General features: G+C 33.1%; 11 protein-coding genes, 1 long non-coding RNA gene and 2 pseudogenes across 14 annotated transcripts; 10 read left to right on the top strand and 4 right to left on the bottom strand.

Moving 5' to 3' along the window:
• The first annotated feature begins 8,503 nt into the window (after positions 1-8,503).
• Positions 8,504-13,799, top strand: LOC129872844 (ubiquitin-conjugating enzyme E2 2-like). Of its 2 annotated transcripts, none has more exons than XM_055947785.1 (6): positions 8,504-8,639; positions 8,848-8,990; positions 9,092-9,117; positions 9,722-9,811; positions 11,476-11,564; positions 13,383-13,799. In XM_055947785.1, exons 2-6 carry the CDS (start codon positions 8,866-8,868, stop codon positions 13,509-13,511), a joined length of 459 nt encoding a protein of 152 aa, XP_055803760.1. In that variant the 5' UTR covers positions 8,504-8,639; positions 8,848-8,865; the 3' UTR covers positions 13,512-13,799. The 2 variants fall into 2 exon arrangements, with proteins under 2 accessions (XP_055803760.1, XP_055803761.1); XM_055947786.1 differs by having other exon boundaries at positions 8,514-8,639; positions 8,857-8,990.
• Positions 13,800-20,011: 6,212 nt separating this feature from the next.
• On the top strand, positions 20,012-25,904 carry LOC129872353 (protein IQ-DOMAIN 31-like). Of its 2 annotated transcripts, none has more exons than XM_055947333.1 (7): positions 20,012-20,179; positions 20,926-21,047; positions 21,231-21,515; positions 22,049-22,252; positions 22,884-22,934; positions 24,032-25,055; positions 25,636-25,904. In XM_055947333.1, the coding sequence occupies exons 2-7, from the start codon at positions 20,970-20,972 to the stop codon at positions 25,662-25,664; spliced, it is 1,671 nt and encodes a 556-aa protein (XP_055803308.1). In that variant the 5' UTR covers positions 20,012-20,179; positions 20,926-20,969; the 3' UTR covers positions 25,665-25,904. The 2 variants fall into 2 exon arrangements, with proteins under 2 accessions (XP_055803308.1, XP_055803307.1); XM_055947332.1 differs by having other exon boundaries at positions 20,012-20,342.
• Positions 25,905-39,814: 13,910 nt separating this feature from the next.
• LOC129873158 (uncharacterized) lies at positions 39,815-42,721 on the top strand. Its single transcript, XM_055948191.1, has 5 exons — positions 39,815-40,137; positions 40,289-40,338; positions 41,261-41,384; positions 41,474-41,581; positions 41,935-42,721. The coding sequence occupies exons 1-5, from the start codon at positions 39,975-39,977 to the stop codon at positions 42,549-42,551; spliced, it is 1,062 nt and encodes a 353-aa protein (XP_055804166.1). The 5' UTR covers positions 39,815-39,974; the 3' UTR covers positions 42,552-42,721.
• A 522-nt stretch (positions 42,722-43,243) lies between these two features.
• LOC129873156 (uncharacterized) lies at positions 43,244-46,203 on the top strand. Its single transcript, XM_055948190.1, has 5 exons — positions 43,244-43,719; positions 44,082-44,131; positions 45,041-45,164; positions 45,261-45,368; positions 45,467-46,203. The coding sequence occupies exons 1-5, from the start codon at positions 43,434-43,436 to the stop codon at positions 46,093-46,095; spliced, it is 1,197 nt and encodes a 398-aa protein (XP_055804165.1). The 5' UTR covers positions 43,244-43,433; the 3' UTR covers positions 46,096-46,203.
• Positions 46,204-47,296: 1,093 nt separating this feature from the next.
• On the top strand, positions 47,297-48,830 carry LOC129874155 (uncharacterized; annotated as a pseudogene).
• A 1,589-nt stretch (positions 48,831-50,419) lies between these two features.
• On the top strand, positions 50,420-53,030 carry LOC129874153 (uncharacterized). Its single transcript, XM_055949399.1, has 5 exons — positions 50,420-50,768; positions 50,849-50,898; positions 51,614-51,737; positions 51,844-51,951; positions 52,263-53,030. The coding sequence occupies exons 1-5, from the start codon at positions 50,600-50,602 to the stop codon at positions 52,877-52,879; spliced, it is 1,068 nt and encodes a 355-aa protein (XP_055805374.1). The 5' UTR covers positions 50,420-50,599; the 3' UTR covers positions 52,880-53,030.
• A 453-nt stretch (positions 53,031-53,483) lies between these two features.
• Positions 53,484-56,067, top strand: LOC129874152 (uncharacterized). The gene is made up of 5 exons (XM_055949398.1): positions 53,484-53,735; positions 54,392-54,441; positions 54,892-55,015; positions 55,116-55,223; positions 55,325-56,067. Exons 1-5 carry the CDS (start codon positions 53,561-53,563, stop codon positions 55,942-55,944), a joined length of 1,077 nt encoding a protein of 358 aa, XP_055805373.1. The 5' UTR covers positions 53,484-53,560; the 3' UTR covers positions 55,945-56,067.
• Positions 56,068-56,246: 179 nt separating this feature from the next.
• Positions 56,247-58,432, top strand: LOC129872772 (uncharacterized; annotated as a pseudogene).
• A 335-nt stretch (positions 58,433-58,767) lies between these two features.
• On the bottom strand, positions 58,768-69,396 carry LOC129872771 (serine/threonine-protein kinase PBL34-like). Its single transcript, XM_055947667.1, has 6 exons — positions 69,303-69,396; positions 60,607-60,869; positions 60,369-60,504; positions 59,985-60,121; positions 59,788-59,911; positions 58,768-59,246 (listed from the first exon to the last, which is right to left on the bottom strand). The coding sequence occupies exons 1-6, from the start codon at positions 69,394-69,396 to the stop codon at positions 58,768-58,770; spliced, it is 1,233 nt and encodes a 410-aa protein (XP_055803642.1).
• Positions 69,397-77,237: 7,841 nt separating this feature from the next.
• On the bottom strand, positions 77,238-78,929 carry LOC129873440 (homeobox-leucine zipper protein ATHB-13-like). Its single transcript, XM_055948540.1, has 3 exons — positions 78,778-78,929; positions 77,977-78,374; positions 77,238-77,770 (listed from the first exon to the last, which is right to left on the bottom strand). The coding sequence occupies exons 1-3, from the start codon at positions 78,926-78,928 to the stop codon at positions 77,399-77,401; spliced, it is 921 nt and encodes a 306-aa protein (XP_055804515.1). The 5' UTR covers position 78,929; the 3' UTR covers positions 77,238-77,398.
• A 14,137-nt stretch (positions 78,930-93,066) lies between these two features.
• LOC129874334 (uncharacterized protein At3g28850-like) lies at positions 93,067-95,436 on the top strand. The gene is made up of 2 exons (XM_055949593.1): positions 93,067-95,218; positions 95,307-95,436. Exon 1 carries the CDS (start codon positions 93,958-93,960, stop codon positions 95,215-95,217), a length of 1,260 nt encoding a protein of 419 aa, XP_055805568.1. The 5' UTR covers positions 93,067-93,957; the 3' UTR covers position 95,218; positions 95,307-95,436.
• Positions 95,437-110,633: 15,197 nt separating this feature from the next.
• Positions 110,634-113,001, bottom strand: LOC129873553 (transcription factor PRE1-like). The gene is made up of 2 exons (XM_055948666.1): positions 112,073-113,001; positions 110,634-111,076 (listed from the first exon to the last, which is right to left on the bottom strand). Exons 1-2 carry the CDS (start codon positions 112,196-112,198, stop codon positions 110,924-110,926), a joined length of 279 nt encoding a protein of 92 aa, XP_055804641.1. The 5' UTR covers positions 112,199-113,001; the 3' UTR covers positions 110,634-110,923.
• Positions 113,002-114,574: 1,573 nt separating this feature from the next.
• LOC129874668 (uncharacterized) lies at positions 114,575-115,401 on the top strand. The gene is made up of 2 exons (XR_008762937.1): positions 114,575-114,936; positions 115,050-115,401. It is a non-coding gene; the product is annotated as an uncharacterized LOC129874668 (long non-coding RNA).
• Positions 115,402-125,358: 9,957 nt separating this feature from the next.
• On the bottom strand, positions 125,359-133,205 carry LOC129872322 (ABC transporter B family member 19). The gene is made up of 10 exons (XM_055947273.1): positions 132,663-133,205; positions 132,525-132,579; positions 131,965-132,140; positions 131,277-131,477; positions 130,297-130,556; positions 129,881-130,197; positions 129,572-129,795; positions 128,642-129,461; positions 128,285-128,526; positions 125,359-126,843 (listed from the first exon to the last, which is right to left on the bottom strand). Exons 1-10 carry the CDS (start codon positions 132,906-132,908, stop codon positions 125,635-125,637), a joined length of 3,750 nt encoding a protein of 1,249 aa, XP_055803248.1. The 5' UTR covers positions 132,909-133,205; the 3' UTR covers positions 125,359-125,634.
• Positions 133,206-144,179: the final 10,974 nt, after the last annotated feature.

The raw sequence follows: 144,179 nt of genomic DNA, 5'->3' as shown, positions 1-144,179 counted from the left end.
AATCTTCCTATTATTTCTGCCTCGGTGAATTTGCATCCCTAGAATCTTGTTTGTTGGTCCCAAGTCATTCATTTCAAACACCCTAGCCAACTATGCCTTTAAATTTGTGAGCGATCTTTGTTGGTGCCTGCTACCAACATGTCGTCAACATATAACAACAAAATAATAAAATCGTCATCACCAAATCTCTTGTAATAAACACAAGGGTCTGAACTATGTCTGTTGTATCCAAGACTTATAATGAAGGAATCAAATCTCTTATACCAACACCTCGGCGTCTGTTTGAGACCGTATAGAGATTTGTTCAACTTACAAACCAAGTTCTCTTTTCCCTGTTCTTCAAAACCTTCTGGTTGGAGCATGTAAATTTATTTTTCAAGTTCTCCATGAAAAAATGCACTTTTGACATCTAACTGCTCCAAGTACAAGTCAAATGTAGCACACATCGCTAGGACCACTCAAATTGTTATGAGTCGAACCACCAGAGAAAATATCTCATTGAAGTCTATACCTTCTTTTTGAGCGAATCCTTTCACCACCAATCTTGCACGATACTTCTCCACTTGATCATTACCATTGCGTTTGATCTTGTAGACCCATTTGTTTCCAATGGCATTCCTTCCTTATGGTAATTGAACAAGATCCCATGTTTTATTTTTATGAAGAGCTTCAATTTCTTCTTGCATTGCTGCCACCCACAGAGATGATTCTTGGCCTTTCCTAGCCTCGTAAAAAATTGAAGGCTCTCCATTTTCTGTTAATAGACAGTATGCAATATTGCTCTCCTTAGAATAATTTGAGTGCCAAGCTGATTCTCTTCTCTCCCTAGTTGACCTTCGAACTTGTGGAGTTTCGATCTCAGTTTGCTCTTGTTCTTCGTGCTCTGGTGCTGCTTCAGAAGAAACTGAAACTTCTTCAATTTCTTCAACTTCAACTATAATAGTCTTTGATTTTTCTTTTGATGTGCTACCTTCTTTTGCTTGTATCTTATTTTCAACAAACACAACATCCCTGCTAATTACCACCTTGCGGGTTGTGGGATCCCACAAGCGATACCCCTTGACTCCATCAGCATACCTTAAGAAAATGCATTCCCTGAATTTTGGATCCAACTTTGATTTTTCTTAGGTGTTGTACATAACATAAGTAGGACTTTTAAATATATGTAAGCGAGAATAATCAACTGGTTTTCTTGCCCACATCTTCATTGACGTTTTCAGATCAATTGCGGTTGATGGTGACCGATTGATCACATAACAGACGGTTTTGACTGCTTCTTCCCAAAATGGTTTTTTGAAACCTGTAGTTGCCAACATAGCTCTTGTCCGTTCCAACAAGGTTCTGTTCATCCGCTCTGCTACTCTATTTTGTTGTGGAGTATATGCCATCGTGAACTGTCGTTTAATACCTTCTTGTTTACAGAAGTTATTAAATTCATCACTAGTGTATTCTCCTTCATTATCTGTCCTCAAACACTTGATCTTTTTCTCAGATTCAAGTTTCACCCGCGCTTTGAATTCTTTGAAAATTGGAAAAACATCTGCCTTTCTCTTGATTGGATACACCCAACTTCTCTTGGAGTAATTGTCGATGAATGACACGAAATATTTCGCTCCTCATAAGGACTCCACCGGTGCTTGCTAGACATCAAAGTGGATCAGATCTAATATTTTCTTGCTTTTAGCAGAGGAACTGCTAAACTTCAGTCTTTTTTGCTTACTGGTAACACAATGCTCACAAAAAGGTAGTGAGACCTTTTTGAGCTCGAGAAGAAGCTTTTGCGCAGCAAGAATCTTCAAACCTCATTCCGATATATGGCTAAGTTTACGATGTCATATTATCGTCGATTCTTCAAATGAACTTGCTGACGCGGTTAATACTTCTCCTTCTTAGTGTGTTTCACCTTTAAGCACATATAGGTTTGCAGCAAGTTTTTCCGCTTTCATCACTACAAGTGCTTCTTTGGATATTCTCATGACTCCACCATGAGTCTTATACGAACATCCATTATCATCTAGTTGTCCTAAAGACAATAGATTCTTCTTCAAGTCTTTTACATGTCGTACCTCTTGGATGGTGCGAACCGTGCCATCATACATCTTTATTTTGATGGACCCAATACCAATAACATCCAAAGCATGATCGTTTCCCATGAACACAGACCCTCCTGAGATAGGATTATATTGATGGAACCATTCTCTCCGGAATGTCATGTGCTATGTTGCTCCTGTGTCCATGATCCAGACATCAGCAAAATGTTTTTTGCCTTCATTATTTGATATTGTCTCACTACATAAAATATCGCCATCATCCGAGGTATATGCAACATTCCCTTGAGCATTTGATGGCTCAGGGCGTTCACTATTCTTTTTGAACCGATAATCTTTCTTGAAATGCCCTTTCTTACCACAGTTGTAGCACTTGATATTCTTCTTACTTCTTGATTGAGATCTGCCATGATTGTGACTCCCACTAGGGCCACGTTCCATTGGTCTTCCTCTCACCATCATCAAAGCTTCAAGACAGTGACTGCAATTTCATCGAAAACTGGACTGTCTGTATTGTTCGTTAGGTTGATGATGAGTTGATCATACGAGTCAGGCAGACTTTGAAGTAGAAGCTCCGCACGTTCAGTCCCCTCTATTTTGCAACCCATTATTGTAAGTTGCGAAAACAGAGCATTCAAAGTGTTGATGTGTTCAGTAACCGACATGGACTCTGCCATTCGAAGAGTATACAATCTTCTTTTTAAGAAGATTTTATTATGCAAAGACTTGGCCTCATACAACCCTGTAAGAGTATCCCATATTTCCTTCGCCGTCCGTTTTTCCGCCATACTAGACAACAGTTGATCAGCTAGTGCCAAGTGTAAATCAGCAACTGCGTTGTTTTCAATGTCGTTCCACTTGCTGTCATCAACAAAGTCTGTGGGCCTGCTTTCAATTGCATCTAAGTAATTGTCCTTTCTCAATATCGCTTTTATTTTCATTTTCCACAATGAGAAATTAGTCCCATTGAATTTTTCAACGTCAAACTTTATTGTACTAGACATTGTTATTTGCTTCACATCCTTCTAGATCATTTTTGAATATTTTTGCGAACAATCGTGACAAACTATACCGTCACCAAAATTTACTATTCACGTGAATAATACTATTCACCGAATTTTACTATTCATGAAAATTTACTATTCACGGATAGTATCTTCACATAAAACAGACAGAATAACCGAGGGCTCTGATACCACTGTTGGGGGGAGGAAGCACCACAACTAAAGTTTGATATGACAAATAATATGAAAATAAATTGGACACGAGAATTATACGTGGAAACCCCTCTAACTGATAGAGGGGAAAAACCACGGGGTAGAAGGATCTCACTATAAAATATAGAGTACACTGCTCTCAAATACAAGGAGAAAACAACATTTAACACTTCTCTCTTGTAAAAGGAACAACTACTAAAGAGGACACTCAAGACTACAATATTTATCTTGGTGTATAACTCTCTTTGTATTCTTTCTCTCTCTTTCTGTGATTATCTAAATGAGGGCAAGAGGCCCTCTATTTATAGGAGAAGAAAACGCGTAAGAAAATTACACGTTTAATTTTATACGCGTTTTCTGACAACTTTTGTTTATCTTTTTCTACGCGCATGTTTTGTTGACTCTTCATTTGCATTTGTTGCGGCTGCACAGCAGCCTTTGTTGACTCTGCATTTGTTGACAGCTCCACAGCAGGCTTTGTTGACTCTTTCAGGGCAATGTTATCTTTTGGGGTGTGGGTTAAAGTTCAAAACTTAATTTTACATAATATTAAAATCGGATCTAAAAGCTAACTTATATGGTGGGAGTTGCCCAACTTCAAATGCTTAACAGTGTTTACCACAAATGATTTATTTCATCACTCTCATCGATAAGAAACATTTTTTTTTAAAAAAAACTTATAATTCATAGAAATTAGATGAGACCTATACACTGTACACGGGTGCGGAATTAGTACCTCTGTAGATTCGGTCGAACTCAGTGATTTTATTTAAATAATATATTTATGTTAATAAATTTATTTATATATATATATATATATATATATATATATATATATATATATATATATATATATATATATATATATATATATATTAATATATATATAATTTTGAACTCACTTATTATTACTTAAAATCGTTATTATAAAATTTAGAATCCATAAACGTACCAAAAAGAAGAATGCGAGAAGTTGATATTCTCCAGATTTTACTATAAACCAAGTAGTGGGATGAAAAAAAAGCAACAAAGCCATGAAAATACCCCTTATATCAAAGATAGGACATTCTTCACCTGGTCCTTAATAGCCTTTTCAAAGTCAACCTAACGTTCCTAATCGCAACTGGAAAGAAAGCTTGTTTTTCGTTGAGCTAAGTGCTGAACCAGAAGAGATTGCTCAGGATCAGTGTTTGGATAACAAAGCCGAGGAGGGTGTAGTCAAGAAGAGAACTCCCGAGGAGAGTGACTTAGGATGAAGAGTATAAAGATCTTCTTCATCGATAACAAGCCTTTCCTTTCTTCATAAAAGAAGAGAATCTAGCTTTCAACAGCGTAGAACACATTATGAGAGATGTTGAAGGGGGTTGGTTGCTCCGTTATATGCATCAACAACAACAACAACAACAAACCCAGTGTGATCCCACCATGTGGGGTCTGGGGAGGGTAGAGTGTACGCAGACCTAACCCCTACCTTAAAAGGTAGGGCGGCTGTTTCCGAAAGACCCTCGGCTTAAGAGAGAAGAAACAAGGGAGGAGAAACAAGGAAAAACAAGACATAGGTCAGTAAAGCCAGGCATATAACAGACAATATAAAGATATGAATAATGAATAATGAATAATGAATAGTGAATAATGAGAGCGATAAAGCGATAAAGTCAGGGTAGGAAAGATCGGGGATAAAGGGGCATTAACTACTATAGATAAAATAGGATACCCAAAGTAGACTGGGCCAACTAATATAAGCAGTAAACCCATGCACAATCCTATGTTAAGACAAATGAGCGCGACTACGACTACTATGGAGAACCGATCGGCCACCTAGCCCACTATCTTAGTCTGAGTCCTCCATAGCCTCCTATCTAAGGTCATGTCCTCGGAGAGCTGCAACTGTGCCATATCATGTCTAATGACCTCTTCCCAATATTTCTTTGGCCTCCCTTTGCCCCTCCTGAAACCGTCCATAGCTAACCTCTCGCACCTCCGCACTGGAGCATCTGTGTCTCTCCTCTTCACATGCCCAAACCATCTCAGTCTCGCTTCCCGCATCTTGTCCTCCACCGATGCCACTCCCACCTTGTCTCGGATATCTTCATTCCTAATTCTATCCATCCTAGTGTGCCCACACATCCACCGCAGCATTCGCATTTCCGCGACTCTCATCTTCTGGACATGAAGTTTCTTGATTGGCCAACACTCTACCCCGTACAATAGGGTCGGTCTAACCACCACTTTGTAGAACTTGCCTTTGAGTTTTGGTGGCACTTTTTTGTCACACAGCACTCCGGAGGCGAGCCTCCATTTCATCCACCCTGCACTGATGCGGTGTGAAACATCGTCGTCGATATCCCCATCTTCCTGTATAATAGACCCAAGGTATTTGAAGCTTCTTTTCTTTTGAATGGCCTGGGTACCCAGCCTCACTTCCCCGTCAGCCTCACGTGGCAGGCCACTGAAACTGCACTCCAAGTATTCTGTCTTGGTCCTACTCAATTTAAATCCTTTAGACTCCAACGTCTGTCTCCAGCCCTCCAGCTTGTCGTTAACTCCGTTGTGAGTCTCGTCAATCAGGACTATGTCATCCGCGAACAACATACACCAAGGCACCTCACCTTGTATTTGTCTAGTCAATTGATCCATCACCAGGGCGAATAGAAACGGGCTAAGAGTCGATCCCTGGTGCAACCCCATCGTAACAGGAAAGTGCTCCGAGTCCCCCCCTACCGTCCTTACCCTGGTCTTAGCTCCATCATACATGTCTTTAATCGCTCTAATGTATGCCACAGGTAAACATTTCGCCTCCAAGCAACTCCATAGGACCTCCCTTGGGACTTTGTCATAGGCCTTTTCTAGGTCAATAAATATCATGTGTAAGTCCCTTTTCCGCTCCCTATACGTGCTAATGGGAAAAGAGATATTAGTACCCTTTATTTATTCTCCTATCTATACTTTTTTGTATCTATTTTATTTGGATTATCCACTCATTTTGTCTTTCAAAAAACCTACCGTTGTGGAAATATTGTTAATATTCTTTTATTTTGAATTTGTGAAAGTCTAGCTTTGCCTATGATCGTACACGATTGTCTTTTGGATACATTGTATACTGTAGTTACATTAAACACGAATATATCAGCACAACTATCAATTAAGATAATTATAATTAATGTCTCCGTTGTGGTAACAATTAAGAGTAAATACAGTCTGATTAATGTGATTACAAGTTACAACAAATTAGAAAGCTTGTACATCATATAACCTAACATGGCTTAAGTCAGTGCATCTTTTCTGCAATCCTTTTAACACGTCTACATACTTACCATACAACATCTCAAGTGTCCATTTTGTCTCATTTTATGTAAATAGTATTTTAATAGAATCTCGTGGTCAGGTCATTTTTTGGACTCTGCGTATAGCGGAAGTTTTAGTGCACCGGGCTGCCCTTTTGCCTTTTAGTATTTTAATAGAACACGAATTTTTACAAAAATCTTTGATAGGTAAGTAGAATATGTATAAAGTATTATTAAACGTTATTCTCTCGGGGGTCGTTTGATTTGGATACAAGTTATGATGTAATTAATTATGTTGGGATAAGTTATGTTGGGATAAATTATGCTGAGATTAGTTATGCTGAAAAGAGTTTTTGTTACTTGTTTGGTTTGTCATTTTCAAAATTATATTCATTGCATAATTTCTAAGAATAAGTTGTTTGTTTACAAAAATACCCTCCACCTTATTTAGTTTTTTTATTTTTGCATTTTCTTTGCAAGCTTTAATTATTCATTCTTAAAAATAATTTTTTCATCTTATTTAACTTAAATATTTTTGTGTATGTATTTTCATGATTGTACCGTGTGTTTTTAAAATTAAAATTTTATCTTATTTAACTTAAAAATAAAACTTCCATCTTATTTAACTTTAAATAAATTTTCCATCTTATTTAACTTAAAAATAAAACTTTCATCTTATTTAGCTTAAAAATAAAACTCCCGTCTTATTTAGTTTAAAAATAAAACCTCCATTTTAAGTTTATTAAAGTAAAATAAATTTTATTATTAAAATTATCTACATTTTAAAGTTAACTACATTTTAATTGGTATATAAAATATAATTTTTAAGTGAGCAATAAGCTATTTAATTAAAAATATGCAATTTAGTAGTGAAGTGAACCTTATAAGAGAAATCAAAATATAAATAAACATAAGAATTAGACAAATAAATTCAACTTATAATATATTAATAAATAGAAACTCTATTTATAAAATGTAATTTTTAATAGAAAAATATATTACCATAAAAATAACAATTTAAGGTTGTGAATGTTATTATAAATGCTGTTAAAAATTAGGTTAATATGCATGAATATAAAAAGTTGTGTATAAAAGAGAGTTTAAAGGGGTATTTTGTTATTTTACATACTTTATCCCAGGATAAGTTATCCTGGGATTACTAATCCACACTTAGGGAGGGAAAACTTATCCCAGTACTAATTGTTAGTCCTGGGATAAGTTATCCCATCCTTTACAACCAAACAAGAAATTTAAGGGCACTTAAAAGTTATCCCGATATTAAACCCTCTTATTCATCACACCAAACGATCTCACAGTGTATAGTGGTTAGAATTCCACATATATATTTTCATTTTCGTCTTCAAGAATAAACTTTTATGTCAAAATGACAAAATAGTCCCAATAAATCATGGTATTATTAATGCTAAAATAGATATGATAAGATTAAGGCCTAAAACGTCCATAGATTTGACCTTTTTTTTTTTTGGAAATAATAGTCTAAGGTTGTTTCAAGTGAGCATTTCTTTATCAAATTGATTCATTATTTCAACTTCAAGATCGAAAAATATAAATTTAAATTTTTTAAATTCTTTTCAAGTTTTCACTCTTTTTTTCAGTTTAATTTCAAGTACAATTTTTTTGTCTCTCCAGAATATCAACTAATTCATATTCAATTACTACTAAATTATTTATCAAAAGAATAATGTGTTTTCTCCTTGTTTCTCAATTATGTGCTGGTATTTGTTTGAGCATCAAATTCAAGAAAGTTTTTTTTTAAAAAAAATATAAATACTTATATTATTATAAATTATTAACATTAAATATAAAATATATTATTTTATTAGGACTCATTTGATAGGAGAAATAAGAAAAAATTAATTTATTGCGATAAAATCGTAAAGTAATATAGATTAAAATGAAAACGGAGTAGGGTGGAGGGTGTATATATATTGGGGTCGCAGCTTACATATTACGCAAACTCAAAGTCTCCTTATTTCCCCCAAGGAGGTCCGCCCGGCCATCAAGAACCTCAACTCTTAACTAATCAAACATCCAAGATTGACTGAAATTCTTGCCGCTTTAACACTCAGGTAATTCATTTTCCTCCTTTACATCTCAATCAATGGTTATATATCTTATGGAATTATTTTCAATTTCTTTGTGGATCTAGGGTTTTCTTGATTTACTGTTTTTGACTCCGTTCGATTTCATACCATCTGATTCCCTAAACTGCTACGTAAATTAGTGAAAATTTTAGATTATTTTTTCGAATTTGACAAGTTGTTGAATTGTGATTAGTGGATTTAGGCGGTGAGGATGTCGACGCCGGCGAGGAAAAGATTGATGAGGGATTTTAAGAGGTTACAGCAGGATCCACCTGCTGGCATCAGTGGTGCTCCTTATGACAACAATATAATGCTTTGGAATGCTGTTATATTCGGGTATGCCTCTGGATTAAATGATTGAATTGTACTTTATGATTGATTGCTGTTGTACTTCTTTCTACTTATGCACTTCCGTTTCTTGTTTCTTTGAAATGCAGTCCTGATGATACACCTTGGGATGGAGGTGAGGAAATTCTTGTTCAGTTACAATCTTTTTCTCCAGAGGCATAGATACACAGTCAAATGCCACTTGCTGTTTTCTTCTTTACTTTGTTATTTCTGTGTTCCTTTTAAATGCTTAAATTGCACTTTGAGACACTTAACTATGTGGATGAAATATCTTGTGACTTGTGTGGATACAATCACTACCACCTGAGTAATGCATATGCTTTTCATGCTAGGATGATCTGTTTACAATCTTCCAGTGAAGAAGGTTTCTAGGAATCTGTCTTTTGTGTTGTATGACCATAGTCCCCACCATAATCATTTTTAAAATATTGATTTAACATCCTTGGTCTTTTGGAAATAGCCTCTCTAACTCCTCGAGGTAGTGGTAAGGTCTGCGTACACTATGCCCCCAGACCCCACTACACTATGCCCCCAGACCCCACTTAGTGGGATTTCACTGGGTATGTTGTTGTTATTGTTGATTTAACATCCTTGATTTTCCTCTTTCAATAAAATGGAGGATGAGCAGGCGCGTCTTTGTTTTTATGGGCAAGAACCCTCATATTTATAGCATGCCGTTCACCCCAATTCTGACTAGTAAACTTGTTATTTGTGTACAGGTACGTTTAAGCTGACACTTCAGTTTTCGGAGGATTACCCCAACAAGCCTCCAACGGTTCGGTTTATATCCAGGATGTTCCATCCGAATAGTAAGTAGCCTATATAACCGTTGCATTTTCTTTCTCTCCCACTCTTCGCGTAATTATAGTCCATAGAACAGGTAAACTTTCAACTTTAAGCTTAGGTTGCTTATTCAGTTTATCTTGTGGTGCCAAGACTAGTAGTATCAACAAGGAGTTATTTTGATTCGGGGACCTTTTTAAATTAGTATAGTTAGTATTGCGTCTCACATTGTGTGCACTGAGAAGGAAGCCAGCTTCCTTTTTTTTTAAAAAAAATATCCCACAGGCCACACATTCTGCATCACCCGTCAATCTCCATTTTGAAACTCCTCGCAGTGCATTCTCTCCCTCTGTATCATCATCCTATCCTGCCCCTCATCACCATCAGGCTATTTGTATTTCTGTGAAGAGATTCCTCAATCTTCTATTATTCTTAATCCTTTATCGTTAGTCTAAATTCTGTGCCATGTAATTCTTTGGTTTTAACTCTTCATATATCAAAAACCCTTGCATCTCTGTCACCATGCCAACACTTTGTGGAATTATTTTTCCCAGAGTTCCTCCACAGAGCCAGTCCATCTGAGACCTAATTCTCATGCCATCACCTGCTGTAGTCTGTAATACCTATATCATATAAACATGTCCTTATAAAGAATGTAAACAATATGCTTTTCCCTCATTTATCTCTTGAAAATATTGATGCATATTCCAATTCCTATTTAACTGTTTCTTGAAGTTATTGAATAGGAGAAAATTAGCCATATTCTGATAGCTGCTTGGGTTGTGTATGAAAGTGAATATGCTTTGTGATTCATGCGTATGTAAAAGTTGTGTATGTGTTAAGACCTAAAGCTTAATTCCAATTCATACTAGATTAGGCCATGTACTTTACCACTTTTAGTTGAAGTTCTTTTTTTGTACTGAATAAATTGGTCTCAATATTTGATCTTGCCATTTTACATGCATAATGCAGTCAAAGTTTGTGAAATATAAAAAGCAATGGCCCATTGCACTTCTTGTACGTTCACCCCATATGGCTACATATTCTATCTTTTTTTAAATACATTTTTATACATCTTTTAAAGTAATCAATATAGTGGAGAAACTTATCATAAATGAAATAAAATAAATAGTAGAGAATATCAATATAGATGCCCTTGTAACAAAATGATATAAATTCGGAGAAATAACAGTGTGGAAGTACATGGGAACTATCAGCTGAAATTTGATGTACTTGTGCCACACCCGTGATTCCCTTTTCCTCTGGACCCAAAAGAAAGTAAATGTAGCCCCTCTTTTCCCCCAAATATCCTTGTTTTGCTGCACCTATTTTTCTTATCTTTTATTTACAGCTGGCAGTCCATGCAATTGAAGCTCAGTACCTATGCAATCTGAGCGTTGTATTTTTTTATGTTTAATTATTGGCTTATTGAGAGAATTGATCTAATGTATGTGTGTCAATTAGATCTATGTCCTGTTTATTTTTCATTTGTACCTTGTTCAGAAGTTAATTCAAGATCTCTCAAGTCATTAGGAATGGATACTTCTTGCCTTGTGTATTAGCCTCGATTCAACTTTACATTTAAAAAAGGCCTTAATTCTACTTTGTGTCTTTTTCATACAAAGTATAAGATTGAGTAATTTTTAGTTTTGCTGATTTCTCATATCACTGTTTATCTATCTATGGTCAGTTTATGCCGATGGAAGTATTTGCTTGGACATACTGCAAAATCAGTGGAGTCCTATATATGATGTTGCTGCTATACTCACTTCAATCCAGGTATGTTGAGATTGTTATTAAATGCATCAGTGTGTCTCATGTCTTTGCAGAATGTTAAAGAAATGCAACATGGAAAACATCTTTTCTATTATTTCCTTGGTGTATGTGTTTTATTTTATTAAGTCATCTCTTTTGTCCCCGCCTTGTCTAGTTTTGTAGCTTTGTGCCCTTCTGTATTTCATATGATGTACTGAGGGGCCGTTTGGTTACTGGATGAGGGTTGATTTATTCAGGTATAAAATATTGCAAAAGCTTTACCATGTTTGGCAGCATTTTTGTGTAAGGTATAAAATTCAACACACAATACTATGTTTGGTTAGAAAATTAGAAAATCACATAACTAATACATGTATAAGTTATGAGTCAATCTATGTATTATTTTATGCGGGTAGAAGATGGAATAAGTTATTCCTGAATAACTAATACCTGAATAAAAATACAAATTGACAACTTTACCCTTCACTCTCAATCAAATATACTCCACATCTTTTTAGAAAACATAAGCACCATTTTGATCATCTTCTTACCCAACTCTTTTCTATTAAGTAAACACACGGTGAGGAGTGAGTGATTTCATTAGAAATTTTGCATTTCTTACAAAATCCATCTTCTTTCACTTCCAGATCTTGATTACTGTCTGCATTTCCTCAAAATTCAGAGCAATTTGATCGAATTTAGCAAAATACCCAGATGCAAGATCTTCAATCTCCATCACCCCCTTATCCACAATCGGCACAAGCGCCGCCACAGACCTATTCGGAGATCCAACTGTCCCAAATCCACCACAATGGACTAAATCCTACATTGTTCCAATCCCAAGATTTCAATCCAGAATCATATATCTCTGATTTACTCACCTTTCCTGTTCTTACATGTTTGTTAGATTTATAGAGTCTAGTTGGATTCTTTAAATCGATTCATAATGTTACATTGATACCTTTTAAGAAGTATATAATGTTTATTAACTTTTAACATAACAAACCAACACCCAAAGAAATTATTAAACCCTGCATTACTAAACTCTGCATAACTAATACATGTATTACTAATACCCGCATAACTTTAACAAGCAACCAAACGGCCCTAATAGTTTTACCATTTGTAAGACATTATATTCTGGTTGGTCAAGTAGCTCATTGTCCTGTATCTGTTAGTGGACACTTATTGAGTTATGTTTTTCTTTGTATTTCTCTGTTTGAACTGGTGGCAGGATAGTGTACAATGATGAGAACAGGATATCTGTAATTTTGGATAAGTTGGGATTGCAGACTTCATTATATGATTCAAATGAGATGATAAATATTTTCGTAGATGCACATACTGTGCTTGGTGTCATTTTCACTAGTAGTAAATTAACTAATGTAACAAATGAATAAAGTAACTAAAGAAAGAGCAATCCGACCTGTTGGTATAAAGGAAACAGGTCAGGTCCTTGTTCTTAGAACATTGAATATACTTGCTTGGAGAGGCAAGTTTATTTCTGTTTTGTTAAATTTATTTGGTTCAAGCAGTTCTTACTTTTAACTTCGATACCGTTCTGTCTATTTCACATTATATTTCATCTAGGCGCTATCTTGGGAGTTTAAAACATCTTCTCTCACCACCATCTTTGCATCATGTTTCCATAGAAGTCCAGTTCAAGTTTTTGGTTGTCAGTAGTGTTTTCCACAGCATGTGGATCTTATCATTTTTTTAATGAAGTAATCGAATTCTGGTCTGTCTGGTGTGACACTGGAGTCAAGTCTATTCATAAATGAAACTGAACTGAGAATGCATTAATATTAGCATCCCCTAATATTTGACATTCTTGAAATGCAGTCTTTGCTTTGTGATCCAAACCCAAACTCGCCAGCTAATTCAGAAGCAGCTCGCATGTTTAGTGAGAACAAGCGTGAGTACAACAGGAAGGTGCGTGAGATAGTTGAGCAGAGCTGGACGGCTGACTGACATCTTTCTGGCTGAATCTGTCACGGTAGATTTTCCTGGTAGGTTTACCGGGTCAAGCTGCAATGTTTTCTGTGCTGTTGCTACATTAATAATAAATGTAGCAAGAAATTGTCCTTTTATGTGCTGTTTAGGAACTCTGATTGTCTTTATCTTCATGTTGTATTACTCGACTATGAGACAATGTACATATTGATCACTTGTATCCAAATTGTATGAAGTTCTTTTCTGTTGGTCATCATGAGACCTCCAATGGGAAATGGATAAATATCTGATATTTTTGTTGAGTAATGTAAATTGTGCACTATCATTCATTCATCATGATCCGACTCAACAAAATAAATTCTTAGTAGAAGTGGGCTTTCAGCACCAACTAATTGAGGAGATAGAGAAGTCAAAATTCTTGTGCCTGTCTGGGTTTCTATTTCAGGCAATGAGAAATGCAGGACCACCAATCACTTAATATTGGTACTGCCGTGACTCTAACAATATGGAACTTCGTTGGAGGCCCATAAGAATATGACATCCAACGGATGATTAATATTTCTAGCTGTTGCAAGAACCAGTTTTGGTTTTACAATATGTCAAAAGTATCGTGAAGCCTCATGAAGACAGTGTTTGCCTTTTCGTGCAGTCAGAGAAATTGAAGAGCTTTGGACGAAAGAGCTGAATTTCTAATGCTCTTATAATACTATATTCCTAATCGTTGATCTTTCCTATAGAGTTTTACAGTTGTGCAGCTGAAATGCTCACTGCTAAGAACAGCTATTTGCTTGCCTTTATCCTGAAGTAATCTGTGCTATCCCAATGAGATATTTTGTTCACTCATGCCTCTATTGTTAAGTTGTGTCTGTCGTTGTCTTCTTTTTGCAATTCCTATTCGATGATGTTATCTTTACCTATTAAAAGAATCCTCATGTTAGCTAACAATTGTCATATGTTTGTTTCTTTTTAATATTTTTTTTTTCAAGTTTAGGACAACTGGATGATGCTCCTTCGACATTATTATAATCGCTGTCTGTCAGCTTTGCTGTCAGTTTCGTGTGACTGAAAATCCTATATTGCTACAGAGAACCTTTTTTATCTTGTAAAGAATAAAGTCGGTGAAGGGTAACATTCTCGTGAAGTAGGAAAAAACTTTTTTTGCTTAAGCTTGGACATTTACAAACCGTCGGTGGCACGTACTCTGCTCCATTCCTCTCCACGTCAGCCATAACTTAACAAGTGACACGACATGATGAGTTTCGTGTGACCAGTGGATCGACATTTCGCATTTAAATTCCAGGGGATTGTTAAGCTTTGATGAATAAAATTACTCGATAATAGATATTTTGTTAAATTAATTAAGTGCATAAATGATATCGTAAATATAAAATAGTAAAATATGAGTATTTGGTATGACATTATAGAGGAGTAAGTTAGTTGCGCGCAAATGTATGTTTATCACAAAACCATGATGAGATATTGTTGATTCGTTGAAATATAAAAGAAAATTAAAATCTACCGGTTGTTTAAACTGGAAGAATCATTTGTATGTGTTTTAAGTTAAAAGAGTTTGAAATCATAATCATGTAAAAGAGGGAGCTAGTATTTATGTTTGTTGATGGGCACATGGATGTTGAGAGGTGAGAAGGTCCCTCCATCCCTATAGGTAAGTTGAGGAATAATGATAAGGACTCATTTTTTGTTTGGTGTACCTAATGAAGGAACCATAGGGGACCGCAGCTTTAAATCATTACAAAGTGATTATTAATGGACTGGGATGCTTCTTGTCTTTCCATATTTTTTTTGTAAATTGGAGGCTTCTTCCCTACATCCCTCTCAGCGTATCTCCAATTAAAAGACGCTTCTATTCTAGAAATTCAACATTGCCCACTGAAATATCCTTTTTATAATATTCAATTGTCTCCCTAAAGGATTTTTTTTTTGTGACATGTGTCTTAGATTTAGATATAGGCCGAATGACACCATTGTATTTGGTTCCGTTTGTCATCTGAATTCTTCTACTCACGACTTTGCTAAGTGAACACTTGAAGTTATTAAAATGCAACCTCTCTGACCAAGAGTGTTTCTCAATCGCGCTGATGTGGATAACACATCACTATCCACATCAGAAAAAAATTGTCACGTGGATAAAAATTATCACATCATTTTTATTATTACAAATATTATTTTCTAAAATAAAAAATAATCTCAAATTCATCTCCAAAATTAATCTTTTGAAACTGATTCACCGGAAAAAATGTCTCTCCGGCCACTTTATTCAAAGTTAGTCACCGCTGGTGAATTGTTTGGTTGAAATTGAATTGGAGTAAAAGTGTATCTTCCTTTTCTTTCTTGATTTCTTTAATTAACTAGAATAAATCTTAATCTTTCCCAAGCTTTATTTTTTTTCTCTCTTCTAAACCTTTTCATCTATTTGCTATTTAAATCTTGTTTTCTCTCTTCTTTGTTTCTTTTTCCTTTTTTTTCTTTGATAAATCTTTTGTGTTAGAAGAGAAAAATAGAGAAACAACTAGATGATAGAAAGAGGATGGAGAAAGATAAGAATTGAAGAAGAAGTGGGGGAGGGAGGAGGGTGGGCGAAAATGGCCGCGGCGGCAGCAAGGAAGAAGAAGAGGAACAGTAAATGGGAATGAGAAGATTGGAAACTTTTCTCTTTTCTTTTTATTAAATGTTATATTTTCCTTTTTAATTTTAATATTTTTTAATTAAAATTTTGTCTTCACTTGCTTTTAAACGCGTGTAATCACGCACTTCATCTAATTCAGCAAATAAATGTCACATAAGTTTGGTCAATGGTCAGAGGGATTTAAAAGAACACGTTTTAATAACTTTAAGTGTTCACTTGACAAAATCGTGAGTAGAAGAATTTAGGTGACAAACAGAGCCAAGTACAAGGGTCTCTCAGGTCATTCCGCCTTTATATATATATATGAAATATTAAGAGTACTATCAATCACGAGTAGAGACGAAAAAGAAGTAGAGAAAAGGGGAATTCAGGAGTATGAACTAGAAGAAATCGCCCTTGCCTTTTCTTCGATTTTTAAGATTTCTTCCTTTGAAAATTCTCCCCAGCAAATTGTTGTGTGAATGAATCAATATCTATACATAAGCTAAGAGGCATATCTTGTGCCACTCCACCTGGTCGTATGAAACCGACATGCATCCTGGCTCCCGAGACCCTTTCATAGAATTCCAACAATTTCTCTCGCTCCTCAAAAACCCACAGGAACGGAGTTGATAACTTTAGATGTTCAGCTCCACTTACTCTATCTAACCGGTTTTATCCGATTCAACCACAGCAGAAGAAGGGGCCGTATCAGTCGGCTTGCCAATCAACTGATCGACAAAGAGAACTTGGTGTGAATCGGGGTAGCTAGCTACCGGCTCGTCTAACTGATCCCCCCATTGCGTATTGGTACTTATCGAGTATAGAATAAATCTGCTTCTCTTTGTTCCTAAGAACAGAATTGTTCCATTATTACCAACAGAATAGAACACCCTTGATCGGAAATAATTGACTTCGAGAGGCGAAGAATAGCTATCTTTCAGACCTAATCTAGGCATTAGCCATTTAAAGAGATGAATTTAAGTTTCGAAAGTAGATCAAAAACCTTAGCGAAAGTCACCGAACACGAACAAGATACGAAAAATGTTAGATAGCGGACCACTTAAACTACTTGGTCAGAGATAGATCCACCTCATCTTCTATTAATATATATATTTGCAGCTTCAATCGTTATATTTATATGCTAAGAGAAAATGACTTCATAAATTTCAAAATAGATAAAATTCTTTATCGTATAGAATCTGGTAAGGACTACCTTTTCTAAGAAAAGTCAGACATTATATTAAACTTTAGAATGGTAATATTATTATCATTGGCATCAATAATAAAAATCCCCTAACCCCGTTGCTTCTTGAAATCAAATGGACCACTTTTAGAGAGCATTCGAATCATTGCCTTCTTGGTACTTAAAAAATTGCTAATTGAACACATTATCACTGATGTAATTATATATCCTTTTCTTTTGTGGGATTTTCTTTTTTACATAAGTAATCTCTAATGACTTTTATCGATTTACATTTGAATGTTGGGTTCTATAAAGAGTATCAGATTAACATTACTTTTACTCTTTTTTGTTCTTTTCCAATTTCATTTTATTTTACTCCATGGTCCATAATGAGAGTCTTTCCCCCTTTTTTTCTTTCACAATCACATGGTTAACAGTACAAAAATACCAAATAGACAACATGAACAAAAATAATTGAATGCTAAATGATCACATTACTGTTTAAACTGTGATAACGTAAAATGTTTTGTCATCTGAGGAAATTGTTTTGTTTCATGTTGAAAAAGGAACAAGCCAAAAACAAATGGTAGAGAAGACCAAATAGATATTAAGAACAAAATGTATTGAAATCAAAATTATCATATTAGTTACTGTTTTAAAAAGTGACACCTTAAGTCCTTAACTAATGCAATGTCATATGAAGGACTTGTTTTCTTTCATTTTGGAAAAGGAACAAATCAGAAACAAAGAAAAAACTGACTGTTGATGGGATTTGTTTTGGTAAGGTGGTTTATCTACTTGGAGTGATTTGTTTATATGAGTTTAGGTGCATCCATTCATAGAGGGATGTAGATTTCATCGACTCAAATAAAATAAAACAAAAAAAAATCTAATTATCTCCTAGTATAAAGATAGAGTTTAATTTTTGTGAAACTAGTCTTCTTACACCATTCGGTAATTTTACTTTTCATATAATTATACTTTATGACTAAAACATATTAAAGGAAAATTGAATCCTAATTATAAAATCAAAATTCTTTCCTTTTCAACATCGTTTACTACATCTTATGTTTTTCGTGGATTTCATACCAACAAAGTAATTCTTCAAGACCAATTTTTTTTCACTACTGAATGTTATTTATTAAACTATTATTATTTGTTCTCAACATCATGCTAAATCAATCACTAAAGTAATTATTCAACCCTCAAATATTATGAATCTTAAAAAAAATAAAATTTATTGTCTCAAATATCTATTTTTTTGAATTTTTTTTTATGTTCATTATGAATTGTTGTAGTTCCATATGTATCAAATTGTTAGTGACCATAATATTCCTAATTAACACTCTGATCTGAAGTTCTTCTTTGGAGTGTATTCTTAAAAGTGTTAGATAAATTCTTGTGATGTCATCATCATTATCGGTTATTGCAATTAATCTCTGATTAATTTAATTTTGATTACATGATTAATTTTTTTTAAAAGGCTTCATTTTATTCTATCTTCCTGGTGGGATTATTTTTTTTCTTATTTAGATCTCACAATTTTCCACTTTATTATGTTGGACCCTGCACATAGCGGGAGCTTTAATGCATCAGCCTGCCTTTTTTTTTTATGTTGGAATTGTAATGGAGACTGGAAATTGTTATGAAAAAATTCTTGTGTAATAAACATTAGTTTCAATAATTGAAAATTTTTTACAAATCATTCTTTCAAAAGAAGTTCCTGATAAATACAACACAATGAACAATTTATAGATACAGAAGGGATTATGAACATATTCGTTTGGAAAAGTTTTTTTTAAAAAAGTTTGAGGAGCTATGAATACGGAGGTTTTCAAGTAAGAGAGATTAATGGGAAAAATAAAAAGAATGAGTGTTTGAATTTTGGAAAAAGCAAATAATTAGAAAAAAAGTTGTTACTTGTTGTAGCAGGTTAGTGTTATCTAATGGTGTAAAAAAGTTATACACTGGCGGTGCACAAAATTTATACTCGGATCAAATATATTCTTAAAATATTCAAAATTCATCATATTTCCCCTTAATAGAAAACAAATCTGAATTATTTAGTAGAAAACAACAAATAAGATGAAGACATTTTTGATCCAATAGAGAAATCGAACCTCTTCCAGCTCGTGATAACACTAACCCATGTGATGTACGTCACCCTTCCACTACTCTTTCCTTTATTAGTTTAGCTGCAACGGTCGCAGATGCAAGGAGGAAAAATACGATACTCTAATTGAATTTAAAATGAATTAGATTAGACATTCATTTATGACGTGGTGGGATTAACAAAAAATTGTATATTTCAAAGGTTATTCTTTAGCCCTTTTCCGTAAATGATACCACTCTTTCCGTCCATTTTTATTTGTCTATGTTTGATTTGGCACATTCGTCTCCTTAAAAAGTAATAAATAAATTGATAATTTTACTATATCACCTCTATTAATTATAAGTAGTCATAATTTCTTCCTTCACCATCAGAAAGATGGACAGATACGAGAGAAGAGGAAATAGAGGCCAAATCTATTACGTTAATAAGTTATTTAAATATTGAAAACTGAGATACATTTAATAATGAGAATAAAATATGTATAGAATAATAAGATATTTTTTAATTTTTTTAAATTGAAGATAAATTTTAATATAGTGGACAAGAGAGTGATAGTTTCCTAAACCAATAACTCAAACGACGCAGTGTGCCTTAATAAAAAGTGGATTAGCAGGAAATGACCAACTTTACTAAAAGTGATAGTATACATTTGTACTTATCGTATATGTAGAGACTCCGTCACTGTTTACATCTACCACAAGTGCTGCACAAATCCGAAATCCGAGAGAGAGAAGCGGTGGAGGGGTCCATCTTTCCTCAAGGTATGGATGGCTATGGCCATATGGGCCATCCTTTAGCAGCTCAAGTTTTTATTTCCTTTTAGCTTTCATCTCAATCTACATTCATAGCTATCTTCTTCCTCTTGAATTTCACTTATGCTAAGTTTCGGATCTTAAAACAGAAGCTTCCGTTTCTGTTCTTCAGGTACTTCTCAGATCTGAGCTACATTTCTTCCGAAAACCCTACTACACCTTTTGTTTTGCCTTAATTTTACATTTCTTCAATTATCATACAGATCTTGGTCTGATTTAATGTCTACTCGTTTTAGCATTCTGATTCTGAGTTAACAGACTTTGTTTTGTCTATTTGATATGTTTTTTTTTCAGGAAATTGTAGTGTTCACTTCTTCGGAGTTGCTATTAAGTGTATTTACAGGACACTGTTTACAAAGTTACACTATATTTCTTTTTTTCTGTTAGTTTGATTGGGATGTAGTAGTAGTAGTGGGCGCTGTTGTTGTAATCCTGGCTCAGTGACTGGTGGTATTGAGGCATTCAATTCAGTGAGAAATGTTTCAATGTCCTAGCTTTACATACGCAGCTTCCTAACTTTAGTATATAGATCTTCGTCATTTATTGCTGTAGCTGATTAACCGGTGTGTGTCTGTGGATTCTATTTGGGAAGAGTTTGATTATCCTTCACAGATTGTTTTGATGTTGAGTTATAGTGCACCTTACCTCATGTTTACTTGTTCTAAGGAGAATTTGTTTATTATTGAATAATGCAGGATTCAGTTGAAACCCCCTTTAATTCAGCAGCTGGCTGTCTGCAATGGGGAAAAAATCTCCTGCCAAGTGGATCAAGGCCGTGCTTTTTGGGAAGAAATCATCCAAGTCTCATTTATCTAAGGTAAGAGAATATTTTGAATTGTATCATAATTCAACATAGTCTGGATTCTAAAAGACATTTCTCTCTTGTTCCTCGTACTGTTTCCTCCTTTAAACCAAGATCTTTAGAGATTTCAACATAATGCGTGTTATTTTAAATTTTTTGATCCTATGTTGTTAAGTTACTTCTATGTTTTGTATGAAGGATGCTTCCGGTGAGAAAATATGTTCTGCAAAAGCGCCGGTGGGGGATCTCTCTCTTGATTCACCAACTTTGGATCCACCAGTTGAGAATTTTGATAGTGGTGGTGACCAGGCTGGATTGGAAAAGGGTACAAGCACTGACTTTGCATGTGAAACCGCCTCATTATCCTCTGCAACACTCGATATAGATCCGCATGTGAATGGGGCAATCTTCATAGATGATGCTGTGCTGAAAAGACAAGAGCATGCTGCCACCATAGCACAAGCGGCCTTTAGGGGTTACTTGGTACTGTTTAATAACAGAATTTACAACTTTAATCTCTTAAAAAAAAGCTGTCCGATTATTAAGAGTTTAATTTGGTTTTCAGTTCTGGATTAAGATTTGAGGTATTCACTCTTATGGTTAGCTTCTCTCTTAGATTGTGGAATATTTGAATGTTTATGCGTCTAATGTATAAGATCTGTAAGAGTTTAGAACTTTTTGTTTTGCGTAATTGAGACAGTAGAATTCATGTGATCCTCTACATAGTCATTGCTTGTGACGCACTAAGGTTCCTAATATCTGCTTGTGTATATTAGTTCTGCATTAGATATGGAACCTTTTCTGTTAAGTCAAATAATCAATCGACACTTTTAGCATGCCAGCATATTTTCCTTAAAAGCCCATAGCTTTAGCCTTTATGTAGAACAGAATAGTTGGACTTAAAACTGAAGAAGCTTCGATGCCTTTTTCTCTTTGAATTTCAAAGCATGATCTACCTTTCCATTGTTCTTTTCTCTGAAAAGACTATGTCCTTATCCACTTATGACTTTCCTCAGGCTCGTCGGGCTTTTCGAGCTCTCAAAGGCATCATAAGGCTACAAGCTCTTATTCGTGGGCATTTGGTAAGGAGACAGGCAGTTGCTACTTTACGGTGCATGCAGGCAATTGTCAGGATTCAGGCATTAGCTCGTGGCTGGAGGGTTAGACTCTTAGATCCTGGGCATCAGTTGCTTGGAAAGTATAGTTTTGAGGAACTTAAGGTAACTTTTGCAATACGGGTCATACTAAATTCTCTTTTCCCCCCTAACTTGCTTGTATTCTTATTCCTTTTGTTATTGTAAAAGCATAGGCATAAAAACAAGATGGAGTTGATATTTACTGGGACATATACGGAGTTGGTTTGACTTAAATAGTAGTTTTGTAGGGAGCTTAACTTATCTGTACCACTTTAGTGATAGAAGAAGTAATTTATATATAGTTTGATTTTAAAACATCATCTCCATATTTAGATGTAAATTGGCAGCCAATTCAAACTATTAAAGGTTAAGAGTGGAGTAACTGATTTTCATGTTTGCAGTAGTGTGTCAAAAACTTGGGACAATCCAAAAGAGGAAGTGCTCATAAAATTAGAATAATTCAAAAGGAACTGCACATAAAATTGGATGATCCAAAAAAGAGTGCAAAGTACTAAAACTAAATTTTGGATTTGTTTTTATCAATTTTTTTTTAACTTTGTTGTAACATCAAATGAATAGGAATCTGCTACGGCTGCTTTTCTTTTCCCCTTGCTTCAGCTTTGACCGATTGTAGTAGCTATTTCAAATTTATTCATGCTGGTACAGATTGTTTCGGCTATTGACTCTGTGTTCCATTTATTCTTTCTTTAATCAGGATCCTGAGCAGAGGCCTGCAAAATTGACAGCTTATGCATTTCCACGCAAGGTATTGTTGAACTATCTGTCCTTTTTTTAAGTAATAAGTTATGTTGCATCACAGGTTTTCCTGTAAAGTGTTGTTTCTTTTCTTTTTCTCCCTTTTCCCTAGGTTGGGATGGAGTTGAAGACCCGTTTTGGCCAATAATGTATTTGACTAGGAGATTGGGGGTTAGAAAATGATGATGTTGCTTCATCCTTTTACTTTTTTTTAAAAAAATATTTCTATGGTAGACGATGGGCCAGAGAGATGTCAAAAAACAGAGAACCTAGTATAAGGAGATGAGTATGGGAAGTTATTGGCGCTGTTTAAATAAGGTTGAGGAACCTTGAAAATAATTCCCGTTGTGTAATAAAAGGAGGGGGTGAGTAAAGATTAACAAAACTGGAGGAACACATCTTTAAAAGTTGGAAAATCCGGTTTCTGATACAGCTTCAACATTCTGCATATCCAGAGTGCAAAAGTGTTGCTGATTTTTCTGCATCATTGCTTTCATTACTGCAGTGTGGCTGCAGAATGAAGTATAACGGTGCCTCTTTTGATTCTTATTTGATCTGCAACATTTTGCGTGTCTTTTACTAAGGCTGTTTTGTGCTTATCAAAAGAAGGTTTTGCCCGCTAGTATTTTCTGAGAAAGTTGAACAAGTCTGGCAGTAAATCCATCTTTGATACCTTAATAGAGTGACTATGCTAGATCTGGGGCTTTACATAAGAAGAATTGGAAGTTGAGCTGAAGTTATCGAAGCCTGACCCATAGTATGTGTATCACAAAGGTCTAATGGATATCCATTACTGTTGAGAAAAAAGAATCCATATACCACCTAAAGTGGATGTGAATGGTCAGGAAGTTTAAACAATTGGGGGTGGGGGGGTGGGGGGTTAGAGTACGAGAGTTAACTCATCTAATGATCAGTATGAATTCTAACATTTTGTAATTCCTTGGAATAAAACTAACATATCTTGGAATTGCAAGCAAAGTAATGATCGTTTAAAAACAGTTAGACTCAATTGTAATAATGCCAGCCATCTTGGACTGAAGTATTTCTTTTTATTTTTCTGGTGTAGACATAATTCTGTATTTGATGGTAATCTCTTGGTTGTTTTAGCTTCTTGTGGCAGTGCCAACAGCCATACCTTTGAGCCTTCAGTATGATGAGTGCGAACCTAATTCAGCTCGGCAGTGGCTTGAAAGATGGTCACTTTCTCGCTTTTGGGAACCACTTCCACAGCCAAAGAAAGTAGTTGGAGCAAAGTCGCTGAAGAAGCAGGGTAACAAGGTGAGTGTTGAAACAGAAGCAGTAAGACCAAAACGAAGTGTCAAAAAGGTTCTTACAGCATCAAATGGAGATGCTTATGCTGTAAGTTCTTCTGAACCAGAAAAGGCTAAACGCAACCCCAGGAAATTTTCGAATCATCACATAGAGCCAGTGCAGGATCAGCCTCAAAATGAACTTGAAAAAGTCAAGCGCAATTTAAGAAAAGTTTCTGCAGCTTTGGCAACACCTTCAGAGAGGTCAGAAACAGAAACTGAAAAGGTGCAACAGACTCCTAATCTGGCTCAGGCTCAGGCTATAACATCAAAATCCTTAGCTCCAGATGTCGTTGAACAAGTGGTGGTTAATTCTTATGAGAAAACGAGTGATTCAGCTCCTGAAATCGAGAAATTGGCTGTAATTGAAGCTCCTTTACCTGTAGCAGTGGATGAGCCAGCTGATGTACTGCACGATCATCCTACCTCTGAGCAGCAGCAGTCGGAGGATGTTGGGAACACTGCAAACAGCACAGTTGTCAATGAGGAACTTAGCTCGATGGAAGATCAGACTACCAAAGAAAGAACTAGGAGGAGGAAATCTCTTCCCACTAAGCAGGACAATTCTGAGAATATTTCACAGAATACACCAAGTGTGCCTAGTTATATGGCTGCCACTCAATCTGCTAAGGCAAAGCTTAAAGCTCAAGGATCTCCCAAGGTAAGTGATGATGGAGCTGAAAATGGGTTTGTCAGACGTCATTCTCTACCATCCTCTGCCAATGGCAAATTCAACTCATTGTCACCTCGGATTCAAAAGCCAGGGCAAGCAAATGGAAAAGGTGGAAACAAGACCAGACCAATGTCTTCCTTGAAAGACGGTAAGAAGAAATGATTAGGGAGCTTTTAGTTTCAAGTTGGTATTTCTACATGTTTCTTTCTATCTGTGATGATTCTTTTGTTTCCAAAAGTGGGTACATAATGAAATTGTCGTAGGTTGATGTGAGTTTTCTCTGTTTGTGCATTTGTTATTTTGTGTTACTTTGAAACTTTTTTTTTCTTCGATTAAGCTGAATGAGTATTATAGTTGGAAACTTTTAAATTTGATCTTGATTAAACCCAAGAAAAGTATGTGCTTACTTGTTTTCTCTTGTAACTTATCGAATAGCTTGTTTTTTCTTAACTGATGTATGATAATTTTTAGTGTTTGGGTCCGGATGATGTGCATGCATCATTCTTTCTTTCCGACCATTCATAAAGTTAAGACAATAACAAGAAAACCAATTTTTTAAAAGATTAAACTAAATGCATGCCCTATTGTTGTGATAGTCTTATGCCTTGTATCTTTTGGTAAATGGTTCTCTTACATCCTCCCAGAATTAATGGGTGATAAGCTCATTTACTTTCATCAATGTGGAACACTTCACTGACTCAATGATTACCTTTTGGCTCCCTCTTCAGAAAAGGTGCTTCCTGGTTGGAGGAGATGAGTTCAACATTCTGCTTACTCAAGGAACTTTAGTACTGCATGTGTGTTGACATCAATTGTTTCTTCTGTTATTTTCTGTATTAGGTTAAATTTGCAAATTCCAAATAACCGTCATTTGATATTATAAGTATCTTTATCATGTTTCTATTAGTGTTGTTGGGGTGTTTGCAGTTATTGTATAGTTGAGACTCTGTACTTCGTTTAACAGGATTCCCATGATATTCTTTATCTTCCTTTCCTTTTTCTTGGCTCTATTAACCTCATATGCCTTGTATCTTGAGTGAAGAACATTCGGCTCTTATGGTCTCATTCTGTTATTAAACGGTATTCTTATGTGTGACACAAGTATCACCTATGCATAACCTACTCTGAAGCAGAGAATAAACAGATTTCTGTTCACAATGTCACATCATTGTGTGGTACTGCCTTAAAAGGGTGGACAAGAAAAGGTGGGTGCCATCCCCTTCAAATGTATACATTACTCGTACTATTGACCGTGGCTGGTGACTCCAGTCTTAATTGACCACAGTATTGTTCTAATTGTAGCATCCATATATGAATTAGTCTATTCCAATCGACAAGAGGCCAAGGAAAGAACTGGCCAGAAGATTGGAATACCCCTTTATTAGTTGTATATCTCAAAGGAGAAAGAAGTGAATTGACTTGGGGAAGAAAATAGAAAAGAGAGACGTGGACAGATACTTGAAATTCAAGGTTCAATGTGGCAAGGTGGGACATAACTTTGATCACTCTCGAATGATCTGTTTAGTTTTTCTTTTACATGTCCTTTAACAAAATATAAATTCAAAAGGAATTCTTTTGACTGTTTTTTCCTAATTCTTATCTTATGATATTAAATAGTTATTCTATTGATTATTTGTAGCTTTGAAGAACAATTATTACCAAGTATGAAATGAGAAAAATAATAATTAAATTTTGTCTTGAATTTTTAAAATGATAGATAATTTAAGACAACTATTTTTAGATTGATTTGAGAGGGAAGGAGTAATAGGATGGTGTCGGAAAGACGGAAACTTAGTACAGTATTGTTTTCCCTTAAAATACACTCTTGAGGATATTATATAAATTAAACAGAACTGTATCATTTCCAATATCTTTTTAAGGTACTACTTTTTTGCCAATCTCTACTTGTATCTATCTATATTTAATACTGTTTCAAAATAGTTGTTTTTCGATAGTTAATTTGACTAATTTATTAAATTAAATTTGATTATAATAATTCGATATTTAAAATAAAAGTTTAGCTGTTAAAAATTATACAAAAAAATATTATAAATTACAGTGTCTTTATATCAATATAATTAAAAAATACATATTAAAATGTTAGTCAAAATTCAAAAAAGAAACCGGAGTATTTTTGTATATTTATTACAACCCCGGTCTTAAAAAAAGATGACTGGCGCCTCTCCTGAACTGTGCAAGCCATTTTTCTTTTTTTCTCTATTTTTAATAGAGTAAATAACATTTTCTTCTCATATTTCTGTTTGTCTTTTAACACAAAGGACTAGGAGTATAACCACCTCATCAATCTGCAATAAGTAATTGGTGATTAGTAGAGATCTCGTGATTTTTTTTTTTTTTTTTTTTTTTTTTTACGGGAACAGACCCTACACGAGGCTCCCACCTCTCGTGCACAGTCAGGGGTTAAGCAACACCCCCAAGCCTTAACATAAATAATCAAAATAAAAATACAAGGAGGGGGACAAAAACCTTACCTCCGATCCTATGGTGGTTCATAAGTCGGCTAACCTATTAAGGTCGGCTAACTCATCCCCGGTACAAAAAGAGACTAACTATAACTAGAAAGCAGTAAACCTGTGAGAGGACTCCTCCCGGTACAATTTAACTATGAAAGCATAAATGAGGGAGACTCTCCCCTTCCATGAGAAAAAAGAAAAGTAACCTACACTAGTCCTATTCCAACTATGCTACGTACCAGACATAGCTACATTGAAGAAGAACAAGTATACGAAACTTCTATCTCGCATGGGATGGGGAATTCTTTTCATCTTTGCTCTTCTTAGTCTTGTCGTACCAAGTAAATCAATGTGAAGTATGCCTTTGTATCAGTATCATGATTACCAGCTACGGAGGCTGGACAGTCAGACAAAACCAGAAACATACACAAGCAACCAATTCTGGAGGTACATGGGAGTGTGTTAGTTTTGGCATCTGTTTTTGCTGATGCTGTTGAGCTTCATCTTGCAATTCTGCACTTTCAGCTTCAGCTCTGTGGTTGAATTGTTGTTTGGTATGTGGTTGAGCAGTTGTTTGGTGTTGTGTTCCCTCAGTATGTATATGAATTTGATGGAGATGTGACATATTACATCCACTCATGATATTGTTGTTGGTTCTTGGATGTTGTCTATGAGGTTGTTGGAGTTCCACCTGGACTGTATCTCCAACAGCCTGCATAAACAAAGAAGCAAACAACCAAACAAACACACAATTCCAAGAACAGTTCCAAAAATGCTGATTGTGGTGCCATTCCTCTGTTGCAGCTGGCTTCCTCAATTTCTGTATTTGCAACCTGCACAAGCAACCAAAAGGAAAGCATACAAACCTGGCAATTTGCATGTTGCTGAAGCTGATGGCTGCAGGTTCCCTGGGCTGCTTGTTGGTCTTTGTTTTGAGGTGGTTAGACCTCTTGGAGTACCTGCATAGACAAACACAACCAACAGTCCTTACCACCAAAGAGAGCTGCAGGCTGCTGCACCCATGTTCCTTGTGTGTTGCAAGTTGGTTGAGTTGTTGCTGTGGTGTGTTGATGTTAAAGAATGTGGTTGGAAGGCTGCTCCATAGAAGCCCCAGGACATTGCATCCCTCATAGCTGCTCCAAAGAGTTCCAGTTTTTGAAAAAGGCATTTTGTATGTGGTGCAGCCCTGACTTGAGTTGCTGCACCTCCACAAATAAACCAAGAAGGAGTTCCAAGAGCCTTGGCTGTAAGGAAGCTGTTGCTGTCTCCCTTTGTTTGACTCTTTGTGAACCTGTACACAGGTTCTTGTTGCTTCCAAAGAGGGATTGATCAGCCCCTTTGAAGTGTTCAGCTCATTAAAGTACCTGCACATGTCCACAAAAACAAGACAACATGCTAACAAGAATTGTAGATGGTCCATCTGAGCTGCAGGGTGAAGTTGTTGGAGTTGCTGAATACTGCTGCTGGGGCTAGTGTTGGTGTGTTGGTGAAATCCTAAGCTGCCAGGCTGCTGTCTCCTCAGTTCAGAGTGTGAAATGGGGAATAATTCTCTAAGGAAGTCCCAAATATCACTCTTGGCTGCAAGGATGCTGTGACTGGTTGCAACTCCTCTTGTTGATGGTCTTTGTAGCTGCTGCATTCCACAGCTGTGAAGTTGTTGTTGCTTCCACTCAAATTCAGCTTCAGCATTCTGTGGCATAATATCTGCAACTACAGCTTCATGGATGGTGTTCCAGCAGCCTGCATTCACAAATAAACAACCACACAAACAAGAATAATGGTCTCCCAGATTAGACTCCCATAATGAGTGTTGATGGTTGCTGCTGCTGCCAGGAGGTTTAATAGATGGTGCCTTAGATATTGGAGAGTTCTTGTGTGCCTGCACACAATCCAAGCTCAGTTGTTGATACTCCATCACCATCCCCTTGATGTGAGTTCTGGATGCATTGAGTAATTCCACAAGCTGCAAGCTCCAAATAGAGAAGTGCTCTATCATGCCACTGCTGTAGTATGCAGCACACCTAGCTGGCCCTCCAACTGTGGATAGATATGTTGCATGTGTACAAGTTCCTGCACAGTCAAAAGGTAGAAGGAAAGGAAAGAAAAAGAAAAAGGCTACTCTAATCCAATAGCCAAACAAACAGCAGGATGGTCCTTGTGCAGGGGATTTGGAGATTCTATTTGATTTGATGGTTGTTTTTGTGATATCTTCTATGTAGTTGTTGTTATTACAAGTTGATGAATCAATCCAACAACCTGCATCAATACAACAAACAACCAAAGGCAAATAGGAACCTGCATCAGTTAGCAACCAGGAGAGAACCTCCAAGAGATCTTTGGGTTTCAACGTCGCTCGACTAACGTCTCCAATTATCCGATTGAGTTGAAACTTCTTGGGGTATACACAAACAACCCTTTCTTTTGTTCTGCAAGGTTTGGAAGCTTTTTGCACTAGTTGGAAAAATTGCACCCTCTTTAGGGCTAAGGCAGCTGACTTTTTCAAGGTCGCTCGCCTAACGTCTCTAATTGTCCGTTCGTGCTGAAACTTCTTGGGACTTATCCCTATAGTATTTTCTGCAATGACACAAAGTTTGGAGGCCTTTGGACAGGTCCACATAGTGAAACTCACCCTGCATATCATTCTATGCTGTAGGACCTCCAATAGAGCTTTGGGTTTCAACGTCGCTCGACTAACGTCTCCAATTATCCGATTGAGTTGAAACTTCTTGGGGTATACACAAACAGCCCTTTCTTTTGTTCTGCAAAGTTTGGAAGCTTCTTGCACACATTGGAGAGAAGGCACCCTCTCAAGGCCTAAGGCAGCTGGCTTTTTCAAGGCCGCTCGCCTAACGTCTCCAATTGTCCGTTTGTGCTGAAACTTCTTGGGCCTTGTCAATATAGTATATTCTGTACTCTTGCAAAGTTTTGAGACCATAGTGCAGGTCCACCTGCTGCAACTCACCCTGCACATCTTACCCTGCTGATTCTCAGTTACAGGTGTTGCAGGGAAGGTATTAGCATTAGTGAGAGGCTGAATATTTGGTGAAGTCCTAGCATGCCAGGTTGTTGCTTCTCTTTTGTTGAGATACTTTGAACCTGTAAAGACAAGTGACAAGAAGCCAAACAGGAAGGATAGATGCACAGGCTGCTGGAGACTCTTTTGTAGCTCCATGTGACTTCCATAGTAAATGAGGTTAAAGTGCATGTTGTTGCAGGCTTCTCCCAAGAGAGGACCCTTAGTTGTACTCAGAACCAGCTCCCTATGGTACCTGCACCCACCAACAGAAAAACATACATACAAGCAATTCTGCAAGTTATAGTAGTTAATACTAATTACTTGTAGTTGGTTCCTGATTGCTGATTCCCATTGCTGGTTCCTGTGCTGCATCACTACAGCTTTCCTTGCCTGGCTTGCAATTGTTGGTTCCCATTTTCCAAATCTACTGATACCTACACAAGCAAAAATGAAAAGAAAAAAGAAGCTATCTATTCTAATCCTTACCTCTAGGGGTAGGTTGATTGCTCTAGGAATGCAATAAGTAAGGGAGATTATCCCCTTTACAAAACTCCTACCTATGAATTTATACATAGGGAGTTCTGTACTACTATTATTGGTATGCAAATCAAGGAGGTTGTTTGATCCTCTTCAGCTTTGTCCTCCTAAAATTTGGCATCCCCATCTTGTCTAGGATGTAATATCCTCTTGTTTCCTTAGGAAGCTGTTGAACACTGTAGAATTGAGCCATGCTATCTACACTGTGGCTATGCTTGGAGAGTGTATCAGCAACAAAATTAGCCTCCCTATATATGTGCTTACATTGAAAGAGATCCAGCATTATGATCATCTCCTGCAGGTATGTGATGTATTTCCTGATGTTCCAGGGAGATGTGATCTCTTGTTTTAACCATTTCACAAGTAATTCAGAATCAACCTCCAGTAGAACCCTGCTGTAGCCATGTTGAATACACCAAGTAATGCCTATGACTGCAGCTTGTACCTCAGCTTGGTTGTTAGAACCAATTCCAAGTGGTGCAGCAAATGCATAAAGGATGTTTCCTTTATGATCTCTTAGGATACCCCCAGCTCCGATTCTTCCAGGATTATCCAAGGCACTTCCATCAGTATTCAGTTTAACCACATGGTATGCTGGTTTGTGCCAACTGACTTGGATGATTTTCATTTCATGGCTGCATCTTTCCACCATAGCTATTAGCTCCTTCCAGTCATTTGGCCAACTAATGTAAGGGAAAGCTGTGAAGATCAGCATGTAGAGTTCTTTGATGACTGAGAATTTCACTCTAGTACTGCTAGACTTTTTGCCACCATATTTACTAGCACACCTGTTCTTCCATAAGTTCCAACAAATAAATATAGGAGTAGCTTGCAATAATAGTTTATGGACTTCATTATTTGGTTTAGCCAGCCACCATTTCATCATATTGCTCCTCATTGGGTTGCTGCTGTGTTGTATACCCCAACAGTCAGAAAAATACTTCCATATGTGACTAGCCATGTGTCCAGAGATAAAAATGTGATCTATAGTATCCCATCCTGGCCTGTAGCAACAAGAACACTGAGCAGCTGCATGACCAAAGTGCTCAATATTTTCATTGGTGGGCAACTTGCTTCTGAGAGCTCTCCAGATAAGAAAGGATATCTTGAAGGGTATATTCTTGTGCCATATATTATTGTCTGTCATGGTTTTGTTTCTTTTAGGCCTGATTTGGTTCCAAGCTGAAGCACATGTAAAGTTTCCATCTGAATTCAGCTTCCAGTAGGCTGTATCTGGGAGGTCAGGTTGGTACTTGAAGGAAACATTTAGAATCTTCTGTATCAGATGCTGTGGTGCATGTTGCCTCACCTTCTCTTCATCCCATTCTCCATTCTTCAGGAACTTGGAGACAGTGGTATTGTTAAGTCTAGGTAGACAGTCTTTGTGATAAGCTAGGGGGCCAATTCTTAACCAATCATCCCACCAAAAGCTGCAAGAGCCTGAGTTAAGGTGCCACTGTATATGAGGCTCAATCTCAGCTTTGTTTGTCATCATGTGTTTCCACATAATTGATTGACCAGTGTCCCATTTCTTGATTACTGGATTTGCCCTTTGGCAATACTTGGCCCTCAGAAAGCTCCCCCATAGAGTCTTCTTAGACCTAAAAATCCACCATTGTTTATATTGCATTGCTAGGCAGACATCTTTTAGATTTTTCATGCCAACACCTCCTTCATCTGTTGGGTAGCTGAGGGTCTCCCATGATGCCCAATGGTATTTTCTTTTTTCTTTGTCCCATCCCCAAAAAAAGTCTGCTATTAGGGACTTTATTTGTTTGAGTGTAGTGGCAGTTGGAATCACAGCAGATAAGAGATGAATTGGGAGGGACTGCAACACATACTTCACAAGAGCAGCTCTCCCCCCATAACTGAGAATTTTGGTATGCCATCCTCTAATTCTGGATGTTACTTTGGACACCATACTAGTAAAGTATATGATCCTTTGACCTCCAATATATAAGGGGCAACCCAAGTAGGTAATAGGGCCATGAGTTGTTTTGAAACCAGTGGTAGAAGTGACCCTTTCAGTGATCTCAGGATCAGTATTCAGAGGGATCATGCACTGACTCTTTTGTGTGTTAATAAGCTGGCCTGAAGTCTGTTCATACACTTCCAGTGTCTTCATGATCAGCTTGAGAGAGTTACTACATGTTGAAGTGAAAATGATTATATCATCAGCAAAGCTCAAATGATTAATCAATGGACCTTTCTTCTCCATGTGGAAACCTTTGTACAAATGGTGTTGATGAAGATTATTGAGCATTCTTGATAGTACCTCAGCACCTAAAATAAATAGGGCTGGGGATAATGGATCTCCCTGTTTGAGGCCTCTTGTAGAGTGGAAGAAACCATGCCTACCTCCATTCACAATAACTGAATACCAGTTATTAGCCATAAGTCTCCAAACCATGTCAATAAATCCTTCTCCAAATCCAAACCTTCTCATGACTAGACATATAAATGACCAGGACACCCTATCATAGGCTTTGGCCATGTCTAATTTGATCACAACATTATCTCCCAGCTTTGGTTTTTTAATGCTATGAGTGATTTCCTGTGCCAACATTATGTTTTCAGCTATACTTCTTCCCTTAACAAAACCTGACTGATTTTCAGAGATCAGTTGAGGAAGAATAGGAGCAAGTCTGAGACATAGGATCTTTGAAATAACTTTATTGGTGAAGTTACTTAGTGATATAGGCCTGAAATCTGATAACTTATTAGGATGATCTACTTTTGGGAGTAGGACCAAACAAGCATGTGAGATGAACTTGGGAATAGAATGCCCACAAAAAAAGTATTTCACCAAATTGAATAAGTCTTCACTGATGATATCCCAGCAAGTTTGGAAGAACTTACCATTAAAACCATCTGGACCTGCAGCAGATACATCACTGAGGGAAAAAACAGCTTCTTTCAGCTCCTCTTTAGTTGGCATAGCATTAAGAGCTTGGTTTTGATTATCTGTGATGGATTTGGGGATACATCTGAGGATATCTTCATTGATAGCATCATCCTTACCAGTAAATATCTTCTCAAAGTAGTCACATGCAGCAGTAGCTATATTCTGATCACCTTGAATAGTATTATCCTGTTCATCAGTAGTAATCTGATGGATGAATAATCTTCTTCTCCTTCCTCTAATAATAGCATGAAAGTACTTGGAATTGGCATCTCCCTCCTTAAACCACTGAAGCTTAGTTTTTTGTTTAAGGATGGATTGTTTAGTCTTTAAGTATTTAATGTACTGAGCATTCACAAGATTCAGCTTGATCTTGTTATCCTCAGACTTGTCTTGGATGAGATCAACTTCAGCTTGCTTTACCTTCTCTTCAAACTCTTTGACAGCTTCATATATGTCCCCATACTGTTGCCTTGACCAGCTACTAAGGGTGTTAGACACCCTCTTAAGTTTCAAGTGGAATATTCTCATTGGATTACCCTCTACTGGTCTTTCCCAACAGACTCTAACAGTGTACTGGAAAGTCTCATTATCCACCCAACAGTTGAGGAACTTGAAGTATTTGATAGGATTACTGTGAGTCTCCTTACATTCAAGTAATAGGGGGGAGTGATCTAAACCTGTTGAAGCAAGATGAGCCACAGTAGTCATGGGCATCATCTCTAACCACCTATCATTCACCATGGCCCTGTCCAGTCTCTTCCAAATTCTAACTTCCATGTCCCTGTTGTTGCACCATGTAAATTTCTGCCCATGGAATCCCAGATCAGTGAGACCACATGCCTCAATTACACTTATGAACTCTAAGCTTTTGTTCATGTTGTGTGGTTGTCCTCCTAGTTTTTCATCAACATCAGTGATCACATTAAAGTCTCCCATAATGCACCATGGCTTGTCTGTGTCAGCATACTGCAGCATTTTATCCCAAAGAGTTCTTCTCAGGTAATCCTTACACTTGGCATAAACAAATGTAATAATATGAGAATTAAGATTAGCCACATGTTTGATTTCACAAGTACACTGTTGTTCATCTTGGTCTACAATAGAGCAGTCCACATCCTTAGTCCAAAACAACCAAATCTTGATATTGGGATTATGAATGGCACTGTCCATTCTCAGCTGAATTCTGTAGTGGTTAAGATGTGATTGATTAGCAAATGGTTCCAGGATTGCCAACATAGTTAAATTGTGATAATCCTTGAGTTTTTGGAGTCTATCCAATGCACCTTGAGTATCAATACTCCTTGCATTCCAGCATATTGTATTCATCATCAAAGTTTCAGGGATTTGGACCTTGTGTTGATGCCACTCTTACAAGTAGCATTATCTGAACTGGTGGAGATGTCTTGTTTCTGTTTTTTCTTCTTCTTCTTTGCTTGCTGACCCCTGGGTGATAAACCCTGCTTCTCAGTGACTTGCAACACTTCATCCTGAGTTGTAGAATCTGTGATATCATCCAGTGCTCTAATGGGAGAGGCACTAGTTTCCTCATCCTCATCATGAGTTTGTTCCTTTTGATCTAGGTCCTCTTCATCTTCAGATTGAATAGGTCTATATTCATCCTCCAAGTCATCTGATATGGCTCTCTTATTAAGCACACACAATTCAGTAGAGCTGGATTGAATTTGAAGAGGTGAAGCATAAATCCCTGCTCTGTGTTGTGTCTTTTCAGACAGAGATTTTTTACTTTTTTTCCCTATCTTTTTCTTCAGTGCCTCCCTCTTCTTTTTACTCAAAGAAAGAGTATATTTATTGTTCAGTAGCTGAATCACTGCACCTGTATTTTGTTCACTATTTTTTGGAAATTCAACACCTCCCTTATCACTGTCCTCTGAAAGCTGTTGAACATCATCTTGTTGCAATGGCATGTTGGACCTTATCTCTGCTGGAATAGTGGTGGCAGGGGCTCTAGGGTCTTTCCTATGGTCAACCAATAGATTTTCCCTCCCCTTGGTTTCCCCTTCCTGCAGATTAGTGATTTGCTCCTGTATTCCTCCAACCTGACCTCCACAGACTTCTTCAGCCACAACATTAATACTATTTAAGATATTAAAGTAATTGGGGGAGCCATGGGGTTGTGGGAGCATTAAGTCAATACCTGGGATTTTTCCATTGGCTTTGTTGCTTTCCACATTATTCAAACCAGTATTTGGTGCACACCTGGCAGTAATATTTTGCTCTTTTTGTTTGTCTGCAGGTCTGCTCTCTTCATTAACATGTAATACCTGCTGTATGGGATTATGGGGGCTGGGATCCAATATTGTATGGGGAATGGGGAGTAGGCTCTGGACTCCAGAGTCTACATTACAAGTTTGGATATTACAAGTATTAAAGTTAGAGTTATTAAGCATACCTGCCTGCTGTTGAGATTTTCCTTCTTTGCTGCTGCTGATAATATGCTGGGATGGTACTGAACTTTCCCCTTTTGTCATGGATACTTGTGTTTTATGCTGTTGTGGTTGTTGTTGGTTATGTTGTCCATCTTTTTTGCCTTTCCTCCTTTGAATTTGCCAACCTGCATGTTCTTGGTCTCTTTTTTTAGTTTCAGCTTTGCTAGTGTTTTGTTGTTCCTTATTTTGTTTGTCTTCTTGGTGTTTTAGCTCCTTGTTCTGTTGTTCCTTGTTCTTTTCATTGCTGGATTTATCTTTGTTTCTTGCTTCTTCTTCTTGAACTTGTTTTTTCTTATTATCTTCATCCCTTCTTTTCACAGTACAAACATGAATGGTGTGACCTTGATGTTTGCAGTGTTGACAGTAATCTGGCACCCCCTCATATTGGATAGACTGCCACCTTCCTGCTCCATTTTCATCCTCACCATACCCCATCCATACATGTTGTGGTCTTTGTTTTGTAAGGTCAATTTGTACTTTGACTTTTGCAACACTACCCCTTGTTTTCTTGTAGGTTGCCAAATCCAAGAACAACACCTTTCCAATTGGGGATAGTAATGGAGTTACCACTGCAAGACGATAACAGTGCCAAGGTAATTCAGGTAATATAGCCCATATAGGAACTAGAGATGTTTCTTCTTCAGGCTTGAAGGTGGGGGTCCACAGTTGGAGTCTCATAAGTTGGCCATTTATGTACATTCTTCCTTTGGACCAAACAGTAGAGTGATCATACTCATTGTCCAAGTCTATGTACAGATGCCTAGAGTTAAAATGGGTAAGTTTCACTCCTCCTCTGAGTTCTGTTTGCAAGATGAATTCCTTTCTAATGGTTTCCATCTTAGGCATAGTATTTGTGAATTTTCCTATTAGAGTATACTTACAATCACTAGCCAATTTCACCAGGAAATCTTCTTCTGTAAATACTACAGCTGGATAGCCTTGCTTTGTGGTAATTTTGGGAGGTGTAATATCAATAGTGTCTGTTTTCATAGCTTCTTGGGCTCTCAACTTAGTAGCCAGAGTTTGGTGGATGACAGGATTAGGAGGGGTTGGAGTATTAGTATTGGGGTGCTGGGTTTGTTTTGCAGGTAAATTAGTATTGGGAAGCACCACATGATTATTAGGAGTTGGAATATTAAAACTTGGAGCTCTAAGTTGGTTTGAGTTTCTGGAACCTAGGTTGCTTCCAGTATTCAGAGCAGCAGGTTTGTTAGTAGATTTAATAGCATCAAAATTATTAGACACTTTCATAGGATTGCTATTAGGAACATAAGGTCTATGGACAGGTTGAGTTTTCACATTGAGCCCCCTGTTCAACTGGTCAGGTTGTTTGTTTTTTTCAACATTACCAAGTATTATGTTCCCCTGCTCCTTGTGCTTAACAACAAGATCAGTATCACCATTGTGAGTAGCATTCTGAATTTCCTCATTATTCTTGGTCAGAGCTAGATGCAAATTAGTAGGCTTAACAATAGCAACATTAGCTAAATTTCCTTTTTGTACATTATTATCAAGTAAGCTAAGTTCATGAGGTTCGATAGTGTCACTATGCATTTGAACAACATTGTTAATATGGTCAGCACTTTTTACTAGATATTGGTTGAAATAGTTAGAAGACTTACCTGGATGAGCCACAGTAAGAGCACTGTTCCATTGCTTATCAGTGAAGTTCCCCTTCGAAATTTCTTTTGGGGCATGACCATTTTCTTCAATGCCTTCCAATATTAGCATTCTATTTCCTTGTTGGTCATTTTGAACATGATCCAATACAACAGCCATAGCTTCAGCTCGAACAACACTGTTACAGTGTTCTTCAGGGAGATGCAAGTCTTGACGACTTTTTGAATTTGAGCTTGTTGATGGTGATTCGAGACACTCTATATAGCTTGGAAGCTTCATGACACCTTGATGAGTCTTTTGGTATTGGTCTCTTGCCAATTGGTTCGCCGGAGCTCCGGCACCACCAAAGTCGTCTTGACGACTTTTTGAATTTGAACTTGTTTGTATAGATTTGAGACATGTGTTATAGTTAGAAACCTTCTCCACACTGTTACTCACCTTTTGGTATTGGTCTTGGCTGAATCGGCTGGCCGGAGCTCCGGCGACTCCATTGTTGTCAGAGCTCAAGGATAAATTCGAAGAGTGTGGCAGTGATTCGAGATGGCGCTCATGACTGAGGAGATTGAAAACAGCTTGAGGAACATTTTGGCATTCATCTTGTGCGTTTTGGCTTGCCGTAGCTCCGGCGTCGACTACAATTTGTTCGCCGGAGTTGATTTCGCCAGAGGTTTTTGTTCCTATCGGGGCGCCTTGTCCTTGCGAACAAAGTCCAGATGGTGCGAGGGCTAGAATATCGCCGGAGGTGGCTGGAAATTGAAGGCGCAGTGGTGGCGCATTGGCGGCGATGCTGAGCTGATGCGCCTCTGCATTTTTCTCAATTGGGACTAAATTTTTTTGTGAACTTTGTACTGTGCTTGGCATATGGGATGAAGAATCATCTCCAATATTGTTTATAATCTTTAGCAATCCCCGATTTCTCAAGGATATGATTTTTTCAGCTTGCAGCAGCTCCTCACTCGAACAATGAACAGTGTTCACTTCAGTCTTTTGCAAATTTGAGGAGCTATAGATGGAATCTGATAGTGAGATAACTTTCGTTGTGTTCGTATCGACGGAATCTACGATTCCATCTTTCGAACGAAATTTTTCGAGGTCCGGAGGTGGGTCCCACCCCATTTCGTTTTTGTGACTAAAATGCCCTTCTTTGAGATAATGATTACTAGGGTTTGAGAGCATATGAGGCCTCGATGGATTCCTAGATTTGAGGCTTAGTAAATTTCTGTGGTCTAGAGATCTCGTGATTAGTAATTAGATTAGGGTTTTGGGATCTCCTTAAAATCCCACATTTTCTTCAAAATTCCATTCTCTTTTCAACATTGTCTAACCGTTCAAGCAAAATCAAGAGAAAATACAGTTAAGAAGACAAGAAGCTGAGGTAAAATCACACCTTTGTCATCATCAGACGGTCGTTTTAGGCTTTAGGTTATGTCCTACATTCACTTATTTTCTATTTGATTTAGTAAAACAAACGGCGCGGGTGGCTTTTGCCCTATGCGGGTCGGGTCGGGTTGGAGTCTTGGCGGCGGCGGTGGTGGCCTGGGGGGATCCCTATTAGTTTGAATCTCATCTTTTGGTCAAAGTATTTCTTTTTAGATGTAGTGTTTATTGCTTTGTTTTCTTAGTAAACATGGTACATTAATTCATACTTTATCCAATTAACTAAATTTATGACTGATGGTGTTCTGTACATAGTAAAGTTGAATATTATGACTTACTGATAGTATAATTCTATTTTACACTATGAATGAATTTAGTAGAATTGAAGAAATGCAGAGTCATGTGATTGATTTTAATATCTTTTATGATAAGACTGATGGCAACTTGTATGCCATTGGTGTTATCTACAAGTCAACACAAACGGCTAAATTTGCATTAAACTATACATAAAACAACTTACCTCTGTGTAAATTCAAGACTCTACACACATCATTGTCAGCTGACAAAGTCTTCTTTTGTGCACATGCCTTAATAATCTTTTCTATAATAAGACCAGAAGATTCCATATCTTACTCAAAGCTGTTATCAAGACACACCCACACTCTGAACCACTAGAGAGAGTTGACTGACTATGTCTTTCAAGATTAATCTGTTGATCTGTTTTTTCATTCTTCATCTATGGGCTGCTACAGGACACAAGATTGGAATTTATGAGATCAAGAAAGGAGATTTCTCTGTTAAGGTCACTAATTATGGTGCCAGAATCATCTCTGTTCTTCTTCCTGATAAGAATGGTATGTTCTCTGTCTTTTGCATAATCAATTTGGAGGTGGATTCTAGATTTGAGTTTGATGAGTTGTATTTTCATGGTTCTTGATACTGAACTGTCCTATCTGATCTTGCTTCAACCTTCTTGATGTGTTGTGTTGTCTTGTTCCTTTCCAGGAAAACTAGGTGATATTGTTCTTGGATATGACACCATTGAGGAATACGTGGTTAGTTCACTTTGTTCTTTTCTTAGAACTTCTTATTGTTCATCATTTTCTCATTAGGGAAAAAGACAAACAGAGAAACAGTAGAGATAAACTTTTGTGGGATTAACAGAATTGTTTTGTTTGACACAGTGTCTAATTGTAGCTCTTTCCCAAAAAGACCGCGTTTTAATCTATAATTTGTAATAACCTATATCCCCATTTTTTGGGACTAATGTGAAGAAATTTAGACAGGAGAAAAGTGGAGATGGATGATTCTAATTGTCTCTGGATTTAATGCACTCTCTGTAGTTTGAACATCAGATTTAGGTAAATTGTAAAAACTCTCCTCTTGTTTCTTTTCCAAAATAAAAACTTGGGCCTAATGTTCAAGAAGTTTTCAGTAAAACAAATTCATAGTGCAGAACTATGATTCTGTTGTCCCTATGCCATTTTAGTGCACTGCACACTAAAAAGTATGCTTAGCCAAGCTGGCTGACACTATGAACATTCACAATGGGGGTGGACCATCATTAGACATAATTATGTCTGTTTCATCATTTGAGCCTTTAGGTAGCTAAAAGTAACTCATTTTTCTTATGCCTTATTTTTGTGTTTGTATTTGTTTAACCTAACAGTGCCCCATATTGAATACATAAAGGCATCCAAAAGGATGTCTGATTTTCGGATACTCCACCTAGTGCATTTAAGTTTTACATTTGATACATTATCTCATATGACATAAAAACCAACATTTGGCAAGCTCATTTTAACAGGTTTCATGTGTGACTCAATAATGTCATACTCTAAGTTAGTAGATGGGGCATAAAGAATGTCAAATTTCGAAATTCTTTCCAAGAAATTAATGGATGAGAATATGGAATCAGCCGCTTGATACTTTACAAATATATATAGGAATAAACAAATGTGAAAAACTTTTGTGCAGAATGATACAAGTTCTTTTGGAGCTATAGTTGGAAGAGTTGCTAACCGGATTGGTGGTGCTCGATTTACTCTGAATGGAACCCTTTACAAGCTTATCGCCAATGATGGCGAAAACACACTGCATGGTATCCTCTCTAGATTTGCTTTCTCTTCCAATTTCACTTCCATAATACCCAAATTTCCTTCCTCTTATGTAAAAACTTGAATAATGTAGGTGGCCCTAAAGGATTCAGCCATGTTGTTTGGAAGGTGAGCAAGTACAAGAAAGATGGTCCCCATCCTCGCATAACTTTAACCTACCACAGTTCTGATGGTGAAGAAGGTGAATAGATTGCTTGGTTGTTCCACAAGACAATCACATACTCCCTTCATTTTAATTTATTTATCTTGCTTTCCATTTTAGTATGATTAAAAAAAGAACGTCTTTTTCTTTCGACAACTCTTTAATTCTAATATTCCACATGGCATGCTTAAAGCTACAAGATTAAAAGGCTTTTAGTACATTCTACATATCTTTAGTTTAAGGCCACATGATTAAAAAAATTGTTTATTTTCTTAAACTTTCTGTCAAGCCAAAACCACATAAACAAATTTGTTTATTGAAATGGATGAAGTAATTAATTTCCTTTCGAAGAACTTTCTGAATTGAATGAAATCCATTGTCTTTTTTTGTAGGATTTCCTGGTGATCTTTTTGCCTCTGTTACCTATGCATTGGAAGACCCGTACAAGCTTAGTGTGGTAATGAAGGCAAAAGCTCTAAACAAGGCCACTCCAGTTAACTTGGCTCAACACACTTATTGGAACCTTGGTGGACACAACAGTGGCGATATTTTGTCCAACGATATTCAAATCTTTGCTTCACACATCACCCTATTAGATCAACATCTCATTCCAACTGGAGAAATAGCCCCTGTCAAGAACACGCCTTATGATTTCCTTAAACCCCGTAAAGTTGGGAGCCAGTTCAAGAAACTCCAAAATGGATATGACATCAACTATCCACTAGACAGCACTGAAAAACTGAAGCCCACGGCAATAGTTCATGATAAAAAGTCAGGAAGAGTGATGACTTTACAAACAACCGCACCTGGTGTCCAATTATACACTGCAAACACCCTTGTAAAGAAGGGGAAAGGTGGATTTGTCTATCAGCCTTATTCAGCCGTGTGTTTGGAGACTCAAGGGTTCCCGGATGCTGTGAATCACCCAAATTTCCCATCAACAATTGTTACTCCGGAAAATCCCTACTTTCACAAAATGCTGTTTACGTTCTCAATTAAGAAATACTAGAATGATGTATGTTCTATCAAGGTTATATGTCCTTTGCGACAAATAAAACACCTGGCATTCTGATTCAATACAGTTTTGCTTGGCTGGAGTTTCCTAAAAGCTGTTCTCAAACATGTTTGGTGAGTGTTTGCATGTGGACTCATTGTTTTTGGAGCGAAAGTTTTGTTTCTTTTCTTGTTGCTCAGACTCTCCAAGATTTTTGCCACACACATGTTTGATTCTCCAAAATGCACTTCTTTTGGAGTATCTAACCCACATCTGTCGACATTTTTGAAGAGCCCAGAAACACAATTTTTCTTAAAACAAATTTAAGTTTGTACCTCTATTGCTTTAGGTTAATAGTTTCCATTGAGTTCTCTAATCACATTACTCCTTATAAATAGTTAGCAATTTCATATAATATTTACTTATTTAGAATCAAAATGTTATCACTACCATTATAAATAACTCTCGAAAAAAACAAATGTGTGCAATCCATCACTGTCAATTTTTAGCCCTGGTGTCAATATTGGGATGAAAAGTTAATCTCGTCACTGTTTGATTGGAGTGTCAAAATTAAAAATTGGTTATTAATTTTAAGGGACCACTTGTATTTGGCCTTAAATAATTGGAATGGCTAACTTATGAATCCAGCGTATCCATAAAGTCAATTTTTTATTTAAATCACGTATGAATCAGTTATTATTATATATTAATTTTTTAGGATGATAGAAATTTTAAATTTTAAATTCGTCTATTTCAACTAATTATCTATCAAGTTAACAACCGCACACTCATCAATGTTGATATTCACGTGAGTTAATATCCACGCAGCTGACAAGTTCTGATTTGTGCACATGCAAACTGCAATTAATAAACTTTTTCATAATAAGGCAAATAATAATGTTACCATTCTCAAAAGAAAAAACAATAAGGCCAAAGATATTGGAGGAGTGCACATATTCAAGGCTGAACAAGCTGTCACTCAGACAATCTCAAGTCTCACTAGAGTTGACTATGCCTTCAAAGATTAATTTGTTGATCTGTTTATTCATTCTTCATCTGTGGGCTGCCATTAGTGTTGCAGGCCAAAATATAGGGGTCTATGAGATCAAGAAAGGAGATTTCTCTGTAAAGGTCACCAATTATGGTGCCAGAATCATCTCTGTTTTTCTTCCTGATAAGAATGGCATGTACTCTGTCTTTCACATTATCAATTAGAGGCGGATTCAATATTTAAATTTGATGAATTTTTTTTAAGGTTTCTTGGTAATGAACTTATTCTACATATGAAATTATGGGTACAAAATTTAGTATTTGTTGAAATTTTAGTGTTTTTTTTTCACATTTATATTTATGTTGTGTGTTGAAAATACCGTTCCATCGAACACATAGTACATAGGTTGCATCTGCTCTCTGAATCAAACTTATTTTTTATGGAAAACATGTTCCAATCTGATCTTGTTTCAACTTTCTTGATGTGTATGTGTTAACTGTTTTTTTCTGTTCCTTAGAAATCAGTCTTATAGTCTCTTGCTGATCCCTTTGCAGGAGAAATAGGTGATGTTGTTCTTGGATATGAAACAATTGAGGAATACAAGGTTAGTTCACTTTGTTCTAGTTTAATGATCTATCAGAATTTGCTCCTTATTAAAAACTTTTTAGTTCATTTTCTCTTTTCTTTGATTGGAACTGTTGTTCTCTGTGAGTCAATAGCAATTGTGCCATGTCAAAATTCATAGCCAATTATGAACCAAAACAATTGTGGGATTACCAGTTTTTTACTTGACACTGTCTAATGGTAGCTCTTTCCTGACAAAAACTGCTTCTCTAGCCTATACTATGTGACATAAAAGCTTCCATCTTATGGACTGATGTGTAGTACATTGAAGGAAATTTAGACTGGCAAAAAGTTCTCTGCTCCTTCGGAGTTATATATTCTAATTCTCTCTGGATTTAATGACTCTACTTAGTTTGAACATCAAATTTAGGTAATTGTAAAAACTCCTCTTGGTTCTTTTCTTATATGAAAATTTGGGCCTAATTTAACTAAAATTTCCGACGAAACACATTCAACAATCATAGTAATAGTACAGAACTATGATTCTGTTTCTACGTCGTTTTAGCACACTGCACGATAAAATGTATGCTTATCTGAGATGGTTGCTTGTTTTGAAGCATCTCTTAGTGGACCATCATAGTTATATCAATGCTCCTCTGCAGTGTTGTAATGCTTTTATGGCTCATAGGATGCGCCTTCGCTTAATACCAACCATATCCCTTCATTGCTCTTATTTGTGTGTTTGTTTCAACGCAACTGAAAGTCTCCCTTGCATTAAGGTTTTAGAATGCAGAGCACGACTATTTCACATTGGAGCCAGATCAACTCTTGGAATGAGAAAGTTTTGAACTTAATAATGTCCCGTTTTAAATTCAAGTCTTCTATGGAAAGAGTCGTTTGATAGGTTGAAATCTTCTTACACATAAAATATGATAGTATTTTTGTGCAGAATGATACCACTTCTTTTGGAGCACTACTTGGAAGGGTTGCTAACCGGATTGGTGGTGCTCAATTTACTTTGAATGGAACACTGTATAAGCTTGTTGCCAATGATGGTCCAAACTCACTGCACGGTATCCTCATTACAATTTTCTTTTAGCTTTGCTTTCTCTTTCACTTTCACCTCCATATACCCCACACTCCTTCCTCTTAGAACTTCAAAAATATAGGAGGCGTTAAAGGATTTAGCCGTGTTGTTTGGAATGTTAGCAAGTACCAGCAAGATGGTCCCTATCCTCACATTACTTTAATCTACCATAGTGTTGATGGTGAAGAAGGTACATCTGCTTTGTTATTCCACAAAACAATTACAGTGATTGATTTCCTTTTGAAGATACATTATGAATTGAAAAAAATCCATTGTTTTCTTTTGTAGGATTTCCTGGTGATCTTCTTGTCTCTGTTACCTATGCATTGAAAGACCCTTACAAGCTTAGTGTGGTAATGAAGGTAAAATCTCTGAACAAGGCCACTCCAGTTAACTTGGCTCAACACAGTTATTGGAACCTTGGTGGACATAACAGTGGCGATATCTTGTCCAACGTTGTTCAAATCTTTGCGTCACACATCACTCCAGTAGACACGTACCTCATTCCTACAGGTGAAATTTCTTCTGTCAAGAACACGCCCTATGATTTCCTTAAACCCCGTAAAGTGGGGAGCCAGATCGAGGAACTCCCAAGTGGATATGACATCAACTATGTACTCGACAGCACTGACAAAATGAAGCCCGTGGCAATAGTTCAGGATGAAAAGTCAGGAAGAGTGATGAACGTAGAAGCGTCTGCACCTGGTGTCCAATTCTACACTGCAAACTCCCTTAATCAGAAGGGGAAAAGTGGATATATGTATCAGCCTCATGCAGCATTGTGTTTTGAGACTCAAGGGTTCCCCGACGCTGTGAATCACCCAAATTTCCCATCAACAATTGTGACTCCAGCAAAGGCCTACGTTCACAAAATGTTGTATACATTCTCAATCATGAAATACTGGAATTCTTTTTAGTTTTCTCCACCATCGTTTGTGTCTGTAGTATCTTCTGCATAAAATTAATATTTCTGTCAAGGTTATATGTTCTTTATGACAAATAAAACATCTGACATTTTGACTCAATACACTTGTTTCTTGATGGAGTTTTCAAAGAACTGTTTTCAGACATGTTTAGTGAGTGTTCAAATGTTTTTGGAGTGGATAGTCTTGTATGTTTTTTTCCTTTCCGGAACAAATCAAAACTTGTTTTACTTAGCAGTCTACGTTGAGGGGACTGAACAATGCTAAACCATAAATTGGAATGGGTGTGACTCTGATACATGATAGAAAATGTATTTTGGGCTTAATTCAACCAAGGAGCTAGTTCACGAGGTAAGGATTTTCAAGAGCAAGAGTACAAGATTATATAAAGAGTTCAAATTTCCTCATCCCACCGACATGGACTCAACACAACTCAAGGCCTCCTTTTATAGTCGTTGATTTGAGTGATTCAACGAACGAAGCTATGAACTCTGTATCGAGGTCGAGTCCATTTTTGTTTCCATTTAAACTCTACTGTGTGAAATTAACACCTTTTAATGAGGTTGAAGGGACAAAACTGGAAACTAAATTTAGGGGCAATTAAAAAGTTGAATTCACGAAATGGTGGATCATGTGATTGAGTTCAATATATCTTTTAAGCCATAAAATTCTCCCTTAGTTTTTAATTATCTCCAGAAAATAAGTATCACGCTAACGTGGGTGCCAATTTTTTTAATTTACAAGTCAGCATAAACAGCTACTTCTTTATGTAACAATACATAAAATAATGGAACAGCTAACTTGACTCTCAATCTTAATACCATTGTCAATTTTTAATGTAGTTTTCTCATTTTTGCGCACATTATTTGACAGACAAGTTCTTTTCTTTCTCACACGCACATAATAAGCTAATCCCAATTATAGCACCACTTGAATTGGAGAAGCACATAATAAAAGTTTGATGTAGCTGTCATTAAAAAACACTGAAATTTTCTTTCCTGCACTATTTTTTTTACTATAATAAGTTAGTTTTAGGATGAATCTATTTTTTTGAATTTTAAATTTTTATTAATTTGTTGAGATATTTTATTATTTTTTTGAATTTTTTTAATGTATGTTTTTAAGTTAGCTATTTGAAGTTGTGCTTAATAAAACTATGAACAGACAATTTCAGTCAAAACCAAAGGAGTTGACTATGTCTTCAAAGGTTTTTAGTGTGTTGATCTGTTTGTTCATTCTTCATTTGTTGGCTGCTGGTAGTGTTGCAGTCTGCAAGATAGGGATCTATGAGATAAAAAAGGAGATTTCTCTGTTAAGATTACCAATTATGGGGCTAGAATCATCTCTGTTTTTCTTCCTGATAAGAATGGTATGTGCTCTGTCTATACCTAATCAATCCTATATTTTCGTAAATTTATTCCTATTTTTACATATGTTTTTGTTTCAATTTTCTTGAATTGTATTTGTTTTTTGCGTGTTCCTGAAGAAATCAGTCTTAATCTTGTCTTGCTCCTTTTCCAGGAAAAATAGATGATGTTGTTCTTGGATATGACACCATCAAGGAATACATTGTTAGTTCACTCTCTCCATTGTATTTAATAGATCATGTTGTTATTAGTCTACCCTTAACGCGCACGAAGCATCCCACGTTACTCATAAACTTATACAAAAGTGATTGTGTGCAAAACGAAACACCTTATTTCGGAGCCCTACTTGGTAGGGTTGTTAGCCGGATTGCTGGTGCTCAATTTACTTTGGATGGAACCCTTTATAAGCTTGTCCCTAATGAAGGCAATAACACAATTCATGGTACTCTCAGTATACATTCCCTTTTACCTATGCTTCTCTTACATTTGCCTCCAAATTTCCTTTCTCTAATGTAATTAAAATACAGGTGGCCCTAAAGGATTTAGCTTTGTTGTTTGGAAGGTGAGCGAATACGTGCAAGATGGTCCATGTCCTCACATAACTCTAACCTACCACAGTGCTGATGGCGAAGAAGGTAAATCTAGTGTCTATATTTGAAATGATGATTCATGTCCATTAATTGCTTTCTTATGTGTAGGCTTTCCTGGTGATGTTCTTGTCTCTGTTACCTATTCATTGAAAGATCCTTACAAACTTAGTGTCGAATTTAAGGCAAAATCACTGAACAAGGCCACTCCGATTAACCTATCTCACCACCCTTACTGGAACCTCGGTGGTCACAACAGTGATGACGTCTTGTCCCAACTTGTTCAAATCTATGCATCACACATCACCACAGTTGATGAACAGCTCATTCCTACAGGCGAAATTTCCCTTGTCAAGAACACGCCCTATGACTTCCTTAAACCTCGTAAGGTGGGGAGCAGGATCGATAAAGTCCAAATTGGATATGACAGAAACTATGTACTGGACAGCAATAAAAAATTGAAACCAGTGGCAATAGTTTATGATAGTAATTCAGGAAGAGTGATGGATATACACCCGACTGCGCCTTGTGTGCATTTCTGCACTGCAAATTGGATCATTAATGTAAAAGGGAGAGGTGGATTTGTGTATCAGCCTCGTTCAGCAATGTCTTTGGAGACTCAAGGGTACCCTGACGCTGTGAATCACCCAAATTTCCCGTCCACAATTGTGAATCCAGGAAAGACTTACGCCCACTCTGTGTTGTATACCTTCTCCATCAACAAATACTAGAAGACTTGGCTTGTGTACTGTCCTCTTAGTAATATTGTCTACTTGAATTGATTTTTGTATCAAGCTTATATGTTCTGTGAAAAGCAAAACGTAAGGAGGTTGGCATACCTGTTTACATGGCGCACTAATGGGAAAACCGTGCAATTAAATGATGGTAGTATCTATTTTGGGCCAAGTTTACATGGTTTTCCTTAAAATCATTAAAAATATTCAATGTCTTATAAATAGCTCATTTTTCTTTTCAGCCATCAATATGGACACATCCAACAAAATGTGCCTTATATAACCGCTATAACTGCAAATATTGAAACCTTTACTGAGTCCTCCCGTTATGGCCTCATTGTGCTAATTAGTTCACACTTATCGCAGCACATGAAGTGCATTGCTCAATATGTATATCACACTTTGGGAGTCGTTTCGTAGGATGTATATAAAAATCTAATACATGTATTAACTTAGATACTATTTAATTCATTATTGATTGGGTCTTGAGCTTATGTTTAACTAATACATATACACAACATTCAGTATTATAGAGTGTATAACAAATACATATTAAATCCTGTTATTAGCAATACATGGACTATTAACACATGAATTAACATGTGTAAAGATAGAATTACTCTTAATACACCAATTCACCAAACCAAACAATAAATCGGAAATAGTCCTATCATAACTAATCCCAACATTATTAATACATCTTATTCAATATATTATTTTTATACAATCTACCGAACTCACATATTTATGCTGTAAGTTCTTCTGATCCGGAAAACACTTAACGCAACCCAAAGGCTACATTATGAAATACACACGATGTTTGCTAATGCGGTTGAAGTGCCAAAATTTAAATCACTCCAACGTGGGTACCATTTTTGGTATTTAAGAGTCAATACAAATTACTTTCTGCGATTAATTATCTATATCTACACTATTATTAAAAGAGAAATATCTATAGACAAGTTAACAAAATTTGACAACAATGTTTTTAAATTTCACCCACTTTCAATATTAAATTTTAAGTCAATTTTTTTAAATTTAAATTACACTATATATATACCATCTTTACAAAAATTGTTTTATTTTTACTATGCTTGGTATAAAATGTAAATATTTGTAGGAATCTCTATTTAATTACTGTTATTATGATATATTGTGAAAAAGGACAAGTAAGGTGATATTTACGATTTCCCCAAGCACAGACCTCCTACGGGAAATGTTGATCCACATTTTTATTTCTTTAAAAATAAATTTCATTTTGGGCAAAGTATCATTTAATTGTTAATGAAGAACTTCCCTTCATCATTTTCAAGAATTTACATTTTTTAAATATAATTTTACTCAAAAAAATATATTATTTCATAATATTTATGCAATTTTAAAAAAAAATTGTGTACTCTTTATTATGAGGTGGATAGAAAGTAATATTTCATTCGTTCCAAAATACTTGTCACAATTTTATTATAGTACTTTTCACATAGTTTTTGAATATTCAAAATATTAAATTAATTTAATTTTAAAAATTAATCAAATTAACTAAAAATAATAATTGCAACAACTATTTTGGCACGGACTAATTTGACTGAAATGACTAGATCAATTTCAGGACTTGAAGCTCATTATTGTGGATTTTTCTACGGAACTATCCTATTCCCACGCAGATTGTTTGACAGACAATTTGTCCTTTGTTCACATGCTGGTAATAATCTAATCCCACTAATACAATAATGCCAGATGAATGGAGAAGTATATGAATTGAAGGGCTGAAAAAGCTTTCATTTAGACTCTCTAAAAATACAGAGATCCGAAGATGAATGTGTCTTCAAAGATTAATTTGTTCATCTGTTTATTCATTTTTCATCTGTTGGCTGCTGGCAGTGTTAAGATAGGAATTTATGAGTTAAAGAAAGGAGATTTCTCTATTAAGATCACTAATTATGGTGCCACAATCATATCCGTTCTTCTTCCTGATAAGTATGGTATGTCCGTCTTTTTTACATTGTTGATGTGTAAATTTGTTCTGTGTTTGCTATTACTTGAAGTCTTTGATCCCTTCCAGGAAAAATAGGTGATGTTGTTCTTGGATATGACACCATCGAAGAATACAAGGTTAGTTCACTTTATTTTGTTCATTCTATTTGAATGTGCCTATTCCAATTTTTCCCCTCCAATAGCATCGGGAAATGGAGAGGAGATTACATGGTGGGGGAATCGAACTCTTGCCAATAAAGTGAAAGTTCAAGTAGCCAAGCAAGAGCTACTAAAATTCCCGTTAATGCAATTTATAAAGCTTGCAGTTCAGGCTCCGGAAATTAATAGGCTATATATAGCTATCATTAATAGAAACTTCCAATTTTAGGTTGATTTCTAACTTTTGGGATTTAGTTGAGGTTATTCAGATGGGCGGCTAAATTTTGGTATTCTTATTCTCATCAATTAGCACATTTACCACCATTTTGAATTTTGATTTGTCCTCTTTTGCTTACATTCGTTTCTTTTCCTGCAAATTGTCCGCTATATCAGCTTTTCTCATTGGGTGATATGTAGCTTAGAAAGTAAATACGATGTCTGAATTCTATGAAATAATTTTTATAGGGATTTAGTTTCAAGTCACCAAATCCTTTATAGCCGTCCCTGCTTGAATTGTGGCATGTCAAAATCCAGAGTCATTTGACACTATCTAATTGTAGTTCTTTACTAACAAACATCGCGTCCCTAGTCTATAATATCAGCTAAAACACTCCCATCTTTTGGATTGATGTGAAGTACATTGAAGAAAATTTAGCCCATTGCTGTTTTCACCTATGAAAGTAACTTGGTGCAGAATGGTACAAGTTATTTTGGAGCCTCCCTTGGAAGAGTCGCTAACCGGATTGGTGGTGCTCAATTTACACTGAATGGAACCCTTTATAAGCTTGTTCCCAATGAAGGCAAAAACATGATACATGGTACTCTCACTACATTTCCTTTTACCTCTGCTTTCTCTTCCACTTTTACCTACATTACCCAAATTCCTTTTCTGTGTCTGATGTAATTAAAACTTCGAAAATATAGGTGGCCCTAAAGGATTTAGCAAAGTTGTCTGGAAGGTGAGCAAGTACGTAAAAGATGGTCCCCGTCCTTACATAACTTTAACTTACTTCAGTGCTGATGGTGAAGAAGGTAAGTCTTGGTATTCTATATAGGACATTCCTCCTTCAATTTCAATTTACTTATCGTAGTTTGATTAAACATGAAATTCAAGAAGGAAAAACATTTGGAACTCATGGGATTTAAACATGTCAAGAGATTTTCATGGTGCCGTTAAAGATAAAATAGAAAATTTAAAGTTAAATTAGCTCCAAAAATAGAAATGCTTCGGGGTTTTTTGACGAACTAATGAGGAAATAGCATCACATGAAGTAGAATAGAGGGAGTAATTTCATTTTGAAGAACACTAATGAATTGAATAAACTCCTTTTTTTCTTATGTAGGATTTCCTGGTGCAGTTCTTGCCTCTGTTACCTTTGCATTGAAAGATCCTTACAAACTTAGTGTTGTATTTAAGGCAAAAGCTCTGAACAAGGCCACGCCAATTAACCTGTCTCACCACCCTTACTGGAACATCGGTGGACACACCAGTGGCGATATCTTGTCCAATGTCATTCAAATCTTTGGATCACACATCACACTAGTTGATAAAGAACTCATTCCGACAGGAGAAATTGCCCCCGTCAAGAACACACCCTATGATTTCCTGAAACCCCGTAAAGTGGGGAGTAGGATCAACAAACTCCAAAATGGATATGACATCAACTATGCACTCGACAGCACTGCAAAAATGAAACCTGTGGGGACAGTTTATGATAAGAAGTCTGGAAGAGTGATGGATGTAAAAGCATCTGCACCTGGTGTTCAATTCTACACTTCAAATTGGGACAAAAGTATAAAAGGGAAAGGTGGATTTATGTATCAGCCTCATGCAGCATTGTCTTTGGAAACTCTAGTGTTTCCAGACGCTGTGAATCACCCAAATTTCCCATCGTCAATTGTGAATCCGGGAGAGAGATACGTTCACTCAGTGTTGTATACGTTCTCCATCAAAAAATAGTGGGAATGCTTATATTTGTTTATTTCACCATCACTTGTGTCTTTTGTATCTTCTGCATAAATTGACATTTTTGTCAAGATTGTATGTTCTTTGTGACAAATAAACACCCGGCGTTTACACTCAATAAAGGATAGTTTTGTTTTGCACCAAAGATATGCTTTTAACCAAAGAGTGAAATAGCCCAATCTCAAAGCTATTACTTACTTTCCAAACTGATTTAGGTTCATAAAGGTACAAGAACAACTGATTAATCTTCGAGTTTATACTGGACAGAATCAAAATTTACTTCCAGAAGTCAGGACATGGCGGATCATGTTATCGAGTTTAATATATCTTTTCTGCCAACTAATGGGACAAGTTTTGATTAGTACCAGAAAAAGACACGCCAACGTGAGTGCCAATTTTGTATTCACAAGTCAACACAAACAGCTACTTGTGCAATTAACTATACTTAAAACTAATGTGAGACGGCTAACTTGATAGTTGACTCGGCCAATATTGTCCATCTTCTACGGAGTTTTCCAATTTCCAGGCAGATTATTTGGCAGACAAGTTCCCTTTTGTTCACATGCAGGTAATAATAATCTAATCCCATAATAATGCCTGATGAATTGGAGTATATAAATTCGAGGCTGAAGAAGCTGTCTTTAAGACACTCTTAAATACACTGTGGAGTTTACTATGTCTTCAAAGATTAGTCTGTTGATCTTTTTGTTCTTCATTCTTCATCTGTTAGCTGCCAGTAGTGTAACAGGGCGCAAGATAGGAATTTATGAGATCAAAAAGGGAGATTTCTCTGTTAAGATCACTAATTATGGTGCCACAATCATCTCTGTTCTTCTTCCTGATAAGAATGGTGAGTCTATTTGATCCATCCACCCTTAATTAAAGGCCAAATGAATTGGCTTATTCGAAAAAGGCCTTGTTCTTTGGAAGATCTATCTCATGTGTGGTACTGCATGGTTCCACTCTGCGAGAACCCCGAATCATTCTCTTGAAGCTCATCCTCGTTTTTTATCAGAAGCTTGTGATTTAGTTTTTGACGCAGCAAGTAGGGGAAAACAATGCTACTTTATCACCTACTTTGATTTCACGTTTCTGTGAAATATATACACGAATCATTTCGGGATTATAACTAGAACCACCCCTTTTCTGGATCCACCTCACATCAATAACCCGACCCCTGCCACCTATAGGTAATTTTAGACAAGTTTATTTTGAAGTAGATACCTGAATACCAAGTATAGCTCGGACAGATCAACCAAAGATCCTACTCCTCTTAGAAAGGCGAATGAAAAAAGCCCGGCCCACATAGTATGAACTAGGTCGTAATGCCAGAGGAATCATTACCGCAAGGCAGGTTCAAGCCCTAGGAATGGAGAATTTTCCTCTTAATGGGATACCAGATTGTTAACACCAAACTTCCATCTTTTGTAAAGCATATTCCTGTTTTAGATCTGTTTTCTGCTACTCCTTGAAGTAACCAGTTTTATCTTGTCTTGATCCTTTCAGGAAAAATAGGTGATGTTGTTCTTGGATATGATACCATCAAAGAATACAAGGTTAGTTCACTTTTTTTTGTCCATTATGATTGAATGCGTCTATTTGCAATTTGCTCTTTCCTAAAAGCATTCTACTTCATATTCTATTTAAGCTTTTTCAGAATTTGACAGCTACACTTTTCAGTTTCATCTCAATTTTCCTATATTAGCTATTTCTCTTTTTCCCATTTGAGTAATATATAGCTTAGAAAGTAAGTCCTTTGTCTCATTGATGTCTGAATCTTATTAAATAAGTTTAAAGCCTCTTACAGAGATTTAGTAGTTTACAGAGATTTAGACAGTATCAATCCATAGTCATTTGATACTGTCTAATTGTAGTTCTTCCCTAATAAAGACCGCATCCTTAGTCTATAATATCTCAGCTATATCTCCCATCTTTCGCATTAATGTGGAAGTACATGGAAGAATTTAGCATGATTTGTAGTCACTTATGAAAGTAATTTGGTGCAGAATGGTACAAGCTATTTTGGAGCCGCCCTTGGAAGGGTTGCTAACCGCATTGGTGGTGCTCAATTTACTTTGAATGGAACCCATTATAAGCTTGTTGCCAATGAAGGCATAAACATGCTACATGGTACTCTTACTATATTTCCTTTTTCCTTTGTTTTCTCTTCCAATTTTATCCAAATTTCCTTTGCCTGTTCTCTGATGTAATTGAAACTTCAAAAATATAGGCGGTCTTAAAGGATTTAGCAAAGTTGTCTGGAAAGTAAGCAAGTACGTGCAAGATGGTCCCAGTCCTTACATAACTCTAACCTACTACAGCGCTAATGGTGAAGAAGGTGAATCTTGATATATGTAACATATTCTACAACAAGATAATTAGTTTATTTTCGAAGGACATACTATGAATTGAATAAACTCGATTTGTTTACTTATGTAGGTTTTCCTGGTGATGTCCTTGTCTCCGTTACCTATGCATTGAAAGATCATTACAAACTTAGCGTGGTATTTAAGGCAAAATCTTTGAACAAGGCCACTCCAATTAATCTGTCTCACCACCCTTACTGGAACATTGGTGGTCACAACAGTGGCGATGTCTTGTCCCAGGTTGTTCAAATCTTTGCATCACACATCACCCCGTTAGATAAACAGCATATTCCCACAGGCATCATTTCTCCTGTCAAGAACACGCCCTATGACTTCCTGAAACCCCGTAAGGTGGGGAGCAGGATCGACAAAATCCAAAATGGATATGACATCAACTATGCACTTGACAGCACTGAAAAAATGAAGCATGTGGCGATAGTTTATGATAAGAATTCAGGACGAGTGATGGATATAAAAGCGACTGCACCTGGTGTGCAATTCTACACTGCAAACTTTGTCATTAATACGAAGGGAAAAGGTGGATATGTATATCAACCTCATTCAGCCTTGTGTTTAGAGACTCAAGGGTTCCCGGATGCTGTGAATCACCCAAATTTCCCATCTACAATTGTGACTCCTGAAAAGTCCTATGTCCACTCCGTGCTGTATACATTCTCCATCAAGAAATACTAGAATGCTTTTAGTTATTTCTTTGCACGATTGGCTTGTGCCTTTTGTAGTCTTCTTAATTTGTATCCTCTACTTAAATTGATGTATGTGTATCAAAGATGTTATGTATAATTTCGTTTTGTTCAAGTGTTTGGATGAAGTTTTCAAAGAATTCTTTCCAAACATGTGTGGTGAGTGATTTAATGGGTTTTTACCAAAGACATGCTTTTGTCGTTGATCTTGTCATAACTTTTACATTAATCTTGAAATCTTGTACCAAAAACATTCTTCTGATTTAACTTAAAGATTTAAATACTTAGCTGAAAATGGGGAGAGTTTCCCTTCAGAGAAACCCGAATGGTCTTTTTAGGAAAGCTCCAACTAATGTACAGAGCTTCTTAACTTTCTACAAAAGGAACACTATACACTAAGGTTTTGGTAATATTACCTGTGATTGAGTTTAAAATACCTTTTATGTTGAAAAATGCGCCAAGTTGTTATTAATATTTTCCAGAACAGCATTCAAGCCGGCGTTGTTACCATTTTTGTAGTTGCAACTCAACACAAATAACTACTTCTGCAATTAAGTATTCATAATATAAGGGACGGCTAACTTTAATGTGTCAATTTCAAGAGCTATCACTCATCTTTTGTAACTATTCAGATTATAATCTAATCCCACAATGACGCCAGATGAAATGGAGGAGTGCATAAATTCACGACTGAAGAAGTTGTCATTAAAACACTCTTTAAGTCTCAAAATTACTGGAGTCAACTGTCTTCAAAGATTCATTTATTAATCTGTTTGTTCATTTTTCATCTGTTGGACACCGCTAGTGTTTCAGATTTCTCTGTTAAGGTCACTAAGTATGGTGCCTCAATCATCTCCGTTCTTCTTCCTGATAAGCATGGTATGTATTTTTTTTTTTACCTTAATTAGTCTCATCTTTCTACCACGAGGGAATGTGGTGGAATGGTTGACGTGTCTCACTCCTAACCAGAACTCTCGGGTTCAAATATGAGATGGTTAACCAAAAAATTCTATATTTTTAAATCTGTTTTTATGACTGTTTGTTTTCTGCTGTTCCTTGAAGATATCAGTCTCATCTTATCTTGATCCTTTCCAGGAAAAATAGGTGATGTTGTTCTTGGATATGGCACCATCGAGGATACCTGGTTAGTTCACTTCAATTTGTTCATTGTATTTGAATGTGTCTATTCCAATTTGCCCTTTCCTAAAAACTTTCTTTTGATTGCCTTCTATTTTATTAGCTCACTCTGGTTCTGAGTCTCATTAATCAATAGCCAAGTTCCATGTACTGTACCATGTCAAATACCATCATTTGACACTGTCTAATCGTAGTTCTTTGCAAACAAACACCGCGTCTGTGGCCTATTGGATTGATGTGAAGTACATATGAAGGAAATTTAACCCCGTTTGTTCACTTATGAGCATAATTTAGTGCAGAATGATAAGTAATATTTTGGAGCTCTTCTTGGAAGGGTTGCAAACCGGATTGGTGGTGCTCAGTTTACTTTGAATGGAACCATTTACAAGCTTGTCCCTAATGAAGGCAATTACACGATTCATGGTATTCTCGTTACGTTTCCTTTGCTTTCTCTTCCACTTTTTCCCAAATTTCCTCTCTTTCTCTGATGTAAATTAAAACTTCAAAATATAGGTCGTCCTAAAGGATTTAGCAAAGTTGTCTGGAAGGTGAGCAAGTACGTGCAAGATGGTCCCAGTCCTTACATAACTCTAACCTACCATAGTCCTGATGGCGAAGAAGGTGAATTTTGATATTCCACATGACAATTACATATTGACTGACTTATGAATTGTGATGAACACACTATGTACAGACTAAACTCCAATGCTTTCTTATGTAGGATTTCCTGGTGATGTTCTTGTCTCTATTATTTATGCATTAAAAGATCCATACAAACTTAGCGTGGAATTTAAGGCAAAAGCAATGAACAAGGCCACTCCAATCAACCTGTCTCACCACCCTTACTGGAACATTGGTGGTCACAACAGTGGCGACATCTTGTCCCAAGTTATTCAAATCTTTGCATCACACATCACCCCAGACGATAAACAACACATTCCCACAGGCGAAATTTCCCCTGTCAAGAACACGCCCTACGACTTCCTTAAACTCCGTAAGGTGGGGAGCAGGATTAACAAACTCCAAAACGGATATGGCATGAACTATGCACTAGACAGCACTGAAAAAATGAAGCCCGTGGTAATTGTTTATGAGAAGAAATCAGGAAGAGTGATGAATGTACAAGCAACTGCACCTGGTGTGATACTCTTCACTGCAAACTTTGTGATTAATATAAAAGGGAAAAGTGGATATGTGTATCAGCCTCATTCAGCATTGTCTTTGGAGATTCAGAGGTTCCCGGATGCTGTCAATCACCCAAATTTTCCATCTTCAATTGTGACTCCGGGAAACACCTACGTACGCAAAGTAACGTGATGTATACCTTCTCCATAAAAGAATAATAGAATGCTGGCTTTTGTCTTTTGTGTCCCTCTTAATATCATCTACTTAAGTTGATATATGTATCAAGGTTGTATCTTCTCTGTGACAAATAAAACACCATAGTTTTGTTTTGTTTCAAGTGTTTGGATGGAGTTTTCAAGAACATAGGCAATAGAAATGATCTTAACCAGGCCGCGTGACCAAGAAACTATTATTGAAAGCTATTAGAAAAATGGATGACCAAAAGCATGTCAAAACAGAAGTCTAATCTTCATATATATAACAAGTCTCAGTTTTCAGATAAGGAAGCACAAGCATACTAATTGTTTTACAGAAAATTAATAAAGTTTCTTCTTTAAGCATGCATTGGAAGTTTCCCCTTCTGCTTGTTATTAAGGGCATAGTTAGATGCTGACGCATGTGAACCAGTTGGCGAATAGAGGCTCCCAGCTACATGTTTATCGTTTGCTACAACCCTTGCCTCCACATTATTTCTATTTGAGTTGACATCAGCATCTTCAGTTTCAGTCATTGAAGGCAGATGCATCAGCATTTCCACAACTTCGCTCATCTGAGGTCTGAGTTTCGCGTTCCTTCTAAGGCAGAGAGAAGCAATCTCAGTAGCCTTAAGTGCTCCTTTCTTTGAGAAATGGCCTCCGAGACGAGGATCTATGATCCGCCAAAAATGATGCCTATCTCCAAGATAGGGTTTTGCCCATGATACTAAGTTACGCTCACCCATCCGTCGGCTCTTGTCCATGGTTTTACAGCCACTCAATATTTCAAGTAAAACCACTCCAAAGCTGTAGACGTCGCTTTTCATTGTCAGATGCCCTGTAAGAGTATATAATAATCAGGTCATACACTATACAACTATGCAGAGATTATCTTTCTTATGACAATAGCAATTCTATAGTTTGAAATAAAATAGTCCCATATCTGGCATAATATATATATATATATATATATATCATAATACTTGACATCCTTGAAGCATGAAGTCGTAAAACAGCGGAGAACAACCATGGATATGATTCTGAGATTACAACCAAATTAAATAAATATACACATTTTTATCATGTGACCTTGGAGTAACTGGTAAAGTTGCTGCCATGTGACCAGGAGGTCACGGGTTCAAGCCTTGGAAACAGCCTCTGGCAGAAATGCAAGGCAAGGCTGCGTACAATAGACCCTTGTGGTCAGGCCCTTCCCCGGACCCCGCGCATAGCGGGAGCTTTAGTGCACCGGGCTGCCCTTTTACACATTTTTATCATGAACTTGTAAATTGGGAAGAGGGTTTTATGCATTGTTTTCGCAAGGACAACACAATCTAAAAGAAGAACAAAAAGGAAACGGAAGATAATTTTTAACTTACCAGTCATCACATATTCTGGAGCAGCATAGCCATGTGTTCCCATTACACGTGTCGACACATGCGTCTGATCTCCCTCGGGCCCATCTCTGGCAAGCCCGAAGTCTGATAGCTTCGCGTTGTAGTCCTGGAATTACAGTAACAATTATAGAAATATATTTGAGTATCCCAAGTATTATTACGGAATTTAAAATAATTACCGCATCTAATAAGATGTTGGATGCCTTAAAATCACGAAATATAACCGGCTTTTGAACTTCTTCATGAAGATAGGCTAGGCCTTGTGCTGCCCCTAATGCTATTTTCATCCTGATGCACCAAGGAAGAATTATGGACCCTGCAGAACAGCGAGAGAATATTGGACGTAGATGGAAGAACTACAAAAAAGCTGATGAGTTGATAGATATACCATATCTAAGTGATTCATCTGTATAGTAAATAAAGTAATGTAGGTAAATGTTGTTTCATGGTCACGGGAAAGATGACAACAATAAATCATGGTATACCTACAATTTCTATCCCGATTTCACAGTTATTATGAAGGCCAATTATGGAAATATAAGAAGAGCACAGGAATAACTTACTTCTGAAGATATGGTTCTCCAAACTTCCACGAGCCATAAACTCGTAGACGATTAGCCTCTGATTGCCTTCCATGCAATAGCCTATTAACTTAACTAAATTTTGATGGTGGAGATTTTGAAGAAAGTGTACTTCAGCCTGTCACATGAAATAACCTTGTAAATGGACATGCATAAAACAAGTACAGTACTAAACTTTTGAAGTCCAGAAAATGAAGACAAAAATTAAAAAGTAGTATACCAGCCACTCCCTATGACCCTGACATCCATTTCTATTTAGAGTCTTTACTGCTACAGCAAGACCAGTGCCAGGTTTCACTGGCGAACTACCGCTCTCATTGATCCAGCCTTTGTAGACAAAACCAAAGCCGCCCACTCCAAGAAGATATTCACGTCTGAAGTTCCTTGTCGCCAAAGTCAGCTCATTAAAAGCAAAGTTTCGAGCCTGAGAAACTATTTCCAGATCCCTGCCTCTGGTGGTCTTACTTGATGATTTAATTTCTTCTGTTGAACATTCAGAAACTAGATATGAGTAATGAGGTCAAAATCCTACGGAAACACATATAGAGATATGAAAACCAAGAATTACAGATCAAAAAACTCAGAATTCATTAGATGAAACACCGTTCAGACATAGCTCATTTAGGCAATTTTCTGCAGAAGAGATCTCTCACAAACATACCAGGACAAGAGCCTGAGATGCATTAATAACACATGTAAAGAATGACGTTGGACAGATTTACATGAGGTAATTAAGTATTTCCTAACAAGAGTTTCAATGAACACTTTCTATGTTAATAATTCACTTATCCATATCTATGTTACAAGTGCCTTTTATAGCTGGGGCTAAACCAGTAAAAATGTTTTTCCCTTATTTGGAGACTCAATGCCAGCAGTCATATCTTCTTTCTTTTTTAAAAAAAAATTAGGGGACACCGAAAGGAGATTACAAGGTAGGTGGGGGATCGAACCTTTACCAACTGAGCTATTAAGATTCCCTTAGTGATTATATCTTGACTTAGTGTCCTACACTTTTTTTGTTCTTTTTTTTCTGATGTGTGTATGTATGTGTTGAAGGAGGGGGTGGTACATGCTAGATAGGCTAATTGGTTCAAAGACTAACCATTCTCCATAGAAAATGTCAATTTTTTTTCCAGCTACAAAAGGATTGTTATAACTTTGCAAGAAGATTAAATGGAAAAATAAATGATAAGAAGATAGAACGTTAAAGGAGTGATACCAGATGATCGGACACTTGGTGACATGCATAAAAACTTCAGAATTTTGCAGCCTCTCATTGAAGAATTGTTTGATTTATTCATTTTTTTCCGTTCTAGTTGATGTCTCTCAAAGAGCTCAGGATTATGACTTCAGAAAACTACCACATTTGCTTCTTAATGGGTAATTAAACTTAGTTTTTTTAGAAAATTTTACATTCAATCATCATAATCTAGTATTTTAATTTGTTTTTATCTGTAGATACCTCACTATAAATGACGTAATCTCTTTTTCTGACAAGTGTATTTAAAAGAAACAAAATACAAAGTAGCACAATTTTGTGTATTTTTTTTCTTGCATATGAAGACAGAGAGTAATAAATCTACAAAATAGAAGTTGGTATTATAAAGAATCTGGTCAAAGTTACACTTTAACTTAGATACCAACAAAATAGAGAAATCCCAGATGACAAAAAGGATGAGAAAGGCAAATATTGGTTCAAAATTATTAAAACTGAATAATAATGTATGAGAATAACTCAAATGAAATGGGCCATGTGGAATTAAAATACTAAAAATCTCAATAGGATTTTTCAGAAAGATTTCATGTTCACATAGTGCTACTGAATATTGTTAGTTTAAGTCATGATTTTCCGCACTTGTATTCTTCTTCATTAAATCTTTATTTGTCATATTCTAACATTAAAGACACAATATAACAAAAAGAAAAATATGTTGAGAATAAAGATAACAACATGGTTATTTTTTTGAGGCCGAGTGAAACATGCTAATAACAGGGGTATATTTTAATTATTCAAAAAGTTAAGGGGCTCTAATGGAATTTTATAATACTTGCAGGGTATATTTTAATAATTCAACAATGTGGAGATTGATGGTTAAATAATCTCATGTATCAAATCTGATTGTTTTGTTCATGCAATTAAGATTTTTTCAAAATAAATAAATTTTGGTTTATCTTTTATTTCAACCCCCAATAATATTTTTTCTTTCCACCTCATTTTTTCTTTGAATTTTACTTCATTCGATTCAACTGATTAATTTTACAATTTTTAATTTATTTTTAAAAATAATACTGTTATATTTAATTAATATTTTTACTTGAAAATATTCTAATTTTATCATTAATGATTTTCTTTTTTATAGAGATGACAATTACAAGAGTAAAACGATATTGATAATATATTATACACAATTTTCATTTTAAATCGTAAATCATATTTTTCTATTCAAATTAAGACATATAAAATGAAATTAATTAGTATTATTTAACTAATATCGGTTAATTCGAGTTTTTGGAATAACCTCACTAATAAAATCTCTAACTTCAATTTAGGATATTCATCGTTTGATTTTGGATAACCTTTTTTAAAAATAAAATAAAATTTGAATTTTTAATATTAAGATCAAAATAATTAAATTAAATTTTTCATCGGCTCAATTCTTGTCTATTTTTTTCAAAAAAAAATGGGTTTTTTCGTAAATATGTGGCATACATTGTCATGCACATATTCTAATTACTATATGCAACATAATATTATCAAGCCAATCATTCTTTAAGAAAAATTGTCACCAAAATATCTTAATAGGACAATTGAATTATTCAATAATGATGATTAAGGATTCAACTAAACACAAATTATTTTATTGCATAAAATAAAATTTTGAAGTTATCAAAATAAAATATAAAGGGAAAAAAACTAACTACTGCAAAAGCAAATAATCAGACTAGATGAAAATGCAAAAGATTAAAACCTACACTAGAATATGTGTGTAATTGCAATTTTAAATAAGTATATAGGTAATCAATTTGAATTGGTTATTTTTTGTTTAAAATAAAAAAACAAATTAGTACTTACCAATTTTTTAATTTAAAAATTAAAATCAAAATCAAATCAAATAAAAATTAATTTTTTTCAAGGCATAATACGTAAATATGTCATTTAATTTGGTTTCATTTCACATTTATGCCCTCCAACTTTAGGTGTGCTCAAGTAGACACTTAAACTTATATAAAATCGAACAAGTAGACACACATGTTTAACGTAGCACAATACACGTAGGATGTCATGTAGGACACAAAATTGACATGTAGGATGTCATATAGGACACAAAATTGACATGTAGGATGTCATATATGACGAATATGTCTATTTGTTCAAGTTTTGAATAGTTAAAATGCCTACTTATGATTAATAAAGTTAGATGTCGTAGTTGTCAGTTGAATCCAAGTTAAGGATAATATTTACGTATTATGCATTTTTTTTAAATTGACATTGATTTGATTTATTCTAGTAAACATTCTACTTCAACCCACCCCTAGTAGGGTGGTTAAAGAGGAGGTTGCGGATTTCTGACCTCCAAGACAGAATTATCTGGTGGGGAGGGAGGGGTGGGGGGAAGCCATCCCACACCAATCCGGCCTTGATCCTTTTTTTCAAGAGGAATTGCGTCTCCAGCGCCGCCAAAAAGAATGGAAGGTGTCTGAGCTCGTTTCTCCCAATAAAATAGAAGAATAGCCGGTGTTGAAGCTCTGCTGTTATTTGGATATCAGGAAGGAGAGGACGTTCTAATTCTGGAACTAGAAAATAACATTTTTTTTACTTTAATGCATTCTTAAATGTTTTCATGGAGAATGTCATTCAAATCTAAACTATTTTTTTGTTAATTTTTTGTCAAACAACTAGCAACATTTATATACACTTTTCTTAGACTATTTTATAGTTCAATTGAAAGGCATTGTGCATCAAATAAAATCAGTTTTTACGATTCAAATAGATTCACTTTAACTTAAAATTTTCAGAAGATAAGTAAACATATACTAGTTAATTAGCTAATATAATTATAGTTTGAATTAAATATGGTTCGCGGTAAACATTTAGCTTTAATTACAGTTTGAGTTTTGTATAATTCGCGCGATTATACAATTGAGTTTTGCATAATTCGTGTGATTTATACAAACATTGTTCGCGAATCGAATTGTATAGCGAAATATACAAACACTAAAAATTGTATAACAAATTATACAAACGTTGTACATGAATTGTATAGTGAAATATATAAATGTTATACAAAAATTACAAATTGTATAGCAAATTATACAAACGTCTATAAATGTTGCGCAAATTATACAAACGTTGATATAATTATAGCTATGAATTGTAATTAGCAAATTATAGCTACAAAGCATAATTAAGGTATTTTTGAGTTGTTATATGCGAAAATTCCCCTTAAATTTTTCCTTAAAATTAATTTTTTTCTTCCCTAGCAACATTCAGCGCATATTTCGAGAGAATGATTTTTTTTCGAATCAAATGAAGGAAAACTAAATTAAAGTCGTTTATATCTACTTATCATTTTTTTCAGCCAAATTTTAATTAAACTATTTATAATTCAATTGAAAGGTATTGTGCATCAGATAGAATCAATTTTCACAATATAGATAGATTTACTTACATTAAAATTTTTATAAGACTCGAGAATTTTATTTTCCTTCTAAACTATTTTTTTTTCTAACAAGCTACAACATTCATAGCCGTTTATTTCGAGAGGAAATGATTTTTCCCAAATAAATAATGGAAAACTAAATTAAAGTCATTTATACCTATTTCATTTTTTTCCCACCAGACTTTTATTAAACTATTTTATAATCCAAATGAGAGGCATTATGCATCAAATAGAATTAATTTTCACAATTCGAATAGATTTACTTAACTTTGAAATTTCACAAGACTTGAGAATCAAATTTCCCTTCTAAATTGCTTTTTTTCTTTTCTAGCAGCGTTCATGCATATATTTTGATTTCTTAGAGAAAATAAAATAAAAATCTAAATCAAATGAAGGGAATATAAATTAAAGTCGCTTATACCCTACTCAGCATTTTTTTCCAACCCAACTTTAGTTAAACTATTTTATAATCCAACTGAAGCATAGTTCATCAGATATAATTAATTTTCACTATTTAGATAGATTTACTTAACTCTAAAATTTAATAAGACTCGAGAATTAAAATCTCCTTCCAAACTATTTTTTTCTTCATTAGCAGCATTCATGCACATTTTAAAGAGGAAGTGATATTTTTCCAAATCAAATGAAGAAAAACTACATTAAAGTCGACTGTATCTAATTCTCATTTTCTTTTCACTCAGATTTTGATTAAACAATCTTATAATCCAATGAGAGACATTGTACATCAAATAAAATCAATTTTCTCATTTCATGTAGATTAACTTAACTTTAAAATTTTATAAGACTAGAGAATCAAGTTTTCCTTCTACTAAACTTTTTTTTCCTTGACTTGCATTCATGCATGTTTTTCTTCTTTTTTTTTTTATAGGAAATTGATTTTTTTTCCCAAGTCAAATGAAGGAAATATAAATTAAAGTTGTATGTATTTACTTAGCATTTTTTTAAGCACCAAACTTTTATTAAACTATTTTATAATCTAGTTGAAAGACATTCTGCATTAATAGAATCGATTTCACAATTTAGACAGCTTTTACTTAACTTTAAAATTTTATAAGACCTTAAACAGTTTTTTACTTCACTAGCAACATTCATGCATGTTTTCTTTTTTTTGAGAGAAAATGATTTATTTATTTTTCCAAATCAAATGAAGGAATACTAAATTAAGGTCATTTATATCTACTTATCATTTTGTCCGGTTTATTAAACTATTTTGTAATCCAATTTGACAGGCATAGTGCATCAAATGCAATCAACTTTCACAATTCAGATAAATTTACGTAACTTTAAAAAATTTATAAGAAAATTAAATTAAAGTTATTTATATCTACATAAACATTTTTTTCAACCAGTTTTTTCGTAAGCTAATTTACAATTCTATTAAAAGGCATTGTGTATCAAATAAAAATAATTTTCACAATTTACATAAATTTACTCTAACTTTAAAATTTTACAAGACACGAAAATCAAATTACCATTCTAAACTTTCTTTTTGCTTCTTCTTCTTTTGATTAGATATAAAAACACACGATTTTTAAAAGGTTGTTTACTTGTTTGAACCACCACATAGTGACATAGACAAACACAGATATAATTTTTCAGGAATATTTGAAATTTCCATTATCTTTGGTCCAGTCTATTTTCAGGAAGAAAAAATTAAATCGAACTTATCAATAGTATAATATATATCATGCTAAGACTTGTGTATTTATCTTTGACTTTTGCATTGTGAACACACATTTATATTTCACGTGACAGTACTATTGATTATACATTTATAAATAATATCTATACTTTTTTTGTAATGAAAAATTACAGTAAGTTGAAAGTAAACTATTAATCAAAGTGATATATAGGAAAGACTAAACCATATAAGTTCTCGAGATACTATTTGTTTTTAGAGAATAAATATGAATAATCAAAAGACACCTGAAAAGAATAGAAAATTACGTTGGTAATAGCTTTTGGGAATTGAACCACATTTTCTATATAACTTCTCATTCATTTTACCTACTTTTTTTGGCTGATCAATGAAATAAAACTTTAGAAGTGTGGTTCAATTTCCTTTCACAAAAAAAAAAGAATAGAAACGTAAAATTATATAGAAACGTTTTGAAGATCTTATAATTTTAGAGTTTCTCTCGTGATTGTTAATGAAGTACATATATATGGACATTAAAATCAAGTTTGCAAGTTTTGAATATTGTTAAAAATTTAACCGAAACTCCTATCTAATCTATTATGGTCTATTGTGACCCAATATATTATTAATTACATAATTATTTTCACTCATATAGATTTTGATTAGAGATAAAGGGAGGGGAGAGATACTAACCATCTAATATCTTTAGATTTTGAATAATGTAATTAAAAAATATAAAGAATAAAAGTCTTTTCTTATTACGATTACAGGAATATTTTTTTCGTATAAATTGAATTAGACGTCGGGGTATTAGAGTTATGGGGTGGTGAAGTAGTCGTGGGGGTGGAGGTGTAGGGTGAGTAGAATATTTTTATTTAAAAAAAAATTGAGGGGGGGGAGATATTAACAATCTGATATTTTTAGATTTTGAATAATTTAATTAAAAAATATGAAGAATAAATATTTTTTTTATGATTGCATGAATATTTTTTTTGTATAAATTGGGTTAGAGGTCGGGGTATTAGAGTCATGGGTGATGGAGGGGTCGTGGGGATTGAGGTGTGGAGTGAGTAGAATATTTTTTTTAAAAAAATGACGGATGGGGGTGGGGTGTATGGGTGAGCGTAGACCATTTTTTCCTGTATTTTATTGAGAAATATTATGATAGTTGAATTTTTATTTCAAGGTTATATGATTTTAACATGCTCAAACAAGATATTTCAATATGAAATAATCAAAAATATTAGTTTAATATTATCTGACATCGCGCGAAATACTAATATACTTTATAATGACGCTTAAATATTTATAAGGTTATATATGCGGTGGCAGACCTACGTTCATGTCACTGGATGTTATTAGATGCTTAAACAACCATTGTGTTTTATCCAAACACTATACTTACTTTCGTATTAAAAATTATAATAACATACGCAAATATTGACTGAACACTCATCTTAAAAAGTCAGTTCAAAATATCAAGGACCGTCACAAAAAATTATGTTCATTTTAACAACCAAAACAAATAATATATCTTCCATGAAGCAAGCTAACATGGATTATGATGAGATGATTGTGATCCCTCCATTTTTAACTAGAGCTTTGAATTTGAGACTTAGATATAAAAATTTCCTCATGGAAGTGTCGCTCTCATATATGAACCTTGAGTGAATTCGAATTAAAAAAAGAGGGGGGGAAGCATGGTAGTAGGGCCTAACCAGTCAGCAGTCATCACATTGTGGGCCAAAATGGAGAACATGCTAAGGAACCTAGTACATTTGGGGTCGACAATTTAAGTAAAACAGATATGTTGAGCATGGAAATGGGACATCCTTTGTATTATCTATCGCATGTGCGCCTTTCTCCTTCTTCATGTCTTTTTAATCAATTCTAGACTATTATAGTCTGAAACCTTTTTACCTGAAAAATCAAAACATGTCTTGTCATTATAATTTTTTTTCGAAACTTTAGGATAATTCTCAGTTGCTATAACTTCTATCACAGCTTCTACCCAACGAGTGAACACTTTGTGCGCACGTAGTAAATTTCTTGATAAAATGTGAGTTTGTAGCTCAAAACTCCATTGCTAACCTAAGAAGAAACATGAAAGTGAGGGAGAAGGGAGAATCTTATTGAGCTCAAATGGCTGCGTTAGCTTGTGAATGAAGCCAAGCATTAAGCTTTATAACTAGAGGATTACAAAATATCCTAACCGACTAACTGCTAGCTCACTAATCAACAGCTCATAACATCTAATCCATCGCACTGATCATTTTACAACTAACTAGCAACTAATTAACTAATTGATCACTAATGGAACAGTGACAACTATCATAATCAACAATATATTTGAATACACCCCCTCAAGCTAAAGGGTGCAGAATATTGAGCACACCAAGTTTGCCTAAAAAAGATATAAATGTTGACGCTGACTCAATCCTTTGGTCAATAGATCTACTAGTTGTTGTTGAGTATGGACATAGACAGTGTCAACCTTTCCTGCTTTGATCTTATCTCTGATAAAGTAATAATTTATGATGTGTTTTGTTCTCTCATGAAATATTAGATTTGCAACTAGTTGGATGGCTGATTTACTGTCACTTAGAATGGTGATAGGCACTTGGATGGACACTCCTAACTCAGAAAACAAACCCAATAACCAAGTGACTTCAGAGACAGCTGAAGCCATGCTTCTGTACGCAGCTTCAGCTAAGCTCCTAGATACAGTCTGTTATTTCTTGGATTTCCAAGACACCAGTGACTCATCAAACTTAACAACATATCCTGTGATGGATCTCCTGGTGTTGGGACATAGATAAGAGATTTGGCTAGAAGGTGTCTAGTACTGCTTTGCTTCTTAGTAGTAATGGCATAATTCTTCATCCAGGTAGGTTCTTTGATGCTTCAGAAATTCTTTTGATAGGCGGGTCAACAAGAGGAAATACTTCTTCAACAATGTCTGGTTCTTGAGTAGTCCCAGTGGGAGCTATATTATGAGTCTCATCAGCAGTATTAATAGTGTGATTCTCTATAATAGTAGTATTCTCACCATGAGTGTCAATCACATCGTTAGTAACCTCATCATGAGGAATGGGATGATCAATCACTTCCAAAGGAGAACCATAAGAGTCAGTTGGAGGATTAATGTGTGGCGATGCCTGAGCAAATGGAAAGACATTCTCATAGGAAATCACATCTATATTGACAAAAAACTTTCTTGAGTTAATGTCCATTAACATTCTCAGGTTTTATAGGCTATGTTATTAAGTAATTCATGTATTCAAGAAAAACAAATACACTGTCAAAAACAAGCATATGATATAGTAAATGCTAACAAAAGAAAAGTTTTCTGTTTTCTATGTTCAAAAGAATACGCTGAACAAACGCTTGTTCACCATTAAATAATAAAATTATGAATCATCGCTTATATGATAGTTGAAGTGTAAAACAGTAAAAAAAGGAAGGACGAAAATAATATTCTCAAAAAAAAAATGAATTTTGATTAAGAGTACTACACTTTGTGTACCCAGCAGTGTAAAAAAATATTGATACTTTCTACAAGTATGCAAAAATTCTTATGAACAAATTTGGAAAACTTGAATTCGTTATTTTCTTTTTGAAGTGTCCATAAAATTTGTTGCAAAACATTGAAGTTCCGGATAGGACAGTTGGCCAGTGGAGGAGGGACATTGAGAGGGCTGTTGGCCGGTAGAGCAGGGTCGTTGGACGGTGGAGGAGGGTTGTTGGGTGGGCCGTTGGACGACGGCGCGTTATAGATTTGCATGCACAAAATGAATCATAACAATTAACCATTAGCAACTTTCATCCTAAACGCCAGACCCAGTGCAAAAACTTACCCCTGCAAATGTTGAATTTGTAAATTCTGCTAATGAATAATATCTTGCAATTCTTCAATTCGCGCTGCAATTCCTCCGCCACAATTAAAAAACTACAAAAAAATGACGGACAGCATCACTCCTCAAAAGCGACAACAATGAGACATTGTCCGTCTTTTTAAATTTTTAAATTTTTTTTAAAAAAAAATACTACAGACAATGACTCTATTTTCCTCGTTTAGTTTGACGGATTTTTGCGCTAAAAATAAATGTAATTAATATTTAATTATTTTATATATTTTGTGGCATCTTTCACTGATACGAATAAAAATATTTTTTTATAAAATAATTATTAACAACGTTGTCCGTCGCTTTTAATTAATTTTAATTTATTAATTTTTTTATAAGAAGTGACGGACTAGTCCGTCGCTTCTACTCAAACTTGGTCAACAATTTCAAAAAAGTGATAGACTACGTCGCTTTGTCCGTTGCTTTTTTGGTCAAAATATTGATTTCTTTTTTTAAAAAAGCGATAGACGTCGCAACACACTCCGTCACTTTTATTAAAATATCTTAAGATCAGATCAGATTTTTTCTATTCTTCTCTCTCTCTCTAATCTCTCTTCAATCCTCTTCTCCTTCTCTCTAAAATCAAGTGGGCAGATCGGGCTTGAATTAAATTGAATATATTAAGCAGGTAGGCAGTAGAAATTGCAGGTTTCAGCTGTTAAAAAATGCAGAAAATGTGATGGACAGAGCCCTTTTGTCCGTTGCTATTCTACATTCTTTTAAAAAAAAATTCAGTAAAAACGATGGACACTAAGTCCGTCACTTTGTTCTTCACTATGAAAAACAAAGCGATATTGTCCGCCGTTTTTCTGAAAATAGACAAATTGACAAAAACATGGGTCCGTCGCTCTACTTTTCATAGTGAGAAACAAAGCGATGCAGTTTGTCATTTTTGTCAAAAAAAAAAATACATAAAAGCTTTGAGACAAAAAGTAATAAAAGCGATTGCATTACTTTTTCGTTGATTTTGATCAAAAAAACGACGCAGCCCATCATAGTTTTTAGTAGTGCACCACAAAAAGAATGTTTTTTAAGAAACTGTTGGGCAATTATAGCATCTCTAAAGAGAATATTGAAGCGGGCTGGGCTTTCGCTGCAGGAGTACGCCTAAGTTCTCTTGTTAATCTCTGTTTTCCGTAATGTCCAATAAGAACTACAAATCGATGTATAAATTGTATTGGAAATAATGTCGTCCAAGGACAGCCTGCACATGCTGATCCTAACGTTGCACAGGCACCACAAATGTTTCTACGTGTCTGCATTTTTGAACTATATTAGTGAGCAATTTTATGACATGAAATGTAGTTAATCTTTTTAGTTGAGTGTTTTCATTTTTAAAAATGATTCGAAAGATAACTTCTTTTTAATTTGTCAAAATTGAATAAGAAAAATAATTAAAATATTTAGTGTAAAAAGAAAATATGATTAGAGGGTAATTTGAAATGAATATTAATATAGTATTTTTCAAGAAATGTAATATAGATGAGGTTGGATATATTATTAGAAATAACACATATGAGTTAGGACATAAATTGTCTATAAGAATTGAATTTCAAAAAATGCTTATATTTTCTTAATTTAAAAATCTGATAAGGATCGCTTTGACAACTTTTAAGTTGTTTTTTTTTTATAAATGTGAGTATTAGATTAATATATAAACAGGAAAATAAGTGATCAAAACAACAAATAATTTAAATTTGAAGAAATTAGTTTGATGTGATTATATAAACAAGTTATGACTATTCATATGCTATGATTAATACTATGTACTATTATTTTTTGCTTAAAGCAATTATAATATAAGAAAGTTAATATGTTATTCAAGACATTTTCATAAACGTCTCATTGTTATTAGTATTTATTTAAGATATCTAAGTCCCAAAATTATACTTTTATTTTTTTCTTGAAAGAAAAACACACATATTGTGTGAACGGGCCATTAATCACTGAAGAACTGAATGTAATTTTATTCATTGATTATATTTAAAGGAAATTCAACTGTAACCCATACTTACTTCAATTTACTATATTATGTGTTACCGAGTAATTAATATTGTTTTTAATTAAAGAAAGTGTTTATTTTTTATTTATAATTAATATGAAGTTTAATTGTCTCCTTCACTAGAAAGCTATATTAAATGAAAATTAATTTTTTAAAATGTATATCTTAATTAGGTATTACTTTACATAAAGTAACAACAATAGAGCTGTCAAAATGGGTTTGGTCCGTGAGTTCGGCCCAATCCAATCCTTGAATTAAGTGGAGTTGGGCTAAATTTTTTCAGCCCATTTAGAAACTAGACTTTTTAGCCCAACCTCATTTGGCCTTCCAGCCTCATGGGCTCAACCCACGAGCCTCAGAGGCCGGTCCGTGGGTCATGAATTTTAAAAATATTTATTATATATGTTTTAAGTAGTGTTTTATTTTGCCGAATCTTCAGCAACTAGACAATTAAAATTATTATAACTATGAATCTTTAACATCTTTTACTTTTGTGCTTATGCTTAATTTCTCGTTTCTCCTTTCTTGTCTAGTTTATGGGAAAAAATGATCATGTAATGTATCTTGTTATAATGAATCTTAAGATTATTGACTGTTGTATCTTGAATGTTTTATTGCTTTCTAAGTGTTCCACTAAAGCGTGTGAAACTCATGTACATGTGAATTTTTGACGTATTGGTGTTGTGTTGATAATGTTCTATAGTCTTTCTAAGAGACCAATATTGTCCATCTTTTGATTGAAGTGACAACCTGCAACCCTCTCAGAGCCGGGTTGGGCTGCTATTTTATAGGCCCTTAATTAGTTAAAAGGGTCAGTCCGTTCTAACTCATTTAGCTCGCTAGTTCTTTAGGGTTATGTTGGCTTGGGTCAGCCCATTTTGATAGTTGTAAACAACAACAATAATATTCAATATAATCTCACAAATTAGAGTTTGAAAGTGTAAAATGTAATACTATCTTGGAGATGGAGAGATTGTTTTTGATAGATCCTTAACTAACATAAACTACATCTAATTTTAAATATTATAGTTGATAATTAAGTAATGAATGATTTTCTAATATTCTTTTTTAATCCACTATATTGGCATTATTGGATTAACTGGATCTTTTTATTCGTGATTAAATTAAAATTGATGAATATGAAAAAGGGTTTTGTTTTTCTAGAAAAATCAATATTATTGTCAACTCTTTTTACTTAACTATTAATAATAATTATAATAATAATAATTATAATAATAATAATAATATGAGTATTTTATTTTAATTTAATTTTGAAATTTCTTTTTAATTAATATCGTTGAAGTAACTAATCTTGAATTTTTGAGAGAAATTTATATTCTTGTTTTTTTCTTTCTTAAAAGAAAAACACACATATATTCTTGTTTTTTTCTTTCTTAAAAGAAAAACACACATGTCGTATGAATTCATTAATCATTGAAGAATTGTATGTAATTTTATTTGCTAATTATATTTAAAGAAAATTCAATTATAAATTTTGGAACCTATACTTATTTCAATGTATTTAATTGTGTATTACTGAGTAATTATTATAACTTTTAATTAGAGAAACATTATTTTATTTTTTATGAGTTTTAATTGTCTTCTTTAATAGAAAATTTTATATTAAATGATTTTTTTTTAAGAAAATGTATATCCTAATTATGTATTATTTTATTTTACATACATTAAAAACGATGTAATTTAGTATAGTATGATACATAAAATTTATATGTTTTAATAACTGATAATTAGGTATTAAGTGATCTTTTAATTATTTTTATTTTTGAAACATCCTCTTAATTAGTATTATTAGAGTAATTGGATATTTTACTTCTGGATAAAATTGGTGAAATAATTTTAACAGTTACTATAACCTATAATTCTGATATAATATAAAAACATTATTGTGTTGTTCAGGATGAAGTTATAAATATCTAATTTTCAATTATTTTTATTTAAATCTAACTTCCAAAATTAAATTCTTATTTTTTTGTCTTGAAAATCAGTCATTGTATAAATAGTACACTAATCATTGAAAATTGGATATAATTTTATTTACTTGGTTATATTTGAAGAAAAGCCCAATTACAAATTTCTGAATCCATGCTTAATTACTATATTTTACTAAATTTGTATTATTGAATAATTAAGTATAATCTCTAACTAGATAATATATTTACTTATAGTTATTATTAACGTGAAGTCTAATTGTCTCTTTCAATAGAGAAATACGGTAAATAATTTTATTTAAAATATATCAATTATACGTTACTTTATTTTTCGTATATTAAAAATGATGTAATGTAATTATAATATACTGCATAAAGTATATTTATTTTTAAATATTATAAATGAGACTTAGTATTAATATAAGTGATCTTCTACTTTTATTTTGTATTAATGTTTTGATTAATATATTGAAGCAATCGAGTCTTGTATTTGTGCATGGTGAAATAAATGAATTTATCAATTGATGCCAGATATTGAATATTACTATTTCTTTTTTTTGGAGTGATTATAATATAAAATTTAATGTTTATTATTCAAGGCATATATATATATATATATATATGCACGCGCGTGTGTATTTTGAAGAAATAACATTTATTGTATAAACGATCTACTAATCATTAATTTTTATTCACTTGATTATATTTGAAGAAAAAATCAATTGTAAACTTTGGGATCCGTATTTACTATCATCAAACAAACAGAAAATAGAGAAAAACTTAATATTTTTACATATTATTAAGTTGAAGGGTATTTGAGATAAAAAGTATGGTACCACATCGAATGAATAGAGATAAACATTTGTTCTATAAACATTTGTTCTTATTAATGTTTTCGCTTAAAATGATTGTCCGTAAATTTTAAGAATTAAATTAGGCAATCAAATTTTGACCGTTACTATCTTCCTATGTAGGAAAAACGAGTTGGGACGATTAGACATTAGTTATGAATTTTGCTTTTTAGTGGGGGTGAGATGCGGGAGGGGTGGGGAATGTATATGATCTAAACATAATTTGAATTATATTTGTAATGAAAAAAAATATAATGTAAAAATGAAATTACAAAAACTTTTTAAAACTAAAGTGTATAATTTTTTTAATTAATTAAACATTGTTTGATTATTAAAATTAATCAAATAAAATGAATTATATACTATACACACACAAAAAAGATATACATGAAGAAACTTTTCATCCTTCTTTGTGTATTATTTCAAAAATTAAGAGGAATAAGAAAGAGCTAACTTTGTTTCTGGGGAAATGTGTTAGGGGAAATAAATATAAAAATCAAAATAAGAATATTAAGGAATTCTTATAGGCAAAGATTATGATTGTCTTCGTACCATTCTAGCTAAATTCGGGCAATTTAGCATTACTCTATTATAATAAGGTAATTTTTTCAAAATTTCATAGTAAAGAAGCTCAATTACAATTTATCTCAATTTTTTTGGTAATTATTCGAATTTTTTTTTTTTTCCAGATTTCTGATACATAGGAATGACGCTGATACATCGCGATTTGATACATAAGTTCTTTTCATGATACATCGCTAGTTGATACAAACCAAACATTGTAATAACAATAAAATTTATGAATCAACTTATAACACCTAATATATCATGAACACAACAAAAATAATATTAAAACTTATGTTTTATTGATACATTGTGTGTTTGGTTTGTATCAACTAACGATATATCATGAAAAAGACTTATGTATCAAATCGCGATGTATCAGCGTCATTCCTATGTATTCGAAGATGAATTTTTGAAATTTTTATAAATGGTAGAAAATAATTAAAAATATAGAAATATAAGATGTGTAATTTGATAATTTTTCCTGATCTTATCCCAAGTGGTCCAACCTTGCAAAAACACTACTATGCCTGCTTGGAGGCGAGTTTAATTGAACTTAATACTTTACGCGGAATATAAATATATTTATAAATAATTAGTTTTTAGTCTTAATTTATTTGATTAATTAGATACGGAGTTTAATAAGAAAATAAAGGTTTTTGAAAACTTGTGGTCTAAAATGAATCATACATGTTTGTGTGGCTATATATTATTTCATTAAAGATAAAATGGATATTTTAAAGTGAAATTATTATTAAATATAGAAATATGGCAACAACAACATACCAAGTGAAATCCTTGGAGTCTAGGGAGGATAGGATGTTCGCAAACCTTACCACTATTTTATGGAGATAGAGATGTTTCTGAAAGACCCTTGGCTCAAAAGTCACAGCCCAAGTAAGAGAGAAAAACAATCTATCTACATAATGGCAAAAATAAATTAAAAAAATAATAAATAAATACATAAATAAAAACGATACAGATTTTACAAGACAAGAACAATAACGTTAGTATAGTAACGTGATAATTAAAGGCAATAACAACACAATTATAGTGACACGTCTAGATCTACGATCAACCCTAAACCTACACAAGACAAGACATCATTCTATCCCTACCAGCCTTCTATCCTAATTCGCGATCTCCACTCCTTCGTATCTAAACAGATGGAGTATTAAAATTTCAATAAATATCAATTTTTAAGATAATAATTCCAAAAGTATAATGGTTCTGGGGAATACTCACCAAAAACACTTGTATAACCGCAAAGAAGAAAAAAGAAAGAAAATCCATTTCTGATTCATCAAGTGGTTCGTAATAATTCTTAGATGATTTGCTATACACACAAAAGAATTTAAACTATTAGCAATAAGAACAAAAAGAGTTCGATGATATAACTGAATGATACTATTAAAGAAAATTAATTAAAGTGTTGCTGCTCTGGCCATGGCCAAAAATTTGTATGATCATCGACAGGAGTAAACATGTTGCAGAATCCTTCATCTTGGACCGTTGGATCAATATTCTTGTGGCAATGGCTGAGATCAGATGAACTCTGAAGAAACTGGGCCAGAGGGATTGGGCCGGGTTCGGGTGGGAAAACGTTCTTGGAGTAAAATGGGCTGTCACCTGATGATGTCCTTGTTCCAAGATTAACGTCAATGCTATTGTTGTCGTCACTTGCGTTATTACTCCAACACCCTTCGTTTTCTTTGTTAAGATTAAACATTATTGGATTTGGTGTACCACCTCCGCCTGATGATTCTCTCTTCTTCACACTTAATAACTGTAGCTGTCACCCCAAAATTTATAATCAACAAAAAAAACACTTTATATATATAGAGTACAAGTATATATTTAACGAGGATAAACAGTCGAGTTGGATTATGACTCATTTGTTGACTTGATTCAATGGGGATATTGATATCGAACTGTCCAATTATATTATCTAAGTGTGTGTTGGATTATTTTAATTAGTTGATGATACATAATTATTACCTCAGAATGAAGTTCCTTGTTTTGAGTCTTGAGTGTATGATTGTCAGCCTTAAGTGAATCAAAATGTCTCTTTAAGATCTCATAATCTTTCTCTAATTGCTTAGTCTTCCATCTTGCTCTTCTGTTCTGGAACCATATAGCTATCTGTCTAGGCTGCAAGCCTAAAGCTCTAGCCAACTGAATTTTCCTCTCGGGTTCAAGCTTATTAGCCACTTCAAAGCTTCTCTCCAGTGCCTTCACTTGTTCCATATTAAGCCTCCTCTTCTTCTCCCCTAACAATTGCGTTGATCCATCCTCATCCGACATTTCATTATCCTCCACTCTCAAATCCTCATGATTATCGCACCTCTCCACACCAGAAAAAGACATGGATCTCCTCATTAACATTGATGCTACACCTGCACATATATATATGTGTGTGTGTGTGTGAGTGAGTGCCAAACATCGATAAATTCAACTAATTAATTAGTCATCATCTCACAATTATGCATCTTATGTGCTAGCTATGGGTTCAACTGAATCCATTAAAACATATATTAGAACATCGCTATATAATTCAACAAATCTGTTCAATTTTGATATGATGTGACAAGAGAAAAAAAATCATTAATTCCTCAGTTGGAAAAATATGTGACCATGAAAGAGGGACTAAGTGAAAGAGAATAGATCGATTGGCGATAAAATTGTGGCAAAGAAAGGGATCGATCGAGCTAGGTCTAATTAGTGAAACTTTGAGAATCATAATTCAAAAGTAGTTTAAAACGTTCGCATTTGCTAAGAGAGAGAAATTATTAAACTTACCATGATTGAAGTGATCTTGATGAGGAAGAGAAGGAGAGGGAAAGATTTTAGGTGAGGTGGAAGGAAGGTGATGATTATTATCTTGAAAATTGAGGGAAATATCAGGTGTAGAAGGAAGAAAAGCCATGATCCCTGTAGTACCAGAAATCATGTTAGCTAAAAATATCTATAGTAAACTACTGTATATATGTAATGCATGTCAGCTAGCCGGGGGAGGGAGGCATGTGCAGTGGCGGAGTCAGGATTTTGAACAAGGGATTTAAAATTTGAAGAAATAGACACACAAACTAATCAAAGAGGATTCGACATCTACTTTATATATATCTAAAATTATTTTAATGGTGCATAAATAATATAATTTTCTGTCGAATGAGGTTCGGATGAACCCCTTAGCTCCACCATTAAGCGTGAGAGTATTAGCTTTTCATTTTATTATTATTTTAATTTAATTTTTTTTGGGGGGGGGGAGGGAGGGGGGCGAATTTATATTACTACACAAATTATCTAGCAGTCTTTTATTAAAAATAAGGATGTTAAGTAAGGGAAGTGGGAACATGGAATTGGGGGGAGGGAGGGGGACATTAACATGGGGTGGGAAGATGGCAAGACTGGAAGCCAGCTAAGTTTATACTTAACAAATTAAAGCATATAACGTGACGTGTTATTTATTTTATTAGAGTCTTCCAAATATTCTTCCTACCTGCAATGTGATGTGCTCTTGTATTAATCCTCTTATACTTTTGCTAATTCACGTATTTTACACCACATGAAATCCATTATAACCTAGCCTTATAAATCTCTTTAATTAAGTTTTCAATTGTCAATATAGATCAGATCTTCTATGCCCACTAATCTTTTAACCGGATAAATATATAATATTTGAGATATACATAATCTTTTTTTTTAATACAAAAAGGATCAGAAAAGGAAAATTTTCGCTACGATATATGAATAATTTGATATTAATATAGCTCACTAAATGAGCTAGCCCTCAACCATTGGTTTAACATGTAGTCTTCGGGGAAATATGTCAGAGCGTAAAATTTGTTTTATTCCTATCAATATATTTTAACTGATTATAACAGATTATATATGTTAATTATTAGGTTATTTATTAAATTAGGTTTAACTTGAAGTTCTTAAAAGAAACTTTACCTATAATGGATAGAAGTTAAAGTCATAAGATAAGAAACACACTGTTATATAAACGATAAAAAAAAATGATGACTCTGCATTTGTAGGGCAAATGGTTTATAAGCACAGGGATGTATATAGTTCAAATTAAAATGACATCGTATAGTCAAAATCAAGCATCAACTTTGGGACACACCTATTTTAACTTGTAGGTATCAATCATTCTGCATTCAATTATTCTAATATGTCGTCTATATATATTTATGTTGGTGATAGATTATCATTTTCTCTATTTAATAAAGGCGACTAGCTTAGCATCTACATATATAACGATGCTTGATAGAAAATTAATAAATGTAAGAATGTATAAGCAACAGAAATGGTAAATAATTGTTTTCGTGTTACATTTAAATCTAATAGTAAGATCATAGGCGGCCGCAAAATCTGAAGGCCGCATGTTACTGTTGGGAATATATGTTTAAACAACTCAGGCGGCTGATGCATTGCTTGCATCATTACATAACAAGATAAGCAGGTGTTCAAAATCGAATCGCAACCGATAAGTCAATTGTAAAATTAGCTTATTGGCTTATAGGTATTGGATTATAGAATAAATCATTGGGGACGGATTAAAATTTTATTATCAACGATTTATTGATGTGGGGCGGATTATTAAATTTTCTTATCGGATAAACCGTTAACCCATTAAGAATTACCATATACAGATATACTTACTCTTTTTTTTCAGTCTTTAGCTAATTGACATGAGTCTTTTACTCTGGTTGTGTAAAAATATGAGTCATCAAGTTGAAGTCAGTGTATCCTTGACTTTTGCTTGTATGGTATATCTTCTCTTCAATCAGCTCCACACTTTCAATGTCAACTTAAGTTCTTTCTCGTTGTCAAATAGTCTACGAACTTTTTATAGGTTATTCTATACACCGCCTAATAACCGTCCGATAATTGGTAATTCGTTACCGAACTAACCGATATTTTATAGGTTGGCTAGCGGATTAGTAAATTTAAAAATCAATATCCGATAGGCTAAATCGTTAAGTAAAATTATCCGTCAAATCCGCTCGATAAGTAGCCCTAGATCCACCCCTAGGGCGAGTTATTTGAATTTCGACTCGGAATTACGTGTGCATATGTTAAATATTGAAAAATTGACATATTTTATTTTCAACTCGAGTTATCGCTATTAATTTTTGAATAGTTTTATTTTGAGCCTTGTATTAATTTTGAGTAATTATAACTTGGATGACGTAGTACTACTGCATCAACTATTTGTTGCAACAACGATTATCTTTAAAAAATTTATGTTCCGCATTCAATGTCCATAATCCATTGAAGTTCCATTAATTAATATGTAAAATTCCACTATTAGGATAAATCGCTCGACGATTTCATTTTTAAGGAAGCGAGATCTTTCATAAATGATGGAGGGATATTTGGAGCACGTCGGTAAATAACTTAATAAAGTCATGAAACTATGCTTATATCTCCTACAATTTAAGTAAAATATGCCGGAAAATTTCAATTTGGTTTGTGAGCTATTGCATAGAAGCAGAGTTTTTTTAACCCTCTGCACACCGAAAGGATAGCGACTGCGAATTCTCTTTATCATAAAAAATAAAAAAATTCAATTTTCTCACTGAATGTTTACAAATGACATCCTATTAGCTAATTTAACAGATTGTCAGAGTAAAGCAAAATGAGGAAATAATAGTTGTACCTGTATTAGGAGGGGAAAAGGGCAAAACAAGCATAGGGAACCTTTTGATGTGAATTTCTTTATGGGGAAAAGAGGTGCAATCAGCAGTAAGGGAGGGAAGTGACTGCCTCACACTAAATCAGTTCATAGGGAAAGCTGTGATGACACTTTCTATCCCACTTTTTTGAGTCTGCTGTCAATTGTTAGTGCTAAAAGAAAGGCAATGGTCCATCAAAAAACGACACTTGATTTTTTATCATCAGCCTTAAATTTTTGGACAGGATTATTCAATACGTGATTCAAAAAATGTTTAGATTCATTTTCTAGACATTAAGTGTGATTTTATTTCACAAGCCAACAATATTTTAGATTTGTATCTGTTGGACTTTGATTCCAGAGTAGGAATTTCTATTTTCTCCGATGTAGTTAACTTTATTCCCCGAATTGAGGGTGAAATAGTCTTTATCTTTGGGTGGATTATGACAACATTTATTCACCCATTATAACATCTTAATTTCCTTGGTCAAGACAACAAACGGATCAAGACCCAATCCAACAAACGAATTTGACGAGTTTGACAGATTGAATTTGATTTTACTTTTGACACTCCTAATATACATGTATCCTTGATCTCTCTGTGAGACAGACCAAGAATACAGAATTGTACTCCTTCCTTCTGTTGTGTATTCACCCCAACGCCCCCCACCCCACGCCCCTTGACCTCTCATATTGTTTTGCTAGATTTTATAGTACAGTAATATATTTTTATTTATTTATCAAACACTAGAAATTAATTAAGAAATTCATTTATTTTTCAAAAAAACATCTTCTTTTGTCCCAAAGGCAAAAGAAGAAATGCGTTAATGGGTTGGTTATGGGATTACGGGCATCTTTGAACGGTACTGGATCTTGAAGCTGATGGGCTTTCAGATAATAACCTAGTCATGATGAAAATTTGAGTGCATCCAATACTATGCATTTTGTTGGGCTTTAAGCCCAGTTTATTTGGACCAAGGTCCATTTGATTGTTTATCAAGAAATAGAAGGATCATTGTAAGCAAAGCCCATTTTATTGTTTGAATGGGCTCTTGCATTCATTTCGTTGTAAAAGTCAGGTGGGTTGGCTCGTTTTCAGGCCTACTATGAATTTTTAGCTATGTTTATGAAAAATAGGGAAATAGCTATACTATAATGCGAAAATACGGTTTGATAGAAATACCCTTTGTTAAAATACTAAAGAACATATAAAGGTTTGAACCCCTTCTTGAATTTTCAGAACTTATAAAAATTTGAAACCCTAAATCGTTTCTTCGTTTTGAAACTTCAACACATTTTTTAACCCAATGAATCGGTCCTTGAATATGAACTTATATATGTTTGAACCCCATTGATTTGTTCCTTGATTTTAGAACTCCAACAAATATTTGAACCCAATGAATCGTTATTCAAACAATTATCATCAATTGACTCTTGAAAAAGGTAACCATGACTGAGAATTTGAGACATAGGATATGTTCGGTATATGCAAAAAAAAAATTGAGATAATTTCAAAAACCTCCCTTCAAGTTTCGCTCTATAACACTCACCTTCAATGTGGTTTACGATATTACGCCTACCTCTTTCATTTTGATTTTTTTGTAACCATTTTTTAAATATATTAAAAATAAATATAAATTAATTATGATTTGACAAGCTTACCCTTTTTATATTAATTTCTTCATATTAATGTTTATTATAAAAAAATAACTTATTTAATAAATATAAATAAATACTATTCTCGTCCTTAATAATTGAAAGTTCTCATTTATCCAAACTTCCACATTCCTGTTCAATTTCTCTTGATTTTCTTGGTGAAAGTAGTGGGTTACCGTGAATGAAATCACCATGAATTGGTTCGCTTTACTTTGCAAAGACCTTTAATTTTTATTTGATAATTAAAAGAACACGTGTATCTACATATAATATATTATATTACTAATTTATTTGTGTTGATTTAGTACTAATTTATTTGTGTTGATTTATTTTTGAAGTACTTATTAAACAAGTTGTTTTATAATAATATGTATTAATATGAAGAAATTAATATAAATAAGGAAAAATGGTCAAATTGTAATTAATTTATATTTAATTTTAAATATATTTAAAATATGGTTTTAAAAAAATCAAAATAAGGTAGGTAATCGTAATAATGTAAACCATAGGGGAAGTGAATGTTACAGAACAAAATTTAAAGGTAGGTCTCTGAAATTATCCCAAATATTTTTATTTTTTTTCATGTTCAATTAATCAAAAAAAATGATTTTTTTCCTATAAATTTCTTAAAATGAGAAAACAGACATTCATAGTGAAAATAGAAAAAACTAGTTTCATAGACAGGATAATATTAAAAAATTTAGGTAAAAACAACTCATTTTTATGAAACACATTTTCCTTATTACTAAAGTCATAACAGGATTGGGGGAAGAAAGTATTAATACTGGCCATTCAAATTAAAAGGTTAATATTTCCCAAAGGTCGTAATCTCACAATTACAAAACAAAAATCTTTCACATGGAGCGGGGGATAAATTCATCACTTTGTGGCCTGGACTTTTTGAGCCTTGACGGATTCTCTTGTGTGTTTGGTCCGCCTAAAAGACTATATAATGTACATATTTCTGAATTAAATTGTAATAGGTGGCAAGGAACCTTGGAAAAACTTCACTCAAAATATATCTATAAGTGATATATTTCATTACATTTATAACACTAAAGATCTCTTTGTAATTTTGAGACGTTATTTAAATTTATATTCCTTACTTTGATTTATTTATATAATAAAAGTTGTTTTCTGATTTAATGGAATACTAACTTTTGTAACACTTTCTTCTAAATGTGCTACTATATACAGTAATTATTTTTATATTTTCATACTTGATAAAAATAAAGAGATGAGTATATATAATATTTTAAAAGCAAGAGATATTAAACTCAATTTCTCATTGTTTTGCAACGCATCATACATTTTTCTACTCTTTTTTTTTTCTGTATATATCTTTTAGGAGCATGTGTCTCTAGCTCTTCTTTATATCGAAAAGCTAATTATTATCCCACTTAAATTTATAATAATACTCCCTTTTGGTCTATAATAAGTAATTTTTTTGTTAAAAAAAGAATTTGATACATTCATTTAGAAAATTACTTATCATATTTAATTAAGAGAATTATTTGACTAAATTAAATTTGCTCAAATCATTTGTTAGACAAAGCTAAAATTGGTGGAAAAAACTAACACTTTCTTAATTTTTAAAAATTTAATCAAATTTGAACTATTACAAAATCACTCATATTGAATCAAACTTGAACAAATAAAATATCACTTATTGTGAAGTGAAAAAGGATATAAAATATATATACCTATTAGTATGAGGATGGTGTCTAGTTTTAGAAAATGAGATGGTGAAGCCATCATAAAAAGTAGAAGCTCAGCCTAAATGGGTATTATTAATTAAAATCATATCGTAATATAATATACAATTCTTACTCTTGCTTTTTTGCAAAAATAAATATAGCATGATAAGAGAATTAATAATTTAAAAGGAGAATTTGTTAGTGGAATAGTGGAGGTCATGAACGTAAAGTTGAAGGAAGAGAACATTAAGAAGAAAAACAAGGCGACATTCTTTCCATAATATACGCCCAATTGTCAATTTAGATGTTCTAAACGGAGTATATGATATGATTATTTGGTGAAGCACTTTGATTAATTTTGTTTTATCTCTCCTCAAAAAATGGGAATTTTATTCTTCTCTTAATGCGTATCCAATTATAGTATAATCTACGGGAAATACATTGCCTAGTGGCTTTTGCTGAAATTTTTCCAAAATCGCTTGTCCATTAAAAAAAATAAAATTGAATCCATAATGATAAAACTATTTTTATGGGTTAATACTTAATATATATATACACGATATATGCAGCCTGTAGGGCGGCTATAATAAAGTCTTACTCCAAACTCCACTACTCCAGTGGCCGAATAGTTTTGAAAGGACAGAGCAGTAAATTAAAGCATCTTTTTTTTTTTCTAAGTGTCTAATTAAAATAGTGTAACATAAATTAAAATGGGCATACTTTTGAATTTGGAACTATGATTTTAAATCGACGTTTGAAAGTATATTTGGAATCATAATTTCAAATTTCAAATTCTCTATTAAAATAAAAACGATTTTGAGATTCCAAATTGTGATTATAAAATTTGATACATAACTTATATTTGTTGAAAAGTCTCATTATTTTAAATTTTGAAAAAAAACAAAAAACCAAAGAACTCATGTTCGGTGGGAAGAGAAATTGTATGTAAGTAACTTGTGAAAGGATTTTATATTATATTGTAGAATACTTTATAAAATTATGATATTTAAAAGTTTGTCATCGCAAATATTTATTTATAAAAAAAAAATAAAGATATGTGATCTATCAATGAAGTAGTGCCTTCAGATATTCAGATATTTTATTTTATGAACAATGATTTAATTATTTGGTAAGATTGTATAAGAACCATAAAAGGGGAAATATTAGGGAGTCGTGTAGAAGTTCAATTAATTCTTTAGGAATGAATCCAAAAATCTTTCGGGGGGAGAAGAAAGTAGCTAGCAAAAATATGAGTTTTATAAATCAAAATCCACTTTAGTCATAAATGCATGAAGTTAATTTGGGAAAGAAAATAATTAATATGCAGCAGCTGCAAGTACACCATGTATTAAAGGTTGTACTAAATAAATTTCGCCAAAAGATTTCTGATCAGAGCCTTTTACCATTCTTTTCAGTAATGGTGAGAAAAGGAAGGGTAAAAAGAGAGACAACCAAACAGTGAAGCCCATAGTTGCGAGGTGTCATGATATTAAATAATTATTAGCAATCATGAAGATGATTTAATATAATATATGAATTTAAAAAAATATAATGGAACTTTCATATATGAATTTAATGTGTAGGCCACTTTTGTACAGTAATAAATTGTTAGACATTACGTGCCATAAAGTGGGAAGGTCATAGATTCCCACTTTAAGATTAAAAGGAGGGAGTTTTTTTTTTTTTCTCTCTCTCTCATATTTTGAAGAAGAAAAAATGCAATAATTTTGATTATACAAAAATCTGAAAGTAGAAGAAATGAATGGAGAGACATCCAAAGGATAAGAGGGTATTAGATTTTATGGGTAGGTTGGTTTGTTGAAAATGATACCAATTGGAAGGTAATCTGTCCTTGTATACTTATTTTTAGATGGTCCATCATAGCTTCTGAGGTTCAAAATCCTCACAAACATAGTCCAAAATATATTAACAGAAATAGATTTTTCTGTATATATAATAAAAATATATTTTTTTACGTTAGTAAATCAAGAGAAACTTGCTAACAGCCTAGCACTTTGAATTGAACAACCTTATTGTCTGAAATGTTTAACCGTAAATCCTAATAGATAATCGAGATTTAATGTTTAGCCGTAAATCCTAATAAAACAACGAAAGAGTTATTTTTTCTTATTAAAATCTTAAATATTTATGTGACATTATATTATTAAGAATAAACGAATAGTGAATTATTGTGATGATGGCAAATGATAATGGCATTTCAATATCGGATGAATGGCGTTTTGTTATTGAAGTACTCAGAGTGACAGTGTCCCCTTTCTTTTTTTCTCTCTCTCCTATATAAGCCACTGTTAAATAGCCAGCTGTGCCACTTTTGTTGCTTCTTTTTCAAGGCCCCCAACAAAAAGATGGTTTCCCCTTTGATTAGCATCATAGCCAAAAGAGGAATCAAGAATTTACCTCCCACTCAAAAATCCACAACTTCTCATCTAATTTCTACTTCTAGCCTTCTGCACCATGCGTCTTGTGACTTATTTAACATTCTAAATCTTTTTACTACCAGAAGAATAACAATTACACTTCAATCAACTAAGTATGGAATGAGATGAAGTTGGAGTTTTGTTGATTTGAGCTTTTAAGTTGTATTATTTGCTTATAAATATAAAAATCTCAAAAGTTCTGAAAACTATCCCAATTTTTTATATAATTTTATTAAATAAGCAAAATTGCATAACAAAAGTATACCACACCATCACAATAAAAATTACAACATTTATTGATAGAATTTTAGTTCAATAAAAAAATAAAAATGAACATGAGTCAATATCATTAATAACTATATCATCATGTGAATATTTCATCAATCTTTTGAGATATAAATGGTGGATTTTTATTACAAATATAAAGTTGTGGTTAATTTTCGTATTTGAAAAATGTGAAATTATGATATGAATTTTTCCAAATTAAATTTTTTAAAGAATTTAAAATTTCATCTTTGATTTTAAATCGAAAAAATTACATGTCCAAACATCTGCCTACCGAATATGAACTAATTTAACCAAGGGAACATTTTACAAAACAAAATATATATTGGTACGGCTGAAAGTAGAATTGGATTGTGGGAGGGTTTTGGGTTTGCCCTGGCTCCCCTACCTTCATAAGATTTTTTTGTTTCATTTGGGTGCACAAATCAGTACCATTGATTCCATTGCCTGGCCACTTTTCTGGTGACTTTATAATAATTTTATAAAAGGGAAAAGACATAAATTTTTCGTTCTACTGAAAAGTCAGTGACACATTTAAACTATCATAGCGATCTATTACACACCTAAACTATCTAAAAGTGAAATTATTATCCCCTACAACTGACGTGACAAAAAAAAGCGCATTAGTTTTTCTGTAAAGTAAAAAAAAATTAAAAAAATAAAATCACCCTACCCTCACATCATTTCTTCTTCACACCCACCTACCATCTTCTTCTTCGCATCCATCTCTATTTACTCCCCATTTTGAATCTTGATTTTTTTATTTCAAAATTTGGACTATGATACATAAACTGTAATCATATCACTTACATGTCTTTTATATACAAATTTCATACAAAAAAATTACTATATACTTTCCATATTATGCCATTTACAATTCAATAAAAATACACATAATAGAACTACAAAAAATATCATAACTATACAAGTTCAAATGCAGTAATGAAAGATAAATTCTTACTAATTTCATTGAAAATTAATGTCAACACAATTGAAAGTTAATATAAAAACCTAATGACAAATATATTAATAATATAGCTAAATCACACGACTTTCAAATTAATTACATGTCGTTTACATATAGAGTATACACCCATTGCATACCACTATGACAAGTCTACACAAATTCTATGCCAAATCACTTTCCTGCCATTTAGGTTGACAGAGTACAAATTTCAATTCAAAGGTATATGTCAATTTCATTTTACTTTCATGCTATTTCATATCTGGAGTATATTTCATGTCAAAAAAATACTATATATTTAAAATACAACTGTAAAACACACAATAAAAAATGTAGTTTGTTGTAACAATAAACAATCTAAAAATATACATAATGTATACCAAAATCATTCCATTTTCACAAAAAAAAAATCAAGACATAAATGATATCAATTTTCTAGTAATTCCATACAATTTTCATACAGGGGTATACATAAAAAAAATTAAAAAAGAATTTGTTCATAAATATAAATACTTTCATAACATGTTTTGCCTTTTTTGATTTGATGATTTTTGAATCCTTCAATGTTGAACTACTGGGTCTTTTCCTAGAAGGTTTTGAAGGCTCACCCTTTTTCACAGTTTTTCATTTTTTGATTTATTCTCATTTACGAAATCAAAATCAGCATCAGAATTTGAAAAAACGGATGATAAGAATCGGATGAGTGAGACTCCAACATCTTCCCCTTTCTTTTTTTCTCCTTCTCTGTGTTTCTTTGTTCTTCACTTGAGTTTTCTTCTTCTTAGATGTATTCTTCTGAGGAGTTGGATTCTCAGAAGGACCCATAAAATCGTTGAAATCGTGTTGAACAGAGATGTTTTGAAATGGAGTGGAAACTATTTTGAATAAAGTTGAATAGAGAAGGTAAAGTGAAAAGAGAAAAAGAAGCTGAAAACTACACGATAAAGGTAAAAAACAAAATGTAACAATCTCTCTCCAGATAATTATCTCATATTGATTATGCTCTAAATAAATACATTAAAAAGGATTAATTTAAACTAATTTTAAATAAATACAGATATGTTAAGACTTGTATATAAAATGTTCTAAGTGGTAAATACTTAAAATTACATTTAAAAATTATAATATTGACTCTTAAATACATATGGTGTGATTTTTCAATTCAAAATTTAAGGATAATAGACGACGACAGTAGAAATAGAAAGCTATAAAAGCACCATAAGCCACTTGTAATAAAAACAAGTAAGTAAATTTGCCCCCAACTTTATTGGATTAGACGATATTACTGAAATTCTTCAATTTCAAGTGCTTGATTTCGATTGAAACAAAAATATATATTAAATGGACAAAATTTCACACATCTACAAGACGTTTTATATATGTATATATATATATATATATATATATATATATATATATATATATATATTAACACTATATCCCTTTCATATTATGTTGATCATAGCATAAAGCATGTGAGTCTATTGATAGGTTCTTTGCTTAAACTTATGTTAAAAGATGTTTTGTTGAAGATTGTGAATGAAGCGGCTACGCTACTTAATTTATAATCATTAACTTAACATTGTTTAACCTAATCATAATCACTTGCTAAATTTTGTAATATTAACAGTGGTCGGTCTCGTTGCAAATTTCTCTGACATATTCATACAGTTATTTTGAGTTTGAGATTTTTAAACACACAATTAAAAGACTACAAATCAGGTGGTCCCCAGCCAGGAAGCAGACCCCAGGTTCAACTGAATCAGACAGTAATTTTGACTGTTATATTTAAATTAAAATATTATGTAATATATATAAATAATTTATGCAGAATTTAATAAGAAACAAAAGGAATTTAATCCAGCAATCATAGATTAAAATTTCTAGCTTCGCTTTGTGGACCAGACTATACTAAAACTAAATACTGTTCGTCTCAAGTTCCATATAAGAGCATAGACAGTTATAAGTGATTTATTTGGAAAAGTAATTACATTGCTTATAATAAATTTTTTTTACGGTGCTTATAATAAGTGGAGTAAAATAATTAATGAGCAAAAGTTATATATAGGGTAAGCAATATGGGTGGGCCGTGGGTGTTTTGGACGGTTGGAATTGGATATGAAAATGGGAAAATTATGTATTTAGTCAAAATTTCTAACTTATTTATTAAAAATAGCTATATTTTAAAATTTTATTTAAAAGAATAATATTATATATATAGCAAATTAAATGTATCCTAATCTAATTCCTAAATTATCCCAACTGAAACCCACGTATTTGGCACCTAATAATTATCACGTTCTCTCTCATTCTATTTCCTCTTTCCATTCCCTCCATGTTCCATTCTTAAAATTTCAACTCCCATTTCTATCTCATCAAAAGTGTAATATTTTTTTTCCAAAAATTGTTAAATTATTCCAAAAGATATACATCACAATCTCATTTATTCAGGTAAGCAAATATTCAGCATATATCTTTCACGATTTTATTGGATTTTTAGAGATTTGAGGAAGAACACAATATTTGAAGAAGAAGTCGAACAACTTGTTGAAGACCAAATTGAGAACATAACAATTTTTTCTTCACATAATATTTGTATTTTATTCAAAATATTTAGTTTGTATTCATTACAATAGGTATGCCAACTGGTTTAGAATTTTTTTCACAATCTATTTGCACTTTCAATATATTTTATCCTTTATCAAGTTGTATTATTTACAGTATTTATGCTATTTTGTATTTGTATTAATTAAAATTTTCATGTTGTATCTTGCGTACTACATTGAGTTTTTTAGATGAAACTTATATTTATTTGTAGATTGTATTTATTGCAATAGTTAATAGGTATGCCAACTGAGTTAGGGTTTTTAAGCAGATATGTATCCTATTTTTCACAATCTATTTGTATGTTTTCAGAATGTTGTATCATTTCGTAAACAACCGCCCTACCTTTCAAGGTGGGGGTTAGGTCTGCGTACACTCTACCCTCCCCAGACCCCACATGGTGGGACTATACTGGGCTTGTTGTTGTTGTTGTACCGTATGTATGCCATTTGATTTTGTATTTATGTAAGCTTGTTTGTATCCATGCATTATTTTCACAGTCTATTTGTATTTTTCAAAATTTAGTATCCTTTCTGAAACTGTATTCATTCAAGTTTATAGATGGTTTGTATTTGTATTCAATTCAATTTTACATGTTGTATCTTGTATTCTACATTGGTCTTTTTTCATGAAATTTGTAGTCATTTTAAAATCATTGGTTTCTTTTATTAAACTTATTCGTTCTTCCTCATAGGTTAATTCAACAAAACTTTTGAAATAATACATTTTAGATTAAAGCTAGAAGATCAAACTTGAAATACGACGATAGTTCTTTTATGAAAGAAATAGGTCTCGTACGTTCAAAACGACCTAACGGTTCGTTACAAATCGATGAAGATCTTTATTATTCTAACAACAATATTTGATTACCTGAATTGAATTTGAGGAAGAAGGATCATTATCAATGAAGAATTCAATCCAATACAAATTTTCGATCGATTATTGGGTTTCAGGAAGAAGAAGGAGAATCTCCTAATCTTTGTAAGATGTATTCTGTTAATTAAAACTTTAAAAAAAATACATAAATGAATTAAATAGCAAACTAAATATAACTATTTTTAATAAATATTGAACGCGTAGTTAAGGAGTCATATTAAATGATAAAATGTTGCTATTTTGAAAATTTTCCCTATGAAAATTTCGATTTTGGTATTCGGATTTAAATTAAAAATTACAATCCAAATAAGTTCGGTTTTGATTGAACTTTTTAAGTTCGATTTTGGATTAATCAATTTGGATGTTTTTGAATTTTTGATTTTGAGTCTTTAAGATATGCCATAATAATTAACAGTCTCAATTCACCTAAACATTTATTTCGTAAAATACATAACTTTCTATTATGAACAAGGATTGAGGTCACCATACCATAATGAAAGAGTTTGTCACTAGGTATTTGACCAAATAGGACCGTCCAATTCCCGTAGAATCTATCTCTAAAATATCTCTAGAGGAAGATAAGGCTAAGCAGAGCAAAAATGAATTACTAATCTATTGAATCTTTGAAATTGCACTTATTAGTATCGAAAATGTATAAAATGGTTAGGGTCGAATATAGGATCAGATTTCAGATATCCGAAAATTCATTCTGAAATTCGTAAATTTGAAAAATAAAACTCAAAGTCGAATCCATCGTAAAAAAAAATGAGCTTGAATTCGAATCTCGGGTTGGCCCAGACTATGTCCACCCCAGGGAAGCAACATATACACACCCAGAAATAAATTGAGTTGGGAGTTGGAATATAAAGAGTGATGTGTGTGTGCAAGTTTTTACGTTATATTTTCTCCCTTGGAAGGCTCAAAATTCAAATGTCATTCACTTTTAACCTTTTTCATCAGTTATCTATCAATTGTATATCAGCCATTTTCTGATCATCACACCAAGAACACCACAGCCTTGTTTATACGCAAGCTGTTTCCCTTTTCCAAAACAGAAAGGTTGATTGTTTCTACTACCATTCATCTACCCACTGACTGGGTCGTTTTTGTTTTTTGTCCATTTTCGATTGAGACAGAGATAAATAGAGAATTTGGTAGTGGGGAAAGGAGAAAGAAATGTGATGGGAAACTGCTGAAAGGGTCTTTCTGTTCTCCGCCTCCGCCCTATTCTTTTGACTTCTCCTTCCTTACCCCTTTTCTTCTTTTTCCCATTTCTTTTAGTTTATGGCATCCACTGTTTCGTTGCCCCTTTGTTCATCTCATTCATCCTCTGATCACTGCGAAATTCTTGCTGTCTGACGTATGATCAAAGTTAATGTTTTGATTAAGCCATTGATTTTTTTGTCGTTAATCAATTTCGGGCTTATTTCGATTTCTATTTTAGTTGGAAAAACTAATCAAAAGATTTTATCTGTGCGGCTTTCCATTGGTGAGCTCTGTTTTTCAGAGGTTCAATTCTCTCTCTTTACCTCTTCGATTTCAGTGATTCTCTTCTCTTAAATTTTTAATTTTCAGTGCTATTTTCCTCCATTTTTAATTCCTCGATTTGGTTGCTTAATGTTGGAATCTATGCCTAATCTAATTACTCCACCCACCTTAATCATCTGAGAATGTTCTTCTAATCTCTTCTTGCCACATTAAAAAATAAATAAATACCAATTGATTTCTTTGGGGATAAAGTATACTTTTTCTTCCACAAAATTAATATCTGCAATAATGGGTTGTGCGACTTCGAAGCCGAAGGTGTGCCACAAATGCAGGGCTCCTTGTTCACCGGTGCGCCGGAGCTACTCAATGCACGACGATAGCTACCATATGGTGGCTCTCACTTCATCCACGTTAGGATCTCTGAAGCTTGATCCACTCAACCAAAGTCAATCAATCAAAGACGATAGATCTTCTTTTGAGCTTTGTGATTTCGATGAAGTGAAGAGCTGCAAAGAAGAATTTGCTATGGGTTTGATTGAAGCAAAAACATGGTCAGAAATGATCAATGAGAAAATCCCCAAAGTGGTTCCGAAAACCCCCATTAGAACTCCACCTGGTGAGCCAGAAACTATCAATACTTGGGAATTAATGGAAGGTCTTGAAGATTCAAGTCCCCTTAAACCTGCTCATCATGTTCGAAGTTTTTCATTCCATGTTTCTCCAAATCCAAATCCATCACAATATGATCTGCCTACGCCCAGAGTTAAAGATCATATCGAAGGTTCCCCAAAGCCATTGTGGGAGGAGGTAGCTGAAGATGAAACGAACTCAAATTCAAACGACACATCAATCGTGTCCGAGTTTGATCCTGAAGTGATTTCTACATTCAGAAAAGCATTAGAAGATCTCCCGCCGGCAAACCCATTTCACCTTAAACCGTTAATTACTGAAAAACAGCAGCCGGGGGCCGACGAGGAAGATCCATTGGAGATACTGGATGTGAAGAAAGTAAATGGGGAAGTACCAGAGTACAAGGTCGGTAAAGATAAAATTGTTGTTTATTTCACAAGCCTAAGAGGGGTGAGGAAAACATATGAGGATTGTTGTCATGTTCGAGTGATTCTGAAGGGATTAGGTATCAAAATCGACGAAAGAGATGTATCAATGCATTCGGGGTTCAAAGAGGAACTGAAAGAATTGCTGGGAAATGAATACAGTAGAGGGGGATTGCCTAGGATATTTATGGGGAAAAAATACATTGGTGGAGCTGATGAAATACGTCGAATGAACGAGGATGGAAAACTGGAGAAGTTCGTAGAAAACTGTGAAAGAATTGAGGATGGTGCTGTCATTGGAGGTTGTAATTGTGAAGCCTGTGGAGATATTAGATTTGTACCTTGTGAGACATGTTCGGGGAGCTGTAAAATTTATTATGAAGAAGATAACGAAGAAGAACTCGAAGAACTCGAAGAAGATGAATACGGCTTCCAACGATGCCCAGATTGCAATGAGAACGGACTTATTCGATGTCCAATTTGTTGTGATTAAGGTTGATCACAAAATTTTCTTGGTCTTCCTTTTTTTCCTAATTTTGTTTGGATTAATTTTTATTTTTTTGGATGATGTTTTTTGTACAGTGAAGAGTTTTGATTGAGTTTAATATAGTCATAACCAACCAAAAACATGTTCCAAGCTCTGGAGTTGTGGTGTTAAAAGTCTTCTGTAATACATTTTCCAGGTAAAACGAGAAGCCTATACAATTTTGAATTTTTCCCTTTATAATGTATTGTATTGTGTAGTTGATATACCAGATACTCTGGACTTGTGTTTGCTTAGCTTCTGCTGCATTAGTAAATACTAAAAATACCGTTACAGTCGGTATTTATCCGTAACAATGTGTTACAGTTAATACTGATAGAGTAATACATTCTTTATTTTTAGAAAATTTTAACTATATATATACAAAACGAATTGAAAGGAACAGGTGTACTTACACCTACTGGTTTAAATTATGCATCCATCGGCCGACGAAATTTAAATGCTGTGTGTTGGGTTTGGTTTGTATTGATTTTAAAATTTCGAGTCTTTGTTTTTATTGTTTGATCAGCGCGTTTCAAACAGGGGTAATATTTTGTGGTCATAATTGTGCTACTACCATTTTTTATTGTTGTCTTGTGTCCACCTAATGGCAAATTTAGAAATTTTGCTTCAAGTAGGCAAACCTTAATATGTATATATTAAAAGTATAATATTTAACTAATATAAACAATATAATTCTAACAAAGCGTGTTTAATTGATCATCTTTGGTCCCGCCACTATTTGCTTCTTTCAAGGGCTTGGAAGTTGTAGAATCTCATCGCATAGGCAATTTGATTTATTGTATAATATAAAGTTTATGTCCTCATCAGAGCCCTAATAATTTTTGATAATGTTAGTGACTAAATCAGTGGCTCAAGAAGAAGTTGAAGGCTAGAGACGGAAAGTGCAATTCAGAGTCCATAACTTTACAGCATGCTGCTTAAAGTAGTATTGAAATTTGAATTTGAGATTTTTTTTTCATTGATTGTGTTGAAAATATAACTAATTCGACCCAGGTCACTTACAAAGTAATTACAATTAAAACTTTACTGGAAAAAAGGAGGAGGTTAATTTAGATGACAAACAATATGATTGATCCATATGATAAAAAATACAGTAGCTTGATATCACAAGTTTGAGGTATCTTTTGACTCCTAATAGTTTTTAGGAAAAACTTGAAAAAAACTTAAGAAGTAGTGTTTGACCATATAATTTCTCATTACTTATGCAAATATATTTGTCAAATATCTCAAGTTTTCAAGTTTTAGAAAAAATTAGAACTTGTGAACTTGAGAAATTTTAAAAATTTAAAAATTATCGCAAACTTTTATATGTTATAAAACACTCGTCATTTATTATCGGAAAGTGATTGTGAGTATTTTATAAAAAAATAGTTTATTATTAACACTTCCGGAAAAGAATAGTTTGAATGACAAAATTGAGAAAAAGGAACAATTTGTTTTTAATTCGATTAATGTATTGCTCTTGCTCATATTGTTATTTTGTTGTTGGTGATTATTATCAATTATATTATAATATTTTTTTTTAACGGAACATGTTCATTATAAGATGATAACACAAACTTATGGTTGTTTTAAATAATTTTTAGAACTTACGGATATAAAATAATATTTTTTGAAACAATCAAATATTTTTGAGCAATTTTGTGGCCAAACGCTAGCTAATTATCACGCGAGTATAAAAAATTTCATAACAATCAATATATAAAACTTAGATATTTCAAAGTAAATAAAACTTATCTCCCATCCATGCCAAATTTTACACCAAATGCTATATTTGGTATAAAATTTGGTACAAAGTTGCTCCAATCCATGCCAAATTTTGCACCAATTTGGTGTGTGAATAGTATAACACCAAATTTGGTGTGTAATGTTTATTTAATTATATTTCATTAATGATTTCACTTTTATTTGTGTTATTCATTATTATGTATAATATGTAATATTTACTAGCAATTTATATTATTTAAAAAATTATGATATAAAATAATTTTATATTAAACATTTATAATTTGAAACAATATGAAAATTATATAGAGTGAATGTTTTTTAGAAAGAATTTTGTTTTATAAAATAAGAAAATATAAATGAAATAATAAATAATAAATAATAAATAAAGCAAAAAATAATAATATAATAATTAAGAGAGAGAAAAAGATTCTTTTTAGGTGTAAAATTTGATAAGTTGGAGTTAATTTACACCAAATTTGATTTAAAATTTGGTGTTAGAGTTGGAGATGCCCTAAATCCGTTAATTTTTAGGCTTGCCCTTTTTATAAAATAAATATTTTTTTAAAAAAGGAAAAAATAAATAAGTAGCAAGTAAGGATGTAGACAGATAGAATCATAGGTCTCCATTCCGAATAGAGGAAAACAAAAGAGAAAAAAAACAGATTGGAAAGCATCAAATTTGGGTTATTGACAACTTTGATTTATTAATATATTCATCTGATGATGTGCCAAAAGTCGAGGAGTAGTTCAATTTAATCATTCTCCGTGACGGCAACTGCCTTTTTCTTGTGTAAAATTTTCAACTCTTTGAGGCGCAAACAATTAATAATGGTTAAGAACTTTTGTTGAGTAAGGTTATGTTCTAAGCTAGTATCTAATGTGACATTAAATTAAATAAACATTGCCATCGAATTTGCTTTATAGGAATTCGTCGTCTAATTTAAAAATGTTTGTGGTACACCACAAACATTTTAGACCACTGACTAATTCATTTTGGACGTATTTTAATCTGGTTAGTTAAGTGGGAATGATTATGACTTTCATCATTCATATATAAATGAACCTGAATTTATCACCATTTGCCTTCTTTGAGTACTTTCCAAATAGCTAATTACGTAAATATACTATATTAAGAAAATATTTATTATTTATAACAATAATATTTTTTTCATTGGACAATTATAATACAGTTTTAATAATTTTAATATATATTAGCGAAAATAATTTATAAAACTCATATAATACAAATTTTATTCATGGATAATATATTTATCACACACTTTAATACATTGTGTCAATTTCTTACTAAACATGTATAATATATTTTAAAACACTTATAATACATTTATATTGCATGCATAATTCACTTTTAATACATGACAAATATATCATAATATTGCTATAAATGATAATAAATAAAAAATATCGCTAAAATCAGTATATATGTATTAAAAACTATTCTCTCTGTTAATTTTTCCAATAGCAAATAGGAATTAAATATTGTAAATGTTAAAGCATAAAGGAAGGGGTATTATAGTCCAAACATAATGATTTCCCATTACCCATTTTTAGGGTGTTTATGGAACCTTTTTGGCCTTTAAGAAAAGCACCAATGAGTATTGAATAAAAAGAGTTTAACTTATCTTCACTAAACGGTGTTAATTCTTTTTACGATTAATTACTACTACTTTTAATCATAAGTAAAATTAGTAACCGAAAAAATAAGTCAAGCAACCCTTCTATATAGCAGATGAAATTGCACTGCTCGAGTAAATATCTGATTATACTTATTTTTTTTATTAGCGGTTCACTTTGTTCCATCAATTTCAAATACTAAAACAACAATTCATAATGTAATTCCATAAGTAAATTACAAAAAGTGACGGGTGGAGATTATCAAACAGTATTCATTTCCCACAAATTAGCAGAAAATTTAGGATTGCACTATGTTGATGGACCGGAAGTTTGATAATTGGAAAAGCAGAACATAAATTAGTAGTACCACAAGACAGATTGTAGGAAAGTTGGGACAAATATATAGGGTAATCAAATTAATGAAAGTTGAGGATTAAGTGAAATGGAGTTTAATTAAAGATTTTAATAGCACCATATCATAGTTGCAACCTCATCACACCTATTGGTAGAGAAATTACGCACCACCTATTTAGTTAGCCTTTGATGCTTGCACCTCTAAAAGAACATTTAAAGTAGTCATGTTGTATCATTATCACTGAAAAGTGATTAAGCTCCAATATTCTAAGAAATTGACATGTTATTAGGAGAGGAGAATTAATTCTCCAACATTAAACAATATTTAGATATGTTGATTGTTATACCCAAAAAAATTACCAAAATATTCTAGAGGATAGCGTGCTCGCATAATGTATTATCCACAACTTCTGGTCAATCCAAGGCTGGAATATCGATCAGAGGGTGAATCGTGTGGGAAAGTGGTCTCGATTAAATTTTAGGCCAAACGTATCGAAAGATAATTTTTCGAGGCAAAAGCAGCCTAATCAAAAAAGTGCGCGATAGGCCTGTGTCGCGAACCTGCCCTAACCTAGTTCATTTTCTCACTTTGTTCATAAAATGTATTTGGCAACTGCATTTTATGTGTATTTTTTCAGTTTCAGTGAGGGGCATTCTGCTCTTTTCCCCAACCATCATATACTTAACCCACGTCGTGTTGAGGCCGTTTTCAACCCCATATCAATTTCTAAGCGTGATTTTTCTATAAATTACGCTCTTAAACTTTGAGAAATAGGGCTGAAGAGAAAAGAAAATGCTATGGTTCAGAGAAATCAAGTCGAATCTTCAATGTTGAATGTCCAAATCTTCAATCCAGATATGTCAAGCTAATCATAGCGTTGGATTGAGTTCATCCACGTTCCCTACATCTTAATTCTATCGTTAATCAGTTGCGTTGAGTTTTAGCCTTCTCTAAAGGAAAACTTTAAAGAATTTAAAGTATATTAAATAAACAAAATAAAATAACATTCTCAAAAAGGAAACTTTAAAGAATTTCAGTTTCTGGAAAATATTTATAATCATTTAGCGGTAGTAACAAATACATTTGGAGCACCTGGACTAGCATAAAGTTTGGGCATGTTGGGACTTGGGCTGAAACCATTTGACGCCCTTCACAATTTAATTCATTTTTTGGGCTTTACACAAATGGAAACTAGGCCCAAATACGACACCACCAAAGATAATGTTGAATCCCTTCATCTAAATTTCAAGCATCTTGTACATCATATAATCGGAAAAAGAAAAGACAAAATAAATAAATAAAATTTAAGGGGATTGTGATTTTCACGATGCGCAGCTTCAATTTCTATTGTTCGCCCATATTTCATATCTCACTTAACATCTACAATGAAAGAAAAAATAGAATTATAAGATGGATTGAGACTGTTTGAAATCATAAACTTAGCAACTACCGATACCATAGGCCGATGAAATAAAAAATTATGAATTGAACCAATTACTTAAATAATATATTATATAGTATTAATTACGAGTTTTATTATATGTTTCACCTTTATCAAAAATAATAATATTTTTTCTTACCTAAAATAGCAAAAAAGAAATAAAAACACCCCTCCTTTTTCTTCCTTTCTCTCTCTCTTTTTTTTTTTTTCCTTATCCTATTTTCCCCTTTCTTTCTCTTTCTCTCTCTCCTCCTTTTTTTTTCTCCTCTGTTTCTATCCATTTTTTTCTTTTTTTTTCCTCCCTAATAATAATAATTAATTATTCTAGTTTAAAACTTATTTTTTTGAAGCTATAATTTTTTTTGATATAATTAATAAAATAAATAAATATAAACTGCACTTGTAATACAAATTATAAGCATTTTTCAATATACATTGTGAATATATAACGTATATTTTTAATACAATAATATATTCCATTAATAAGAGGAAAAAATAATAATAATAGATTTTAAATTCAATATATTATATTATAGGCATGTTTCAATGTACGTGGTGAATATATAACTAAAATATTTTTAATACAAATGTATTATAAGTATTATGTGTGAATTTCAAACATTCTAGTACTATTCAAATTCATTTACGTTGTTAGATATATATTATATTTGTTGAAATAACAACAATTGAATTCATAACAATGTATAATATTGAATTCTAATTGTAATACATTTTGAATTTATTATATTATACATATTATTGAGATGTTTCAATCCACATGGTGAATATTTAATTAAAATATTTTTAATACAACAATATATTCCGTTAATAAGAGAAATAAAAAAAAATAATTATCATAGATTTTGAATTCAATATATTATAGACATATTTCAATGCATGTGATGAATATATAGCTAAATTATTTTTAATACAATAATGTATTTTAGCACCATTAATAAGAGAAAAAATAAATAATAATTATAATACATTTTGAAATCAATTTATGATACATATGCTTCTTTCAATGAATGTGTTGAGTATATAATTAAAATATTTTTAATACAAATATATTACAAGTATTATATGTGAATTTCAAATATTTTGATATTATTTAAATTAGTTTTAAATTAGAATAATTAATTATTATTTAAAAAAAAGGGAGAAGGAGAAAGAGAAAAAATAGATAGAAAAAAAGAAAGAGAAGAAGGAAGCACGCAGAAAAGGGAAGGATGGAGAGAGTGTTGTAAAGAGTAATTATTAATCTAAAAAAGTTCATTGGTGGTGGTGGTGATGGTGGTAAAAAGTAATTATTAATCTAAAAAAGTTCATTTGTGAAAACATTTCTAATGAAGGGCTTCTAATCATTTTAAGTTTCTGAATTCTAAATGATAAAATAGCCAAATGACCCCAACCTATTGTCCGATTTTCAACTATACACTTATACTTCACGGAAATCCTATTACCCCCGAACTATTTTAAAGTGAAATTAATTGCACCATAAAATGTCTTTACCAATCATTTTAACACCAATTTGAGAAACCCCTCTCTCTTCCCCATTCTTTCTCTCTCTATAATTTTCTTGAATAATTTATAAATTGAGTTTTTTATTTTGATTTTTCAATATTTTTACGAGAAAATGAAGGATTCATTTTTAAAAAAATGTTGAAGAAATTACTTTGTTTCAGTTCCTTCTAATAAGTTCCAAAATAAAAGCACAATTACTTCTCTTTGATTTTGTTACTCTTGAGTCCATGACTTAAAAAAACAAATCAATTAATGGATATGCTTTTTAAAAATAAATTTAATTTGTTAGATGTGTTTTAAACAAGTCTATCGAAAAATTATTTGTTCATAAATGCATTAATTGTTGATAATTTTTATACCAAACATCCATTGATGAAGCTTCAACAATGATAATGGTGAAGAAGGTATAGTCGTATAGATAAATAACAAGTGATAAAGAGAAAGAAAAAAGAAAAGGAAAAAGAGAAAACATGAAAAAAATAAAGCGATTCATTCTCTCAAATACACTCTCTTAGCTAACTCAACACTTATGAGTTATTTATTCTATTTTAAAATAGTCCAAGAGATAATAGCACCCCGTAAAATATAAGTGTGTAGTTAAAAATTCGACAATAAATTGAAGAATCATTTGGCTATTTTCTCATTCTAAATTAGTAATATGAATTTGTAAGACAAATACATACAAGATTTTGAACTAAATAGTAGAGACGATAAAATACAATTATTGAGAAGAAAAGAAAATAATGGTTGAATAGACATATGCAGCAGAAATTCGTTTTGAATAGTACTAACTATGAAAAATAAATAAAATGATGAGAAAAGGGTGAGTATGATTTTTGGTGTGGTGCCCATTAGATATTCAGTAATATCAGAATCCATGCATTTTATATACACTATTTGATTAAGACATATATAGAGACACCCTGCTCATTCACAGAACAATGTTGCGGGCGCAAATTGCTAATTTGTCCATTCAATATCTAACACTTATTATTATTAATAATATTTTTATCTTTATTTTCATGATCCTTTACCCATTTATTGAGTTCCAATCATACATAATTGATACTCCTACAATGTTGTATACTCATGTCATCCATTCGATCATATTTCCTTTTATGTTGCTTTTAAAAATGAGTCTATCATTTTCAAAGGCCAAAGCTAGGTAAATTAGCTTTTGAACTATGCGAAATAGTTAAGTTTAGTTTTATCCTCCAATAAAGTCGGATTGCATTTATATCATCGACGTTATAAATTTGGCTAGAAATTACCTTAGACACTGACAGAGTAGGGAAAAAAATGATTCAAATTTGATCTTCTTAACTTTACCCTCCTACAAAATGGTACAAATATATTAAGATCGATCTTGTGGTGTATGAAAAGTTTTATCCCTTGACAAAACAAGATTGGACAAAGAATTCACAAAAATTTGTACACAATATCCTTCTACCACCACCAACCATTTTACCCTTACATCTCTCCATCACCATTAGCCACTACAATCAATTTCACCGTCTCTCAACAATGTACCAAGAGATCCATTTCAGTCACTGTTTCAACCATCTGAATAAAACAGTGCGTTCAAGAATTTCTCTCTCACCATCAAACACCAACTCATTCGGAATACAACTTTCAATTTCTCCACGTACAATAATAATAGGGAAAAATTCTCACATCGATGAAAAAGGGACTAGTTCAAATGGAGAAAAATTGTCCAAGCCTTATAAGTACATATACCTTCAGTTTAGCATCTAAAATTTTAACTTAGCATGAGAGCCAAACTTTGATAAATCCATTTGCATGCACAGACATCTTCTCTCGATTTATGTTAATGCTTTGGGCTTATTTCTCAACTCAGCTCATTGAACCACATCTTTCTCTGCATTAAGATTGATTCACTTTTCAGTCTTATAAAATAAAAAAACATTTGTGCGAAGATCCATGTTAGAGCATTTAATTTGTCCCTCATCAGGTTGTGTAAAGGTTTTCAAAGAGTTTTAAATGGTCCCGGGCTACTCCCACCATAGCTTTAAGATTTTGTCTTGGATGCTCAAAAATCTTACGCATAATACATAAATATATCTTTTAACTTGAGTTCAGTTGATATTTATGCCATCCAATTTTAAATGTATACAAGTATATACTTAAACTTGAATAAAATTAAACAAGTAGACATATGCGTCCTACGTGACATAATACACATATGACTCCATGTAAGACACAAATATAATTGTCACGTAGGATGCAGCATAGGACGCATGTGTCTATTTGTTCAATTTTATACAAGTTAAAGTGCCTACTTGTGCACATCAAAAGTTGAAAGACATAAATGTTAGTTGTGGCCAAGTTAAACACACGTTTATGTATTATGCCAAAATCTTATATTCACACAATTATATTTAAGATTATAAATTTTTATTTCTTAAATTGGTATCCCAACAGAGAACATGTTTGGTTTTATTTTATGTGGTGTATTAATAGTGTTTGGAAAAAAAAAAGTGCTATTAAAACATTATTTTTAAGTTAAAGTATCAAAAATATGTCAAAAGTTCAAAGTTAGAAATTCTACCTTATAATTTTTGACTTATAAACTATAAGCTATAAGTCTATTGGTCCGTTCAAACATGCTCTAACAAATTAATCAGTCCTTTTCTATTCATTGTCAAAGGTAATGTCACCCGATAGACTACTATTCACTTGTCCGCGGTTAATTATTTTCTTTATCAAACTACATTGTGCTCTATCAATTGAGAATTAGAATTGTGAAAGTAATTATTAATATTTGTTAATAAATAGACTGCTTACATCGCACCATTGTGGTGCTGCCTTTAACCAAACCTTCCTAATCTGAAATACTTTGAACATATGAATTATTTGTTTGAAAATAATTTTTCACTGTAATATGAGATAATTTATATTGTTGATTTCCTCTTTAATTACGCCCACATTTTTTGGCATTGGAGCGGTGCTTCAGGTGATTGATAACTTTCAGGCCAACATTGACCCTGAACTTACTCGATTCACAAAAGCAAAATGAGCACGGACTTATAAATTTTTTTCGTCGTTTTCTTTTTGCTAATTTTGTTTTCTTTTAAAGTTGTATCAGTTCGCTTTCTCAAATATGACTTTATCGTTTAAATAAATCACCATATTAAATGTTCCTAGTGTAAGGTCCAGTTCATAGTTTATAGAAAATGTTTTATCTTTCTTTGATAAAAATTATCATGACTTGGAGATGTAGTCAATTGGTCAAAATATTTGTTCACATTTTGTTGAAATTGGCAATCGATCAAAAGATATCATCACACACTTTTGTTGAACCGGCAAAAAGATATGTTCACATTAAAATATTGAAATTTTACATTTGCTTATGTCATTAGTGAAATAGAGAGATTTTTTTCTCTTTCTATAAATAGGGCATTCTGGCTCATTTGTAAAGCACACCAAGATAGAATGAAAAAAAAAATATTAGAGAGTAAAGTGAGGTATTTCATAGACTATAAGAAGACAGTTTATGAAGAAAAATAGAGTGTGAGCGATATTTTGGTAAGGTGGAAAATCAAAAAAACGTTATTTCTTTTGAGTGTATTGTGGTCACTTTGAGTATTATACTCGTGACTATCCAATGTAAAACTCCTTACTATAGTGATATCAATTGCTCCTCTCTTGGCCCGTGATTTTTCTCTTATTTAAAAGGGTTTTTCACGTAAATTTTTGGTGTCATTATTTTTCCATTTTGACTATATATATTTTTGTGCTAGTCTCTATTTTCCCAACAAACTGGTATCAGAGCAAGATTTTATCTAAATATGCTCTGTGGTTGCAGCATAATCTGAACTTTCACATCAGAAAAGATTTACTTAGATTTGCAATAGTTATATATTTTGGGGAGAAAAATGATGGAAGACAACACTACTAGAATGGTTGCTTTGAATGGTGCTAATTATGCCATTTGTAAGAGGAAAATGGAAGACTTGCTTTATGTCAAAAAAATTTATCAACCAATCTTTATCATTGTAAAGCCTGATAATAAAATAGATGAAGAGTGAAATTTGTTGCACAAACAGGTTTGTGGATTTATTAGGTAATGGGTTGACGATAATTTGTTGAACCATATTTCTGGGGAGACACATGCTCGTACCTTATGGAAGCATCTTGAAAGCTTGTATGCTCGGAAGACTGGGAACAACAAAATATTCTTAATAAAATAATTGTTAAGTTTAAAATATCATGATGGTTCTCCGATTACAGATCACCTGAATAATTTTTATGGAATCATGAATCAATTATCTGCTATGCGCATTCAATTTGACGAATAAATTCAAGGATTGCTTCTACTTGATTTCCTACCAGACTCTTGGGAAACATATAGAACTTTATTGTCAAATTCTGCTCCGAATGGTGTGATCTCTATGGATTTTGCCAAGAGTAGTGTCTTGAACGAAGAGTTGAGAAGAAAATCTCAAAAATTTTCTTCGTCGGATGTCCTAGTAACTGGCCAAAGGGGGAGGAACACAAGTCATGGTTCTTAGAACAGAGAACATAACATGAACAAATCCAAAGGAGACTTAAGGATAGTGAGTACTATCATTGTGGCATTAAAGGGCATACAAAGAAGTTTTGCCGAAAGTTGAAGGGAGAACAAAGACAAAGAGGAATATGGAAATGAAAATTGCCTAGCTATCGTCTCCACCAAAGATCTTTTTACCATTCTTGATGCAGACATGATAATTATTTTTTGTGATGAGTTGAGCTGGATTGTGAAAACTGATGCCGCATCTCATATGACATCAAGGAAAGATTTTTTTTCTTCCTATACTCTTGGTGACTTTGGAACCTTGAATATGGGTAATAAAACTGTATGTAGAGTGGTTGGTGTTGGTACAGTTTGTTGGAAACTAGTGTCGGAAATAAACTAGTTTTGAACAATGTAAAACATGCACCTGATGTTCGTTTGCACCTAATTTCTATTGGTGTTCTAGATGATGTAGTATATGCCAATACCAATGGTGGTACAAAGTGGAAACTCATTAAGAGTTCCTTGGTTGTGGCTCGTGGTAACAAAGATCGTGGTCAATACTATACTACGGCTTCTACTTGTGCCAATATGATAAATGTAGTTGAGAGCGATAACTCTTCAACATTATGACATAAGAAGTTTAGCACATCAGTGAAAAAGGACTTAATGTTTTAGCTAAAACGAAATTGTTGTCAAATTTTCAAAGTCCTAAATTAGAAAAGTTTGAGCACTGTTTGGCTGGAAAACAAAATAGAATTTTCTTTAAATCTAACCCTCTTTCAAGAAAGACAGAGTTGATTGAGTTGGTGCACTATGATTTATGCGATTCAATGAAGACAAGGACTCTAGGTGGTGCACTCTACTTTGTCACTTTCATTGATGACTGCTCAAGAAAGCTTTGGCTCTATATCTTGAAGACTAAAGACCAAGTTTTAGGTGTCTTTGAGCAATTTCAGGCTTCAGTTGAAAGAGAAACTGAAAGAAAACTGAAATGTATTTATACTGATAATTGTGGTAAATATTGTGGACCATTTGACGAATAGTAAAAGTATCAAGGTATTAGACACTAGAGGACTCCTCCTAATACTCCTCAGCTAATTGGGTTGGCTGAGAGATTGAACAGGACCTTTATAGAAAAAGTTAGATGTTTGCTTTCTGAAGCAAAGTTGCCGAACTCCTTTTGGGGTGAAGCTTTATTGACTGTTGTACATATCATTAACTTATCTCCTACTGTTGATTCGCAAAGTGATGTTTCGAATAGAGTTTCGTATGCGAAGGATATTTTCTATGACCATTTGAAAGTATTTAGTTGCAAAGCCTTTGTACATGTGCCGAAATATGAGAGGTCAAAGTTAGATGCCAAGACAAGGTAGTGCATCTTTATTGGATATGGCCTTGATGAATTTGGTTATAGGCTATATGATCTAATTGATAAGAAGCTTGTGAGAAGCCGCGATATCGTCTTTATGGAGAATCAAACCATTGAAGATATTGACAAAGTGTAGAAGTTGGAATCTTCAAGTTCAGATAGACTAGTCCATCTTGATCAAGTTCCTTATATAAGTGTGTGTGACGTTGGTGGGCTTGATGATCACGGTGATACTCATAATCAAATACCAGATTAATATGTTGATATTGATGATAAGAATGATGTTGTTATTGATGATGCTCCTTCTCATAAAGTTGTGGACAAATTAAATATTCCTCTTAGGAGGTCCACAATATAACATATTCCTTCTTCTTGTTATTTACCTAATGAGTATATGTTATTCAATGACGGAGTGAACCCGAGTGTTATGAAAAGGCCATGGAAGATGATCATAAGGATGAATGGATTGAAGCCATCCAAGATGAGATGAAATTTTTGCATGACAACCATACTTATGAGTTGGTGAAATTGCATAAGCGCATGAAAGCTTTGAAGAACAAGTGGGTGTTCAAATTTAAAGTTGAAGAACACAGCTTGAAACCCAGGTACAAAGCTATATTGGTTGTTAAAGGATTGGGTAAAAGGAAGGGTATTGACTTTGACGAAATATTTTCTCCTGTCATGAAAATGTCTTTCATTCATACAGTTCTTAGTTTGGCTGCTAGTCTTAATTTAGAGATTGAGCAAACGGATGTGAAGGTGACTTTTCTTCATGGTGACTTAGAAGAGGAGATTTATATGGAACAATATGAGGGCTTTAAAGTAAATAGTAAGGAAAATTTTGTGTGCAAACTCAAAAAGAGTCTCTACGGGATAAAACAAGCTACTAGACAGTGGTACAAGAAGTTTGAATCTGTTATGGGAGAGTAAGGCTACAAGAAGACTTCTTCATATTATTGTGTGTTTGTACAAAAAAAAATTGATAATGATTTTAACATCTTCTTACTATAGGTAAATGATATGTTAATTGTGGACAAGAATACTTCCAAGATTGACAAGTTAAAGAAGGAGTGATATAAGTCTTTTGCCATGAAAGACTTGGGTCATGCCAAACAAATTTTGGGCAAGAGGATTACTATCTCAGAGATGAACGGAAGATTTATCTGTTACAAGAGAAGTACATTGAACGTGTACTGAAACGCTTCAACATGAAGAATGCTAAGCCTGTTAGCATAGTTCATGCTAGTCATTTGAAGTTGAGCAAGAATATGTGGCCTACAGCTAGGGAGGAAAAAAAGAGTATGACCAAAGTTCCATATTCCTCCGTCGTCGAAAGTCTAATGTATGCAATGGTATGCACTAGACCTGATATTGCTCACGCAGTTAGTGTTGTCAACAAATTTCTTGACAATCCAGAAAAACAGCATTGAGAAGCTGTAAAGTAGTTATTCAAGTATCTGAGAGAAAGATCAGATAAATATTTGTGTTTTGGAGGATCAAATCCAATCTTAAAGGGCTATACAAATGTTGATATGGTAGGTGACCTTGATAATAAAAAATTCACTACTGGATATTTGTTTAGTTTTTCAGGAGGAGCTATATCATGGCAGTCAAAGTTGCGGACCTGTGTTGCTCTGTCTACTACTGAAGCTGAGTATATTGCGGCTACTAAAGCTGGCAAGGAGATGATATGGGCTAAATTAATTTCTTCAAGAGATTGACTTGCATCAGAAGGAGTCTGTCTTCTAATGTGACAGTCAAAGTGCAATAGACTTGTGCAAGAACTCTATGTACATGAAAGGAAGAAACACATAGACGTGAGATATCACTGAATTTGAGAAAAGATAGAAGAAAAATATATGCAGGTGTAAAAGATCTCTACAAATGAGAATCCTGCAGATATGCTGACCAAAGTGGTAATAAGAGATAAGTTCGAGCTGTGCAAAGAACTTGTTGGCATGAGCTCTCTCTGATAAGAAAATAGAATTACCTTCTTCAGGTGCATGGGACTGGAGAGGGAGATTTGTAAGGTCTAGTCCATGAGTTCATGGAAGATGTTTTATCTTCCTTTGATAAAAATTATCATCCTTGGAGGTGTGGCCAACTGGCCAAAATATTTGTTCACACTTTGTTCAAATTGGAAACTGACCTATAGATATCTTCACATACCTTTGTTGAAATTAGCAACCGTCCGAATAATATCTTCATACACCTTTGTTGAACCGGCCAAAAAGATCTATTCATGTTAAAATATTGAAATTTCTATATTTACTTATGTCATCAGTGACATAAGGAGGTTTTTTTCTCTTCCTATAAATAGGGCACTCTTGCTCATTTGTAAAACACACCAAGATAGAGAGAAAAAAATATTAGAGAGCAAAGTGAGTTATTTCATAGACTATAAGAAGATAGTTTAGGAAGAAAAATAGAGTGTGAGCGATATTTTAGTAAGGTGGAAAATCAAAAGAGTGTTATTTCTTTTGAGTGTATTGTGGTGACTTTGAGTATTGTACTCGTGACTATCCAATGTAAAACTCCTTACTATAGTGCTATCAGTTGCTCCTCTCTTGGCCCGTTGTTTTTTCATTATTTAAAAGGGTTTCCACGTAAATTTTTGGTGTTATTATTTTTCCAATTTATTTCCGCTATTTTGATCATATATATTTTTGTATTAGTCCGTATTTTTCTAGCTGGTCCATAACCAACATTTTCTTCCTTTTTAATCTCATGTTATTAGTTTCTTGCTTCAACGTGGATTAAATGCAATATATAACGACAAAAAGAAAAAGGATTTTAATAAAGCACAAAAGTCCATCTTATTAATTATAATATAACTAAAGGAAATATAATTACAAGCGTGTGCCATAGCTAGGGGGATCACATTGGCTCAATCGGTATTAATATATGTCCGAGTTCTAATTAAATTCTAACTCATGATTGGCCTAGCTAGTGACCAGCTTAGTCTACTAGAGCAACAAAAAAAGAGAACAAGAACTTCGTAGTAAAATATTTATATATAAATACAGCTCCAATACTTAAGAAATGCAAATACTTTAATTAATTAATAGGAATATATAGTTACTACATTAATAAACTCCTGATGATTGCTGCTTCTGGACTATCAGCATCAATAGTTGAGAGTAATTGAGAAAGTCGATCACTAAGATCATCCACTTGTCTATTCAAATTTCTTATGTAGTTGCATGTTTCTTGAAGTACCTTTGTTGCCGATGCCTGCAGTTTTGTGAACAAAATATATGAGAACACAAAACAAAAATTGAACAAACTTTATAATTAATCATCTCGAAAAGCCTTCAACAATTAATATTTGTATTAGAATAGACTGTTTATATCACATTCTTTAAGGTGTGATCGTCTTAAAGGGTGGTGCTTTGGCCTTTTTATATTAACTAATCAACTCCTAAATTAAAGCACTATCACTTTTTACTCCTAAATTCTAGAGTCAACATGCTGTGTTACGTGATAATTTATTTAGACTATGTAGTAGACATGCCTTAATTTGTGCAATGATGCATTGCAAATCTTTGACTATGTTCAAGTCATTGACCAACAAAATCACAATTTGGCTCTGCATTTTTTTGGGAGTTGGGACCCCAAAGCATGGTCCTAGGCATGGTCACAAAAAATTATTCAAATCATTATATTCTCCTTTTGTACGCCAAATTAAACTTATATCTTTTCCAAGAAAATGAAGAATGTGTGAGAAAGAGAAACATTTCTATTTCCTATCCTCAAGATAATTGTGCATGGTTGATTCAAAGTTTTTAAAATAAAAAAAATTGAAAGGCAAGGCAACTTAACTGTTACTATACAATAAATTAAAATTTACTGATAAGTAAAGAAGTGTAATTTTCTATTTCTTTCTTAGTAGAAAGAATATCTAGTCTGTGGCAAGACAAATTAGGATGTATGTGAAATAGACCTTAGAGTCCAAAAAGAGACATAAAATAAATGCTTGAATATAACAGGCGGAATATGTTCCTTCATGAATAATACTATAATAAATGCGACTAACACAGACGAGATGCGTAGAGCTCCACATAACGTGACTTTGCCTACTTATATAATACTGTTTAGACTATTAATTAATTCTCACTTTTAATGAATTTCAACTTGAATTAAATGTACTACAGATGAATAAAAACCAAATGCAGCTGCATGTTCAATATTATATGAACATGCACAAGGAAAATAGTGTAATTAAAAAACCTTGCTGGAACGACGATTGCTAATCTCCGGAAGAAGTTGTTGCAATTTGGAGACGAGTTCAATAATCTGATCATCTGAAATCCTCGAGGATCCTGTTGATGATTGCCTTGACCTTCTGCTTGACATCCTTAATTAATTTCAACAACAACAAAAAAAAATGTCTCTCTTTTCGTTCTTTCGTTACAAAATTTGGCTTCGCACTAGCTAGTTAATCTTTCGTCTCCTTTTATTTAATTTGTTTCACACATATGGATAAGGAAGAGAAAGAAGGAAAATTGGGAAGGAGGAAGAAGAAGAGGAAGTTGTGGTATGGTAGTTAGAAAAAGAGAGAGTAAGAAGAGAAGAGATAACGAACTAGCTTTAAAGAAGGGGAAGGACCACAAAGGAAAGAGAGAGAGAAAATATAGATAGTGATGTTGGATGTGAAGAAGACAATTGCATTGAAGAAAAACACAACTTCTTTCTCAGTAAAACTTTTTCTTAAATGGTAATGGTAACTCACACTTTCTTCTTCTACTACATCTCCAATTTTAGTGTTGGGGGGTGGGGGGAGGGGGGGTGGGTGGAGGCCATACTTAATTTAAAAATTTGTGTTTGTTTGTTTCCATGCTGGGGTTTGATATCAAGTGGGCTTAAAGAAATGTGTTTGTTATTGTACTAACAAAGTGGGCCTTTCATGTGCATGTCTCCATATACAATATCATGTGATTATTTCACACATCTCCACTCTTCCACCAAACTCTCTCTATTAAACTTCACATTAATAATAAAGATCTAGGATTTTAGCTTACAAGCTATAGACTATCATTTTATTTAATCATTACTCATCTTTTGTTGCTATAATGACAAAGCGGATTTAGTATAAGTATATATTTGACTTTTGAATCGAGCGTCTTTTGAAAACAGTTTTTTTACCTCCATCAGATAGTGATAAGGTCTGTGTACATCCTATCCTCCTCACACTCCACTTGTGGGATTTCACTGATTATGTTGTTGTTTATGTTATATATTACTCACTAAAAACATATATAATATATAGTTCGAATCAAATATAATGAGTCCGTTCGCCACACATCAGTTGTTAAAAAGGTGGATCAACGTAACTATCAATGTATTGTTCGCTCTAATCTAACTAACATTTAGGGTCACACATGTTTGTTTCCTTAGGCTTTAAAGTAAAAAGGCGCATCAACAGTTAAATTCGTTAACCCAACCTTCTCTGTCTACTAATTTCCTATCCATTTTAATGTAAGATTTGTCTAAAAGAAGCTTCACAATAAAAGTCCTTTTTGAGTTCAACCGCTAATAGTAGAAATGCTGTTACGTACATTAAGACAGAGATCTCCTATTGTAAGTAACTAACATACTCAACAGTGAAGGGCAGCCCGGTGCATTAAGGCTCCCGCTATGTGCAGGGTCCGGGGAAGGGCCTGACCACAAGAGTCTATTGTACGCAGCCTTACCTTGCATTTCTGCCAGAGGCTGTTTCCAAGGCTTGAACCCGTGACCTCCTGGTCAAATGGCAGCAACTTTACCAGTTACTCCAAGGCTCCCCTTCCAACTAACATACTCAACAGTCAATACACATATCTAACTATCAAGAAAGATAAATAATAGTAGCTTTGATTTTACCTAATGTCATAAATCAACAGTTAAAAGTCCTTTTCGAGTTCAACCGGTAGCAGTACGTAGAGTGCTATACATTGAGACATTGATCTCCTATTGATATTAACCTGAACAACGGTCAACATACATCTATCTAACTACCAAGAAATATAAATAATGACTTTATAAGTTTTACCCAAAAAGTTAAAATGGACTTTGATTCACGGATGTCATGGCAGTAATTGGGTGACTACTGTTGTACCAGGAAATTATAAAGTCGTGTCATTCATACAGTGATCCACATTTTGTGCTAATTTCAGTCAAAGCAACCCAATGTTTAAAATTTGCCCCGCCAAGAATGGGGAAAGTGAAGGGGTGGAGACACGTGAGTGCAACGGGTTCATCAGAATCCCCTTTGACGTTAAATCACACTATATATTATATGTATACTGTTAAAAAATATATTTTTTGTATATAATACAGTAGATAATGTTGATTTTTTGTATGTTTATTTCTTCATATTTTGAACCTTTTAGTGAAAATTTTGGCACAAGAAGTGAAAGAGGATATATTATGCAATTGAGAAAATTAGGGGCCATGCGTGCCTCATCTTTACGAATGTCATGGCTGTGATTGTGTTTCTTTCTTTACAACAGACATAGCATGTTTGCCAATTAATGATCCAAGGACTCTCAACTTTTGCCCAAATATATAAGTACAAAAAATTTAAAAAGAAGAATATTATATGACAACTTAAGATTAAAGTATTACTAAAATATCCTTAGTTTTATGAACATGCATATCTGATGAATTAAACACCACAAGATTGTGTTTTATTATTTTAGTACTAGTTTAAGTACGAAGCACCATACTATATATGTGGACGACCTACTTAGCACTTCACACCACACCTTCCTACACTCCTTCATAACTGTTTTAAATACAACTTGAGGGCTCATGTGACTCGCATGTGATGGACTGAACGTCCAAGATTTGTACTTTGCTTGATGGATAATTATATAGGGTTGGATTCAGAATAATGAGTTTTTCGGTTCTGATTTTAAGAAAGGTAGCTTATTGACTTCTAGATAAATTATTTATATAGATTAAGTGAATTTTTTATTACAAATATAAAATTTTGATCAAAATTATTGAGTTCGGTCAAATCGTAATTAAAACTCTAATTGTGTCGCAGAAGACAAGAAGTTGTACTACTACTAATGTCATTGATAATGATTATATAGATTTATGGAAGAATGGTAATTACAATTATAGAGATTCTTTTGTTTTGTATTGTTACTAAAAGGCACTATATTATTTCTTTTCTATGGATGAGAAAATCATATACTAATAAATTCTCTAACATTTTCAGAGCCAATTCGCACTTGTTGAGCTCTCTGCCTTCTGCATTTAAATTGTGAGAAGTTTCTCGGCCCAAATTTTGTATACATCGACTATGTGAATTCGTCATGTCCGAAGTTATTATTTTAACCGCAAGAATGGGGATGTCAAAGGCATAGCTAATAACCAAAGTAAAGTCAAAATAAAATAGTTCGAGTTATTATTAATTACCTCAAATAAAATTATTATTAAAAAAATAAAATACGTTCAAGTTAAATTAACATGGAGAATTTCATCAATTTTTTTCTATGTTCATGTAATAAAGAAATTTTAAACAAATAAATGTCAACATAAGGACCAAAACAATTTTGTAAATGTGTCAATATGTGAAGCACCTAAACATGATTAATATGAAAGATCTGACAAAATTATATTAAGTAGGAAGATTAGGAAGTAAGGGTGACCCCATGGCCGTGCAAACATTAGGCATGATTAAGAATTTGTGTGTCACTGTCAATGCCAAATTGAATAAAACCATTTACTCTCAAACTAACGGGTTTCCACCTTATTAGGGACATAATCACGTAGAGGAATTTAAAATAATTTAACTTATTATACATGCTGATATTAGTGTAACTAAACATGTTTTTGTAGGTTGTCTCCTTCATTTCCAGATAACTATTACTCCTAATCAGAATTTTCATTAAAAAAATTCAAAATTAAAAAAAAACTAATAGATTCAACATTTATTGCATATACAAAAATAATTTTGATTTTATAAGTATTTATTTATTAATTTATTTATTGCGATTGGAATGAACCCTTGCGAAGCTAAAGTCGGTCCGCTTGTTAATATAAAAGTAGTTAAAACTCTCTTCAAAATGTGATGGGACTAAATAACCCTATTAATTTTACTTTTTAAATGTAAAGTCTTTTACTTACCTACGTTTAAAAATGGAATTAAAACAAACAGTGTTTCTTTAATGTTGGGACAGTAAATATATGTGATGGATATTGCATGAATTTTCCTTAAAATGAATTGATCTTTAAATTTTAGTGTTCAACGAATGAATTATGTCTAATACAATATAAGCTCTTTGGAAATTAAAGTCAGAGCATTACCTTTAAAATATTATAATATAAAAAGATATAATTATTTACTATAATTTTTTACTTTTTATTATAAAAGACATGCCAATGACCGGTAAATATGCTGGATGTAGAATGTACCAATAGCAGCAGTTGCGGTGTCCATCATTTGGATAAAGATCAATTCAAATCGAAAAATTAAATCAAATTGATTAAATAAATCAATTTTATTTGAATATGATTTGGTTTGATTTTACCTTTTTTTTAAATGGATAATATTTTTGTTTGTTTTTTATTTTGTTCAAAAGAAAATTGAAGAAATAATTGAACCGAACCGATAATTTATATACATATGTTTTATAATTATACATACATAATATACTATTTTTATGAATAATTTTAAATATCTTGTATCTATTTTCATCAAAATTTGTTTAAAATTTATTTATGAAAGCAAAAACACCCAAAACGAGATCATTTATCTTATTGGTTTCATGCATATGATTGTCTATAAGAGTTCTTGGTAGGACTAGGACTAGGAATGTCACTGTCTCTTCATTGTCTATGCTAAAGCGGTAAATTTTAAAGCTTTACTCAGAGTAAATTCAGCGATCGAATAGTCGAATCGAAACTAATAGCAATTTTTCTTTTTAAATGAATTGTTATATTTTTTTTGAATGAATCATTTATATTGTATTTGATGTTTAGTTTATAACTGAATAACTGACCGAAATAGATAACAACCAAATCAATAAATTTATATTGTATTTGATTTGGTTTGATTTTATTAATTTTAAAACAAATCAAATTGGTAAAATTCATAACTAGTTTTTTTTTTCAATTTTTGTAATTAAAATATAGATATTATAATAAATTTCAAGTTTCAGGGTGAAATTTTAAGATAATCTTCAGTTGAAATTTAAAATTTAATAGCATTGACTAATTTTTCTCAATGACAGACTGAAAAATATCTATTATTTTTATGCAAAAATTAGAATTTAAAGTTCACTGGTTACCTCCAAATACAACTAAAGACAAAAAGTGAACTTTTCTAACGTTTCAACATAATAAATGTCTGTTCAATTTTCATTAAGTGTTTCCTTTATACAATAAGAAACAAACTAAAAAAAAACAACTTTCAAAATAGATAAGACTTTTGGTGACTAAATAATTTCATTTTACTTTTCTCAATATTAAAATTAATGAAATCTTCATATGACCTAAGTTCATATCAGTCGATATTCTATATAAAAAATAATGTTGGTAGTTTTATTTGGTAGTAAGAGAAGTTGCGGTAAAATTAATGAGTCGGCTGGAATGTTATGTTCAAATAAAAATGGTTAGGAATTAAAGGTGACCCCATTGGAATTGTGGGTATGATTAAAAAATAATTGTTTTTCAAGTTTCAACTATGTAAGTGAAGACCCTCTTATTAAATGAATTTTCCACCTTGTTAGGAACATAAGCACGAGAGAGGGGTATTTCATGTCACATGTCTTTCTTCTCCATCCTCGACATGACACGTGGCGTACTGCACCTTATATTATTATTATTATTTAGGAGGGAAGAGATTTTCTAAATCAAGAAACCAAAATTAATAAACCCCATGCTTTTGTCGACCCCTAGTCACATGTCCAAAATAAAGTTTGTTTTAACAACCCACTCCCTTGACCCCATAATTAACCACACACCCAAAATAATCCCTTTCTATTATTTTACTTAATTTTTATATTAAAAATAGATATTTTATTTTATTTGTCTACAATAACATACACAGTGAATTAGTGACCTTTAATTTTTTAAAAAACAATAAAAAATCAGTGTAATCTCACAAAGTAGGATATCACTTTATTTCTCTATTTACATAAACCAATAAAGTTTTATTTTTTCCCTCATATTACTCTTAGTATTAAATAATTATATAAGTAGTATTCCTCAGTTCCTTTTAAGTTGTCATAATTTCTTTTTCTGAGTGTTAACGATACAAATTTTGACTAGCATTTTAAGATGTAGTTTTCTATCATATTGATATTTTAAAAAATGCAATTTATATTACTTTTTGTATAGTTTTTGAATGTTTAAATTTTTATTTTAAAATATTCAATTAATGTAATCTAATTTAACTTTAAAAATAAATCAAATTGACTCTCAAAAAATGCAACATGACAATTAAAAATGAACGGAGGGAGTATAATCGAATTTAGAATTTCAAAGCATTATTAATAAAGTTAGTTTAGTAAATTATATTTTTAACTATATTTTTTTTAAAAATATGTCAGGTTAATAAGATCAAATAATATAAAACGAAATGAGTACGAAATACAGGGGGGGGGGGGGGGGAACGCGGCCCTTAAATTTGTCTGACTTTTTCATTTACACTTGCATTAGTGTTGAACACTTAAATTCATCCAAGAGGTAACTACTAGACACATTTTAATTAACTGATATGGCAAAGTGTGTATTTTACACTCTCACTACTGAGCGCGTTCAGTATTTCAAAAAATGGTTATCCATATGTGGCTCCCTATATATTCCATTTTTTCATTTAAGCACCCAAATTCAGGTTAGTACCTAAAATTCATATTTTAGTTGTCTTGGCTAAAAAATGTGTTTAGGTACACTTTTAGAGGTGCTTATAAACTATAGGCTATAGGTGTTTAATGGGTAATATAGCAAATGTAAAAATCGAACAAGTTTAGGAACATGTGAATGTATTTGATTGAGAGGGGGAAAAAGACACATTAGTATCGAGCATTTATATTATCAAATTACCTGCATTAGGTTATCATGATTAACTTGAGGTCCAGCTTTTTGTGTAGCTTTTGATGACTCGAACTCACAATCTTAAGATTCAAAGTGAGGTTCTTACCATCCGAACAACTCTCTTTTGTCCTGGTTATTCTCATCTCAATCTCTCTTTTGAAAGAAATATGCTCACATTGATATATTAAAAGTGTGTTTGGTTGGTTTAAATTTTTAGAATATATTTTTTTTAGGAAAATATGTTTATCTGTTATAAGAAAAATGACTTTTATAGTAATTTTGAAAAACAAGCTCCGTTAGTCGCATTTAACATTTGTCATGTCTCCTTCCCACCCTCTAATTACAATTTACACCCCCAACCCCACCATCCCCATATCACTATCAGGTAGGGCGCCCAAACCCCAACCCACCTCATATTGATTTCTTACTTATTTTTTTGATTTTTAGTACGGAAGTAAATATATTATTCTAAAAGTATTTACATAACATTTAAATAAACACTATAAAAGATGGAGGTGGAATAAAAGAATAAAGAGGACACAATTAATGTGCAATATCACTAATAAAACTTGTTTTTCATACTTTCACTTCAAACGTTATTTTTCTCATATTCAAGGACAATATTTCCCAAAAGAAAATGTTTTTCGCAAAATTTAACCAATAGAACATGACAAAGTTAAAAAGTCATTTTTTGAAAAATGTTTTTGCTGAAGAGAGAAGTCCCCCATCGGTGAAAAATTGTCCATGGCGGCTCTTTATAAGATTTGCACAATTCATACTCCCTTTGAATTAGTTTTGAGTGTGAGTTACGTCCAAATCCTATTTAATCGTTTTCCTTCTTACCGAAAACACCCTAAGAGTCCGATTGGATGGGTTTAAAAAAAGTAACTTTTATGTATAAAGTGCTTTTAGAACTTTGAAATGCGGAAAGTTATTTTTATAAATAAGCAGTTGAGTGTTTGGATAAAAGTGTTTATGATGTGAATTTTAGGGTTAAAAAAATAAAAAAAGGTAGTTTGAGAATTTAATTAAAATATAAAGGATATAAAAGTAATTTTCATAGTCAAAGAAAATGACTTTAAGCTCTTTGGAAAAAAAGTTAGAAATCCTAACTTTTCATTTTTGACCGACTTTAAGAACTTTATGGCTTAAAGTCAGCATTAGACAAACACGTCCAAAAGCTAAAAAAAAACCAACTTAAAGTCAATCCAAACGGGCTCTAAGTATCTCCTCCAAGCGCCCAAAGAAATCAAAAAGAAAACCCTGCGAACAATGCTCATAGAATCATAAGCAGTCTTGATGGCTACAGTCTAATACTTCTTCTTTTTTTTAATATACTGAATGAATTTGCCGAATAATTTAGCAAAAGAAAAACAGTAGTCTCTTGTAAATAATAAAACACCGCTTTTATCTGTTAGGTATTTTGTAGATTCCACATGACTTGTTACTCATTTTGGTTCTATTTCTACTTCAAAACCATCTTCCCTTGTCCCCCTCTCCAAATTCCATGAATTTTACCAAGTTTTAAGTCCAGAACTAAAATAAATACAAATATAATAACATGATTGGTTTTTAACTGCTCGATAATAAATATGAAGATAACATAAATACACCGAAAACAAAACCAATTCTTTGATTAATGACATTGCCTGAGCTTGTCTTATCACCGATTTGATACTAAATTTTTAAAAAGTAAACCAAACTTTTGAATTATATATATTATGGTTTGAAACTATAGATAGGTAGATGTATCAAAATGTCCTTTAATTTTGTAGTTTCAAACATATCACGTGGAAAGTAAGAATTAAAGAATTGCTAAAAACAAAAACAAAAAAATTAAATATGTCATTTGAATATTAGAATTGATTTAAACAAACAAATTAAAATGGAGAAAATAGTAATAAATGACATTGGTTGAGCGTATCTTATTACAGATTCCTGTTAAATTAATTTCTGATTTTTCGAATTGTTTGTTTCAAATTGCTAGACATGCTACATAAACTCTTTGCAAGCCCGATTACCGGATAAAGCCCAATAACAACCATAATTGGGCTGACCAAATTCCTGATGTAAAGTGAAATGGGACATTATTGGGTTATAAATGCAAGGACCCATAAGCATGAAGTCTCAACCTAATCCCAAGTCCAGCCCAAACATTTTCTTCTGAAACGGTCTATTGAGGAATATATTCGGTCATTTGCACAAATTCCCTATTTCGGGCGATCTTTAATATTTGCACCCTAAATTCATGGCCTTTTTAGTTTTTTTCTCATATTGCTTATTTAATAAAAATTTATGGGCTAAAATACTCTTGATTATGACCTAATTTCGCAAGGTAAAACTTTTTATTGAATGTTTACCAATGAGCACAAGTTCTATGATATCTTATCCGCAGGGCAAGACTTTTAGAAAACTTTGTTCACTGGCATAAATTGTGCACTGAACCTATGCCTTGAGACGGCATAACTTGTGCCATTGAACGTATGCATTGAGACATAATTTATGTCTCTGTATGCCCTATAACATAATTTATTTCATTGACTTGTGTCTTATAATTTATTTATTTTGTTGTCAAGAGCATTTTCAGCCATTTTATTAAAGTGTTGAATGACAAAATTAAAGATCAAAATTTTGAAGGGTAAAATTTAAAGACCAACCAAAATAGAAATTTCCTGCAAAATCTTGTAAAAATATTGCCATTACCGTTCCCAAAACCCTCTTAAATTTCATCTAATACTAAATAAGCTCATCCATATTTAAAAGGAATAAGGAGAATTCAAATTAAAAAAATCTAGTACATGAAGAAAACTAAAGGTTAGCTACCATGTAGCCATGTAGGGAGAAAGGTACGAGTATAATAAATCCTAGAGCAGTGGAGCGCATTATTCATTTCATTAGATATCATTTAAAATTCTCCTTTTCTTAATATCCTAAAAGTGGCATTGACACATGGTCTTGGATATCGAATTCTTTTATTAATTATAAATTATTCAAAAATAAATATATAAATAAATGAACTGATGTAACAAAAGTGCCTTCAAAATTGATTTGATACTTTCTTCCATTCAAATAAAATCGATTTTTTACCAAAAATTATTTAGTACATGTTTAAAGAACTGTAATGAACCTATCCTCAAGATGAATCAAAATTGTTCAATGCACTTAGTAAATCGCATCTGACAAATACAGTCAACTTCTTTGGGTGAAATTTCTAAGTTGAATGGTATTTATTTTCTACTAATATGTTGTCCCATCATTTTGGATAATATTTTTTCTTTCTTCCTTTCATATATATTAGTTTTTAATTTACTCCTTCTAAAGAAAAAAAAAGTAAATGATGAATTAATCAAGCTAATCTATTACTCTCTATGTTAGGTAGGTGCGTTAAGTTTGTAATAAGTAGAAGAGAAGAGAACAAAAGAATACGGATGTGGAAGAAGCAATTGGGTTTTTGGGCCCTTTTTTTTTTTTTCTGATTCTGAAGAAAGTGATGCAACCTATCTTATAGACCAACAGTCAAATATTGCAGGCTATTTAACTCTTATCTCCAATCTCCACATCCTACCAAGACCCATAACACTGTAGACTCTTTTCACAATTTGTACCCCACTCTGCACCTAGCCTCAGCCTCACTTTACTATTTATGAATTTGCTGCCTTATACTCCAAAATACTAGTATCCACTAATTCACCACTCTTTTTTTTTGTTGTTGTTGTTATTTTCGAAATAATTAGGTGTCATGCAAATAAGATATATATCAAAAAAATATATAAATATTTAATTTGTGTTCGGTCCATCGATCTAACATTCACAAAATGAGATGAATAATTCACTATAAAAAAAAAGTATAAAATATAGAGTGAATTAATTTCACATAATTCACTTGTGCTTCACAAAACTCTCAAATCACCTAAGATTACATTGTGAATGCTATGAAATAAAAAAAAATGAACTTTTATTTATAGAATCATAAAAAAAAAAATTACTAGAAAAAGTACTAGTCAATTATGGAGATTTTGTATTTTCTTTTTTTTTAAAAAAAATCCCATTATAATAAGTAAATTAGGACGAACACTCAACGTTCTTTTCGTCAGTTAGAGCAAGCTGTCAAATTTTATAACCGTTACTACCTGGTAAAACTTGGTGTCTACACGTTTTTTAATTATAGAGTTTGTCCAAATTAACGATTTTCCAGCCGAGCCCAAGTCAGCTTCTGGCCTCATGGTCACAGGACTAGATAGATCGGGCTGGTCCGTCAACTAATTGAGTAAAAAGAAAAATGAATATTACATAAGTATGTCTTTAATTTTGATTTTAAATGATATCTATGTCTTTTAATTTTAAATGTATACAAGTAAACAGTTAAATTTGTATAAAATTAAATAAGTAGACACACATGTCTTATAAGGTTAAACACAAAACTGTCATGTAAGACGAATGTGTTTATTTATTTAATGTTATACAAATTTAAATACGTATTTATGCACATCCAAAATTACGCACGTTGATGTGTTATGTCAAAAATAAAATAAAATAAAGGGACTCTTAACTAAAGGAAGTAAGAAACACAAAAACTAAACTAAAGGAAATAAGGAACACACAAAGAACACTTTACTTAATAAAAACTCACTTTCTATTTGTAATTGGTGATTGTGAAGTTTCCATAAATATGAATTGGTCAGAAGGTTAGCAGGTCTTAGTGTGTTCTCACGTTATCAGTTTATACTAATATTCATAGTAGCAATATTCATAGTATTGCTACTATAGTTTATAATCGTTCAATTTATCATAGTATTGCTACTATAGTTTATAATCTTTCATTTTATCATAGTATTGCTACTATAGTTTACAATCATTCAATTTTATAACTATCCGTTATTTTTTATACTTTGATTATCATATTATTTTATTATAGTTATTAATATGTTAGTTGTTTCTTGTTCTTTCCTTACTTCTTTTATCTAGATTATTTTTGATTGAGCCGAGAGAGGATCTATCATAAATAATTTCTACCTTCCTCGTATAAAATTTTGTGATAGTACACTGAATATGTTGTTCTCCCACCTAGGCAGTAGGTATACTCTAATTTGATCATTCCATCTTCTGCTATAAAAAATGTAATTTTGAAGATTACAAGTTAAAGTTTGTAAATCATGGAGGTCGATAGACATTATTAGGTGAGGAATCATGCGGAAAATGATGTTATAAAAAACGAGTCCGTCTTCCCCAAGAAGCTCATGAAATGTTCAAATTGCTTCACTTGATGTATTTAATAATCCATGGAACATGTTGGGTGGGTCCAAATAATTTAAACCGTTACTCTCATTACTGTTCTGCTTTTACTGCCATTCATCAACCCCATAAGTCTTATGCTTTCTTCAACATTTTGCAGAGTAATCACAAATTGAAGCCACAGAGAGGAATTCACTGATTGGAAGGCGTTTTAAAGTTAATCGCATATGGGTTGTCCTTGCAAAGATATGCAATTATCACTTTCATGCCGACCGTATCCCACTGACTTCTTTTTCAACTTTAGCCACTCAGTAGGCAGAGTCCTTATTGCAGACACAGTTGATCTAAACATGGTAGGGTCAAAAAACAACCTTCTTCTATACAATATATTTCATATACTCGTGCTTATTCAACAATAATTCAATACATCTACACCAAATAAATATGTCTCAACTTCGTACCTAAAAAGAATGTTAGTTATGCATCTCAAAAGGGAAGAAATGTTTCAATTTGTTTATGTTACTTTCTTAAGATGTCTATTTTCCTTTTTTTTTTAACATTAAATAACATTTAGCTACACTTTACCTATTTTTAGTTTCACATCTTAAGATTAAAAAAAACAAAATCTTTACTTTCTTAAATTATGGCAAAAGAGTATTAACTACTTTCTTTCCCCTTCAATTGGTTAGTAAAGAGAAGGGGTTAGGCTCACAAACTAGAAATGGTCTGAAAGGCAAAAGTGATTTATTTGTCCTCCTTACACATTTTCGTGATTTTACCCCAAAACATCAAAGTATTCGTTACAACTGTAACTATATTAGTTCAGACCTTTGCTCCTTTATAAAACACACAGAAATCTTTTCTTTCCCTTCTATTTCTCTGCCAGGTTTTACTTATCAAATTATGTTGTTTGTATTCCCAATTTACATGTAACATAAATCAACATCGGTGAAATATCCTAAAGAACAATGTTCCAAACAGGGCTTGAGCTTCAAGATTTAAAATGTGAATTATGATTATCCAATGTATATCTAGAGGCCCCAATTGCTTTTCTTGATCTTATAAGAAAAGGTGCAAATAACACCAGAGCAAACACATGCTGGAGAAAAAGTGGAAAGCAATAAAATTTTAGGTTAGCTGGAAAAGGTGTGGTTCTTTTGCTTTTTCAGAGTTTGAAAAACTTATAAAAGATGAAAGAAAGAGAAACCAAGCTGTAATGAAATATTCGAAGCAGATAGAGAAAAGTTGAATGCTCCTTGAATAATAGGAGTAATATTTTAACATATACTTCTTATCCATAGGGAATAGAGTTGTAAACTTTCCCGATGATATAACATTTGATCGTGACATTCCCGTATCTACAACTATCAGCATCATCATCATAATCAATAAAGCAAATGAAAGCAACAGTTACTAGGGGACCCAAACATTGTTACTCTCCACCCCACCCCAAGAGGCCAAAACACTAGGCCATATTGCTTGCTTCCATAAAAAGGAAGAAAAAAGAAGGAAGTGATTCTTGTAATTTTTCATCATATGCGGTGGTGTTGTAGTTGCAATAGTCTAGAATATGCACCTTCCGGCCTGCTGATTAACTCAGAATGACTTCCTTGTTCAACAATTCGACCGTCTTGCACAACTCCAATAGTATCCACATTACGAATTGTTGATAATCGGTGAGCCACCAGAACGGTGGTTCGACCTCTCATCAACCTTTCAAGTGCTTCTTGTAACACACATTCGGACTCAGCATCGAGTGCACTTGTAGCCTCATCTAGTAGGAGAATCGATGGATCTTTAAGAACAGCCCTTGCAATTGCAATCCTTTGTTTTTGTCCTCCGGAGAGTTGAACACCTCTCTCACCAACTGGGGTCTTGTAACCTTCAGGCAAACCACTTACGAAAGTGTGTACATTTGCTGCGCGAGCTGCTTCAATGACTTCGGCTTCTGTTGCACCCTCTTTACCATAGGCAATATTTTCAAAAATACTAGCTGCAAACAGAGCTGGCTCTTGTTGCACTAAACCAATTTTAAGCCTTAGAGACTTCAAGTTTAATCTCCTTATGTCTTTCCCATCAATCATAACTTTTCCACCTGTTGGATCATAGAACCTTTCTATTAAGGCTATAACAGAACTCTTTCCAGAGCCACTTGCCCCCACAAGAGCTTGGCTTTGGCCAGCGCGAATCCTTAGATTGAAGTCCTTGAACACAGAGACATCCGGTCGTGAAGGGTATGCAAAATCAACATGACGGAATTCAATATCCCCTCTAATTGATTCGACCGGATCGCCTTCAAGGTCATCAGGATCTACCCTGGTAGAGCGATCAAGAATGGAAAATACAGAACCAACAGCTTCACCGCCCCTAATAATCTCGGGTGCTAAGCTGACAGTTTCAGCAACTGAATTAGCCGTGATCACAAGGACTACAAAGACCTTAATCACCTTAGAGAAAGTCGAGACCCCATTGTTAACAAGGTGTGCACCATACCATAGAATCAGAGCTTCAGAACCATAAAGTGCAAGCTGTGATACACCAAATAAAAGTCCTGACATTTGGCTTCGTCGAAGACTCTGCATTTGAGGAACTCGAAGCTCTTGGGAGAACAAAGAGATAATCTTCTCTTGGGCATTGAAGGCTGCTACAGTTCTAATATTGCTTACTCCTTCTCCAGCAATCATGCTAGTCTTCGCATGCGCCTTGGCTGTGTCTCCAGCAAATCCTTTCAGTGAGAGTTGCTGAATCATGCATGCAAATTAATTTTATGAGTTCTAGATTTTAGGACACAATCTCAAGTGCTAGTAACTGGGTTCTAAATTTAATCATTATATATATTTTTAGTAATTTGTAAATATAAATACAAAATTTAGACCAAAGTTATTGAATTATGTCGAATCAACATATTATATGCTACCTCCAGCCCCTGGAGGTAAATCACAATTTTCTCAAATTAGGAAATAGTTAAAAACCAAAAAGGAATGAACACCATGCATGAGGACAAAAATAATTGTTGATTTCTTCTACATGTTGCTCACTATTTAAGTTATTGAGCTGGTGATATTCAAACACTTGGCTAGGCACATGACTGGCATTTCTGACAATTCTCCCATCAATAATAACTCACTCACATAGAGCAGTAAAAAGATTAAAAAAAATTGAACAGAAAAAAGTTAAGTCCAGTTTGTCATATACACAAGATGATCACGGGTAAAGAATCTCTGCTACTTCTGAGACTCTGGCATGAATATCTAGGAGCCAAGAAAGAGACTAACAAAAGTCAAAAAAAGCAATCTAACCCTCTGCACCTCCTATTCAATCCTACTCCCTCTTGTCCTTTTCAATATCTTTGTATTTTTACCTTAAGACAGTAAAAATCAAAACATGCCAGCGTAATTTCCACAAGTAGAGTCTGGAAATATAAGATGTACGCAGATCCTATCCCTACTTTTACGAGATAAAGAGGTTGTTTCTAGTATACGATTAGCTCATAGAAGTGTAATCAAAGCACAATGGTTAAAGTTATCCAAAACTTATATTGGAGGAAGACGGTAAGTATATAATGGAATAGATTACAAAAGAAGAAAAAAGACTAATAATACCAAAAGTTTGTGAAAGTTAAAATCAAAAAATTGTCAAAGACATACTGAAAAAAAAGAAAGTAAAACAAATAAACTAAAATACAGGGAGTAATAAGAAAGGGAAAGTGCTGCTTAGTAACATTGGAATTGATGGGTGATGGGAAGTAATAGAATCTTTACAGCTTTTACTGCCAGGGCTAGTAAATAGGTGTGTTTGAATATTAAGTATTTTTTTAAAAAAAGTTGGTCAGATATGTGTCTCGAAGAACTAAAGCAGCTGAATTGGAGGAAACACATGCAAGGCACCAGTATGGTACCACTTTCTACTTAACTCTTGTCCTATGCTTTTACAAAGTACAATAGAGGGAGATTCCAATAAACCACTTCAAATTTTTTATTAATAGAGTATTTCAAACAATTTATCATCAATTAAGTTTCAGAAGCTCAAAGCCCAATGTTAAGTTATTTTATATTCCTTCTTCCCGTTTTCGTATTTTTTATATATATTTAAAATGCTAAATAAAGAATGAAACCTGGCATGCTAGTTTTGATGGAGTACTACTTCTAATTTAGTGGAATGCATGGGTTCTGCAATTTTTACCTGAGCGAAATTGGCCAAGACGAGAAGCGGAAATGTGGCGAGGATGAGCAGTGAGACTCGCCATTCGACTATAAATGCGACTATGAATGAAGTGAGAAGAGATGTCATATTCTGCAGTATAACGGAGATCCTCTCCGCTATGGCAGATTTAACATCTGCAGCGTCTGTAGCTAAGCGAGCTGCTAGTAGACTTGAATTGTTTTCCTCCTCATCGAACCATCCAACTTCATTCCTTAAAATTGCTGAACAAGTCGAAACAAACAATTAGCTCAACATCTAGTTAAGTTTAACAAATTGAAGAAAAATTAATTGTAAGATCTTATTAATACTAAATATTTTGGCACGGGAAAATACTACCTGCTAACATCATCCTCCGAACCCTGGTAGTGAGGTTTTCTCCCATAATACTGAAGAAGTAATGCTGTATTAAATATGCTACAACAGCATAAAGACCCGCTCCAATGTAGATGAAGACATATTCCTTCGTCTTTCTTTCCATGGTTGCGGGATTTGTATAGTAGAATACCTCAATCATGTTGCTCATCACGATAGCAAAAGTTGGACCAATGAAACCGGAGAGGACAGACCCAACGGCTCCCATGATTGAATAAGGCCACTCAGGCGCATTCAGTTTGAGAAGCCGGCAGAAATAATTCTGTGGTGCAGGATTTTTTCTATCTGTTTCAGCATTAGAAATCATTTCTATACGCCCATCTGCACCGGTGCTGTATGAATAGCTCAAATTCCTTAAACTTCCAGAGCGGAGACTTAGAGACTTTGTTGATAGTGAATGACTTAACCGAGTTGAACGTGTACGACGAGTAGATGGATTTGAGAAGTCTCTGTTCCCAACCATTTCCTGGAATCTGATTAAAGAAGCATAAGCCCCGGCTTTGGCAATTAGTTCTTCATGTGTTCCAGTCTCAACTACCTGCCCTTGCTGTATAACTGCGATTGAATCGACATTTCTAATAGTGGAGAGACGGTGAGCTACAACTACAGTGGTACGGCCAACCATGAGACGGTCCAGAGCTTCCTGGACAATGCTCTCGGAACCAGCATCAAGAGCACTGGTGGCCTCATCAAGCAGGAGGATCTTTGGGTTCTTTAACATAGCTCTTGCAATAGCAATTCTCTGTTTCTGTCCACCAGAGAGTTGGACACCACGCTCGCCCACCTGGATATAGCATCAATAATAACTTCTTAGGAAGTGCATACCATCTTAGTCGACCCAATCGAGTTCAATGCTCTAGGAAATTCAATGATAAGGCTTAAACAAACTATAACCTGGGTGCTGTATCCGTTAGGAAGCAAGGTAATAAAGCTATGTGCATTGGAAGCACAGGTAGCCGCCTCAACTTCAGCCATAGTTGCATCAGGCTTTCCGTACAATATGTTCTCAAGTATGGTAGTAGCAAATAATGCAGGCTCTTGATTCACAAGGCCAATCTGATCACGCAACCATCTAAGTTGTAGCGTCTTTATGTCCACATTGTCCAGCAAAACTTGACCTGCATGATCAACCATATTTTTAAGTGGGATAATTGTAACCAACCTTTAAAAATTCAAATATTAGTGGCAGAAGTCTTAAAGTACCCTCATTAGGATCATAAAATCTTTCTATCAATGAGACGACTGTGCTTTTTCCTGAGCCACTGCCACCAACCACGGCAACTGTCTTTCCAGCAGGGAAGAAAATGCAGAAATCTCTAAAGATGATCACATCAGGCCTTGAAGGATAGCTGAAGGTCACCTTTTTGAATTCAATGTTCCCGCTGACCTCAGACAGGCATTTCCCGTCTAGAGTATCTTGAACAATGGTAGGTTTCTGCTTGATGATCTCCATTAACTTGTACCCAGCTGCTTTTCCTTTGCTGAAGGCCCCAAGATTGGAAAATGACTGACCCAAACTCCTGCAAAAGCCAAGGTTTCAACAACCAATAACAGGTTACGTTCACCGACTTAACAAGAAAAAGGAAGTGATAATTAAACAAAGTACTTCAAGGTCTTACATGCCACCAACGATGGCTGAGAAAATAGCAGTAAATGCTTTTCCACCATCACTCTGTCCATTCCTGATGAAAACCCCAGCATACCAAAATACAAGGGCCCATGACATGCATGCTATTCCGTAAGTACATCCCAAACCCAAGCCTTTAGCCATGCCAGCCTTGTATCCGAGCTTCAATGTGTTCTGAATTGCATCAGAATATGAATTAAGGGCTTTGGTCTCGCCCACATATGAGTAAACTGTTCTGACTTGTGCAATTGCCTGCATTGACAGTGTAAACACCATAAACCAGAAGAACTGGAAATCCGAAGAATACAGCCATTGCATTTCGTGCAAGTTATAGAACAAATAAATAAAGTAAGGCCCAATAGAAAAGCTCACCTCTGAAAACTTCATATGCCTGTTTTGTGTGACATGTGACAAGACATTGTAAATCTTTTATGTTATTCCTAAATTACTTCTAAATCATTTATAAAATTTTGATTAAGCAGTCTAAATCAATTGTTATGTTCTTTTATGTAAGGAATTCAGGAAAAAACACATATGAATATCAAAGTATCACATTAAAACCCCAAAAATTGGACGTGTAATTTTACAAAAACATTTTGATTAGTCAAAGTATAAAGATAACTTTCATAATTAGATCATATCAGAAAGATAACTTTCATAAAGTGACTTTAGAAGGATTTAGCTTTGATAACTGGAACAGCATGCTAAAAGGGATAATTAGAGGCTAAAGGTACTCAAAAACCGATAAAGGAAGGCTGAAACTTTATCATGGCTGCACATGTAGAAGGATCATTTCATCTGGACTAATTTATATAGTTTCAAAGTGCTTCATAGTAACAAAAAGAAGCTAGCGGAAAATAGCCCATTTGTTTGTTGAACAAAATTTCACCAAGATCGAAATGGAAGTAGTATAATATCCACTGAACTACTACTATACGATTGAGACTCAGGGTGATCGACATCGTGAATTACCTGCTCAGCAATAATACCAGCATTGGCATAGGATTCTCTGCTTTTTGAGGTGAGACCGGTGAGAGTATAAGCATAAAGACCTCCAGCAAAAGCAATTCCAGGAATAACCGCCACACTGAGGAGAGCTAACCTCCACGCTGACACGAAACCAACCACCAACCCCGCCAAGAAGGTTGAAAGGTAATGAATGAAATTACCCACCTAAAGTTTTCACGTCAAAAGTTGTTTCATCAACTATTAGTGTAAGTAAACATCATTAAAGTAGAGGGGAAAAAAGGATACAGTTAAACTAATTTGGCGTTATCACCAAAAAATAAGGAAAAAATTGAAAACAAGACAAGCATTCCAACCAAAACAAGCCAAGAAATGGCGTGTGCTAGCAAGCAAACTTTTGCTAACATGTGCCATTCTGGGACGAGGGGCGGAACTAGAATACCAGCAAGCTTCATAGACAAATTACACTATATATATGAGATTAAAATTATCTTTGTATCTATAGAGTAGATGTTCCGCCACTGTGTGGGACCCATGAACAAACATCATAATTCAAAAGTATATCGTTACATATTTCCTTGTTTATCCTTACAGTTATGAATGCGACTAGATTTCACTGTGAAAATTTACTCAAATGGATGAGTACAGTATTGGCATTAAATGAAAAGAAATAATTAATGAAGAGAGGACGGACCTTCTCACTGATGGCATCTTGGACCAGTAGAGTATCCGTTGAAACACTGAAAACGATATCCCCTGTTCTTGCATCTGTATCAAAGAACCCAACGTCCTGTTTCAATACTGCCTCTAAATATTTCTTCCTTAGTGCACTCACTTGCCTTTCACCAGTGTACATCCAACAACCAATCTCTGTATGATTAAAATATTCTTTGCTTAAAATACAATACATATAAAATTAACTTATGTATGTTACAGATCCATGATAGAGACGTGTGATTGGGATTATATTGTAAAATAGTAGGAAAATACATGAGGAAATTGATAATTAAAATTAAAAAGAGCTAAAAGACAGGGAGTCGGTCCACGGACCACGTGCAACCATGAGACCTAATCTTGATCCAGTGTGAACTGGCTAACTAGCATAAATACAAACAATTTTTTTTAATATCTCGATATAAACTAGTAAGTACTATTTGCATCCAAATAAAATGTCTCTCCTCGAGGCAAAGGTTGTTTCACAATACCCATAATAAAAGCTTTTATAAAGAAAAGTAAGTAGATCACTGAGCTCACCTGCATAGGATGATGCACAAACTATCAACCCAAGGTACACGAAATACAGAGCATACTGCAAATTTGTAGCCAAGAATTGAAAAAATCAGATCCGTGTAAAAGAAATTTATAAATATATTCAAAAATAAATAAAATAACCTTTGATACTTCATGGGTCATTTTGTGCAAATCCATTTGATTTTTTCCGAAACCATTAACCATTTCACCAAAAAGTAGAAAGAAAACAGGCATAGAAGAGCCATGTAAAATAGCTCCAATACTTCCACAAATCATAAGAAGATAATCATACTTATCAGCAAAAGAGAAAAGCTGATAAAAGGGAAGACTTTGTTCTTTTTTCTTCTCTGCCTCTGGCATTGATTTCCCTTCAGTAGTCTCCGCCATTGAACTTCAAGAACCCTCCAAAATAAAGAAACAAAAAAAAATGTTGACAACCCACTACAGGAATATTAATTGGGGAGAATAAAGTTCATTTCTTGAAAGAAAATAAAAACACCATTGAATGATGGGGCAAAGAGATCTGTTCAAGAAAACAGAGTATTTTCTTGATTGAGCCAAGAGAAAATGGAGAAGAGAAGAGGAGAAAAAAGGTGGGTACTTAAGAAGACCAGTAGTCAAAGGAATGGGAGAAAAATAAACGTAAAAGTGTGTGCAAGTGAGAGTGAGACATCGTTCACTTCACTAAACTATACTTATATATAGCACCAGAGATTCAGAGAGAGACTTTTATTGGGGGGGTATGGGGGAGGTCTTGTTGGTAAATTTATTTTATGTTGTTACTCAGTCTCCACCGTTTCTTTTTAATTATCATGTTATATTTTTTAAAAGTTAATTTAATTAATTTTTAAAATTAAATTAGATTATTCTATTAATTCTTTTCTAGTCAAAACATATAAATTTTGGTTAATATTTTAAAATGTATTTTTTATATTAATATTAAACAATTATAATTTTTTAATAAATATTAAATTAATATAATATAATTTATTTTTAAAAATTAATTAAATTAATTATAATATAACAATTAAGAAGGAACGGGGGAAGTATAAAATTTGACGAATACGACACGTTCTTTTTTTTTTTACCTTTTTTCATTTATTTAAACTTGTTTTTCATATTTTTTAACTGAGTTCAACGGAATCTAGTGATCTTCTTCACTCTGCTCTGCAAACTTCGACTTACAAGTTCCAATCTCTTATATAAAAAATATAAAAAGAGGAAAGTATTTAGTTGTTGAAAAAAGTACTACGTCTCTTTGGATAAGTCACGATTATGACGTGTTAATTAAAAGTCACGAAATTGTGTTTTCTAATAAAAAAATCATAGAATTCTCAATCAACTAATGTAAAAGTCAAAATTACTGAAAGTTCAACATTCTAATGAGGATTATTTTTTATTTTTATTTTAATCTTATAAATACAAATTCAACTAAAGAGAAAAAACTATTTGAAACGACTTGACACAATTTTTGAAAAGTGTAGTAAATTTATATATTGAAAAATATTACATTTTGTTGGACGGTAAAAAAAATTAATTTGATGGAGAAATAATTACTATTAATTACCCTATAAATTATTGTTTTCTTGATTTTATGGGTAATAATTACTATTAATTACCATACTCTCTCCATTTTTACTCGCCATATTTAGTTTGACACACATCTTAAAAAATACTTCCTCAATTTTATATTAATTGAATTTTTGAGGGTTTTTTCACAGTTTAAAATTATTAAATTGTTCAAAGTTCAAGATGAATGGTTGAATATATTTTTTTATATTTGTCCTTTTATTTATTGAAGTTTTATACTTTCTAAAAGATAAATTACACTACTTACAAAGTTATATTTATGATTTCACAAAGGGAAATAATGGAAATTATGATTCAAATTATGTCTTTGAATGTTTTTTTTAATATGCGTGTATTGGAGTAACTGGTAAAGTTGTTGCCATGTGATCAAGAGGTCACGGGTTCAAGCATTGGAAATAGTCAATGGCGGAAATGCAAGGTAAGTCTGCATACAATATAGACCCTTGTGGTCGGCCCTTCCCCGGACCTTGCGCATAGCGGAAGCTTAAGTGCACCGGGCTGCCCTTTTTTTGCCTCACAAATTCAATTAATATGGAATAGAAGGAGTAATTGATAAAATGATAAATTATTATATCACTCTTTGAATATAATAATTCTAATATTAAAATATATTGAAAGATGAATAGTACCCAATAATCAAAATAATAGTAAAATAGGTATAAAATAAAACTTATCTTTTGATTTTGTAAACTGAATTTGGACATTAATTTTGAGAAGAGTAGATAAATAAAAATACACGAAGAAAGACCTCTTGATTGGAATTTACTTACCCCAATGTTCCACTCAAATAGTAAACGGTTGTGATAAATTTACTTTCTAATTATAAAGATAACACAATATGAATGAATATAAAAGTTTCTTTTATATTAAGTGGTAGAAATGTATTCTATCACAATAAGTATTATATGGGGTTCGAATCTCAAAAAGTATATTTTAAGGTGTAAATAAATGTGTTGGGGCACGTTGGTTGTAACGGTTGTTACTCATACTTGTGACTCGAAATCGAATCCCAAATATCATTTTAAAGAAATTTAAGTAATTTAATTAATTGATTATCTGAAGATTACTTCACCATGCAAGGGGTTTAATTATATTTGTCTCGAAATTATATTGTGCAAGTACGATAAAAAAAAAAACATTTGTGACTAAAATACATTAATGCCCTAATAAATAAAAACATAAGAAAGTATTTAAAAGTTAGTACGGCTGGTTTTAACTAGGGGTGTTCATGGTCCGATTTGACTCGGTTTTTGGCTAAAATTAAATCAAATCAATTAAGGCAGTTTTTTTTAATATTCAAATCAAACCATTATAATATAAATTCTATCGGTTTTGATTTTATCAATTTTGTTGGTTTTATTGGTTTTGTTATTTTTTACGGGTTGAAATAATATATTTTATAATGCAAAAAAATTGACAAACTTATTTACTACCTTCATATTGCAAATCAATAGAATTTCAAAACAACTGACATTAATCTTCAAAGATACCTGAACTCGTTCAGAGATAGTGAGAACAGAAGAAAAGTATATAAGCTAAATAAGTTACCATATAAAGTCCAAGCTAGAGCTATAAGAGAGAAGCAAATATAGTTCCAATAATAACAAACTTGAATATGTCCTAACTAGAATTATATCTGATGTTCTTGTAAAGTATATATAAGCTAAAATGATAAGCTAGAAGGTCAAAATATCAGCAACATAAATCTATAAGTTGGTGGATTGTTCAACTCCTATGGTCCACGAAGAAAATGACTTCAAAAATAAATAATTGTCAGTTTGTTTTGACTATCCAATTTCAATACCGAATCTGAGAAGAGGAACCACTAGAACAAAAAAAAGTCCTTCAAGAAGCATCATTTTTTTTACTATTGCATGAAGTAATTGAAGCATTACAGTCATGACCAATAGAAAACTTGCTACTTTACCTTTCTCCAAAATGAAACTATTTGAAAGAAAACTGAAAGCACGGATCAGCACAGCAGCGTATGCAAAAATAGCCTCGAAAGAGATTACAAAATTTCCACCACGAGGAAGATAGCAACTACTGCATAGTAGTACAACCTCCATAACAGTAAAATTAAGAAGGCTAGCCCATAGAAGGTTAATTAGATACATTACTTTTTCATTAATCAAGTTGAGAAAAATAACAAAATTTTTAAACAGTCCTCCAAATGATCAACAGTCAACACAAAAGAACCATATACCCAACTGTCACCAGAGAAATATCACTTAATTGCTTGCATAAAAGTGTGATTAAATACAAAAAATAAGTCAATAGCATAATTCAAAAGTACTTCAGGTGAAGCAGCAAAAACCTGAAAATTAACTACCAAAGAGCAAAACAGTTGCACTACGAATTTCAATTGCAACATCCAAAATAATCAGAGCTCAAGATTATGCCAACATATTCTGAAAAAAGAAAGAAGAAAGTTTAACAAAGTAGGCGTTAAATTTTTTTAAAACATAAAAGACATTCATAAAAAGTTAAATGTGTAAATTTACTTTTTTCAACTATCTCAACTGTCTGAATTTCTTCTAAAAAATCTTCAAGATAACATTCTTTGGAAGTTGATCTTAACTATTATTGAGTGCAAATAAGAGCTTCCACTGTCTTTGGAGATAAAGAACTTCGATAAGAGTCAAGAATCCGACCACCGGTGTTAAAAGCTGATTCAGAAGCAACAGTAGAAATAGAAATAGGAAAAACATCTCTTGCCATCCTAGAAATAATTGGATATCTAGCCGAAGAAATTTTTCACCAAGTCAAAATATCTAACTCTTTGGTCTTTTCCAAATCATCTACCAAGTACTTCTCAAGTTCTGATTTATTTTCAATATTGTCTTCATCTGCCAAATATTTCTCCCATTGTGATTGCCACATCTCGTCACTATGCATGGTATCAATTTCATCATTCAAGCTTGTTTGGCTATCAATTTTATCGGTATGAGTCCCACAAAAAGAACTCATGTAGTAATCATACAAACGGCTCAAAGTATCCATCACCTTTTTCGATTTTTCGACTCCCACCAAACAACCATAAGAGTTTTTAAACAGATATTTCACATATTTCAACTTGTATCGAGGATCCAAAACAACAGCAATGAATAATAACTTGTTCATACTTTCAAAAGTACCCCACTATTTGTTACATTTAAACTCCATTTTTTTAGCCATGCCACTCAAAATAGAATCTTCACTACGAACATATTTGCAAATTATCTTTTGAAGATTAAAGATCTCATGAAAGAAAGAATTGGAAGTAACATATGAAGTTCCTGAGAATTTCAAAATTACCTGGTAGAAAATCTCAAGGAACTTAATGAAAACCTTAACATTCTTCCAATCATCTATCGATGGATGTCCTCCCACAATATTTTTTTCTAAACAACACTTGAGGTACTTGTGATCATTATCATACATTCTTGAAAATGTCCTTTCAAATTTTACAGTTGTATCTAGCATCATATATGTGGAGTTCCACCTAGTCTCAATATCTAAAGCCAAAAGACCATGAGTGTCAATCTTAACCTTCTCGACAAATGACTTAAAGGAATCAAACCTTCCAGCTAAGGACTTAACATATTTGATAGCATTTCTTACCCGAGAAATAGACTCATTTTGTTCACTGATTTATATTTGGAAGGTATACGAGGAATGCAAACAAGGGGGTGTTTGGTAATTGGTTAAAGTTATGCAAGTATTAGTAATGTACGGATTAATTATGAGGAAATATATATTATTTTATGCAAATTTTAGTTATTCATGTTTTGTAATAGGCATTTCATCTTCTATCCTGTATAAAATAATGCATAGATTCTTCATAGCTTATATAATAGTAGTTATTCGGGTTGTTTTAAATTGCAAATCAAACACCGCATTAATTTTATACATTAATAACTTACCTCCTAATCAACTATCTCACGTGATATAACTTATGCAGAACTTAATCAATGCATAACTCACATAATTCAAATCAGCTATCAAACGAACCCGTTGTGTTTGAGGCGGAGAAGTAAGAAAAACCTTGCTAATAAAGTCAAGAGAGACATGCTACGAATTTGATGATACAACTTTGCCATGCCTGGAATAGGTGAGGGGCCATTTTCAATCAAACAAAACAAAGAAGCCAGTTTAGTTACTCATGTGACTTGATACTATATAATATTATTTAATTTTATATATTTCGTTCAACTATTAATATTTCTACCATATCCCAAAAAATAATACATACATCAATGATTTTATACTATTTCTTTTATTTAATTTCTAAACTTTTGAAGTTTATTAAAAACTAAAGTATTAATATGAATTGTTTAATCATTCATAACCAATTGGCCTACTAATTTGAATTTGAGGCCATTTGGATTGACTTATAAGTTGTTTTCAACTTTTTTTGAGTGTTTGGCTGACCAACTTAAAGTCGTTTTGTGCTTAAAATAAGCCCAATAAATAGTTGGGTTTATTTGGATGAACTTATTTTAATCAGTTTATACGTTGAAAATAGCTTATAAGTCAAAAAAAAAATAGGCCTGCACCTACTTTTTTTTTAAACTTATAAGCAGTTTTCAACTTATAAACTGCTTAAAAATAAGTCAATCCAAACAGGCTATTTGTATCGTATATGGCCTATTAAAATTTTTTAAAAAAATTATCATAAATTTCACCAATATAAAGATTTGAAGCCAAAATCTTGGTTATATCAATTTTAATTTCTCATGTCAAATCAATTCAAAGGTTATCTGGTTATTTCCTTATTCACTCAATTCCAATCAAAAGATTTAACAAATGCATGTGCTTACAAAGACATTCCACTAAAGCTTTGTCACATCGAAGTGTAGCTGAAAAATAAAGGTCATTTCCATTTATGTCCCTATTTTTTGGTTGTCTCAATTTTCGCCCTTCCATAACAGTCATTTTTGTACATAATTTCAGTTTAGAAACTAAATTTATGCTCCTGTAGGCATAAGTTTCGGTTTCTAAATAACCTATTCTCCTTTACGCACAAGTTCGATTATCAAAGGACAGAAATTAAAGATCAACCCATTTAAAAGGAAAAATTAAAGACCAACTAATTTGAATGAATTATCGTGCAATTTTATGAAAAATGAAGGATTCAATCATGACATCATATATCTTCTTTTGCACTTTCTTGCTGGGCCACAAACATCTCTTTCTGGGCTACTATTGAGATAAAAGAGCACTCCAGCCTGCTCAGATCCAGCCCAAAGTAAATAGTCCAATTGGTTATTTTGATAAATAATCCCCCCCCCCCCCCCCCCCCCCCGCGCCCCTCCTTCCCATTTCCCAATATAGATTCCTCTTCCAACAAAATAAAACTTATATTGAACTAATAATTTGATGGATTGACCCTAATTGTTGTCTCCAGGGAACAAAACATAAAAATTACAAGCATTGAATAACTTACACATAACATATTGATGTTACTTTTTGGAATTGCTAGAATAATCAGAAATCAACGATCAAATGTTTAGCAGATTCATAGAATAATCTTAAGCTATTACTATAATAATATCTAGGTTTACCATCATATATTTATAGATATTATATCAGTATTTTTTTATACATACATGATCTAGATAAAAATTACTGAGTTGAATCAAACAAAGTAATTACACTAAGGATCACAATGTGAACTAATGAAAGATTAATAGACTTATTAGGTGAATATAGAGCCTCCTAAAGAAAAAGAAAAAAAGAGTGGGTGGGGGACTAGGAAATGGTATCATTTTATATAGATATTTTCTTAAATTCACTTGTCCAAGTTATAAAATCAAGAGTTTTTTATCATTTTTTTTCCATTTCTGCTAAATAACGACATAAAGTTACAAAGCGTCATTAATAAAGTTAATTTAGTGAACATACACTTTTAATTAAAATTTTCTCAAGGAATATATCGGATCAATAACAGTCAAGTAATATGAAACGGCTTAAGTATGACCAACAACCTTTTGCCTTCTTTTTTTTTATAAAAAAAAATCGTGTCAAACAGTGCTACATGTACAATTCTAAAATCTAAAAATTATTTTGAGCCTGGTGGTCTTCAAAAAAAAATCTTTGATTCCATTCCCCACATGAACAACCCCGAAAGGTTCTATTTTTAGATATTAAAGATTGGATCATCTTAAAAACACACTAGTATTATTTATATCCATCACACGTTTCAAAAGTTCTTTGATGTCTCAAACCAACCTCAGCCAGGCCACTAAAAAAAGTCACCTTTTGCTCTGCTATTCTTGAATAATGATTACAATTTCTCCAAAAAAAAAAAACATTACCCCATACCCCAATTGGAAGAAGGATTGAGGGTGTCCACCATTTAGCCCTTGCTTCACTGTTGATAGACCATTTAGGTCATTTCTATATACTTTACAAACAAAAAACGCACGAAATCCTGGCTTTAAAGATCTGGCTGCTGATTTTCCAGCCTACTTAACAAAAATTCCCATCTATCAAAAATCCTGAATTGTCATTTTAAAAATAGTAGTGTCTGAGTTAGTCTGTGGCATTCAGTCAATTGTTCTACTAGTGCTTGTTACTATCACTAGCATAGGCATTGACTAATTTTACTCAACAAAGCTTAATAAGACAGTTGAGAACATACGCTTATTCACAATTTCAAGAGAATGAATGCACTATTATAAAAGGTGGATCTAAAATATAAATTTGATCGATTTAACATTTAGGTTCTTAGTTTTATTACTAAAAATCGGTTAAATTTTAAAATTATAGATCCAAAACTAATTCTTATCTATTTCAAATAGTTTTTTTTTTATATGTATAGTTATATTCCATATCGAAGGTATTGAGATCAGTTGGACCCATTGATTGTATGTTATATCATATAGTACTACTAGTTTTAATATACACATTTGGTTTAATTAAATACAAATTTTACAGTGTTAAAAATATTAGTAATTTCCAATGTCACAAATTTGAAATTTTATAAAGATTAAAGAAAAAATAAAAAAATATTAGTTAAAACGCAAAAAGTGCTACCAATAACCACTTAGAAAAGTGTTACACAATTTTAGAAAGAAAAATAAAACAAGATATATATAAGATTCATATTTTTAACCTCATTTAGAGAGGTGCATCAAATCCTACATTATATGATACTTCGAGTGTGCGTTCACATATCTATATTTAAATATTTTTTTAAAAATATAACACTACTATATATGATCTCAAGAAGGGAACATGGGTTCATGTGAACATGGTGACCCCCTCTGCATACACCCCTGGTTGAGAAGAAATCATCTAGCGAGGGGGAAATCTCAAGAGACGAGAGCAGGTTTTTGAATTCACGTGATTTCAATAACTTTTGTTCATACCATGTGTATATATATAATCTTTATTACATATTTAATTGTGGATTCACTTATTTTTATTATATTAATTTAAAATTGATGTAGAAATTCATAAATGTCAAATCTTAATTACGTCCGCTTATGATAATTTAGCATTTATTTTTTTACTAAAATTCAAATATTTGATCTCTCATGATTTTCACCCAATTTTATTGACAACTCTATGTGACATTCTTAGTTGCCTTGATTCTCTGAAGGAATCAAACAAAAGGTTAATTTATTATAATGTTTTGATAGTATAAACTATGAGTTAAACTATCAAATCATGAGAAATGACCTGTTCTTCATCAAAGTAACACATTAACTATATATTAGCTAGTGTGAAAAGAACAGTAGGGGGCGCCAATGAATGGTGGCCGCTGTTCAAGTAATTATTTATAATAAAATAAACAGCTTAATATAAAATTTTAAAACATGAAATTAATTAACAGATCAGAAGGGAGATATTGTAATCCAAATAATATACTTGGGAGCTCTAGAAAAGATGTGATTTATTGACTAAAAGGGTCAAGATTAGAATGATAGTAAAAAAAGATATATTATTATAAGGAACAAAAACCCATTTTGTATTTGAGTAAAAGGATTTATTAATCAAATGAAGTGGCTTTTGTTGTGTTGTAGTCACTTTTGGGGACATAAGATCCATTTTGGTGAAATAATTTAGACTAGTTTAAGCTGCTTCTAATTAACTAGCATGCCCACTAGAGTACTACCCATGTGCTATTTTTGTGGGTATTATCTCCATGCAAAGATTTCCACTTATCCTTCATCCCTTCAAAATTCCCTCTCTATTTTTTTTTTTTTGATTTTGAAGAGCTCAATAATTATCGAAATGTTCACTAAAAATCAGCTAAATATAACTACTGTACTTTTTAAAAAGTAGGTAGCTCATATAGTATAAGACTAATAGCATTTTTGGCTCCTCGGTTATTAACAAATTTTAATTTTAATTCTTAATAGTATTTGATAAAGCACATTTAAGTTTCAATTACATGAAATATGTCCTTTTAATTCATTTTCTATTGTGAATAATCACAATTTTTCAAAAATATTAATCATTTGATCATTTAATTACCGTGTGTATATTAAGTTAATAGTGTTACTCCATGTTTGAAGGTAACATACTTCTAAAAATAGTCTAAACAGAACATAAGGGACCAAAAACAGATTTTAATTAAGTAAAGATTAAATATCTTGAATCAAAACTAGAATTTATCCATAAATGAGAAACCAAAAGTGCTAGTATCTCCTTTGTGTAACTTTTTGCCAATATTAGAACAACAATTCCAAAAGTTCTTATGGAAAAAAGTTATTTTGTTCATCAACTTCTGTTACTATTCAAAAATACTTATTTTTCTTAAAAGCTCCGATCCTCTAAAATAAGTAATTTTTTAATTAATAAACCCTTTTAACTTTAAAAAAGCTTTTACCAAATAGGGTATAAGTCACTTCGTAATTTTTGCATGCAATCTTATGAAGTGATTTGGTTGATGAGATTAATTACAGTAATAATGGTTTGGTTGATCATTCAATTCATTCCCTTTACTCCCTGCTGAAATCTAGGCTTATAATTAAGCTACGAAAATAGGAAAAACTAGACCAACAAAAAAAAGGAGGCAAAATTATAAGGGGCTTTGATGGTAATCATATAAATGATTATAACGGCCATGAAAACAAGAAGGTGAGAGTAATAATGAACAACAATGATATATAAAAAACAGCTGAGAAGTATGAGTTTGCAATGGTATTATTAGAGACAGACATAAAGACATTTGGACCACAAACATAGACAGTGAAGCTAAGTTCGTTTTGTGTCTTTGGACCACAACTGATTTTTGTTCTAATGAGGTCTATCGTCTATATAGGATACATTAAATTAATTCTGGTAAACTTTCCAACCTAATCCACATAATGAACTTGATGGATACTGGATTTTCAAATCCCTGATAAACATCTCAAAAGTTTAACATGGAATAATCATGTCAAAATAGTTCAGGCTGCTTGTAGGCCTTATTTATTGATGAATGGTCACTGAATTACTAGAAGTTGTGTTGTATTTTATTAGCATAGTCCATAGGGCTAAATTTACTAGTAAACCAAAACTACAATTAACTTGTATATTTCCTCATTGCGATAAATTAGTCTCTCCGCAATGTATACTAAGTGTAACCGCACACGTGAGGTATGAGGAGAATATGATGTTTGCATACCTTATCCCTATTTTGTTGGATAGAGAAACCGTTTCCCCAACCGACCTTATCACAACATCTCCTTGTTCCAAATCTGTTTTTTCCCCGTGTTTGGACCTTTGCTTTGGTCCATACCACGAAACAAGCAAAGATCTAAAGCTTTTTTTTGCTCTGCCTCTGGGCTCGAGCGACGTCCGATGATTCTCTTCTCAATCTCTTATTTTTTTTTTAATTGTTGTTTCATTTAGTTTAAACTTCTCTAATAAGGTAAAACAATTAAAATGTGAACAAATCATTCAAATTGAATAATAATACAATGACACATCAAGTGTACCATAATTTTTAGCATGTTAAATGCACAATCTTATGTCTCTTCACTTTTTCCTCACCAATAAGTAAAGCGAGAAATAGATTGTCTGATAATTTGTGTGTGTGAGAGAGAGCGAGAGTGTGTGTGATGGCTCTCCAGTTATTAGTTTGGGCTGGAT

The sequence above is a fragment of the Solanum dulcamara genome, chromosome 11 (genome assembly GCF_947179165.1).
Source record: "Solanum dulcamara chromosome 11, daSolDulc1.2, whole genome shotgun sequence".
Lineage (NCBI taxonomy): Eukaryota > Viridiplantae > Streptophyta > Magnoliopsida > Solanales > Solanaceae > Solanum > Solanum dulcamara.
This window is presented reverse-complemented; position numbering and strand designations above follow the sequence as displayed.

Coding starts and splice junctions, on each gene's coding strand:
- LOC129872322 (XM_055947273.1), bottom strand. CDS start 132,908: ATGGCGGAGACTACTGAAGGGAAATCAATGCCAGAGGCAGAGAAGAAA. Junction 132,141..132,524: donor TTGTGCATCATCCTATGCAG/GTGAGCTCAGTG, acceptor TTAATCATACAG/AGATTGGTTGTTGGATGTAC. Junction 129,796..129,880: donor ATTTTATGATCCTAATGAGG/GTACTTTAAGAC, acceptor TTGATCATGCAG/GTCAAGTTTTGCTGGACAAT.
- LOC129874334 (XM_055949593.1), top strand. CDS start 93,958: ATGGGTTGTGCGACTTCGAAGCCGAAGGTGTGCCACAAATGCAGGGCT.
- LOC129873156 (XM_055948190.1), top strand. CDS start 43,434: ATGTTACCATTCTCAAAAGAAAAAACAATAAGGCCAAAGATATTGGAG. Junction 43,720..44,081: donor TTTTCTTCCTGATAAGAATG/GCATGTACTCTG, acceptor ATCCCTTTGCAG/GAGAAATAGGTGATGTTGTT. Junction 45,165..45,260: donor TGGTCCAAACTCACTGCACG/GTATCCTCATTA, acceptor TCAAAAATATAG/GAGGCGTTAAAGGATTTAGC.
- LOC129872844 (XM_055947785.1), top strand. CDS start 8,866: ATGTCGACGCCGGCGAGGAAAAGATTGATGAGGGATTTTAAGAGGTTA. Junction 9,118..9,721: donor TGATACACCTTGGGATGGAG/GTGAGGAAATTC, acceptor ATTTGTGTACAG/GTACGTTTAAGCTGACACTT. Junction 9,812..11,475: donor CAGGATGTTCCATCCGAATA/GTAAGTAGCCTA, acceptor ATCTATGGTCAG/TTTATGCCGATGGAAGTATT.
- LOC129874152 (XM_055949398.1), top strand. CDS start 53,561: ATGTCTTCAAAGATTAGTCTGTTGATCTTTTTGTTCTTCATTCTTCAT. Junction 55,016..55,115: donor AGGCATAAACATGCTACATG/GTACTCTTACTA, acceptor TCAAAAATATAG/GCGGTCTTAAAGGATTTAGC. Junction 55,224..55,324: donor CAGCGCTAATGGTGAAGAAG/GTGAATCTTGAT, acceptor TTACTTATGTAG/GTTTTCCTGGTGATGTCCTT.
- LOC129873440 (XM_055948540.1), bottom strand. CDS start 78,928: ATGATTTCTGGTACTACAGGGATCATGGCTTTTCTTCCTTCTACACCT. Junction 78,375..78,777: donor TCAAGATCACTTCAATCATG/GTAAGTTTAATA, acceptor ATATATGTGCAG/GTGTAGCATCAATGTTAATG. Junction 77,771..77,976: donor ACAAGGAACTTCATTCTGAG/GTAATAATTATG, acceptor TTGGGGTGACAG/CTACAGTTATTAAGTGTGAA.
- LOC129872771 (XM_055947667.1), bottom strand. CDS start 69,396: ATGGCTTCAGCTGTCTCTGAAGTCACTTGGTTATTGGGTTTGTTTTCT. Junction 60,122..60,368: donor GGAGAACCATATCTTCAGAA/GTAAGTTATTCC, acceptor GCTGTTCTGCAG/GGTCCATAATTCTTCCTTGG. Junction 59,912..59,984: donor CCAACATCTTATTAGATGCG/GTAATTATTTTA, acceptor CTGTAATTCCAG/GACTACAACGCGAAGCTATC.
- LOC129874153 (XM_055949399.1), top strand. CDS start 50,600: ATGAATGTGTCTTCAAAGATTAATTTGTTCATCTGTTTATTCATTTTT. Junction 50,769..50,848: donor TCTTCTTCCTGATAAGTATG/GTATGTCCGTCT, acceptor GATCCCTTCCAG/GAAAAATAGGTGATGTTGTT. Junction 51,952..52,262: donor CAGTGCTGATGGTGAAGAAG/GTAAGTCTTGGT, acceptor TTTCTTATGTAG/GATTTCCTGGTGCAGTTCTT.
- LOC129873553 (XM_055948666.1), bottom strand. CDS start 112,198: ATGTCAAGCAGAAGGTCAAGGCAATCATCAACAGGATCCTCGAGGATT. Junction 111,077..112,072: donor GCAATCGTCGTTCCAGCAAG/GTTTTTTAATTA, acceptor ACAAAACTGCAG/GCATCGGCAACAAAGGTACT.
- LOC129872353 (XM_055947333.1), top strand. CDS start 20,970: ATGGGGAAAAAATCTCCTGCCAAGTGGATCAAGGCCGTGCTTTTTGGG. Junction 21,516..22,048: donor CGGCCTTTAGGGGTTACTTG/GTACTGTTTAAT, acceptor GACTTTCCTCAG/GCTCGTCGGGCTTTTCGAGC. Junction 22,935..24,031: donor CTTATGCATTTCCACGCAAG/GTATTGTTGAAC, acceptor TGGTTGTTTTAG/CTTCTTGTGGCAGTGCCAAC.
- LOC129873158 (XM_055948191.1), top strand. CDS start 39,975: ATGTCTTTCAAGATTAATCTGTTGATCTGTTTTTTCATTCTTCATCTA. Junction 40,138..40,288: donor TCTTCTTCCTGATAAGAATG/GTATGTTCTCTG, acceptor GTTCCTTTCCAG/GAAAACTAGGTGATATTGTT. Junction 40,339..41,260: donor ACACCATTGAGGAATACGTG/GTTAGTTCACTT, acceptor ACTTTTGTGCAG/AATGATACAAGTTCTTTTGG.